General features: G+C 44.2%; 1 protein-coding gene across 1 annotated transcript; it reads left to right on the top strand.

The window, feature by feature from the left end:
- The first annotated feature begins 37,674 nt into the window (after positions 1–37,674).
- On the top strand, positions 37,675–94,408 carry LOC144939988 (integrin beta-6-like). The gene is made up of 16 exons (XM_078866745.1): positions 37,675–38,677; positions 39,015–39,084; positions 50,239–50,324; positions 51,600–51,804; positions 52,789–53,035; positions 54,437–54,599; positions 58,746–58,907; positions 62,728–62,823; positions 65,176–65,265; positions 73,794–73,928; positions 77,037–77,502; positions 85,895–86,117; positions 87,433–87,530; positions 89,094–89,213; positions 92,255–92,421; positions 93,158–94,408. The coding sequence occupies exons 1-16, from the start codon at positions 38,633–38,635 to the stop codon at positions 93,305–93,307; spliced, it is 2,523 nt and encodes an 840-aa protein (XP_078722871.1). The 5' UTR covers positions 37,675–38,632; the 3' UTR covers positions 93,308–94,408.
- Positions 94,409–144,179: the final 49,771 nt, after the last annotated feature.

Raw genomic sequence — 144,179 nt, 5'->3', positions numbered from 1 at the left:
TGCAGTAAAATTATTATTTGACTTTCCTATTCTCCAATAATTATGTTTGCTACTTTCACCAACCCACACTGACCAGTGTGGGGAAGTATGATTAAATAACCCGCACACCACGCGTGGTGTGGGGAGGTCATCATCCAGCAGTTGATTGACAGAAGGTAAATACTTATACCTGTTAATTACCAATACCAAAAGTATTACCTTGCCTTTCTTAACCATTCAGTGTTGTTTGATAAATACAGTACAATTCATCTGTTGAATCAAGCGACAGTTTCATTGACGGACCATGAGTGGATAATAATTAGGTCACTATGATTTCACACTCTTGACTTTCCCTGAACAATGAAAAGCAACGCCGTATTGTAAATGTGACTGATCAGTCTAAAGGACCCACACTGAGAGTCGGCCCCAGCTAGATAGGTGTATATTTCAATGTTAGATTTTTCATACTCTTTGGTTTATTCGGTAAAGTCACGTAGGTATAAAATAAAATAAATCACGACGTTTCGGGCGCAACACAAGCGTTCGTCATCAGGTGGGAAAGCACGGTCTGCTGCATCAGCAGCATCAGCAGCATCAGCAGCAGGCCATGCTTTCCCACCTGATGACGGACGTTTGTGTTGCGCCCGAAACGTCGTGATTTATTTTATACCTACGTGCTTTACCGAAAGAACCAAAGAATATGGATTCCTGCAGTCACGAAAGCTTCAAATCAAGTTTGATTTTTCCTTTTCAATGGCAAGTGGTGGAGCCACGATGACCTATTCCTCTTTGACCGCTTCCCTCTTCTTACCCAGATCGATTGAAGAAATACTGTCGTAATAATTGATTGAATTACATGCGGTCGTGAGCACACGAGGTGAAGACTTTGCATGCGAATACGCGTCATATCCATATAAATTGCATGGACAATTGTCACACATGCCCAGTGGGAGAGCTGCATTTGGGCAGGTCGCTATGACATTGCTTATTACAGTCAACAGAGGAACATGATGTTTTTGCTGAACTACCTCATAGCTTGCAAGCGTGCCAAATGCCTGCCAGGGTATCATCTGTAACAGCCCAAGGGTGACTCGGCCATTCCCATAAGCCCCAAGCGAAATATTTCAGGTGAGAGTGGGCAGCAGTGAGTGACGGTCGCTGGAACAATTGTGCTGATAATGGTTTTGGCTCAGCTGTTAGATTTGTTTTTGTTACAATATAGAGAATGTTTTAGGCTTGAACCACGTGTTGTTCAGCAATAACTCAATTCAAGAAGCTCCCACCACGTGCAGCGAAATCATCGGACATCATGGCAAACAAGACTAAGTCCATCTTGAAAACACGTTGGAGAATTATACAGCACAACTATCACAACCTACGCAGAAAGAAGATTAATATAATCACTACCGTGATCACTACCGTGATTATCTTAATAGCCTGAATGCAGCATGTTCTAGCGATGCCCTTAACCTGAAATATGTGAGTATGCTGGTACTCAGTTCACAGAATAACAACGTATTATAGCAATATTATATTTATTTTTCCGACTGTGATACTCAAAGCGATTTCTTGCTTAAATGAGCATTGAGGCAGCGATCATCTCCTGTTTACAGCCCTGAGCTAGTGGTGGGGGTGATTCTCTTGTTAGGACAAACACTTTTGGCATCTATGGGACTTTTTTTGCCAGTATCCAAATGATGATAAATGAGGTCTTAACCTTTCTGGAAATTAAACAGATCTTCAAACACCAAATAGCTACATTTTGCAAGGCATCAAGTCTGCATTAATTACACATGCTTATGGCAAAACACCCAAACATACATGGTCTGATAATTATAATAGACGCATTGTCTTTGAAACTGATTGGCCTACACCAGAGAAAGCCTGCTTCATGGCCTTTTGTCACCAATGTTGACTTCCCCACGAAGTGAATTTAAAACCTTCCATTGCTTGATTGTGTTAGCACAACTTGTAAATCGTGAGGTTGACGGTTCGAGTCTCTGTCCAGCCAGCAGTGTAAATTGGTTCACCAGTCTATCAGCAGATGGTTTGTGGTGGAATAAAGTGTGAGCACTCTCACCCCGTTCCAAGATGTCTTGCCGTCGTCGAAGAGTAGGCCAAATTCCCTCTAGATAGGATCTCTAGAGCTCCCATCTATTGGAAGCCCCTTCTGTCAGTCGTGGTGTGAGTAAGCAATTGCAGGGATTGCGCCTTTACCTTCACCATGTTTACGGATACGGCTGACTACTCACACAATGTCAGAGGACACAGCTGCAATGCAAGCTCTAACCTATTAGATATGAAGATTGACGTCGTGCCTGCTGCTATGAGACATGAGTGAAATGTGTGTTTTTTAAATATATATTTAGCAGGATGTTCCCAATCTCGGTCTGAGTGCTTCCTTGATCCATTGCTAATCCTGTGATCTACCTGGAGTGTTTACATTGTATAGAGGGCAGCTCGATTACTTACAAGATATGTTTCATTGCTGCCATTTTGTGAATAATGTCGCTTATAAAAGCGTTCACGAATTTCCTTACGCGGACACGGATCAATAGAATAAAAGTAGACTCGTATTAAACCAATGATTAATTACTATTGCAGGCATTGGGTTTTAAATTGATTGTAATCACAGTATTTCAACAACAACATCAACAATAATGTCAGCCTTGAATTTACACACTGTAAGATTACGAAATCCATTTCCTGTGCTGGAGAATACATGTTGTGTTTTCGATCCCATAAGCGCAGTCTTTGATTGCGCTCAATTAAGTGACAGTCTTGTTTATGACCTCCACAACAGGAGATGAAAGCCTACATTAGTGAGCCGTGATGTCCCGCATCTGCTCAACGATTACAAAGACGAAAACAATGTCAACAGCAGAAAAGTCCTTGTGTGTCATCTCGGGTTCTGTGTTATTTTGTTTTTCATTGCAGCTTAAAGGGCACACATTCCTGGCTTCGAGCACATTCCTTTTATCCCTGGGCATGCCGCCAGATTACAAAAGGTTGGCTATAACCTTTAGTAATATACCATTACTCCCATCCAGAGTGGTTTTTAGCTCTTTAACGAGCAGCAATTATAATTAGACTGTGTGATAAATCAACACACTGAGTCGCTGTTTAGCGGTACAATCCGAATGAGCTTAGTTTGCACAAACAGGATTGTCTGATGTATTTTTTGTGCCTCTACTATACGTGGTGAATGTCATCATGTTTAAATATAAAAATACTCTCCCTCAACCTTGAGGAATCTCGACTTACACACATCGTACATACACGGGGTAGCGTCCCCTAACGGTAGGCTCAACCTGTCAGAGCTAAAAGTCTGAAACCATCACAGCGCTGTAGCACAGTTTTGGCTAGGTATGGTGCGAAAGAAGCTCGTGGTTGCAACCATGATGAAGTACGAGGTGTAATGGGAGAGGTACTCTTCATTTATTATGTTATATTCCAAAATACTGTTTTCTTTTGTATTATTCAACGGCAATGGAAAGCAGTGGGAACGTGGAACCCATTGTAGAACCGGGGATTGACTGTTACAGTCTGAACGTGGTTCCCATTGTAGAACCGGGGGTTGAGTGCTGCAGTGGGAACGCGGTCTCCATTGTAGAACCGGGGGTTGACTGTTACAGTGGGAACGTGGAACCCATTGTAGAACCGGGGGTTGACTGTTACAGTGGGAACGTGGTCCCCATTGTAGAACCGGGGCTCTAGAGCTGCAGTGGGAACGCGGTCCCCATTGTAGAACCGGGGATTGAGTGCTGCAGTGGGAACGTGGTCCCATTGTAGAACCGGGGATTGACTGTTACAGTCTGAACGTGGTCCCCATTGTAGAACCGGGGGTTGACTGTTACAGTGGGAACGTGGTCCCCATTGTAGAACCGGGGCTCTAGAGCTGCAGTGGGAACGCGGTCCCCATTGTAGAACCGGGGATTGAGTGCTGCAGTGGGAACGTGGTCCCATTGTAGAACCGGGGATTGAGTGCTGCAGTGGGAACGTGGTCCCATTGTAGAACCGGGGATTGAGTGCTGCAGTGGGAACGTGGTCCCATTGTAGAACCGGGGATTGAGTGCTGCAGTGGGAACGTGGTCCCATTGTAGAACCGGGGATTGAGTGCTGCAGTGGGAACGCGGTCCCCATTGTAGAACCGGGGATTGAGTGCTGCAGTGGGAACGTGGTCCTATTGTAGAACCGGGGATTGAGTGCTGCAGTGGGAACGTGGTCCCATTGTAGAACCGGGGATTGAGTGCTGCAGTGGGAACGCGGTCCCCATTGTAGAACCGGGGGTTGAGTGCTGCAGTGGGAACGTGGTTCCCATTGTAGAACCGGGGATTGAGTGCTGCAGTGGGAACGTGGTTCCCATTGTAGAACCGGGGATTGACTGTTACAATGTGAACGTGGTTCCCATTGTAGAACCGGGGGTTGAGTGCTGCAGTGGGAACGTGGTTCCCATTGTAGAACCGGGGATTGAGTGCTGCAGTGGGAACGTGGTCCCATTGTAGTACTGGGGGTTGACTGCTGCAGTGGGAACGTGGTTCCCATTGTAGAACCGGGGATTGACTGTTACAGTGGGAACGTGGTTCCCATTGTAGAACCGGGGATTGACTGCTACAGTGGGAATGCGGTCCCCATTGTAGAACCGGGGGTTGAGTGCTGCAGTGGGAACGTGGTCCCCATTGTGGAACCGGGGGTTGACTGTTACAGTGTGAACGTGGTTCCCATTGTAGAACCGGGGGTTGACTGTTACAGTGGGAACGTGGTTCCCATTGTAGAACCGGGGATTGACTGTTACAGTGGGAACGTGGTTCCCATTGTAGAACCGGGGATTGACTGCTACAGTGGGAATGCGGTCCCCATTGTAGAACCGGAGGTTGAGTGCTGCAGTGGGAACGTGGTCCCCATTGTAGAACCGGGGGTTGACTTACAGTGTGAATGTGGTTCCCATTGTAGAACCGGGGATTGACTGTTACAGTGGGAACGTGGTCCCCATTGTAGAACTGGGGGTTGACTGTTACAGTGGGAACGTGGTCCCCATTGTAGAACCGGGGATTGACTGCTGCAGTGGGAAAGTGGTCCCCATTGTAGTACCGAGGCTGCAGCTCCCGCAACAGTCATGCTGTGAGGGCCCTCTCCGCCACGCTGTTTCTCTTGAGCACGAGCCACCTGCTTTCATTAACTCTGCCTCTGCTGGTCGCATAATCTCCCATTGAAAGCTGCTTAAGTCAAATGCATCGGAGAGGGCTCCTGTCACGCGGTTATTATTGAATACTGCTGCACCAATAAAAAAATGTTAATGCACATTTGAAATCTCTTTCGATGTTGAATTGCGATGATAAAGATGATGCGTCGTGATTTTAATCATCGTTATGATGACAATGTTATATTTGAAAGAAAAAAAATTTCTTTGGAAATTAAGGGGCATGTACTGGTAGTTTCGATAAGTATAGTAGTGGCGATACAGTGATTGGGCGATTTCGGTTCGTTCTTCGATCAAGGGTCAACATCAGTGCATTGCGAGATCTGACAAAGTCTTGGGTCTCTGCCTTCACCAAGGCACGCTGACAAGAGAAATGAAGAATGGCAAAAGACAAATCCCCCACATCTAGCCGAAACAGAGACTGTTGGGGCAAGTGCTGTTCGCGAGCACCTATGAAGTCCGGAACGGCACACGAGGGGGTGGGTGGCCAGCACCACGCCCGACCGCCTTTGTCTCCCCAGTGGCGACGTTTACACATCGTACCAGGTACTCATTTGAGGCTGAGTCGACATAGGGGAGGCCCAGGACCCGTTCGGATATTCGTCACTGGTGATGGCCAGCGGCGGGAATGGAACTCGGGTGGCCAGGTCTGCAGCACTGCACGCTACCGCTCCCCAGGTACTGTATAATAAAGTAAACATGAGAAAATAAGAATATGTGGTTTTAATTAAAGTAACTATACATATGCATGTCAATAAGCCTGCTTACTTGTCCATGCATCAGTGTGTGTGGTTAAGAGTAAGGAAATAGTCAATGTAATCAGAACAACTTTCATCACGCCAATGACATTTGGAAAGGGCTAAGGGAGTGGTATTTGAAAATCCCAATTGAATTTGAATGCATTTCAACATTTCACTCTGGGAGCTAAAGCCGCATTACAGAACAATATCAAACGAACATGTTAACAGACCATGTATATGGGTCAACACGTATACTCTGTTGCTTAGCAACAACAGCTTATATAAGGGGTGCAGAGAAACATTCATAATTGTAATAACGTATCCGAAGTTAAAATAGAATTTAAAATGTTTTCTTAATTTATATTAAGCAGAAAAATATTGGTTAACAATTGTTCTATCTTTTTCCCAAATGTATTGACGTCATGTAATGAGATGACGTGTCCATTTTGATGTTTCACAGAGCAGCGCCAACCCTCCCTCCTTCACGCGAGAGAACGGTCCACAGAATGAGATCTCACAGAGCCACTTCTCACGTTCCTTCAAGCAACCTTCCACACAGTGGGGGGCAGCACTGTCCCACCCACGCTGCTGCTCCATCAATCTTGATTTAATGTGCCAATTTCGCTCTCAATGAAGTCGTGCATCGGTGCCCACGAACAGCAGAACGGGAACGGTACAAGGAATGAAAAAAACCCGTCACGACCTCAGCGCGGCTAACACCGACTGAACGGAGGAAATTGCAACCGCGCGCAACGAATCGCGTAAGAATATTAACGCGTAAGTTCAAATAAACAAAATAAACGAGAAGTAAAGATAGCAGTTTAAAAAAAAAATGTTGATGAGAAGGCAAGTCTGAATAGGTGCTGTCTGTGCACAGACCGCGGAATCGAGAGACACTGGGCGCGTTCGGGATGTCCCGACGGCCGCAGGCAGGCAGGCAGGGTTGAGGGTGTTCCAAAATGTTTTGGGGGCTGCGCTGGAGAAGGCCCCGTCCCGACCGTCGGATGAACAATCATGGGCTGAACCAAGTCTCCACGTCGTGGAACGGCAAGACTTGGGACAGCCCAGGAACGGCATGACATTCAAACTGAACGTAAGTTGCATGGCATTTCTTTGCATTTTCAGAGCAGAAATTTTGCCAAATTAAGTGAACCGTGATTTGAAGCTTTCGTGACTGCAGGAATTAATCTTTGGTTCTTTCGGTAAAGTCACGTGGAAATAAAATAAATTAAATAATAGAACACGACGTTTCGATTGCAACACAAGCAGTCGTCATCAGGGAGAAGTACATTTGTCTCCCTCTCTCAAATTTAGTCGTATTCTATTATTTAATTAACTTTCTTTCTACGTGACTTTACCGAAAGAACCAAAGAGTAAGTGCACTATGTAGAACATATATAGCGTCATGGCTCACCAACTGATTACAGTTGAGGACGCGGCTTAGTCACTGGCAGCTGCCTGGAACTTCAGTGGAGACTGCTCAGTGCTCTGACCTCTGAGCCACCTCTGGTCACCGCCCAATAAACACAATTCAATGTTGTGTACACAGGGACACACGGCATCACCGAAACCGTTCACAGGTTGGCTTCGATAAGCATGGAATGGCGATGCAGTACATATATTTGTTTACTTTTTACGAGGTCAAATAATTGTCCTAACAATATGAAGGCAGATTTGAAGTTTTCGTGACTGCAAGGATCCATACTCTTTGGGTTTTTTCGGTAAAGTCACGTGGGTGAAAACAAAATAAAATATAACGACTAATAAAACAACGTCGTGATTTAATTTAGTTGTTTTATTTTATTTTGTTTTCACCTACGTGACTTCACCGAAATAATCAACGAGTAATATGAAGGCAATAAGAGTTATGTTATATACAGTACATGTTTTTCGATGCTTTAACTGCAGTTCAATTCTCATTTGTATTCAAAACATCTGATGCAGCAATAATACATTACTGCTTGTGCAATCACATTTTTCATTACCTTAAATTACTTTCGTATCGCACGTTTCTCAGTGGTGTGCTTGATGGTTACATTTGATGCATACATCTTGGTTTTAATATTTTATCAACAGTGTGCTGGATTGTTAGAATGATTGTGTAGAATCACGAGTTCAACGTGTATAACATTATACACCCATAGTGCTCAGTATGTGTAAAATTGTCTGCAAGCAGTCAGCCGCATCTGTTTTTAATGTTAGGATCTTGTGCATACTCAATAATCCACGGGCTTAGAGTCGAGATTAGTTTCATGGAATCGATGAAATAGTACAGTTATATCACATACAGAGAAAACAAATACTTGTATTTATGGGGAGCTGTGCCATAGAAGTTATCCTTTGGCTATGATCCTGGTTACCTGGGTTCAATTCGTAGACATATGCATCGGTGAGAATTGCTATTTGCACCAGACACAGATCTTCAATAGGTTGACTCAGCCTGACATGAGTACCTGGCAGGGACGTGTTCCTGATTTTCAGATTAATACAACAATATATATCTGAAAAAAGGACTTAGGTGAGAAATTTAGGATGATCTGATTTTCTCTTGTTGACATCACAGGAAATGACGCCATTTGTAACCCATCACTTCCATGCTTTGTATCGTTCCAGGTGGTATCACGTGGCATTGGATGATATCATTTTGTGAGCACAAAGACATCATTCAATTGCTAATTATGTCCATGATTCGGAAACAGAAACATCTAAGGAGATCGCGAAAATGTCCTTCAAAAAATCCGATAGATGAATCGTTTTAATCTGAAACTCATCCCAAGTACCTGCTACTGGTGTGTAAAGATTGGCACTGAGAATATAAAGGTGGATGATGGTCATTGTGCTTGCCGACTCTAACTGGTAAAGGCAAAAAGCACTTGCCCCGGGAGTGTATTAGGATTTATTAGTGACTTTAATATATTCTTACAAAACTAAGTTTTGTCTTAGATATTAGCTGCTACTGACTTGTTGTTGTTTTCATTGATCCGTGTTTTTACTAAGTTCTTCTAGGATAAAGACGGACATCCTGAGAAGGATTAAATCTAGAGACAGCTGCAAATGCCAACACAGTACTATATGTGCTTCATTCCCTGTCATACAAGTGGACAGTTAAGCATTGGAACATTGAGATACCCACCATGGAATTGCAGTTGTAACGCATATTAACCACAAGACCATATTGGCAACCAGTTACAATCTTTTAGGATGAATGACAATTTTTGCCCTCCAGTTTCCACGGCAGGTGGTGTTTTATTTCATTATTTACGAACATTTGTTTCAAGTCAGCCACTGGTACAAGGGGGAAGATGGTAGGCACAATGTGAGGATGCTGGGGATTTTTTTCTTCAGAATGCAGACATATCCACGCAGCCCAAGCAACAAAGTGTCTCACATCCCGTTCTTGTCCACCCGAGTCATTTAGTCTGAAATATATGCTATGTTTCAACAATAGTAGATTTACTGAAGAGATTTTGCAGAACAAACTGACTTCATACCCATCATTATCAATAACAGCTCACGGGCACAAAAGTCTATCACTTTGATACAACAGTAACAACAACAACAAAACACCACTTGATCTCCGCAGTTGTTGAATAGAAAAAAAATCAAAACGTTCACAATTTTCACTTTTGAGAGAACAGCATTCATATAGTTTACACGATATGCAACTACAAATTGCCACATGTCATGTTATTCATTCTCTAGGTTGTTTACCCAGGAAAAGCCTAAGCTAGGCTAAAATAAAACTCAATCTCATCAGGGTTTCACTCGAGATGCTGTGGCCATTTTCCAATTTTTTGTCAGCACGTTTGCACGTGAGAGCAATGGCATGACCTGGAGAAACTCTAACACATGAGAGAATGCTCAAACCCCACGCATATAGGTAAAACATACTCTCTCATCAATGCCTCTTACTGACACCGCTTTGCCATGTTGATAGGCGTCTCACTCGGCTTCAATATCTTTTTGACTTGTCTGCAAACTTTAAGAATTCACGACTAAAGCACATTTTCCAGAGCATTGATATGTCTCAGTGAGAGCACAAACATCCCGCTGCTGTTATTTCATTGTATAAGTTAAATTAAAATCTCAACTTCGCCAACATACATTGCCCGTTTATCAGTGATAGACAACGACAACCTCGAAGCCAATGCATTGTGGGTGTGTGCCCCCCACATCCGGCAGCATTTTACTGCGCGAAACGACGAATGGATGCTGGAATGGCTCTGAGGACACGGGGACTTCTGCGGGTACAACGCGACAAGAGGAAATGCCGTGACTTGGGAGCAAGGGTGGAGAATGGCATGCCGCTGTGCCACAGCCGTTGCTGTGATTGCTGAGCCATAATAACCGCAGCTCAAAGCGGTTCATTGCAAGGGTGGCGGCATTGTTAAGCTGCTTAAACAGAGATGTGGAACTCCTGCGGCCAGTTAAGCCATGTAACATTATTTCTCCTTGCGAATTTAAATGCAAATGAAGGGCATTCACAAGGTTTTCAGAAAAATACAGCTGCAGTCAAACTCTATTTATCCGGCGTAATCGGGGGAGACTGGTACCCTGGATACAAATATCCGAGGTCCCAACCGGGGATTCACTTCTATATTCCGGGAGACGTGACCCCAGATAATTGGGAGTTTTTGCCTAAAATTTTTGTTGAACCATGGACTTGACTACAGATATTTTGATGACCCATTCCCCCAAGATAGTTGGAAGGGAGAATTGGGTTTTCCTGACTCCGGATGAACAAATTCACGTGTTAAACAAATTCACGGTCACCAGTTTAACTGTATATTAAAGCTCACGTTGACATAATACTAATCCTGATCCTCACCCATAAACGAAACTACATCGGCCCCAATACTCAGATGCCTCCAGTGGCTTGAAATCCAATCCCAGATCAACGATAAGTTTGCCCTCACTGTCTCGAAGATCCCCTGTGGTCTAACCTCCCCTCCCCACCTCTACCCTCTCATCTTGCACTCCTCTCCATCCCGTTCTCCCGCAACCAAGAACTTCACAGCTCATCTTTAGAACTGCTTTTTGTGCTTAGTTTGTTGTCCCTCCACAGCACCTCCAATTAACACGATTGGCTACATACGGTGCGAAAGAAGTTCAACAAACATACATTCTATTGAAACCTCCAATCACGTGTTGCTCAATGGGAGGTTGCTCCTTCTCAGCAGTAGCTCCGGTGCGGTTTGAAACTATGGACATCCCTCCTCGAAAGTGAGTCAGACAGCTGAGACCTTTCCTCCGTTCAAGACCAGGTTCAAAACCTGGTTATTTTTTCTCACAGCCTCTTACAGTTTTTCCTTCTCATGAAATGTCTTCACTCGCAACTTCTTCTGCCCTGTAATGTGCCCCAAGATCTGCAGTCCTCTATATAGTAAGGTGTTTTCAGCCAGTGTTTTTTGTACATGCGAGATGAAACCAGGGTGCCCGGAGAAAAGCCACACGTGTGAGGGGACAACGATCTACCCCATACTTTGCCTCACCGCCCTCTCCTGGTGTGCCAGGGTACGGCACCTTGACGCTCACGAGAAGGGCGTCTCCCAACATTTGTGCGATCCTCAAACAATCGCATCCGCGGTTGTGGATTGCAGGCGCGTGCGCCACCACTCATTCTTCAAATGATCCTCAAATCACTTCCTGTGGTTCATTTACATTGGCACTTGCAACGACCACGTGTTCAGAAAATCTGAGATTGTAAAACTTGTTTTTCTTTCCCATTAACGGTCACGGTGTTTTTTCCCCATTCCAGTCAATACGAATGTCAACGCGAACCGCCTTGGTAAGAGCGAATATCTCTTTTTTTTCCCCGACTCCTTTCGTTATTTGTCTGTTGTTACTTTCTGTGTGCAATCTCGTGCGTGTTTGTCTCGCTCGAAAAGGTAAGCCTGATTCCCTTCACAATTATACAAAAGGAAAATAAAACAGACCAGATGAGAACCTCTTCACTCGCTCTCCTCCAGTGGACATTGATCTTAAGAGCATTCATTAGGGTATTTAACCCCCCCCACCCCACCACCCCTTTCCCCTTCTCCTACAGGGGTAGCAGAGCTTGGGAAGACACCCAGGGGGTTGTCGAGTTTATTGAAACGTGCGATCTAGACAGGTTTCCACTGCACTCTAATCCGTGATGTGTGTTGTGCTGGTGTCAGCCTCCTTTCATATCCTCTGTGTTGTGTACCTGAATTGTCTTGTGAATAAAATAGTTTTGAATTAAAAAAAATGGAATAATTGTGAACATAATCAAAGGAATAGGAACAATTATTGGATGAAATCAGTGGAGCTATGTATTACATGTATGTAGAAATGTGAAATTCCTCAGCTGTGGAATGATGTCTTTTTACTGGACATCTGTGAAAAAGAGCTTCATAGCTCATCGGATTCCTCCAATCTAAACAAAGATTTTGATTCTCATTTAGATGCAAGGAGAAAAACACTAATTTAAACATTTACACACCCATTCGTCCTTATAGCAAAGATATATATCTCAATTATTCTCAAAGATCAAAAATTCTAAGAGTAATGGTCAACTTAGGGGCCAACCGATCACCCAAAGAAAAAGAAAACTGCTACCACACGCATACCAGTGTGTTCCTGTAAAGACAAATTAATATCAAATACCATTGTGCCAGGCTTTTAGAGACGTACGAATAGACATTTGACTCAACGGGCACTGATGCAGTCATCCAGGCTCTCACGAACCAACGTCTTGATAATAAATTTACAAACTGTGAAGCGTAGCTTTTCTCATCTTGCAGCGGTTCACTGGCAAACAAAGAAACAACAACGTTCATCCGACGTCAGCATATTGATCCCAAATAACATCACTCCCTGTGACAATTCTCACGGGCATTGCAAACGTTGATCTTTCACACCTCCTAAAAATATTCCGGCTTGATTGTTTTTGTTGCGGGCGGTTTAAAACTGTGTTTTTTTTCTGACCTTATCTAAAGGTTTGAGATGCGTTGGCGTGGCCTGGTAAATAAACAGAAATTGCTGGTTGCAGAGTATTGCGAAATAACCCTTTGGCATTTGGATTGGTAAAAACAATCAAATGCGAGACGAGGTAACTCACACTTTCAGAAATTGTTTTGTTTAAATTCAACATGTGGTTCAAGAGGTAAGTAAACAACAAAAGAGAGAGGTTGCCTGTGGATTAGAATCCATGAGCAACTACCCATCGATGTCACCTGAAATTGAAATTTGTCAAGATCTGGCACTGTTGCAGCCTTTCCAATTGTGATAGAATAGCTCAATAAATAATTGACTACGCCAATATATGATATGAAAACTACATTGTTATTAGTTTATCCTGCAGAGAGCTTATATATTCAATCAGGGATTTTATATATATGTGTGTATCCAAATTTTCTTTAGCCGCACATTATCTACAAAAAGGTTTATAATAAATGAAATGTCTTCATCTCCAGTTGTGAAATGTGGACATTTAAATCCTGCACATGTAGGTAATTTTACATATATATAAATTCACGTTGAACAAAAAATCCACAATTCAGGTGACGGCCAAAAAAAGCAAAAGTGTCTGCTAAGAGCAGTGTAATGAAGGTCCCGCACCTCCGATTAGCACGGTTGGCTACGTACGGTGCGAAAGAAGTTCAACACACATGCACATGTCGCGTGCAGAAACACGGGCATGCGGATAATATACTTCTACTATTAATAATTAGGCGAAAAATATAAAGAACTATACCGAAAGAAGCAAGAATATGAATCCCTGCAGTCACGAAAGCTTTAAATCAAAATGTATACAGGAAGGGTTTACTTTCATACCCAGTGTATTATTTACAAAGTGATGATCAGTGCTGGTTTCGTAAGTCAACGCCAGGCCATGTTTAGCCATTTAAACCCAACATATAGTCATATGTCTTCGAACTAAAGGAACTTATGTTCCGACGAATAGCGGTGCTTTAAGTAATTCTGCATGCCTCTCTATTGATTATTGCATAACACACTTGACATCGTCATGGAATAATAGCCCACAATGATACATAGCGATCATTGCTACCTGCTTTCGAGCTGTCTGATAAGTTGATCAAAATAAATGATGTTATTTAACTCAGGGGGTTAGGTGACCAATGGGGCGAATCAATGGCGGATGTAGGGGTCAATCCCGCTCAGCACCAGTTCACAGATTATTCAACTCGACCAGCCAAGTTATTCTGTAAAATCCCTCAACCAACCGATACTCAATGGAGGAGGGGGGGGGGTTGCTCCTTCTCTGCTGCTGCCTCTGCAGTCTGGAATTCCTTCCCTCAGACCTCGGTGGTGAGATGTTAACTACCTCGCCTGGTATGGGTTCGTATTTGAAGTCTGCGTGTTCTCTCTCCCCGCGGTCGCGTGGATTTTTCTCAGCGTCCTCCGGTTTTTCCCTGCACATTTAGAAACATGCGTTTCTAGTATTTGGCTGCTTTAGATTTCCACATGATACACCACTTCGTTGAGCTATCGTTTGTTGGGTGGTCGCTTCTGAAACAGAGCTATACAGCTCAGTGGGCCTAACTTGGTAAAAAAATGTTTTTGTAATTTAACACCCAGCTCCTGTTCAAGTCCAGGCTCGACACTTTCTTAATCTCCTCCCCCCATCGATAAATTGATTTCCATCGCACCGTACCGACCCTGGCGATGCCTGTTGTATATTTGGAGTCCATATGTTCTAGACCGGGACCAACATCATCGTGAAGCCGCACACGCCGTTAGGCAGCACTCAAGAAGAAGATGTTCTTCCCGTGGTCACGTGTATGCTTGTTCAGGTGTTTCCCTCCACATTTAGAAACACGCGTTTAGGGGCCGTCCATAAATGACGTCACGCACCTAGGGGGGGGGGGTCGGACATTTGTGACGATGTGTGATGAAGGGGGGGAGGGGGGGTGAGAAATGTGACGTCACATCAAAATGCGCAACTTTAAATAAATATAGACAACACGTTCTACTTAATTAAATAGGCTTTTTTTTTATAAATGTTTTCTTCTACAACATCAGAAGGCAGCGCCACATTAAATACGCAATACAATGACAATAGTTTAAAGTGATTTGAAGCATGTTTTATTTTCAAAATGGAAATATGGTTTGCGGGGGGGGGCAGAGCTTTGTGACGTCATATTTGAGGGGGGGGGTCTGACTTTTTGTGACGCCGTGTGACAAGGGGGGGGCGGTCAAAAATCGTCAAAAATCGCGTGACGTCATGGCTGTGATACATTCCCACTAGTGATAAGGTCGCTTCGATGAGCGATCATTTCTGGCCAGTTAGCCTCTGATAAAGAGCTAAAGCTCGTTCTAGATTTGAAGCTTTCGTGACTGCAATGATTCATATTCTTAGGTTTTTTTCCGGTAAAGTCACGTAGGTAAAACATCAAAATTAATAAAAAAATAAAATAAAACAAAAATCACGACGTTTCGGAGGCAACACAAGTCTCCGTCATCAGGTGGGACCGTCACAGCCGGATTAGCTGCATCAAGTGAGGCAACCACATTCTGATGAGCCCCCCCCCCTCTCCTCCCCCTCAACTTGCTTTTTAAGGGATTACATCTTGAATCATTGCCTCACTTGATGCAGCTAAAGCTCGGTGAACTTTAATTGGTAAAGAAATAAAATAGTTTAATGCTGTAATACGTAAACACCTCTCTCTAATCCTCATGTTGCATGTTCCACCCTTTGCACAGCAGCACAAGATGGCGTTTCACCGAAGCCGCTGTATTTACATCCAAATTCAATCTAGATTTGTCATCTCACTTGAATGATATGGTATCCCAATGCTGAGGCTTCTCCCTGATACAATCTTAGCCCATTCTGCCTGCCATCAACAGGTATTCTGACGATCGAATCCATGCCTGTGCTGTCACAAAGTCTCTCTAGTTGCAAAACGTTACCCGCTGCAATCTTGTTCATTATTTTCAACACAAACTGTGTTCTTTTTATTTCAGTCAAAATTAAGGTTGACTTATGATGCTTAAATATGTGTTCAGCGAATGCTTTGACGAGTGACTTTCACATATTATTTGGGTCTTTCGGTAAAGTCACGTAGAAAGGTTCAAAGAAAATAACAAAAAACTACAACGTTTCGATCTTAACACAAGCGGTCGTCATCAGGTTCATCCCCTGATGATGACCGCTTGTGTTGCGATCGAAACGTCGTAGTTTTTTGTTATTTCATTTTAACCTATCTACGTGACTTTACCGAAAGACCCAAAGAATACGAATTCCTGCAGTCACGAAAGCCTTAAGTCAGGATTCGACTTTCACATAGTTCGAGCACCAGATAAACACGAATAAATATATAAATGAATATTATGTTTTATGTTATGGTCGTGGACGTCAGCCCAAATAGCCACCGAACCACGTGACACCCTTCATGCACGTGGAGGGCAACCAGCACGCCCAGAACGCCCCGACGGACTTGACAGCTGGAAACGATCGTGAGCCGTGGTCTCCTGCTGCCCACTTAAAGAGCATGTGCTCTTCAAGAAACGCATGCTTGATGCACAAGCTACACACTTGTGTGGTGAAAAGATCCGCAATTGGTAATGATTCTGAGTTGGAATGTTATTTATAAACGACATATCTCGTGATGTAATAATAACAATGACCATTATCATCAGTCATGGGCAAGGTGCTCCTGAACAACAGTAACTCTCAGGCCTCCCTCCCCAAGTCTCCATCACATCGCACATCGCGTGATATTGCTCAGTTATAATCCACCTAGCACCTCCGCACGGAATTATTGCATGGCTCTATCTCGTCAGTGGATATCGACGGATGGCACATTGTAACACGGCAATGTTGTTGACATTTTAATCAGAATGGGAATTTTTATACTGTAGGAATCCATCCAATGAGCTATTAAGTTCCTTTTTTACAGATGTCCAGTAGGTGGGGGTAAGTAAGTTACACCAACAAACAGCACAACAACATGATAGAGTGCAAAGTACAAGAAAGGTAAAACAATACAAGAAAGGTAAACTATGATAATTTCGATTTAAAGCTTTCGTGACTGTAGGGATTCATATTTTTGGTTCTTTCGGTAAAGTCACGTAGAAGGGAAATAATAAAAGAATAATAAAATATTAAACAATAAAAAAATTCTTGCTGTGGATTTCACACCTGATGATGATTGCTTGTGTTGCAGTCGAAACGTCGTGATAAGTTTTATAGTTTTATATTTTTCTTATTTTATTATTTCCCTTCTACGGGACTTTACCGAAAGAACCAAGAATATAGTGATAATTTTATGACATTTCAATGAGATTCAGCGCAAAATATCAAATGCCAATTCCGTAACTGGAAATACTGCTGCTATTACCACAAATCATCGCATTTATCCACGATGAGTTTCTTATGTCCCATCCTTCCTCCGCATTGTAAACACTGCAATAAAGTTTGAACCTCTCCCTTGCGTTGCTGAACAAGACCGGGACGTCAAGAATGTTTTCAATTTGTTGGTACACTTTTTGAAATGTATGGTATTTAGTATTCTGTAAAAAAAAAGGGTTGGGCCGACACACACGACTGCCTTTCAATAACCAGTTGGCGCATACGAATCTGTGAATCTTTGCAGTCCACTTTTTGACGACACCATAGGCTGGATTCTTTTGACATCAGCCCAATGAACGAAGGGTCGTTAAAACCCACGCCGTTCAACAAGAACTATTTAATAATACATGAATACTCTGAATGCCTGTCTTTAATGTGCACTTCATAGATGTTTGTGGCCTTGCATGTTGTGTACATTTGTTTATCCGATCCGTACCGCGAATAAGCTAGAGGCATCACTCTAACAAAACTCTCTTTTCATTCTTGAAATTCTCCAGGTGAGTGGGCTAAGGACTCCCCCGAAAGGGAATGTACCTTGACTACTCGCCTGGAGAAACTCGTAAATGTGCCTCTATTTTTAAACCAAGATAGCGCTCCCTGCTGGTTTGTGGAATGAATATTCACTCAGAACATCTCGGTCATAAAACAGAATAGAGGACCCGTGTCTCCAACACAACTTATTGCAGACACCGTTCGATTTGGAGCATGGGATTAAGTTACGCAACGATCAGCGGCTAAACCAGGAAAGTCATCTGCTCCAATGTCTTGTGGGCTGTACTGCGCGTTGTTCGGTGTGATGTCCGACGTTTCACCCCATGTGCTGGGCCATGCCACGAAGGCAACATGATGCAGGTGTGATACTATGGAGTTCCATTGCACTATATTATTTCTTACAAGTTTTTTAAAATATATATATTTTCAGGGGACGTCAACCGTGGAAATGGAGTGCTGAAATCAGCTTGTGCACAGCTGCTAGGTGATGTGTTACATCGGAGAACTGTGAGAGATGGTGGTGGCTTAGGGAGGACATCATCCAGAAGTGGATTGACCATGGATGATTATGATATATCTCTCTTTTGCATATCTTTTGAAAAAAAACCTGCCCAAAGTTTACAACCGTATGTTGAGTTTGGTATCCATTCGAAGGCATGAGGAGTTGCTTAAAGATAACATCTTTATCGTTGTCTTCCCTGTCACGTGTGAAAACACGACATGCCATCTCCCCAGCGCCGATCGTCTGCCGATCGTTTTTTTTTGGCATCTGGGAAGAAATACATTTTGTGTGCTGCCCGTATATCTCTTGAACCCAACTTTGCAGCCCTCTTTTCTCAGAAGTTCTACAACCATTTCCTGTAGTCTATTCGATTGGTCGCTATAATTAGGAAGTTAATCTGAGATGGTTAATCGTTTCTTCACTTCACACGTATGCCTTCATTTCTGACATATATCTTTTTGAAAAATAGCTTCTAAAATTGCATAGCGCTCAAAAAAGCCTAATCATATCACTCTAAGCCAGAAAGAAACGAATCTATCTACTGGTTTGACTTATAGAACATTTTATTAAAAAAGCACATTTTTTAGTATTCATTTCGTGTGCTATTTTGTTCACAGAGATGCAGCAACCACTCACCTGCCTGAGTGTCAATTATGCCTGCGACTTTGAAGATGCATCAAGCACATCTGTGTCATGCTGGGGCTGGAAGAACCAATTGGAGATTATGAAAGCAGTCGCATGTCACGAGAAGTGGATGTTCGCCTGGGGTTATTTGCTGTCTAATACGCTTGCCCCTCTCACCACACTCAAACGAAAACAAACTCAACACATTGATCAATAGCATTGTGGCCTTAAAACGAAAAGTAGACCGGTGACGTTCTGCGCAATGACCCTTCTTCATTGCACGTAAATAGAGGCCTCTGCATTCACATTTGAAAGAAAGTGGTTTAAAAAAATAGGGCCAGGAAATGGTAGTACAGGAATGGATAATTGAATATCTGTGTTATCCCATTGTACGTGTGGGTTTTCTCAAGGTACTCCAATTACAATCAGTTTGCTAAACAAGCAAACATAATTGTTGGATGAGCACAACTAAAAAGCACAGCGGGACACGTATGCATATGTAGAACTGATGCGATTGAGTAATAATAAAAATTACGAAACCCTAGAGGTGAGTGATAGCTGCATGCACAGTAATTCAATAACAAGTGATAATTTATAAGTATTCTATTTTTGTTTTTGCTAACACTTTACAATTTATTCCAACGTGCGCTTGAAACGTAATCGCATTTTCGTTTAGCAGACACCCCCGTGGACTTGACAGTGTGAGTCTGGGCTAAATTGAAAACGCTCGTCTTGCGTGAAAGGAAACACAACGCGCAGCTCCATGCGAGCTTGCATGTCACAGCAGCACACGGCCACAGTACAGAGGCTGCCCCAGGGACAGCTGGGACATGGCCAGTGCTGCACGTTTGGAGAGAATAAACAACTCCTTTCATGAGCATATGTGCACTCGTAACGGCACCACTTTTGCTGGGAATAGCATTTCTTTCATTCCATTTCGAACTTCCTAATGTGATAAAAAAATGTAAAAAAAATAACTAAGTGGGAAAACTGTCAGTCTCAGGGGACAAATGCTATTCAGGTTTTTTCGTGTGTAATTTTAGTAACCGTTTTAAGGTCGGATGCTATATACAGTAGGGGCATGCAGATAGATGGAGATAGTCGAGTTAAAAGCACATGTGAAATGTCTTCTTGTGAACGTTGTTTAGTTTTATGTCCACAAGCCATTGGAGAAGAAGAAGAAAAAAAACCGAGGTTCATATTTGGCAGTTGCTCCTTAAAGGGAATTGATCATTCTAAGAAATATATATGCATAAACGCTACCGGATATAAATATAAGTGCGTGATGTCAGACCTTGGACGTTTTACGGTACAGCACAGCTGTTGTGAAACCGCACTGAGACCGTGTATAATCTACGACGAGGAGGGGAGGCTGCTCACTCACGCTACTATCTGTGTCTCATAAAGGACTTGGTGCATCCAAAACTCAAGTTGTCTCGCTGACAATTGCGGTAAAATGTTATTAAAATAGAAACGTACGAAGAAGTAATTTAAACCATGTAATGGAATTACATCACCCGTATGATACGGATAGAAATGTACAAAATGATCGTCAGAGATTGGAAACGTATATTTTAGAGGTAAGAATATACGTAACTTATTATTTATGTTTGTGCTTTTGTTATAACAAGTGAAGTTTGTTTTATATTGTTTATAAATTATAATTTTAACCCTGATTTTTTTTAATTAAGAATGTTTAGTGCTAACAGATATTCAAATTATTCAAAGCAATCAGCTACGAAACGTTTTGCGATCAGTGATGAATGATATAAGGATATACATTTTTCAGCATGTGTTTTTGCTCAAATCTCAAAGCAATTCCCCAACATCCTGACTATATATAGTAAGGAGACTCAAAGGGCATGCTTGCTCAACAAAGATTTGTTTTGTGAATTTCCATGGAAACTATGCTGTAGGCATCCAATGCAGTCCAATGAACTCCTTGGTAACTTGTCAATGCGTGTGTTTTGCATATTGCAGGCATCTTAATTTGTTTTTCGTTGGCTACATTTGTTTGTATATTCTGTGTTACATTAGCGTACTCTGTAAGTGTCCTGCGTCGTTTAACATCTTTAGTAAATTACTTATGTTTTGTAAAATGTACGTGCAGTGTAAGTGTATGTGCGTAAGTGTACATTATATTAGAAACCTGATTTTAAGATTGGAGCCACAGTCTGTCTCATTAAAATACCACACGTCTATATTTATACCTGAAATTATACCGCGTAACTTTATTCATTAACACCTCTCTCCTCCCTGCCAGTCTCTCGGAGGGCTTCCACTCCACAGAGGTGAGGCAGGAAGAGAAAGTACGAGGTGTTAATGGGTATCACACCGTTAGTGTGCGCAATAAAGTTGCGAGTGAAATCCGCTCTCTGTGTGTCGGTGGCGGGTCAATTTAACCGCACTGATCCCTTCTGTCACCCCAAAAATAAACGAAGTTACGCGACCTGCAAGGAGACTCGTGCGCATCTGCACAGGCAGATTATTTTTTTGTTTGGAGTTTTAACATTTGACGGAGGCATTAAACCCCACCCGACTAAACTACGCGTGTAAAGCAGACACTCTCTACTTAGCGTCTTCCTAATCAGGAGCCTTGATGAGTGGGGAGCAGAATGAGAGAGTGGCTGGAGGAAGCTCGTCGCTGGCTACCTCGGGGTAATTGGGTTTCGTCCCAGACGAAGCCCATAGACGACATCGTTCGGCCTACATCGGACACCAGCAGCAGTAGCAGCCGACAGACGCCATAAAATCGAGGGAGAATCCGAGCGGCCCAATTCAGCTCCCTCTGGAGGCTCCCAGCAGCTGGAGCGAAACGTCGGACATCATGCGGTACAACCCGAAAAGACATCAGCAAAGTGCTCCCAGTGTTGCATTGACCTCCCCCATCACCACCACCACCACCACCCATTCCTCACTCTGTCAGCCAGTGCCCTCCCACCACACGCCCATCGTGGGTGCATTAGGGCAGCAGGTGTTCCTTGGCTTTCCCTCGGTGTGACCCACACAGATGAAGCCGTGACCTGTGCGCGCATGCATGTGCGAGGGTGCCTGGCTACGCCGGAGCTCTCAATGGCCCTTCGCAGTGCGGGCTGAATGGTCCCCCACTTGTCCCGGTCCCCTTTGCCAGCGTCACGTGAAAGCCCAAGTTACCACGGCGACACAGGCACTCTGTGCTCATGAGGATTCACTGCAGCCAGCCTGCAAGCGATGCTAAATATTTATTTTTGGTGCTGTTGTTTTATTGCTTCAAGACAATGTGTTTTTGTTTGTTTGGCACGCGCTAACACTGAAGGCGTGGAAATGCTTGTACACGTGTTTGTGTGTGTGTGCCCCGCCTGTTGACATGGTGTGGATGATATGTACGTATATTTTATGAAATCTCCCATCAATGCATGCTCATATATGAACTACCGTATAAAAGTTATACCGTTATCAAACGCCGATGCTAACATTCATATCAATGAGACAATTACAGATCTTACGTTAGTAATAGTGGGCTTATTTTTCAACTCAGTAATGCTTTTTGACTTTTTTTTGCCCAGTAAAATGTAACAGGTATCTGGTCGGGCGAGCGTGGCTGTTTGCAGATGGAGAAGTCTATGGCATTTGGTTGTATTCAATGGGCATGACAAAACCGAATTATGTTTAACTCTCAGTGAATATGCTGCTCAGTGTGGTGCACAATGCATGAGAGACATAAAGCCCCTCGGTTCTCAAACACATGCTAATGTGCCTCCCCCACACCAATTCAACAGTTGGCTCTTTCCATCACCGCCCATCCCCCAAATATTTGCTATGCTCATAGCACACAGGGCCACACACACCCACATCTCATCGACAAAAAGAAAGACAACGATTCCCCGTATAGCCTTAACACTGTTGGGACAAGTGCTGGTAGCGAGCACCTATGAACGCCAGAAACGACACCACACCCGGCCGCCTTTGTCTCCCTAGTGGCAATGTTTACACATTGTACCAGGTACACATTTGAGGCTGGGTCCACATTGGCGGGGGCCCAGGACCGGTTCAGATAATCGTCACTGGTGTTGGCCGTGAGTGGGAATAGAACTCGGGTCGCCAGGTTCGCAGCACGCTAACCACTACACTACCGCTCATCTAGACACAAACACATGCCCTCCACGCAGATCATATGCCATTACTCAGTATTCAAACCTCACATATATACTTCATTGATTTCAATAGCGATCAGCAGCCACTCTCAGCTGAAAGATTGCACATCAGTTTCGAATACGTATTTTGCTGAGATGTCCTCATGTTGATAGTCACCGTTCGTTCTCGAATTACCATAAATTCGTACTTGTTCACACCTATCAATGCTCAATATTATAATAAAGAAATGTCACATTCGGTAGTGTTGCGCTTCATCATAATTTATTAAATATAAATCAAAGAAATCACCTGGCTTCTGCTCACCATGTTGATCAATCAGTGCCATGTAATTAATCAAGCGAGGACCAGCTGAGTTCCATTAAATGCGTGCAATTTCGCCTATTACCATTTCCCCCCCTGCCCGTCTCAGTGTGCACCCTTCGCATATCTCTCCTGCGCTTAAATAACAACCAACGACCTTCATTCAGAAGAGCGCGTTGTTGCTAATTTACTTCTGTTTCAGCAGAACCAATTTTTGCGAATTAGTGTAAACTTTTTTAAATTTTGATTCCGTCCTGAATGTGACCCTCAACTGCTTGAAAGTCACTATTTTATATTATTTTCATCATCATCATTAGATCTCCCCACGTTTTCACCATCTCTTATGGTCCTGCGATTCCATAATCCATCTTCCTCCTGCACATCAGATAATTTGATCGCTCCATCTCCACAATGATTGTTCTGTTTGGCTTGTTTCTTCTTGTGATCACCAGTCCTGCCAAAGCCCGCTTCATTTATTTTTTAACAGTCAAAACGACGTTCTTCAATGTGCGTTCGTTCCCCTCTGCACGTTTTCCTTTTTCGTTCGCAGTATTATTTTCAGCACGCTTCTCGCCACGCTTGTGCAATTTTTTGTTTGTTGTTTGTTATCGTGTCCTCATCAGTGCTCACGTTTCCAATCAATGTCCAAGCGGCAAATATATGCAAGGATTGAAAACTTTAGGAATATTTACTGTCACGATCAAATTCAGTCTTCCAAAACCATTCAAACATGCTCTCACTCGCCTTCTCAATTCATTAGAGAAGGGAGGACAAAGGATTTTGTACAGATGGTATTGCGTGTCGGCGCTCAGTGGATTCTGACACCATTGGGTCATGAGAGGTGACGATGGCTTGAGGTCATCACCCAGCAGTGGATTGAGCATGACTCTTATGGATGATGATGAACAGGCATTGCCACTAACAGGCCTTACTTTATATTCTTGGTTCTTTCGGTAAAGTCACGTAGAAGGCAAATAATAAAATAATAAAAATATAAAACAATAAAAATTCTCACGACGTTTTGACTACACCACAAGCAATCATCATCAGGTGTGAAAACTACAGCAAGAACATTTGCTGTGGATTTCACACCTGAAGATGATTGCTTGTGTTGCAGTCAAAACGTCATGAGAATTTTTATTGTTTTATATTTTTATTATTTTATTATTTCCCTTCTACGTGACTTTACCGAAAGAACCAAGAATATGAATCCCTGCAGTCACGAAAGTTTTAAATCAAAATTAGACCTTACTTTGTGATGTATAGGGCCAGTTCTGCCACATTAAATAATTGTATAACACCACAATGTCCTTTAATTTCCAAACACCTTTCTGTAAATTCTGCAAATTAAATAAAAAAAGAGTATGTTATTCAAAAATATATAATATGCTGACATTCACTCGCAAAACACTATGTTTTCATCTTGCACGCCTTTACCTTTGCACAAGGAATGACCTTGAGGATGTATATTTAATGTCGTGTAAGCATCTACATTCAAATGATAGATGCAAACGCTACGGTACATAGCCATTAACAAGAAAGGTACACATGTTCCATTGTATTTATGATGTGCACTGCATACGATAGCTGCCATTCAGTACTTTCTCATGAAAACCGCATAACTTATTAATATCAGATCTATGAACAAATAACATTTTATCATTATCAACACGTAATATTGGAGGGGAGCGTTGAAGTCGTGGTGGCTGCACCCCACTATGAACGTCACGGTATTTAGTTTGATGCCTGGCCCACAGCTCATATCATTGCCGAGTGATATCTGAATCGGTCTTTGCACCCATAAATTCATCGGCCCTCACAAATCAGTGCGGTGAGGTATGATCAACCACCTTGCCAACACAAAATGGGGAGCCCTCATTCACAAGTGGTTTGACAAAAAACTGAAAATATACAATGAAACATCTCATTGTTTGATACATCTCATTATTCTTTTAAACTGAGCCTATTTAACCGTATTTATTAGACTTATTTCGTAGTATTTCGATAACTTATTTTGTTTGCTTTATATTTTATTTTAAAACGGTCTTCGTATTCAGTGCAGAGTGAAAAACTGCACCATCAATTCGCGAGTGTCAATGTGTGACGGGGCTTCATCGTCCTGCTCCCTGCTGTCCACCATCAGCCTTCGTGGATGTGGCTCGTGCAGCCCACTTAGTCTATGGCGCTGAGAAGAAATTGGTCATCGCCTAAGGCAGAGTTCTTCAGTGCAAGGCCCGCAGGCCACTGGCGGCCCCTGGTGGCCTCTAGTGCGACCCCTGACGTGCGGCCCCCGACAACACACAACGAGTGAAAACACCACCACCCCCATCATCATCATCATCGTGCTGCTGTCAAACACCCCCAGTGGTTTCACAAGTGTGGCGGCCCTCACACACCCTGCTGATGTCTTGTCGGGGAAAGTGTCTTCCCTCTTAAAATGAGTGAAAAACACTGACCAAAGGTGACAGAACTGGAATAGTAGAGGTTGACTTCAATGCCCAATATCTGTGTATGTGTGTTAGACTTCTTTCGCACCGTACGTAGCCAATCGTGCTAATCAGAGGTGCAGGGGGAAGCACAACAAACTCAACACAAAACGCAGTTCTAAAGAAGTGAGTTTTCTGTGTAGATTTTGAATAGAGGCAAATCATTTGGTAACTTATTCATTGGACACGGTTACCGCATAACTCACTGTTGTTGACCAAACTACGAAATTGGAACCGCTAAATTAATTCCACTTCGTGTGGCACTGACAAGTTCGATATCTGACCTAGAGCTCTAACTTCTCTATTGTCTGTAGCTGTGCACTCTGACGCATAATCTGTATGATCAAGCACTTTCATAATATTTGTAATTGCGGCACCCGTACAAATGCAGATTATTAATTTGAACGAATTGACTATTTTAGTGGCAGTTCTGGCAGACAGCTGAGTTGGTAAAGCAGTCACGTGCTCTGAAAGAAATTTAAACCCTAGAGATGTAAACAATGGCTTTGAGGATGGAAAAACGTGGATTGCTTAATTACTTCTTCGAGAGGTTATGCCCCTTTTAAAATGAGGCTTCTCAACCCCTACCCTTCACCAGAGTGTCTAGTGTTACCGTTGCTGCCAAAGTATAATAATACTGTACAATTGACAAAGTAGCACATTTAATAAGACTGTTCTGAATTGCAGTTAGGTTCCACATTCAGACTGCAATTGTTACATGTGCGTGCCGAAGGCGTTGTAATTCAAATAAATTCCACCAGGCGGCGTAAGCCAACTAATGGGGCATTTAAAAAAGAATATCACCTACTTGAACCCAGTCAAGCCTCACCGAGTCAGTCTCGTGCAGTGTTCTTTACTCGTTTTCAGAGTGGGTAGGGGGGGGAGTCACTTTCACCGATAAGACATCATCATTGTGAGGGCCGCCACACATGTGAAACCATTGGGGGTGATAATAGTTTTTTTACCCTTTTATCTGGCAACAAAACTGACACCTTTTTTTCGAGGAGTCATGTTTGCATAGACCACAATACCTGCAGTCGTAATGCAAACAAAAACATAACTCTGATAATGTATGCACTGTCCTTGAAGTTGATTGGTCCACATCCGAGACAGCTTTCCTTAGTCTCACATGGTGTTGGAGCAGATGACGCCAAAAGGCGCACAACTCAAAGACAATGCACCATCAGAGTATGAGAGTATACCATTGGGGATGTTTGACAGCAGCACGATGATGATGATGATGGGGGTGGTGTTGTCACTCTTTGTGTTGTTGGGGGCCGCACTAGAGGCCATCAGGGCCCCCCAGTGGCCCAGGGGCCTTGCAATAAAGACCAACTGGTTTAAATTACTACTTTTTTTCCAGGAGGCCCCTGCCAAACCCTCACAATAGGGTGCGATTATTGCTCTAAATACTCTACGGTATATCCCAATGAAGACATTTTCGTTTTTTTTTCTTCCTAATTGGCAAATTTAGACCATTTCAGCAGCCTGCTGCTGCGAATCACGTCACGGGATCTCTGACGTCCGCTTGTGAAATAGACAGCGCGTAACTTTAATGGTTAATACAAACACAATATTTGACAAAGATCACCCGTGTAACCTTAACAGGTTGTTGGGGCAAGTGCTGTTAGCGAGTAGCACCCAAGGAAGGCCGGCATGGCACGCGAGAGGGTGGGTGGCCAGAACCACTCCCGGCCGCCTTTGTCTCCCCGGTGGCGATGTTTACACACCGCACCAGGTACTCATTTGAGGCTGAGTCGACCTCGGGGAGGAGGCCCAGGACCGGTTCAGATAATCGTCACTTGGTGTTTGCCGTGAGCAGGAATCGAACTCGCCGTGGGCCGGGTTCATAGCGTAGTGCGCAACTTGAATAGTTAATATAATATACACATACAGATTGTCCATTGATTCATCATAGTAATCATCAGCCATGGTTAATCCACCGCTGGATGAAGGCCTCCCCAAGCCACCGTCACCTCTCAACGTGTGTAATACTGGTAGGAACCACCTGGTTCCACCAGCCCACAGGGGATTATTGTGTCCGTCCGTCGTGCATCCAAAAATGGGAGGGGTGGGGCTGGGTGGAGAGGGGAGGGTGGAGAGGGGCTGGGTGGGGAGGGTGGGGCTGGGTGGGGGGTGAGAGGGGTGGGGCTGGGTGGGGAGGGGCTGGTCACCCCGTGGTGCCCTTATAAAACTCAACGTTTAACCTACTCACGCCGGCTTGTGCCCTCCCTCACAGTCGGGCATATTTGCGGAATACACCACGTCGCCGTTGACCCTGGCCATTGACCGAGCAACCCAACGTTCCTACCAGCTCCCTCCGCAGGAATGTGTTTTATACTGAGAAAAAAAGTTAACATTTGTGAATGTTTTTTTAAATAGTTGTCAACGTGAGGTGTGATCGTATTATCAATATCTACGAAGTAATTGATCCGATTTCCATATAAACAAATGCCAACAATTTGTTTCGAGAAGGAGCTCAATAAATGCATACACTTAACATAACCACATTTTTTTCTTGAGGTGAATAATACCAATGTAGATTTGCTACATTATTCAGCACACGCCAAGTTGACCCTGAAACGTGCACGGCGACCCCCAGCGGCGACGTGCAGGAACTGCTAAAAGATAAACATTTGGTTCAACACGGAGTCGTCGGCTTTCGAGACCAAAAGCATCCAAAACAATGTCAGATTATACATTTTGTGGATTTACTCTCCAACACACCGGTGTGCTGAACTAATAACTAATTGGCATGTTCTCTTTACGTGATAAACCTTACTAATTGGCTGTGTCGGATGGTGGCGTGTTTAACGACATATTTACGCGATCTAACCCCAAAAAAAATCCTCTATTAAAGATAAACATTTACTAACCCGTACGGGGGCATTGTTAACGAGTCGCTGAGCAGCACACCATTCGTAACCTTTCCCCATTCATAATCTTAGCAGATACATTCTGCGTCATTTGTAAGTGCACTTAAATTACGTCTTAAAATGCCGCAAAACATTGTTGGCGCACCTTCCAAACCAACAACACGCCTAGCAAAATACAATTACTTGTCGATGGGATTACAACACCGATTATAGCATCGGATCCAAGCTCCAGTAATTACAATAATGCCCAATTCTTTGCCCAGAGAATTAAGGCCTAGCCTAAGTCTCGAGACGTTTTCTTCTGCATGGGGTTCTTGCGGATGCCGATGTTTGGGCCAATTGCAAACGTTTTTGTTGTTGATTTGGCCAAATTTGTTAATGCAATAATCAAATTCTAAAAACCGTTATTGTAGAGTCAAGAAGTCTGTGTCACATAATGTTCTAATTTGTGGTCAGATTTTGTTTCCACCCCCCCTCCCCCCACCAAGTTTATAGAGATGTGTATAGTCACATATTTCATTACAAGTTGCGGTATAAATCTATTGACTGGCTTGGTCAAGAACTGCAAATATATATTTAAACAATCTTTATATCCAGTACGGTATATCCCGAGCGTAAGCTGTATGGTTGGACTTTTAATTGACGTATATTTATACCTTTAGTAGACCTATGAACGTTCCCCGAAAGCCAACTAGTGCCTGTAATGGACCACTATCAGTGGTCGGCATATGTTTTAAATAAGGCCATATTATATAACCGTTTGTGCAAGTCAACGTTTCACTTTGCTTGAGCATAGAGGAACACACCCGTATCAAATTATGCGTAGGTTTGGATGCCAATAAAATAACTATACTGGATGTGTAGCATGGTACATGTGCAGAGAGTTCTGTGAAATGCGTTCTAACTGGTAAACAATCATTTGATTGGAGATCAGAGGATGGCCTGGCTCCCGCCATAGGCACATGGAATTTGCACGAGTAGCTAATTATCTCCAACGGATGACTACTTGCTCAAGAGGAAAGCCAATTGATTGCTGTGTCCAGGTACACCAAACGTTTAAGTCTTTGCATAAATGAGCCGATGGTGATGCTCATCTGCGTTGGTGGCAGTGAACCTAAAGTCAAGGTTAAGAGGTCATCACAACCAACGATGTTAATGCCCCCGAACCTCGGCATCAACTTCCTTCCTTGTGATATATCTTGCAGCTCTTTCAAAGGCCACACCAGGGCCGGGGCTAGGCGGGTGCTGGGGCGGGCCCTGTACCACTGAATGTCCCATTGGTGCCACCCAAGGTCACTCTCCGTGAGCGGTGAATCAATGTTACGGTGCCCCCACCGACCCCCCCCCAGCTCAAATGGGCCCCCTCAAATTCGAGAGGACCTGGAGTCACGTCTGACCCACACGCGTCATTTGAGGTCTGCTCTCATTATATCACATTGCCACCATCCGTCTTTAGATCTTCCCCCTTGTCCACAGACCTCTGGGGTGCCTCTCCAATGCCCGTCTCCACAACATCAGAATCTTCAGTCGACAATCATTACGAGCCACGCTCTATTCCAAACTTCCGAGTTGTTTACCCAACTCTGCCATTGCATTCCTAGCGTCTTCTGAAATCAGCTGTATTCAAAGGTCAGAAACCTCTTTGGTAATATCCAGTAATAGAAATGTCACATTCCCGTAGCAGTGCCCAGTGTGTTCATGATGCCTACTAAATATTGTAGATGTATTCCAGAATAACTTCCTTTATTGTACGCAACCAGTTGTGTCCCTCCGACAGATGTCTCCAACTGTTTAGCGGATTTGTTGTACGCAATCTTTGTTTTGACAAAGTTCATTTCCGTTGGTAGTTTGCGTATTGTATGTAAATTGCAAATGCAACCCGCAATAGTCACTGATCGTGGATTCTGCGGGTTCCCACGCACGTCCGTTTGATGGTGGTGGTGGTGAGAATGATGATAATGGTGGTGGTGAGAATGATGATGGTGGTGGTGGTGAGAATGATGATGGTGGTGGTGGTGAGAATGATGGTGGTGGTGGTGAGAATGATGGTGGTGGTGAGAATGATGATGGTGGTGGTGAGAATGATGATGGTGGTGGTGGTGAGAATGATGATGGTGGTGGTGGTGAGAATGATGATGGTGGTGGTGGTGAGAATGATGATGGTGGTGGTGGTGAGAATGATGATGGTGGTGGTGAGAATGATGATGGTGGTGGTGAGAATGATGATGGTGGTGGTGGTGAGAATGATGATGGTGGTGGTGGTGAGAATGATGATGATGGTGGTGGTGAGAATGATGGTGGTGGTGGTGGTGGTGGTGAGAATGATGATGATGGTGGTGGTGAGAATGATGATGGTGTTGGTGAGAATGATGGTGGTGGTGAGAATGATGATGGTGGTGGTGGTGAGAATGATGATGGTGGTGGTGGTGAGAATGATGATGGTGGTGGTGGTGAGAATGATGATGGTGGTGGTGAGAATGATGATGGTGGTGGTGGTGAGAATGATGATGGTGGTGGTGGTGAGAATGATGATGGTGGTGGTGGTGAGAATGATGGTGGTGGTGAGAATGATGATGGTGGTGGTGGTGGTGAGAATGATGATGGTGGTGGTGGTGGTGAGAATGATGATGGTGTTGGTGAGAATGATGATGGTGGTGGTGGTGAGAATGATGATGGTGGTGGTGGTGAGAATGATGGTGGTGGTGGTGAGAATGATGGTGGTGGTGAGAATGATGATGATGGTGGTGGTGAGAATGATGATGGTGGTGGTGGTGAGAATGATGATGGTGGTGGTGGTGAGAATGATGATGGTGGTGGTGGTGAGAATGATGATGGTGGTGGTGAGAATGATGATGGTGGTGGTGGTGAGAATGATGATGGTGGTGGTGGTGAGAATGATGATGGTGGTGGTGGTGAGAATGATGATGGTGGTGGTGAGAATGATGATGGTGGTGGTGGTGAGAATGATGATGGTGGTGGTGGTGAGAATGATGATGGTGGTGGTGAGAATGATGATGGTGGTGGTGGTGGTGGTGAGAATGATGATGGTGGTGGTGGTGAGAATGATGATGGTGGTGGTGGTGAGAATGATGATGGTGGTGGTGAGAATGATGGTGGTGGTGGTGAGAATGATGATGGTGGTGGTGAGAATGATGATGGTGGTGGTGAGAATGATGATGGTCGTGGTGGTGAGAATGATGATGGTGGTGGTGGTGAGAATGATGATGGTGGTGGTGGTGAGAATGATGATGGTGGTGGTGGTGAGAATGATGATGGTGATGGTGGTGAGAATGATGATGGTGGTGGTGAGAATGATGATGGTGGTGGTGAGAATGATGATGGTGGTGGTGGTGAGAATGATGATGGTGGTGGTGGTGAGAATGATGATGGTGGTGGTGAGAATGATGATGGTGGTGGTGAGAATGATGATGGTGGTGGTGAGAATGATGATGGTGGTGGTGGTGAGAATGATGATGGTGGTGAGAATGATGATGGTGGTGGTGAGAATGATGATGGTGGTGGTGAGAATGATGATGATGGTGGTGAGAATGATGATGGTGGTGGTGGTGAGAATGATGATGGTGGTGGTGGTGAGAATGATGATGGTGGTGGTGAGAATGATGATGATGGTGGTGAGAATGATGATGGTGGTGGTGGTGAGAATGATGATGGTGGTGGTGAGCATGATGATGGTGGTGGTGGTGAGAATGATGATGGTGGTGGTGGTGGTGAGAATGATGATGGTGGTGGTGGTGAGAATGATGATGGTGGTGGTGGTGAGAATGATGATGGTGGTGGTGAGAATGATGATGGTGGTGGTGGTGAGAATGATGATGATGGTGGTGGTGAGAATGATGATGGTGGTGGTGGTGAGAATGATGGTGGTGGTGGTGAGAATGATGATGATGGTGGTGGTGAGAATGATGATGGTGGTGGTGGTGAGAATGATGATGGTGGTGGTGGTGAGAATGATGATGGTGGTGGTGAGAATGATGGTGGTGGTGAGAATGATGATGGTGGTGGTGAGAATGATGGTGGTGGTGGTGAGAATGATGATGGCATCGCGAAGTTGACTCACGCGCTTCTCTTGTGCACACACCACCCGCCTCCTCCCCACGAGTGTGCGTCCATTGTCTCACACCCACTCAACGACAACAAAAATACAAAGATCCCCCGTTTAGCCTTAACAGACTTTTGGGGCAAGTGCTGTTTGCGAAAACCAATGAAGGTCAACGCAGTACACCACGAGGCTGGTGTGACCAGGACCACTGCTGGCCGCCTTTGTCTCCCCAATGCTGATGTTTACACGCCGCATCAGGTATTCGTTTGAGGCTGAATCGACCTAAGGGAGGCCCAGAACTCACCGGTCAGGATAATCGTCACTGCTTTTGTCCGTGAGCGCGAATCGAACTCGTATAGCCGAGTTGGTAGTGTAGTGCGCTAACCACTGCGCCACCGCTCCCTCCTCCACAAAAAGACAAAGATCCCCCCGTATAGCTTTAACAGTCGGTTGGGGCAAGTGCTGTTAGCGAGAAGCACCTATGAAGACCGCCACAGCACACAAGGGGGTGGCCAGCAACACGCCCTACCGCCTTTGTCTCCTTCGTGGCGATGTTTACACACCGCACCAGGTACTCATTTGAGGCTGAGTCGACCTAGGGGAGGCCCAGGACTGATTCAGATAATCGTCACTGGGTGTTGGCCGTGAGCGGGAATCGAACCCCCCCACCCACCCACACACATAAAGACACACACACACACGTGCACTCTTTTGGCGTTAAATCACAATAATTCAGGCGGTATGAGCACAGCTATAAAAGTGCGTGTGCATGTAAGTTCACTTCCAGCAACAACACGCGACTTTAAAAAAAAACCCCCGCTCGGGCTGGGTTGAGAACAACATTTGGCAAATACAAACTCATTTAAACCCCGTCCTCAATAACTAATGCATCTAACGCGTATGATGCATTCTCCAGATTATAATACGCAAGTTTTATTTTCAAGCAGAAGTTATGGTTTTGGGTTTTTATAATCCGGTCGGTGTGTGTGTGTGTGACCAGGTTTGTTTCCTGTTACAGTATATCTGGGTGTGCGTCTTACTTTCCAGAGCGTCTTATATTCCGGAAAAATACGGAATAATTCGCACTCTGTATCATCGTACGAACGGCATGACTACTGCGAAAATAAATTATCCCGAGAGAAACTGGTCGCCTGGTAATATATCCGCAAACCTTTACGCAGATCGCTTCCCCGCATTTTGCGAATTATTTAGACGGCAATATAATGACACGGCAGCGGGTCGACGGAATATCTAAACTCACTATCATCATCATCAACCACTGGTCAATCCACTGCTGGACGAAGGACGTTCTCCAAGCCACCCATTATAGCCCTCCACGTGATCCGAGGTCGTTGCCCTCATCTCCACTGTCGTTAGCATCGACCACTGGTTAGCATACGGGTGGCTGTAGACTAAATATATGCACGCACACAAGATGGACCCATTTAGCCTGGGTATCATAGGCTGTTCGGAGCAAGTGATATTGGTGAGCTCCCTATTAAGGCCCGCACAGAAGTGATGCGGCCAGGCAGAAGTCTGCGTGCATCTGCTATGTCCATTTCTGTTCATGACCACACCGCCACAGCAGCCGAGAAGCGATGAGTCAGAATCAGAATGTGTATTTATACTGGAGGAATCCGGTGAGCTGCAAAACTCTTTTGCACAGAGGTCAAATAGTTGTTTTGCAGAGTCCATGTTACTAATAGTAATGGCGTTTGGGTTTATTTGTGGAGTTGACGCTCACTGGTTTGCGATCGCTACACGGAGTCACAGGTCTCGTTCATTCATACTCGAGGGCGGAGTTCAAAGACATCAACAAACACACGCACACATCTCTGCCGAGAGCAGTGTGGTTCTCATAACCTTCACCGCAGCCTTGCACCGCTTCGGTTCTCAATCGTAATGCTGTTTTTACATATATAATGTTAATGAATACATCGGGTTTGATGAAACTAAGTAAGTCGTACTGACGTGCCAGTGCTTAATATGTGTTTCGATGGTTTTACCTTCGAACAAAAATCTGTCCGTGTCTCGCACCCCCAGAAAGGGCATCTCGCTGCAGAGAGATGCCCCAGGTGAAGGACCACCGGTTTAGACGATAGCAGGGAGTTGACACGCAGTTACACGTACACATCTGGCTTAGTTAGGAGTGGGGGGGGTAATAGCTCTAAGGTACAGAACTCTGTGTGTTCATTGCGTTCAATCACTCTTCTGTCCGCACAGCTTTTATTGTTCCGTTCTACCGCGCTTTCCAATTTCAACCGTGGATTACGTGAAATGTGTTTACATGTACAAGTCCTCTCTTGAGAGCGCAGTTCACGCGCGCGTATCCCACTCTCGATTTGCACGCTTGGCTGCGTACGGCGCGAACAAAGTTCCACGTGCACAGTGGCTGTACAAATACACCCCGCACTGTCGACGAGGTTTCACGTACACACTGGCTCGTGGCGAGGCTTCACACACACGCGGAGGGGTTCGCTGACCAACACAATTCCCGGACGCCTTTGTCTCGCCAACTGCTGAGTTATACACCCGCACCATGTACTCATTTAGGAGAGGCCCGGAACCCGTTCAGATATTCGTCACCGATATTAGACTGACAGACCCAGGTGCTATGGGTTAAGTGACTGGGATGACTGACAGAGGTCGATGTTAACGCAATTCCCGTACGGCGAAGTCGATCTCTTCTCCAGCCCGTGTCGTGCCAGGTTAGCCGCCTCGATCCGGCCAAACAGAAGTTGTTTGGGCACGCGGTGGCTGAGCATGCGGGCTACATGACCCAGCCAACGCAGCCTCGCCTACCGTAGAAGCTGGCTGACACACACGCTGACGAGTGATGGGGGCTCACACACACACACTCGTGGTAGGGGCTCACACACACACACACACTCGTGGTAGGGGCTCACACACACACACACACTCGTAGTAGGGGCTCACACACACACTCGTGGTAGGGGCTCACACACACACTCGTGGTAGGGGCTCACACACACACTCGTGGTAGGGGCTCACACACACATTCGTGGTAGGGGCTCACACACACACTCGTGGTAGGGGCTCACACACACACACGTGGTAGGGGCTTACACACACACTCGTGGTAGGGGCTCACACACACACACTCGTGGTAGGGACACACTCACACACTAGTGGTAGGGGCTCACACACACACTCGTGGTAGGGGCTCACACACACACTCGTGGTAGGGGCTCACACACACACTCGTGGTAGGGACACACTCACACACTAGTGGTAGGGGCTCACACACACACTAGTGATAGGTGCTCACACACACACTAGTGGTAGGTGCTCACACACACTCTAGTGGTAGGGGCTCACACACACTCTAGTGGTAGGGGCTCACACACACACTAGTGGTAGGGGCTCACACACACACTCGTGGTAGGTGCTCACACACACACTAGTGGTAGGTGCTCACACACACACTAGTGGTAGGTGCTCACACACACTCTAGTGGTAGGGGCTCACACACACTCTAGTGGTAGGGGCTCACACACACACTAGTGGTAGGGGCTCACACACACTCTAGTGGTAGGTGCTCACACACACACTAGTGGTAGGGGCTCACACACACTCTAGTGGTAGGGGCTCACACACACTCTAGTGGTAGGGGCTCACACACACACTAGTGGTAGGTGCTCACACACACTCTAGTGGTAGGGGCTCACACACACTCTAGTGGTAGGGGCTCACACACACTCTAGTGGTAGGGGCTCACACACACTCTAGTGATAGGGGCTCAGACACACTCTAGTGGTAGGTGCTCACACACACTCTAGTGGTAGGGGCTCACACACACTCTAGTGGTAGGGGCTCACACACACACTAGTGGTAGGGGCTCACACACACTCTAGTGGTAGGGGCTCACACACACTCTAGTGGTAGGGGCTCACACACACACTAGTGGTAGGGGCTCACACACACACTAGTGGTAGGTGCTCACACACACACTAGTGGTAGGGGCACACACACACACTAGTGGTAGGGGCTCACACACACACTAGTGGTAGGGGCTCACACACACTCTAGTGGTAGGGGCACACACACACTCTAGTGGTAGGGGCTCACACACACTCTAGTGGTAGGGGCTCACACACACACTAGTGATAGGGGCTCACACACACTCTAGTGGTAGGGGCACACACACACTCTAGTGGTAGGGGCTCACACACACACTAGTGGTAGGGGCTCACACACACTCTAGTGGTAGGGGCTCACACACACTCTAGTGGTAGGGGCACACACACACTCTAGTGGTAGGGGCACACACACACTCTAGTGGTAGGGGCACACACACACTCTAGTGGTAGGGGCACACACACACTCTAGTGGTAGGGGCTCACACACACTCTAGTGGTAGGGGCACACACACACTCTAGTGGTAGGGGCTCACACACACTCTAGTGGTAGGGGCACACACACACTCTAGTGGTAGGGGCTCACACACACTCTAGTGGTAGGGGCACACACACACTCTAGTGGTAGGGGCTCACACACACACTAGTGGTAGGGGCTCACACACACTCTAGTGGTAGGGGCTCACACACACACTAACGTTTGTGGAAAGTACTGTTTGTGAGCCCCTATTAAGGGCGGGCAGGACACACGTAGCAGTCGGGCTTTGACCAGCAACCACCCCCCGGCCGCCTTTGCCTCCCCAACGCTGATGTTCACACACTGCCACGCACACGGTGTTACGTCAAGGCTGAGTCGACCTAGGGGAGGCCCAAACCGGCACACGCGCGAGCGATGGTTGGTGCTGTGGTGGGTGGCGGGGGCTCTCCGTCGCTCACGCTCGGGGGGGGGGCGGAGTTGAACAGACCGCAGCCGCGAGCCTCAACATCGGCGACTCTGCTGCCCACCCCCCCCTCCACCTCGCCACGGCTCGCACGCATTCCCACACGGAAGTTGCCACTCGTCGTTGCCATTCACGTGGCGTCCTAGCCCGAGGCAGGGCTCGCGCGTGTGTGTGTGTGTGCCCCCCCCCACCACCCCCTCTGCACGCCCGGCTCGACCACCACCTCCGCCGATTTAACCTCCGTAGTCTTCAGTCCGTGCCGACGATTTCCATCGCTTCATTGTCCTGCTCCTGCTGCTGCTGCTCCGCCTTCGCTGCGTGTGTCCCTCTTGTCTCGCTGGTGCGGGTCACACCGCGCGCGTTTGACCAATGCGCAAAGCGGCACCGCGGCGTGTCGCGCCGCACGTGGTTGCATCGCGCCGCAGAAGCGGCGGCGTCGTCATCATCCGGTGGTGTCCGCGTAGAGAGGAGGACGACATCGTCGCCGCTGCCGCGTTGCGCGAGGACATGCTGTGGTGGTGGTGGTGATGATGATGATGGAGGAGGAGATGTGGAGATGATGGTGATGATGATGTTGGTGATGGATGGGAGCAGAGTTTGGTGAACTGTCGGACACTCAACAGCTCCCCTAGCGGGCAGGTGGAGAGAAAAATAAGAATCGTGGGACCCACATTTGTCTCTTCCGTTAGAAATAAAAGAAAGAACGACAAAACCCGCCCGCAATCGCTACCGCCTACTCGTCGAGCACCTTTGAGGGCTGTGAAAACATCGAGCACGGCGGCGAACTAAATCAGAGGAGGGAAGGGAAGGAACGCCGAGCTTGGGTGGAGTTCCCGCGGCGGTGATGATCGCCGGCAGCTGGGTGGTGGGAGCGACTTCGACAGCCGAACCTTGGATCGACCGGACACACCTTGAGAGTGTGGACACACCTACACCTGGGTGACGCCGCGGGGGGTGGGAGCCAGCCTCTCTCGCTCTCCCTCTCCCACCCAGACGACCCTCTTCCTCTCTCTCCGTCGCATCCCCAGGCACAGATCAGTCGGTGGCACGCACGGGATCAGCGCCTTGTGACACATACCTGCCTGATGGGACTCGTATACACACGATCTACCCGACAAACGCCTTCTTATGTAAGTTCCGCTCGAAACAACCATTTGTTCTGCACTATTCAGCCAATTCAATATGCTCGGTTGGGTCTGCGTTGTTATCTTGCGAAAATGACCGTATAGTTCGTTACAAGGTTGTGTACCTGTTCAAGAGGATGTATAGTTTTTGTTGTTTTCCTTTCAATAAGTTGTATCGCTTGTGTTTTTTCCCCCGTTGTCAGTCGTTAGTAGCAGTGCCTTGGCTTGCTTGGATGCCTTTTTGAGACCAACAAAAACATTAACTTCACCTGCGCGTGTGTGTGTGCGTGTGTACGTGTGTGTGTACGTGTGTGTGTGTGTGCGTGTAACGTGCCCCGCACAGGCACGCAATATGTTGACGGGAGTGGTGCGTGCGCTCATCTTCTGGTTTGGAATCATCTCAGCGATCTCAGGTACCGTGTGTTTGATTTACGGAGCATGTAGATCTTCGCTTGAAGTTGTCCTATTTCGCTGTGTGTGTGCGTGAGTTACAATAATCCCTTTGTGGAAAAGCAAAATAAAACAGCTCACTTGTCACCCAGGTATGCGGTTACATTACCTTTCGGCTCTGGGGTTGGTAGAAAGAATTCTTAACTTGCCCTGAGACATCCCACACCTGCAAAATGTTGTGTAGTTGCGCTATGCCGCAAACATTTAACGTTGGGGTAAATTGTATCTACGGTGTCGTGTATTGCTGTGGGGCATGCAATGCTTTTTTTAGTGTATAGCATACCGATTTCTCTAAACGTGTATTACGTAACGAAGACATATCAGCACGACAGAGTTTAAGAGTGAGGTCTTGTTTTGTGACATCAAAACCCGAGCTGCATTTTTGTTGTCAAACAAAGGGACCCAGGCAGAAAGGTACAAGTACGAAAACTAATTATCAGCATAATTAGAGGTTTGGGTTAAATCGCGTAAACATAAATGTGTCGTTAAAACCCGCCACCACCCAACACAGCCAATTAGTAATGTTTGCCACGTAAACAAAACATGCCAATTCGTTACTAGTACAGCACTCCGGTGTTTTGGAGAGTTAACCCACAACTTCTACAATTTACTTTCCAACACACCGATGTGAAATGGCATATTTTGTTTACTTACTAATGGGCTCTGCCGGGTGGTAGCGGGTTTTTACGACACATTTCTACGAACGCGATCTCACCCAAAAAAAGAAAAAAAAACTATATTGTGGATAACATTTGTCGCGCAAGCCTCCTACGTGTTAAACTAATTCTCAGCAGTCAGACTACAACACCGCTTCTCCATAATCGCACACCACGTGACACCAATGCCTGCGAGCTCTATACACTATTAATCTCTGCCGTGGTGCCTTGTGTGGGGGGGGGGGGGCAATCAAACAAAAGTGCAGCCTTTTATATTTAAATTGACACCAAAGAGTGTGTGACGTTTCTTTTTTGTCCCAAGAGTGGGTCAGTGTCCAATGTCATGGTCAGATTTAGAGTTAAACGACACACCGAGTGAATGGTCATGGCTCGTCTCAAATTGTCGATGAAGCAATTCGTCCCAATATCACGTGTGCACATTTAACTTTCGATCAATCACTTATCGGTCGGATAGTAGTGTAATGTTAGAATATATGTAAAAAAAAAATTCTTGGTTATTTCGGTAAAGTCACGTAGAAGGGAAATAATAAAATAATGAAAATAAAACATAATAAAGTTCTCACGACGTTTCGGCCACAACGCAAGCAGCCGTCATAAGAACTGTATTATGTTTTATATCTATTATTTTATTATTTCCCTTCTACGTGACTTTACCGAAATAACCAATAATATGAATCCCTGCAGTCACGAAAGCTTTAAATCTAAATGTAGTTTTTTACTTAATTACCATGTTTTAACCCGTCTAGAGCTCACATTTTTCCAACCTGCACTAACCAACGTGTAACCCCGCCCGCCCATTTACGTGGTGTGGTGAGTCCATCAGCAGTATATTGACAACAGGCTGTAGAATATTACTGTAATCATGATTACATTACACTCACGGTCCAACACATGTTTAAAGCTGCAGGTCCCTTGTTGAGTGCGGTGAGCAGTTTCAGAGTGGCAGTGATGAAACATGCCCACGTGTTGACTCAGTGCCACATCGTTTAAGCCGGGGCATTCGTGATTTCGTGCTTTAAACGGAGGACTTTACACCTATGCACTCCACGCTTGTTCGGAAGTAATGACAATCTTAACACGTAAGTGTTTATTATATGATCGGTGCATTACAGTCGGGTTTCAAGATTAGTCTGGGCATGGGATGTGGGTGGCTTTTTATTGGTATCACTAGCGATTCCCCAAAAAGGTTGGGTACGATATATTTTTTATACTGTACATATATACTTTTGTCAGATAACAGGAAATCCCCCCCTCCCTCCACATCAAGAATTGGTAGAAAAAAAAACCCCGAAAATATGACACATTGTATTAGTTGCGACTTGTGGGGTAATGTTATGAAAGTAAAAAAAAACACAAAGGTAGTTTACAAAAAAGTGAGAACTGAAAAACTTTGATTTCCTAGCAAACACACTACTAAGGTGATTGAACCTCGTGGAAAACAACGTGAGTCATACGATGATGGCACAACTGGGAACCACCACCGGTGACTTTACCTGTGCAAGATGTGTGGAGAACGGATAGATATACTTATCATTACAGGGTATTTCCTGAACGTGTGTTGTGGCGTGTGTGATGACAACGTCTGCATTGTTTGTTTCTTGTTTAAATAGATTATATACTATGTCAACAGTATATACTCAATTACAACTTACTCAAGTACTGCATATTTAATCAATGATACAACGTTTTGTTGCTTGATAGATCGTGCTTTAAACTGATGGTTAAATCATTTAATTTCAAAATAACCCACGTGCCATAACATGAATGGTTTAGTACGGTAGGGTAGTTATAACAGACACATCATAACATTAAACTATTTAAATTAACTTTCAGGTAAAATAGGATTCATAAAGGAATCATCAACAACATTTAAACAAGTCTTGACCAAACATATATCTACGATAAAAGTTTTTGTTTGTATCGAAGTCAGGCTGAAATTAGTTTAAAGATTAAATAAAGTACATTTGAAAACATCGCCATTTCGTTACAACTTAACATGCAGTGCAGTATAGGTAAGGAAATAAAAAAAAACATTATTCATAATATACTTTTGGGTCACATCGAGTAAGTAAAATACGTCGTAAAATACATAATTGGATATACATGAAGCAGCTTTTTTTCCATTTCATTGTGTAAAGCATTGTCAAATTGCAATGAGGTGAACACCAGCAAGTGTCAATACAACAATAAAGTTGTATTACTTTACCAGGTAAGGCCCACTTGAGCAATACAGCGCTTTTTCAGAAGGGATGTGGCCACAAATGATGGCTCAATACAGTGGCTTATCATGTGCAAATTTACACCCGCCAAATACTCTAAACGGATGATTTTAAATGTGGAGAGAAAAATCGGAGGGCCCAGAGAAAAATCCACGCGACCACGGGGAGAACACGCAAACACCAATTACACAGCAGGCGTCAGGGTCGGGTTCGAACGTACGACCTCCTGCAAACGATGCGAGGTAGTTCACATATCGCCACTGTAAACGAGTGACAGTCTCCCAATGAGATCCTGATAAAAGCGAATGCAATCTGCTGTGTCTGGGATATTGAAACATCCTGTGACCAGGTGGGGGATTCGAATATTCCAGTTTGTTTACACACTGTGAGGGGATATAAATAAACAGTCAAGGGGTCTTTCTCGAGTAAAAGTGTGGAAGAGAGTATGATTCTCAAAGGGCATCTAGGTTTAGCGGTATGGCTAAAATGAAGGCAATCCACTCTCTAGCGCGTCAGAAAAATGAAACTTTAACTCAGATATCTGTTTGTATAACAATACCCATCGGGTTTTTATCAGGCCGACAATCATCTGGAAACTTGGAAAAGATTAAATGCATTCATTTTATACAGTACAGTGAATAAAAACAATATCCAGTATGATAGGATATAGTCATAACATGTTAACCGTAATGTTGTTTCATGTCGTATCTTGAATAATCTTCCTTGGGCCTCAACATGTGCCAAGTAATCCGTTTGATTACACTCAGACGATGAGACATTCGTGGTATTAAAAAAAACTTTGGGTACAAGATGCTTCAAGAGAATCGATCAAAATGTAAAGAAGCAACGACCTTAGGTTGAGTGTGGTAGCATATTCGTGGACGAAGTGTAAACTAAAGCCCTTAGAATATAACTACTGTATCTGTATGTTTAATTTTAAACTAAAGGTGTTTTATTAATTTGCACCTCCCATTAGCAACGGCTGGCTATTCATTTATTTCTGTTTTAAGTAAACCTTACTGGAATTTTAAAAAACGTTTTAGAGAATTAAATGAGGGTCACAAGACATCTGGAGCACGCTGTAAAGCAGGTGTGTACTATTATTTACGTGTGTATTATTATTATTGTTATGAACGTATGTGTTGCACATAACGGAGTGCAATAAATTATTGAACCTGATGCCCACCACAGTTTTTGCTTCACAAATGCCTTATGAAGAAGTTACTGTGTAACTCAAACTTCTTGGCAAAGTCTGATGAGTAGCCACATTTATGTATTAACTATCTGCAAGTGGTGGTGGTGATGATGATGATGATGGCAGCTTTTTACAACATTACACTCCAGTGTCGTGCTGCGTATTGAGAGTTTTGTTTTACCATATTATTAAGTGACTTTTAAAAACACGGATTGAGTGAGCAAAAAAATAGAAGTGGTACATTTAAGAAAATATTCTGATTTTCTTAAAAGGAATAAAGTATAATATAAATTGAACACTCTATTTTACATTTAATTTGAAAATGCATTAACTTGATCACGCAAGGACTTATTAAACTTTGAAACACTGAACATGTCAGTGATTTGTAGTCGTGAAAGAAATGTCACGTAGACAAGAACAACCTAGGGATGATTTCCATCAGCTCAATGTGGTATGAGATGAGTGGTTCACTGGGCTCGGCTGAAATCGACGAAGACAGTAAACAAATCGATCGACAACAATGAATTAACGAAACAAATAAGCGGACAACGTCTCCACGTGTCATTCCACATCTTCTCTGCTTATTTGTTTTCTTTTTATTTATATTCCCCACGGTGATGCCGAGGATTATTTTGAGCAACGAATTAACATAATCCACTGCAATGAATACGGCAGTGCTGCCCAAGATGTATTCTTTGTGCTTTGCTAAGGTCTGCCTTTCTGCATTCACCAAAGCAACTCCATTCAAATGCAAATCAAGGCGTTACACACTGGTTAAACAAAATAGAGAACCTCCCTGGTGGGTGATGAAAAAGAGAGTTTTGGACACCCGAGCGTACAGTTATGTATGGCATCATTGAACCATTTTGTAATTGCACTTGGTTTGCCTGCGTATTTGGAGTTTTCATGTTCTCTGTCTCCCCGTGGCCGCGTGGATTTTTTCTCCGGGTTCTCCGTTTTTTCCCCTCCACATTTAGAAACACGCGTTCACGGCATTTGGCTGCTATCAATTTCCAAATGATGAGCCACTTCGTTGAGCTATCATTTGTGACCAGGTCACTTCTGAAATATAGTAGCTCAGTGGGCTTTACCATGTGGCCCTTGCTGTCTATGGCAGCAAGGGCGACACGTGGGCATTTTGAAATGAAATGATCGTCTTAGTCACACCAACGATCAATTGAAAATATAATCCCGTCTCGTGTCTCTTCAGGGCTCTTTTGTAGACCGTCACACAATATTATACACATTAAATATTTCCGTCACATATTTGATACATACATTTATAATACTGTGCTGATTAAAATATGCAAAAGTTACAACGTGTAATGCACATCCATGAAAACACTGATCGTTTTGCTCCTGCCATCTCTATTACTACTTTTTAACTCGGACGCGATACGCACAATTTCTTGACAATGTTGCACTGTTTACTGCTGAAGAGTGCATTTAAATGTGCTGCTGCAGACAGTTGAGTTTTCTCGCAGCAGATTGCGTGACCTGGTTTTAAGAGTTATATGAACTTCTGCACGAGAGCATAGTTTCCATCTCAAGGTAATCCTTCTCGAACCTGTTTTCTCACGAAGCATGCCGGCCACGTTTATTGCCAGATTGCAGAGTCTGCGCATGGATTGGAGGGTGACCAAAAAAACCGACCTGTGAACTCAAGGTTCTAGCACTTTTTTTGTGAGGGGACAATTCGCTTTTTGATAAAAGGGTAGTGAGTGTTCGTGAAGGATCAGACCACGTGATGCATGGAAGCATAGCCCAAATTTCCTGGTGCTGATAAAACGGTCATAACCATCGTATAACTGCCCAGAGTGGATAAACTATAGCATCGTAGAATGAAGGTTCTGATAAAAGACAAGTTTCTTCAAAACTGCAATGCATTATTTCCAAAATGACAGGTGACTGAATTTATAAAGGCAGTCTGGGAAGGATGTTCCTCTTGATAATAAAACCTGTACTTTGCAGTTCCCTTTCAAGGCAGATGTGTTCAAGTGTTCTTTACAGCTTCAATGACTTTGTAACCATAATAGCCACTGTTACAAAACCCTACCTAAACAGGAATGTACAGTAGAGTACTTTAGTTTCAATATTAGTGGCAGCAATTAAGCCAACTCTTTTTTTGTATATTGTAGAGGGATTTTTTTCATTGCTATGTATTGTTAAATTTATAAATGTAATAACCTAAGTTAAGGTGACCCTGTCCTGGAATCAAGCCTGGACTGAATCTGTGGCCAGGCATTTTGAGACAGTTTTTTGGGGCCTCAATACTTAATGTTGACTGGGGGGGCCCCCCCATTGCCTTTCTTGTATATATATTGTACATTTTGGGGGCCTTCTTGTGCTTGCAGGCCCCAATTTTAAGGTGCCCCGGTGGCGAGATGTTAACTACCTCACCTATTATCCAGGAGTTCGTGGGTTCCATCCCGACCCTGACACCTGTTGTATATTTGGAGTTTGGATGTTCTCCCCGTGGTCACGTGGATTTTTCTCCGGGTCTTCTGGTTATTCCCTCCACGTTTAGAAAAATGCATAGAGTATTTGGCTGCTATACATTTCCACGTGATAAGTCACTTCATTGAGCTATCATCTGTGGCCAGGTCGCTTCTGAAAAAGAGCTAAGTAGCCTTACCTGGTGAAATAAAACATAGTAAAAACTAGTTTAATGTTTTTAAAATAGTAGTTTGGAGATCCGGTACAATTGTACCAACGCCCCCCTCCCTTCTCATCAGGCCTGTCTGGGGCCCCACCTATATGCCCTTGAGTCCGATGGCCAAAACTCACTTATGAATGCTAACGATGCAGTATTGTACTCAGAGAATTCCACTTGGGAGGCAGGAGTGGGGGAAAGTGGTCGTCTTCGAGATTGAATGGTAAAGGGGAGCCTCCACTTCTTTATTTTCTCTCTCTTAGAGCGATAAACAGCACATTTAAAATCTCAATTGGGCGGTGCGAGGGCAGTGAGGGGGCTGCTGCCTCCACTTTGTCCTTGCTCTGCATGTGTGGTTCCATGATCCCATTAGCAATAGGCATTTTTGACTGCTGGATTATGCCAGGGGTTCTCATATTCATTTCTATTGGCACATCTGAGCTGTGCCATTGCAGGGCCCTCATCGTTACGGTGGTTTTCCACTGGCTATTTGCCAAGCTGAGCCAGAACCAAATTGTGTAACTTCGGCCTCACAAATACGAGGCCAAGCAGAATCAGAAGTTTGCGTCCCAAGCAGAGCCAAAGGAGCACGGTCGGTCATTTTCATTATGCATGTGACATCAGCGGCATGGCTTGGAGTCTTGCAGTGAAACAAACAACCGAAGGTATCCATCCGCTCTCGGTCTCTTCATCACCATGGCCAGCAGTGAGTGAGGAACCGTCAAAGGGCTCTGTGGGCTCCCATGCAAGTTTGGTCTCGCGCACCTGGCGCGGCGTATAATCATTCTCTGAAATATACTCAGACGCATTGTTACCTAACCGAAGCCTCTTTTTTTGCCCTCCGGTCTGTCTGCGGAATAGGGTTTAAAACGGCCACCCGTGCAGGGATCTGCAGAGACTTGTTTATGATGATGGTAAAAATGCGACGACGTCATTCGTGCGTGCCCAGCCGCCTAGTAGTGCTAAACTACTGTACTCTATCCAAAATGTGTACTGCAGTCACAACATGTAAAAGATACAGTCAGCGTCAGCAAATGTAAAAATAAAAATACAGATAAACTTATTCACTTGATAATAAAAAATGTACTTTGTGTAAAATCTGGAAAATGCACGTGAAATGTAATCCATCCCGAAACTCTATTAATCTATCCCTTATCATAGGTGGGGGCAGCATAAGTAATGTGGAGAAACAGAAAAAGACAAAGATCCCCTTTATAGCCTTAACGGACTGTTGGGGCAAGTGCTGTTAGCGAGCACCTTTGAAGGCCGGAACGGCACACGAGGGGGTGGGTGGCCACACACACACACAAACACCACATGTAAACACACACACACACACAAACAATAGCAACTGGCAATAAATGGCGATAAAATCACGACAGCCTTTGTGCCAGCTTAGGTGCGTGGGACAGACCCAGTTATTACAGGTGAACAGAGGTGATTGGCATATGAACCACCTGCGTTCCCCTCTGACCCAATATGTGATGATTTTGAATATTAATTTTCAGGACCATTTCCAGCATGTTGAGGATGGAAATGTCTGAAGTAAGTGTTACAATTAAAATGGTCCCGCTTGTTATAAAGGCAAGCCATTATCGCATCGTTCTAATCCTGTGGAACTCTTCATGCGGTTAAAGAAATTGTAATGTTGCTATGAAAAATCAGCCTGCACACGATCACCACCCAGTTTATTGGGTAGGTCATCCCTGTCTGATGCCCTACCCAGACCTAATGCTCAGCAGCACTCTTTATTACCCATCAACAAAGGGCACCTCAGCCAGTGGCTCAGAAGCCCCACAACCTCTTCATCAGCGTCACATCCCCCTTTGTCCAACGGATGCCGTTTGGGCTGAGAAGGGCTCTCCCTTCTCTCCCTTTCTCGAGACCACACACAGAATGCTCCTCAAATTTTGCAGACATAATCCTGGGGAGTTCCCATGAGGATGGCAATAAGGGTGGGACTGCAAGGGACGGTTTTGATGGCATGAAAGAGAGCTGCATGATTTCGGGCCACTGAGGCAATTTCCATCATGTCAGCAATCTGCGGCCACCACTTAACTGAATGGATCTCTGAAAAAAATGGTTGCATTAAGCCTCCTCATTTTCAGATGAATGGAATTCAAAACGATGACGCTCGGAAAGATGAACGGAGTTCAAACGAACTCACAAACAGACACCTTGTGAAAGACCCAATTGCAGAAGATCTCTGGTTTTGATCTTCCACAAAGCTCATGGTCCACCATAGATTGCATGCACTGCACAAACCATGGCAGATGCGGATACCTGATGCACAAATGGAACAGACCGTACAACATATAACGACACAACGCCCGATCCACAAATACGAAGGAGACATCACAGCGATGCACTCCGCTGTTCCTGACACGGTTATCTGGCTTGACCACCTGAATGTGAAATTGTAGTTGTTGCTCTGCATCTACATCAGCCATACGACAAGAAAAGAAGAACAGGAAGATTCCCAGGTGTAAACAATGAGAGTGGACAAGTTACTTTCTTGGCATGCACCGTTGATGCTGTGTGGATCTACCAGCGATGGAAAAGCATGTTTGTAATTACCAACCCATGATGCTGCAGGCAAATATTGCAACCTCTTCTGTGGGGGCGAAGACAACCACCACCAACTATTCTTCGCCACCGGTTTATAAAGAGGCAAACACACAGCAGCCTTTGACTCAGTCTCCCACAGTCTCCCACACCTTCCACTACATTCCCAGATCCACTTCATTATTTTATTCAAACACACACACACGTACACTGCCAACAACAAAACACACCATGTGACGTTACTTTTGAATTTCTTCTTCATTTAAAAAAAACTATTCCCAACTGTCAACGAACAAAAATGAAAGAAACGGGAAGAATGTTTAGAAATGTATAACACCCCGTAAGATTAGCGTGGGGAAAAATGTTCGGTCATAATTTCTTGAGCTGTGTCAAAGGGCATAAGTTGTACATACCATATGTCTCTTGGTCCTTCCAGTTAGAATGAGCTCTTACATGACTCCTTATGACAATAATTACTCAAGCGCTGTGGTTTAATGACACTCGCAGACAAGAATATTACATTTCTAATGGTGTAGATTTTTAAAACAAATATTTTAAGGTAATCTTTTTTCCCATTAAAATCACCACTAGGGCACAAAGTCAATCAAAAGTCAACATGCTGTCTAAATAAATGTATCTTTGGTGATGTATGTCTATGTCACGACCAAGATGTTCTCATCTATACCATGGTATTGCTTTTGATTTGTGTTCAAGCCTCAAGTTGACCTTTGGGTTGGTATGTGGAAATGTGGATTTAAGAACACACCCAGTAATGGTGTTCATAAACTTCCATGCTAAGGATGTTGTGTTATGATAGGGTTAATGTTTAACCATTTGAACAAAAAAGTAAGAAAGTTAAGTTTGAGCACACGCGGCAATGTTAGTCTGTATTCACAAAATAATATGTGAACAATTTTGTCGTTGCTTTATAGTTTAATTATTTACATTGTGGTTCTTCTTCTGAGTGACTAAAATACCATTTGCTTTTGTAACTTCACAACATTTTCAATTCTCCCTGTGAAAGTAATCTCTACACGCGAACATTTTAAGTCAAGCCATATTGGAACTCGCATTATTAAGTGAATGCATACCTTGCCATTTAATATTAACAATGCTGTTTATAAACATATTTCTTTGCGCATTCAAATATATGCGAATGTCAAATCAAAAGAAAGACCACATAAGCAAAGTTCAGAAAAAGGGACACAACGCTCAGGGTGTTCGTCCAAAACAATGCCGCCTGTATTCTGATTACAAGTAAAAACCTTGGGGTTATACCAGAGGTGGGACAAAGTCATTGTTATGCAAGTCCAAGTCGAGTCGCAAGTCATCAAATTCATGACTCGAGTCTGACTCGAGTCCAAGTCACATGACTCGAGTCCACATCTCATAGGTGGGACAAAGTCATTGTTATGCAAGTCCAAGTCGAGTCGCAAGTCATCAAATTCATGACTCGAGTCTGACTCGAGTCCAAGTCACATGACTCGAGTCCACATCTCATAGGTGGGACAAAGTCATTGTTATGCAAGTCCAAGTCGAGTCGCAAGTCATCAAATTCATGACTCGAGTCTGACTCGAGTCCAAGTCACATGACTCGAGTCCACACCTCTGGGTTATACCCTCGTGCGACACACTCACACAGGCCTCCCTTGAGCAAGAGCTAGGCAGCCTTAGCTCACGCACCGTCTCAGCTTGGGCATCGCCCCTCCGATTAGCACACGGTTGGCTACGTACGGCGCGAAAGAAGCTCAAGGTATCGCACACGCGCACATCTGTATCCCGTGCGTTTTTTGTTGTTATGTCCCCAGGAACAAATTTGTGCTCATCGGGAGGCGCAAGTACGTGTGCCGAGTGCCTCCTCCTCGGTCCCTTCTGTGGCTGGTGCAGCCAAGAGGTATGGAGTGTACTTTGGCCTTTGCGATTCCATGGAAACGTCGATCGGGCTGCAGAAGCACGCCCGCTTCGGCTTGCATTGTGGCGTGGCCAAGGCTCTTTTTTTCTGTTCATTCAAATCCAACGGATTTACAGCTCTTCAAAAAGTCGCCGCGGAGTTTGAATCCCTGCCCATTAGGCAGCGCTCTGTTCATTGTACTGAGAGCTCGATTTTTACAAAATTCGGATGCACGTCTGCCACGAGTTGTATTTAGTTACGTGTGCGTGTAAAAAAAAAACTGCCAATCAATACGCATTCATTTTAACAGCAGTCTAATTGGGACTTGTGATACGTTACCGCGTGGTGATTTGATATTTAGACATATCCGAATACAATAAGTACAGAAAACCTCTGATCTACAATGATGTGGGGGCACCGCATATATTCGTGGGTCCTATTATCTCTGCATATCCACCAAAATAACTCTTATTGCCCACACAGCTGGATGCGGCCATGGTGTCACCTATTCGATTCAATCTACCGGTGTGGCAGTTTAAACAACGATCAAGTTTCTTAAGTCAGCCCACCTCTGTCCACGCAGAAGTGTGTAATGGGTACAACCGCAGTTAATTAGTCGCCAGATCGCCTGCGGTGTGGAAAGCGCGCTTGTGTCCACCTCTTCATAGAGGTCTAACGAGCGTCGTGGAGGAGCAGGTCAAATACCCTGAAGAGGGGTTCTCTATAGCGCCTTCTAGTGGAGGCCTTTCCGCTAGCAGTGGTGTGAGAGATTACGGTAATCGTAGAGCTGCACCTTTAACCCGCAGATAAAGGCATAATAATCAGATGAATTTGTCGAAAGGAATCTTTGTGCAATAAAACTAAACTTAACTTTTTATTTTGAGCAGGTAAGGCCCACTGAACTATAAAACTGGTTTTCAGACGCGACCTGGCCACAAATCATAGCTCAATGAAGTGGCTTATCACGTGGAAAATTTCTCGCAGCCAAATACTCTAAACACATGTTTCTGAACGTGGAGGGAAAAACCGGAGGACCCGTAAATAAATCCACGTGGCTAAGGGGAGAACATGCAAACTGTAAATATATAGGGGTCAGGGTCGCGATTGAACCCACGACCTCCTGTATACCAGGCGAGGTAGTTAATATCTTGCTACCGTGGCATATTAATAATAATTAGAGCCCATGGACAATGAATCGGGTCATGGATAAGAGGTGTTTCACTCTGTTTGGGTACACGGTCATTCTGTCGTTTTGAGGTGCCTTATTTCTCTTTGCAGAACTTTTCTGAGGGAGAGCATCACGACAAGCGCTGTGACTTAGTCTCAAACCTCTTGGAGAAGGGCTGTAGCAAAAAGTATATTGAGTTCCCAATGAACCAGCTGGATATCATTAAAAACCATCCCATCAGTGGAAAGGTCGATGGCAGCTCATCTTCCATTATTCAGATGTCTCCGCAGAAGATATCCCTACGTCTCCGGCCGGGTGAGTGTCACCATTATATGCGAGTGAGCCTCTCTCCCTCTCTCTCTCATGGTCTGCGTTTAATTAATGCTAAGTATTGCCAGGTTGTTTTACTGCTTGTATCAACTCATTGTGTATTCGTTTATGCTGGAAATTCGATTATAAAAGTGGTGTTTACTTTTTTGTTAATATAGAAATAAAATCCTTTTCTATGATATGGCAATTAACAGGCTAACTACTTGCTTGATTGTTTTATCTACATTAAGTTGGAAAACGTTTCTTGTTGTTTGGTATTCATATATTAAAAAATGAAGTTAACCCTTTCCCGTTTCGATGACGTACGTGCACGTCATAAAAACGACACCGGAATAAAAACTAAAATAAAATATTATCAGTATCGAGGCTCCCACAAGGCCATGCGGGAGGAAGTGTGGCACAGTTTGGCGCCAGCTATCATAGAGTGCAGTTGTTTCGCTACATTTCTCTGCGGTGAGTAACAATGTCTTTAAAAACAATGGCAGTGCGTCTCTCTAAATAAAATGAACACTGAGCCGCTTACACGTTCCGAGATTCAGAGGTGAGCGGGACCCCACCCTGCAACTTTGAGACGTCGCAGAACGGGAAAGGGTTAACTGCACTTTCAATATGTGTGGTACATTGAGGTACTGACGTGTATATTACCTTGTTAAGATGGTCACATGACCAGGTATGCCTGTTTAAGGCCACCTGCCTAGAGTGGGCCCCTAGACATCCGAAAAATTCTGTCGGGACACAACAATAACATGCAAAACATTTGCTCGGGACCCTTCCGGAATAGAACTGCTACTTGGCAGCATCGCTGCGGCACGCTGCCCGTACACTCTGCCCGTGCATTCTGTCCGTGCACGCTGCCCTCGTGACCAACCTGCGCGGTTCTCGTGACCAAACGCCCCCGGGGAGATCGGGGAGTCATGCGAAACGCTCGTTTGAGTTTGCCCCGCTGGTACTCCGGCTGTGCGCTTGCAGGCAGCAGGGAGACCTTCCAGGTGGAGGTGGAGCAGCTGGAGGGCTACCCCGTGGACCTCTACTACCTCATGGACCTGTCGGCCTCCATGTTCGACGACCTGCAGAACATCAAGAGCCTGGGCACCACGCTCGCCACCAAGATGGGGCAGCTTTCGCGCAACTTCCGCATCGGCTTTGGCACCTTCGTGGATAAGCCTCTGTCTCCCTACATCAAGACGCTGCCCATATACCAGGCCAACCCTTGCACGTAAGCCCACGTTTTTGTCCCCCCCCCCCTCCCCCCATCTGATAGGAGGATTGCTCTGTTGTTCGATGGGGCTTGGATCGGTGACCACCGAACTTCCTGGGTGTGCAGGCGTTGGGCTGTGAGTTGGTCAAAATATGGCAACGTTGAGTGTCACCCCCTCCTCCACGTAGTGTTTCTCCCGTTACTGCAGTTTTTTCCCACAAGCCAATCATCCGTTCATGGTATTGGCCCAACATCACAATGCGGGATCTTTTTGAAAATGTCTCAAGGCTCAGTGAGGCTTTTTGGGTAAACAATTGGCATTTTCGTTGTGTCATTGGCAAGTGATGAGGGTTACGTCTGTCAAGCAATTTTTCCCTTTTCTTTTCTTTTCAACACAGTAACCATTAATAATGCCGTGCATTATACATCCCTGCACGTAGCAAAAGTGATGCTTTACATATCAACAGCACGTGTAAAAAGAATACTTGTGCGGTTGATGGCAAACTGATCGAATTTTAATAGTCAACAGGCAAGACGTTTACTGGCCTCGGTCGCGAGTAATCGTACACAAGGCGAGCACTCCACCGCGTGTCTGCCCGCACCATCCTTCAGGACATGGCACGCAGCAATCCCAATGGAACGTCGCTCCCCTTACCCCCTTACCTTTCCGAGGGAGCACCCTTCCTCCTAGACGATGCTCGACCCCCCCCCCCCCATGCCTCCGCAGCGGTTGAAGGCAATTCGCCTGCCTTTGGTGGACAGCGGACGGTGTGAACTCTCATGCTGCGAGTCGGTGCGCCCTCTCCCTGCGGGACAATGACGAGCGGCCAGCGTAGCGGCGCACCCCCCCCCCCCCCCCGCTTGAACCCCCCACCCCTTTCACCCCCCCCCCCTTGAACCCTCCACCCCTTGCACCCCCCCTTGAACCCCCCCACCCCTTTCACCCCCCCCCTTGAACCCTCCACCCCTTGCACCCCCCTTGCACCCCCCTTGAACCCCCCACCCCTTGCACCCCCTTGACCTTGAACCCCCCCCACCCCTTGCACCCCCCTTGAACCCTCCAACCCTTGCACCCCCCCCTTGAACCCCCCACCCCTTGCACCCCCTTTGAACCCCCCACCCCTTGCACCCCCCCGACCTTGAACCCCCCCCATCCCTTGCACCCCCCCTTGAACCCACCCCTTGCACCCCCCTTGAACCCCCCCCCACCCCTTGCACCCCCCCGACCTTGAACCCCCCCCACCCCTTTCACCACCCCCCCCATGAACCCCCCACCCCTTGCACCCCCCCGACCTTGAACCCCCCCACCCCTTGCACCCCCCCCGACCTTGAACCCCGCCACCGCCCCTTGCACCACCCCCCCCCCCCACCCCGCGCACATCTGGCGGCGAGTGACGGCGAGGTGCGATCTGCCCGCAGCGGCTACATCGATTGCCTGCCGGTGTTCGGCTTCAACCACGTGCTCCCCCTCACCGGCGAGGCCACGGAGTTCAACGCCAAAGTGAAGGAGCAGCTCGTCTCCGGGAACATCGACTCTCCGGAGGGGGGCTTTGACGCCATCTTGCAGGTGGCCGTGTGCAAGGTGAGAGGCTCGGGGTCCCTCTCGCATGCGGGCGGCGGAAAAAGAAGAAAAAAAAGAGAAGTCAAAAGTTGCATTCTCCGTCGGCTCCGACGGACACCCCCGCCCCCCCCCTCCCCGAAGCCGTCGGCGAAAATTTCGGTCTGCGCTCCCGATGTGTTTTTTTGGGGATGCTACCGCATTTCGTTCGGCACTGTGACCCAAAGTTGTGGCGTATGCACGCTGCGTATGTGTGCTGAGCTTCTTTCGCACCGTACGTAGCCAACCGTGCTAATCGGCTGTGCTGGGAGCTTCTGTGGGCAACGATTTCAGTTCCTGAAACGTTGGACATCATGCCGTATGACACGCCATGCAACCTAAAAAACACATATCCGACAGCTGCACAGCACAACCGCGAAATCCTACACGGTAAAATTTCACATTCCTGTAGTGAGGGTCAGCCTGTACCTCGGACACCTGCTGTTGACTTCCCTCAAAGAGGTGCTCATTCGATAGACCTCCAAAACCTGTATTTGCACTTCCAATTGCAAGTCACATACTCCAGTCACGATGCCACCCAGCTGGTCGGGATTATGTTCATTTGATGGTAAGATAAGGCATAAGGTAACACTGATGATGAATGCTTAACATTGACTGTGATGTGGAAAAGGCCACATATTGCACTGCAACGTGATCACCTGAGTCGAGTGCGAGCATGCCTCCCTGCACGTTCTGCAGCGAACACCTGGTTCCAATGTCAGCAATAGAGACAGAACATGATCTGACTTCATACTGCATTTAACCATGTGGTATTTCAAAAAATACGGTCCTTTTGTTAAGTTAATCCACTGCACTGCAAGATGAAGGCCTCCCTGTGCCATATCAGTCTTTGGGGGGTTGTTTCACCATACTTCACCATGCTGGTCAATGTGGGATGGTGGAGGGGAGAGGTCGGGGGGGGAGACACAGGACTGGTTCCGATACCTACCGTTGGAAATTCGTTTAACCGATAATGTGGATACTTTTAAGTCGGATCTCAACACACATTTTCTTAAGTCCGTTTATACTATTTAGCTCTCCTTCTCTCTTACCCTTTCATTAACCATAATCTTACAAGACTCCTTCAGACATTAGTGGAATGCGCCTTACAAATAAATGTAAATTAGTATTACCATTTGCACTGTTGTTAGCCATGCCTGTGAATTGAACTCGGCTCACTGGTTGCATAGCCCGGTGAGCTAATCACCGTGCCCCCGATACGCTCACGTGTTATTCGAACAAATGATTAACAAATCTCCAAATCATTTTGGCTAAAGTTATTTTGGAGCTTCAAATTGTAATGCTGCATTAATTATTTTTCAGTTCAAATTTGTATGTTTTGGGATACATTTAAATTCGTGTTTTCCTTTTTTTTATCAAACCTTTGTGATATAGGATGTGCTTGCCATTGACCAGTAAAGGTGTCCCCTTGCGGTAAACTTGTGCCATCATAAAGTTCCCCAAATAAGAACACTTCACAAGAGTGAGGCGATTGTACTTAATCAGTGATGCATGCACGTTAGTCACAAGGTTGGCAAAAAAAATTTGTTATTTTTTTTCAAGACCGGTCGAACCAACTTCTGTAGATGGAATCGGGCAGGTGCTGACTTTCCCAGGAGATAGAGAATTTAAAAACCGTCGCCATCACCTGCATCTACTCAGCGCGGATAAAATGGAGCATGCAAAAAGAGATTTATCATGGTGAAACTGTGACCCTTTTACCCCCTGAGATTAAAAGTAAGCCTTTATTTTGTTGCATTCCTCGTGGCCGCTTGGCCTTTATCAAAAGGCAGGCTTGCAACAACAACAAAGAAGGGGGCCACATTTGTACATTGAAGCGACTGGCCCCTTAAAAAAGGCAGAGTAAAGAGTAAATTATTTTTTCCCCCAGGTAAGGCCCACTGAGCTATATAGCGCTTTTTCAGAAGCGACGAAGTGGCTTGTCACGTGGAGATGTATCGTGGCACAATACTCTAAACTTGTGTTGATCCTAAACGTGGAGGGAAAAAGCGGAGAACCCCCAGAAAAGTCCACGTGACTGCGGGGAAAGAGACACGTAATCTCCACATATATTCAGCAGGCGTCAGTATTGGGATCGAACCCACAACCTCCTGCATACCAGGCGGGGTCGTTAACATCTCACCATCGTGGTGTAGGCGAGCTTTTGGCACAAAGTAAAACTGGTGGCATTTGCCATTGAGAATTTTGTGTGGATGATTGTTTTGAATGAGTGGGCTTGGTCCTTCGGCTCTTGAATGTCACCGCGCGTTCCTGCGAAATGTGAACACACACGGAGCTTCGTTGTAATGCGGAGCAACTTAATAAATCCCATTGTAATCCGCTTGAGCATTGACGGATGGGTCAAGGGAAAGCAAGTATAACATTGCACGAAAAATACTTGTGCCTCACTTAGCTGTGGGTTTCAGCCACATGGGTGTAATTGTGGGGCATTTCAATTGGTTTCCATAATATGTTTCTGTTAGGGCTCTTTAACAAATGCATTTATCAATGTGCCTATGTGAGTCATGGCATTGTGTTTATGTTTACACTTTTTCTAGTACCAATGTACGTGCCGTGTAGGTCACATCGCATGAAAACAACTGTTGATAGCTCCCCGATGTGTTTTTTGGGTTCTCATTACAGCATGTTGCTCAGCACGATGTCCGACGTTTCCCTCCTGGTGCTGGGAGCCTCTTCAAAAGCTCCCAGCACCTGAATTAAGTTCCTGAAGGAGCTCCCAGCATGGAGAGTGAAACGTCAGACATCTTGCTTAGCAACACAATGTATGCAGCACAACCGATCAAACCTACCATGCAGTGGTATAACAACGTGTTGATGATGGCTTGGGTAACATCTCCGCCCGACACCCTTTTGCGAGTTCAGCATGAACACGTCCCTTGATCAACATCGCACATTGTGATAGACTATACGGTGCAAGGGCAGTACCCTAACCTCACGAGGAATGTGAAAGTGTGAGTGTGGGCGTGGTCTGTGCACGTTCAGATATGTACTGTATGTGCGTGCGTGCATGCATGCATTTTGTGTGAATACATACCCTACACCGTCATCAACTTAAATTTGAAGCAGGTCAGAGCCCGGTGAGGCATCATCAGGTCCTCCTTTTTTGCAAGGGAAACCCGGGGGAAATGCACGAATTGAAACGTGTTTCAAGATTCTGTGCGCCAGCATTCTGGCGTGTGCAAGCAGGTATTCTCCTGGGCTGGATATGTAGGCACACGTGCTCAAAGTGTAAGTTCAGCTAATGTTTGTGTGTTCACTCGGGTGCCTCCATATGGGGCTTTAGCAAACAAACCGGAAAATAAATAAACGTCCAACACAGGTGCATGTGGAGAATGATAGGAATTTCGTGGAAGGATAGGGCAAGCAACTTGGATGTTAATAGTAGAATGTGGCAAGAAATAGCTGCAGATGTAATTAGGAAAAATTTGGTTGCGATGGGTGAGACACGTGTCTATAATGGAGACAAGCACCCAGAGCAGGGGTCGGCAACCTACGGCTCCGGAGCCGCATGCGGCTCTTTACGGCTGCTTCTTGACAATATGTACGTATGTACAGTATGTACTCAGATGCATTGCGGCTCTTGAAATACTGAATTTTGTACCGAATTGGAAAGAAATGGCTCTTCTTGTTATTTTGGTTGCCGACCCCTGACCCAGAGAGAGGTTAGTGACCAAGGGGAAACCAAAATCTGGATGCTTGAATACTCTTAGAGCAGACCTTGCAGATCGTGTGTCAACAACAACTGTGGGATACAGATGAAGGAAACGATAATGAAGCAATTATTAATTTCTCACTTACCCCTGCTGGATACCTGTAAAACATATCTTCATAGCTCATCGGATTTCTCCAGGATAAATACAGATTCCGATTCTGAATTGTGGAGAAATAAACTGCATTTGGCATGTTAACCTATTAACCACGGTGTGTTTCCGGCTCGTACCGCGTTCTGCTCGGCACGTTCTTACATTTCTCCTCTCCCCGTGTGCTGGGAGCTTCTTCAGGTAATCGAACACGTGCCGAGCAGTTTGTCGTGCCGAAGAACAACGCGCCCGCGGCACGACCCGAAAACGCGTCGGCCTCACCCGTGACGCTTGCCCCCTCTCCACTCAGGACAAGATCGGCTGGAGGAGCGAGGCCATGCACCTGCTGGTGTTTGTGTCGGACGCCGACTCGCACATCGCCCTGGACGGGCGACTCGCCGGCGTAGCCGTCCCCAACGATGGGCTGTGTCACCTCGATGAGAAAAACGCGTACACGCACTCCACTGACATGGTGAGCGAATGGCACGAAAGAGTGGCGCCGCGGTGGCTAGGAGATGTTAACTACCTCGCCGAGTATGCAGGAGGACGTGGGTTCGATTCCGACCCTGACCCCTGTACATTTGGAGTTTTCGTGTCTATCTCTCCCCATGGTCGCGTGGCCTTTCCTCCGAGTCTTCTGGTTTTTCTCCCACCACATTTGGAAACGACACGCGTTTAGACTATTTGGCCGCGGTAAACTCCCGCATGATAAGCCACTTCGTCGAGCTGTCCTTTGCGTGGCCAGGTCGCTTATGAAAAATATAGGTATGTAGCTCAGTGAGCCTTACCTGGTGAAATAAAAATTGTGTAGTTTAGAAGGCACGTTATGTCACCCCCCCCCCCCCCACCATCTCCACCAGCCTGCCATCGGGGTGTTCTGTCTTGTTAAACGGACACCACCCTTGCCGCATTCGTGGGAATACATTTTATTACCGAGACGATGTCTGTGAGATTCACCACCACGTGCCGTCAAAGCAGCTCCTTGATGACCCTAGAAAGTGGAAGGGAACAAAAATAAAACAATCCCTCAGGGAGGAGGTCTTTTTCCGATTTGCACGGGCACGTGTTGAAAGAGCTCAGGGCAGTGATACACGATGTGTGCTGTTAGACAGAGTGAATCGTGTTGTTGTACGTCATGAGCCCTGCTGGCCAAAAGTGCAGTGACGTTTCAAGTTCCTGTTTCACATGAGGATTATGCTGAATACCCTCGTTGATTATACAGGTAAAGTTGTACACTAATTTCTATGTGTTTTAACAACGGACAAGTGACAACATTTTATATAACCTCAGATTTTATTTTGATCCCCCAGCAGATTTTATTTTGTATATTTTCAGCCTTATTCAACACTTCTTGCTATGCTGGTTAAGCATCAAAATCTGGTCACTTAATAAGACCCTAATTGGATACTGTAAGGTCCTTGGTCCTAAACGCCCATGGGCTTTCGACATACTCTGACGTGTTTATATGTTGATATATGTAAATACAATTTGTTTAGGCTTTTGCTGGTCATCTTTATGAGCTTGTAAGGCAAACAGAAGTCCGGCACAAAAACATATCCTGATAAAGCAAGCAAAGTGTCTGTTGACATTTTAATTAACGGCAATAGGCTTCTGCACACTCCTTGAACAGCAACGATTGCTATATTTACTCGTCTGTGTCAACTTTATTGGCTGTATTATGATTTGGAAAGGCAGCAGCTGAAGGCTAACCTCTGTCTGTGCACAACAAACTCTGGGCATGATATACAGAGGGGGGGGGGGGGGGGGGGCACGCTGGAATACATGGGCACACCACCGTCGATCGGTAGGTCACGTGTGGTGGAGTAAATTGTGGGTATCTCCTACTTCTTCTTCCAAGAGTATTGGACTGAATGCCTTCCAGAGGGGCTCTCTTTAGCTTCTCTCAATGGGATATCCTTCTGCCGGCATTGATGCAAGCAAGCAGTTGCAGGGCTGCACCCTTGCCTTCATCATTTAACTTGACAGTGTTTAATGGCGATTAGGTAACAAAAACACGCAATCATGTTCTCGCTTACCTCGCCTTTTTTCATTGTGTCACTACTTTGGGATGGAGTAGGTGGAGGGGGGGAGATGTTTTAAACTGAAGCTGCTGGTGACATTATTGCCCAGGAATTGCTTATGCTGCTATCGGGAAGCTCATATCACAACGGAATGTGGTTAAGAAAGGAGGCAAAGACAAGCACTTGGGTATTTAAAGAAAACAGCCTTTGCGTAACAAGCCTGTTAATGACCGTTGATCATGGCCTCATTGCCCTGGGCTTTATTTTAACTATACTGTACTGAGTTCGCAAGCATAAAAAATTAACCCGTAAAAACAAAGTTTTTCACTATAAATCCTTTATATGCGTGGCGGCTAGAGTCCTCTCGTCCTCTGGCTTGAGATGGCTGCCACCTATGGGTCAGATGATTGTCTGCCACCATTAAACAATTGGTAATTCAATATTTTTAATAAATTCCCTAAACAGTGTAAAATTTTGGAAACATTTTTTCACGAAAATTAATTGTCACGCACAACGAGTCTGTGTGGAAAATGTCAGCTCGATTGGATCACGAGAAGTGGGTTAAAAAACGACCGAAAGATTTGCACGGTCGTAAGCGCGCAAGCAAGCACGCAAGCACGCAAGCAAGCGAACTTAATATAAAGGATTTAAAAATTGCTCCACTGTGGCCAATGTGTTGTTGGAAACATGCCACCCTGCCTTCTTCCCTGTAGGTGGGGAGGAACAACGATCTATATCTTGAATTAAAAAAATAACTTTCGTAAATACAAAGATTCTGGGGTAAATGAATGGAGTGTGTTGTTGCTCATTGGATTGTTTTTGTTCAGCTCAAAGGGCACATTGACATTCACAGATGCCTCAGTATTTCCAGCTTCCCTCAAATGGCATTGCAGAAAACAATTGAGCAACATGTATGGATGTACAAATGGGAATTTTTCACGTAATTGTGATTTATTGTTTGTTCAAATTAATTATTATATGGTTTATTACAATATCCATGAGGACATTATTGGCTTGGCCAAAGCGAAGCCGTCCTAGTTTGGCGCGAATTAAAATAACTTTTACTTTGGCAAAACACCAAGGAAGGCAAAATGGACATCTGATATTAGGAAAAATAAAGTGCGTAACACGAATGTACACGCCGCCAGCAGACGTGTAGTCAAATGACCTGTACAGTTGTTACATTAAAAAAATATATTCATGGTGCGTTTGTTTACACGCCATCAATTTTCACCTGTTTCCATGTTGGAAATGTATACAGCAAGGGTTTGTCAAACAAGTGTTGCTCCAGCTTTAGAGGATTATCTGGGCTGCACCATCCTCACAGGGATATGCCATGATTATTAGGAAGCCACTGGAGCTATGCACTTTGAAATCTCGATTGAAAACGAATTTCTTTAAAACTGCTTTTTGTGTTTAGTTTATTGTCCGTCGCCCCTCACATTCCGATTAGTGCGGTTGGCTACGTACGGCATGAAATAAGTTCAACAGACATACATGATACAAAGAGGGGCATATGCTTTCAACAATATGGAACTAAACAATGTGTTCAATGCCACGTCTGTATGCACACCAGCCATCTGGCTCACACTGACCACTGTATTGAAGTATGGAAAATGTTGCTATTTCTCTCATGCCTTTATGGAGATCACACATCTATAAATAATTATAAGACAGTGTTGTTATGTATCCGCAACCCTTGCTATACAGTACAAGTCCCTTACACTGACCTCAACAAAGATATTTGTAATCTATGAGTTCATTATTGTACGTCTTTAAAATCGAATTACTGTGCAAAACAGCATTGGGCTACAATGGTGAAAAATGCTACAAATAAAATTCCATTTTGACTCCAATTCAAATCTGGTGTAAACATGGTAAAGATAAAGGTGCAGCCCTGCAATTTCTATGTCACACCAATGCTGGCAGACAGGCTCTACAGTGCCCCTCTTTCGTATTTTGACCGACTTTTCCACTCTGTCCAGATGTCTTAGGAAGTTGTGGGAGTACATTAACTTTACCCCACCACGTGTGTGTTGTATGTTGAAATTCTTTTGCACTGTACGCGGCCAACCGTGCTAATCGGAGGTGCACCGGACCACACCGCATGCAACCCGGCGTTTCGCTAACTTTGTTCTACCCATTTGTACCTCCAAGTCTGTGAAGTAGAATGATTATAATAAATGCTTTTTTGAGAGAACGTGTCTTGATTGCAATTGCCGAGCACTGTGCCTCCGCCCAATGCCAATGACTCTGTGGTCTGATTCACAGGACTATCCGTCTCTTGGGCAGCTCATTGAAAAGCTCACCGACAACAACATCCAGCTCATCTTCGCTGTGACCGGCAAGTGGCTGGACCAGTATGCGGTGAGTATTGCTAAACAGAATAGGCATATTATTGAGGCATTAAAACCTGTCATAACACCCCCAGTGTTGGTTAGGACTATTTTTGTGTGCGTACTAAATAGCAGTTGCTGAGAAACAGATCCAGAAAATGGCACTATTGAAATAATTCACATGTAAACCGAGGTTGTACATTCATCATTGACTCGTTTGTTTTGTGTATGTTTTCTCCGATCCGAAATGCCCAGAAACAAGATGAAATTCTATCAGTCCATGTCTGATCGTCGTGCGAATTCTCACTCACCAAATTGTCACCTTTGCAAAAAAAAAAAAGCTTATTTTTCAGCACGGATATATTAACGTCTGGTTTATCGAGCAAATGTTTCGCGTTACTTTTATTCGCGTCAGATCAGTCTCTAAAAGGGAGAAGGGAATAAAAAAAACGGACAAAAGTATTTCAGACTGTATCCGACAACACATTGCAAAGCGGTCTAAGTGGAGCAATGAGACATGCGCCCAGTTTCAGGACACTGCTCGTTGTCGCAGAAGTTCGCCGTTCAAATCTGGCATGCCACCCCTGCCTATTATCGCCTTGGGCGTATTAACCATAACATACGCACCACATGCCGCAAAGTGGGACGTTAAAGATCATTGAAAATGAGCAGGCCGTTGCGTGTCGGGGCGTCGTGGTGCACATTTGGCAAAATTTCTAAATAGCAACTCACAAATGACCAAATTGGGATGACACAATCTGTGAAACATAGCGCGTTCACGATAGCCTTGCGCGATAGAGTTGGCGCGCGTGCCAAAGGTACTAATTGTTATTATTGTTAAAAGTGGCCTCGTCCCAATAGGCACTGCCCCGTGAAAGTGGGTGATTTTTTTTTTCCATGATGGCAAACCCTCATGCAGGTGTCTCGGCCAGGTGCATCAACACCGCAGCAGCAGCAGCTTGCTGCGGTTTGCACGAAGTTTAATGCAATGTGCGTGGGCCTGAACGCACGCCATGTGCTTCACCTGAACGTTGAACCTGACAGGAAGTCAAGGTGCTTTTAATAATAAAAAAAAATCCATCATTTTAAGTGTTCCAGCTGCAATTTGTACACATCGTCAAAACAAGGCGTACGCTTAATTTTACGTCGCTCCGCGTAACATCGCGATATCTGGGTGCTTTTAGAGGTTCTGCATGTCGTTTGAAATCCACCACGAACAGATGGAGAGAGAAAAAAAGTACGCACCTACAGTGTACGACAGCTTGCGCTTGTGATATCTCGCGATCGTATTTCGTGGTCGGTGAACATGAAATACTGTTGAGTTTTAAGGTAAAAACCGTCCAAACCCAGTGGTGAGAACGATGGAAAAAGGTCAGCGTTCGTGTTCGAGTATCGCGTGTGCGGATCGCGCTTGGGTTTGCCTCCGGTGAAGGAAAACCAGCCACCACAATCCCTGCATGCGATGCTCAGATAACGGCAGGCGTGCAAATTGTGCATTGTGCATGGCCGATTAATGCTAATGTACATAGTGGCCATTTGCCTGAGGCACCGAGAGATTCTTACACTGTAAATATTGAATTATAAATTTGCCTGCTTTGGTAAACTGCCAAATTTGAAGCTTGTTATTTTTTTTACAGAATCTCTCTAAATTTTTGTGACATTTCAAATTAAATTTTTTTTTATGTTTTGTTTGATTTTTGAGTTACCTTGGTTTCCATTGTAATCATGTTCATCTATATTTCTAACAGTGGAATACTGTATAACATGATTTTTATCAGCCACGACTGCTCCTGTTGCCCTGTATTTTACATGCTCTGCTCATGTTTGTGTGTTGAACAGTGCATTCTCTAGATTATAAAACGTACTTTTTCCACACGTATTTTAAAGCAAAGTTGAGGGTGCGTGTTATAATCCAGGTTTTTGTGCTTGTGACCAAATTTTGTTTCACTTCATTGATACCGAGCAAAATATCGGAGTGCATTTTACCTTGTAATTCGGAGGATACAGAGAGTATTAATTAAAGCAACATCGCTGCTAAGTTTTTTTTGTTTTTATCACAATATAGTTGTGACACAGTTGCGGTCACATAATGTATGCACGTAGAACTTTTTTAGCACGGTACGTAGCCAAGCGTGCTAATCGGAGATGCGGGGGATGGAAAGGCAACAAACTAAAACACAAAAAGCATATCCACGGGATAAAAATAGCATTGCTTATAGGCCAGCGTGGCACACACACACACACGTGCATGTGTGCTGCAGTAAATGCGCCGAAGAATTACAATGCAAGCAATGTGCAGGTGGGAGCAATTTTGTAATTAAATAGTATTTGCACTGTAAACGTGCCCTAACCGTGCCCTATTCATGACTTATCGCACCCACAGAACTATTCCACTCTCATCCCCGGGGCGACGTTCGGGCAGCTTAACAAAGACTCAACCAATGTCCAAGACCTCATCATTAAAGCGTACAAGGTAATGACACCGATGGTAAAGTATGCACAGGCACACGTCCTTGGAGACGACAACTTTATTCTTCACAGTGAAATGTAATGACACACCGGGTGAGGCAAGACATTCAATGTCATGATCTGCACGAGGAATTGTCAGTTTCACGTGCACAAAGCGTACTTGCGACACGTACACTCGCAAATGGGCTCCCAATATTGCTGCATCATTCTGAAGGCCGTTGCAGAGGAGGAGACCTCACATTTTATATCTAAATTGAGCCTGCACCAAACAACAAAAGACGCATTCAAAACGGTAATGCCTCCACAGTGCTTGTGCCAGGCGCGGTGCACTTTGAGGCCATGTGAATTGTAGAAGGCTCGCTAACAACAGGAGGTCACGGGACAGACCCAGGAGCCATGGGTTGACTGACTGAGATGACTGACCGATGCATCGCCTGTGCCACTCGGCACTCCGCTCGTTGTTGTGAGTGCCGCTCCTCTGCCTTCCGTTGTTGTTGGAGGGCGACTGTTTTCAACTGTCCAGTAGCATCCTTTACGAGCCTCCTCCATAGAGGCCGATCTCGACACCGCTGGTACCAGTTATCAGGAAGTCCACTAGGCTCCACCTCCTCCCCTACCACATCAGTCCATCTTTTCTGTAGCCCATGCCATGTCCATTTAGTCCCCTTTATCATGCCAAACAGAAGCTGCTTGGGCATGCGGTGGCTGGGCATGTTGGCTACATGACCCAACAAATGCAGCCATGCCTTCTGGATGAGCTCACCAGTTGGAATATGTCCAGGTCATTCAAGGATCTGTGAGCTCCTCACACAATCCAGCCTGGTTAAACTGAGGATAGATCGTCGGCAGGCTAGTCTGAATGTTTCAAACCGACGCAGAATACCTGAAGCTTTGTATGGAGTGACAGGCCAGGTAGCTTCTACACAGCATTACACAGCCGATTAAAAGATAATTCTGCTCATCTCTTTTGGAATGATATCTCTGTTTCCACACATAAGCACACTGCCCAGGCATTGGAAATTCTCCACTCTCTCCACAACCGCTCAATCACTCATGGGGATTTGAGGGCTTTGACTGTTTGATGACACACAACACCCAGACAGCTGCTTTGTTTTTGTTACCAGATCATCAGCATACGTAACATAGTTGACCAATAGAGAGCCATGCCTTGCCCGCACCCAGGCATTGATCAGCCTCCCGTTGTATCTGTACCAGGTGGAAATTCTAAACGGGTGCAGCCATGGAAAGCTTCTCGATCTACGTGATATGATAAAAAAGAGTTAAATAATGTGGGAGCCTATCACCGCACACACACACACAAGCATCATAAGCCACACAGCGAGAAGTGGCACCGACGCATTCGGTTACTTGCACATTGATCAATTCACGCAGCCTGAAACAAGGCCACAGGCACTTAGAGCAAGACAATAGGGCACTGTTCGTGAGCAATACCCAAGGAGGGCTTCCAGTAAACAATGTTAATGGCGGCATCAATTATAAAGATTTTCTTAACATTTACTTTCTAGAATTTAAAGTTAGCATGTTGCAATTGAGATGCAATAATTGGATGCTTGATTTGATCAAAGCAAATTTATTTATAAAAGCCAATTTAATTATATATATATTTTAGACTAATTAATGGACTCATTTATTTGTTGTGATAATAATGTTTGTTGTTTGTGCTTTTTGTTTTGGTGGTATTTCTTAATTAATTAATTAATCTACAGCATTATGGGATGCTATTTGCATGAATGACGCTATATAAAATAAAAGTTTTATTGTACACATTGTTGGAAATTCCACATTCCCATTGTTGTGGCCAAAGTGTGTTTACAGGACTACCTCTGTGTGTTGATGTCAATCAAATAGGTGTATCAAGCGTTGCAGTTTGGTTATGGGTAAAACCCAGTTATTAATTTGGTGCAGTGCTACACATGCCCACACATGCACAAGTGTAAAGTGTCTGTTTGTGAAGTTGGATTGCATGTCAGCTGTTTGTTGAATCCTGTTGCATTATAGCCCTTCCCTATGCCAGTTGATGTGTTTCAGGCTGACTCAGCCTTCAGTTTTGGCAGAGGCTGCCAGTTGGCTTCTTTGTAAATTCGTGATTCATTTGCTCCTTGTGTATGGGCTAATCTGGACCTGTAAATCTTGGAATATTCCAGTGTATTTGCGTGGATGCTGTGAACAACAACCCATTGTGGTGTACGTGAATTTGCCCACGTGATAATTCTATCCGTAAACACAAACACTTTAATGGAAGATGCTCAAAACATAGAGGGACAAAGTTTATTTAAGCATATGGCAGTGGATTTGCTACTCCAAATCTAGCCAGCATGAATTCATATTCCTAACATGTTTAGTTGTTATATGGAGGATGTACAAAAAATAGTTCAAACTATCCCTTGGTGTATTACTGCGAGTGTTGTTTTATGTTATGTTATCAAATTTGTCCTCGTGAAATTAATCTCTTTGGTAAATGCTAATTGAAGCATTACCAAACTTTTACTTTCAATCTTTCCACCTGTTTTGCCTTAACGGTGTTTCATCGCCTTTGGGGTGAAGTGGTTAAATCAATAGCAAGGTCTTTGTTTATACCACCTGCATAAACACGGGGCCCGGCTTACATGACGACAGATTCTGTATCCGCACCATGCCACGGTGAGCAGGGAGAGCGCTTTCAGTCACTTCTCTGACCCAGCTTTGAACAAGCCAGCTGCCCATGGTGTGGCGTTGCGAACACAGGGCGTCCCGACGCAGTGCTGAAATGACCTAAACAAGGCATCGCTTCACTCGCTGTGCCTGCATAAGCTAATCTTTGCAGTCCACGAGTGAGTATTTGCAGGGATCCTTCTTAGACACACCACTGAGACTTGGCAGATTGATGCAGTCATGCGTCTATGAAATCCCCAAAGCCTGGTATGGCCTAAAGAGGTCAATGGAAAAGGACCATGATACCAGCGCATTTGCTGCTCGCAATAAATCAGTGAGCCGCACCTGGCTTAGGGAATTAGGAAAACCCATTCCTGATAACGCTTCTCGTACTTAATGGGGACGAGGAGTCGCGAGGGACATTCGAATATGCAGCTACACTAACTGCCTCTAACCAAATGTTATGGCAGCATTATTTAACTTGAAGGGTTCACCTTGGCTTACAAATGGCTTGGGAAAACCGCTTCATGTTGTTTGTCTAGAGAATTGCTATACTGTAATTAAAAAGTACAAAGCACTGTTACGTGATTTCAAAATATATTCGTAGCAAAATATTGCACCAGCATTACACAGAATGTCTAATTACAGCCAAGATATATATAGCCACCAAGTAAACATAGGTAATATTTTATTGAAATGAACATCATTTATTGCTGATATAATTTTGAATGTGCTATGGCAAAAGGGACATTGCCAGAAATATTGGCCATTTTATATATATATATTGTTTTTTAAGGCGGTGTATTTTGACTAATGTGTTCAGTTTTCATGCTCACTAATGACAAACATTACACTGATTGAAAACAAGTGTTTGGGGAGGAGCAGTGATTGAAAAATGTTCAATCACTGGCTTAACGAGTCAGAAATATATTTGCCTTTTTTCACCAAACAAATCGGTTTTTACCTCAATAAAGTTTAATATCATGTTAATAATGACATCAAGGTGAGCATAATCAGATGACGCAAATATGACACCTTTATTTTTCGAATGCAAAAACATCCAATGATATTTCTATCCACCTGGGACACAAAGTACTTGTGCAAAACTGACACAGGTTTCTAAAGGTAAATAAATGATTAAATACGTTGAAGCTAAATGTGCAGCTCACGATGAAACGGCCGTTAAATCTTTTTTGGGTTGGACCGCGCGTCTTTGGGCACGATGTCCGACGTTACGCTCCACGCGTTGGGAGCTTCTTCAACAAAAGTACGTTGCGGAAGCGAAACCTCGTGCACCTTGCTGCACAAACCACGGCACAATCCGACAAGCTACGCAGGGGGTTACGGTTACATTTCGATGAACGCATCAAACGTGTAAATTGACAATTCATCCCGGGTTTTACGCCAAGGTCAAAAGCAGCTGCTCCTCCACAAGGGGGGAGGGGAGGGGGACGCAGCGATTAAGCGTTTTGAGTGCTCTGCCGTCGGTACATTCCTTCACCGTCAGCCAGTGGCCATTGTGATGGCCGTGAGGAATTGTGTACTCATTGTGCTGCGGGATTTCCCATGGCAACACTGCCGGGCAAGATCATTCTGTCGCGAACTTGATGAAAAGAGTGAAAAGAAATTAGGCCTACACAGCAGTGAGCGTGCGTGTGTGTGTGTGCATGACAACTCCCTGTGTGCATTGCTATGCACAGTTTTGGCATAGTAATTAGAGCACATCGAAAGCAAACAACACTTTTTCTTTGCTTTGTAATCATTTTAAATACATTGTCCTTGAAAATTCGTTTGGCCGATTACAATGCAAGCAATGTGGTGTAAATATTTAAAAGTTGTCTTTTTGCTAATTGTACGAACGTATTTGCAACGCGTGTTATTATATCTGTATTTACGTTGTGGAGAAAGTAAGACGAATGGGTCTTTTTTGTACACTGCACTGGGCTGTGTCCATATCAGTTTGATTGATCACAAGCACATGTCAGTGCTCTGGTTATTTAGACCTTGGGGAAAGAGGAGAGAGAAGGAGACAGTTAGAGTACACCGATCACTTGGTTAATCAACAAATACATACATCAATCAATCAATACGTAAATACATCAACTTACAAAGCAATCATTGCAATAATAATCTATTCAAAGACAGCTGGGAACTTCTTGAAACAGCCAATCTACTTTGCGAGTTAAACCTCAGGTACGAGGAGCTGAAGCAATGACAATAGTTCGATATATCATACATGTTCAAAATCACATGACAATTTAAAGCTTTCGTGACTGCAGGGATTCATCTTCTTGGTTCTTTCGGTAAAGTCACGTAGAAGGACAGACATGTTCTCCACCTGAAGACGGCTGCTTGCGTTGTGGCCGAAACGTCGTGAGAATTATTTAATTATGTTTTATTTTTATTATTTTTTATTATTTTCCTTCTACGTGACTTTACCGAAAGAACCAAGAAGATGAATCACATGACAGTTACATGAATTCTCCATTTATCTATAACGAATTTGGGGGGGGGGGGGGGCGTTGTGTACTGTATAGTTTTATTTCATTAATGCTCTCCATTTAAACTTTCTAAATTGTCAACATATCGGGAAACTGGCTTCTGCTGGACTGACTCCGTAGTGTTCCGTAACCAGGAATTAGTGTGTCGAAATTCAATATTGTTTTTACAAGGCAACCCTGGGTAAATGTAGTTGCATAGGGGACTTGACTTGTATGTTTTAGTACATGTCGCAGATAATTACGTAATTTAACATTCGTGCTTACGGGTATGTAATGAGTTACTCTTTAGAATCATGTCACAGGGTCTTCATTGTGGAATGCATAGCCGACTCTAGATTTGAAGCTTTCGTGACTGCAAGGATTCATACTCTTAGGTTTTTTGGGTAAAGTCACGTAGGTAAAAAATAAAATAAATAATAAATAATATAAATAATTGAAATAAAATAATAAATCACGACGTTTCGGAGGCAACACAAGTCTCCGTCATCAGGTGGGACCGTCACAGCTGAATTTACTGTATTATTATTTATATTATTTATTATTTATTTTATTTTTTACCTACGTGACTTTACCGAAAAAACCTAAGAGTATGCATAGCCGACTCCATGCGTTGGTAATAATGCCTCGTTAAATTACCGGGTTGTCGCGGCAACGGAACTGTTGAGCCCGCAGTATCTCAATGACTAACGTACCGACTGACCACCAGGCCACTGGAATTATGAGTGACCCCGTGATAAATGGCAGCTACTCATTGCATCGTTGACGTTAATGCTGGAACGCGTTAAACGAAAATGTGATTCGAATTCCTGGAACTCAAAACACAATGAGGTTAACCAATAAAACCGACGTGGTCCACCGTTTTAATGCAATACTACACACGTGCAACTGATTTTATGAGCGTTGTTTACTCGTTTGTGTGTGTGCGTGTATATGAGCACGGCTTCATGATATGGAGATGAATGGCATCATGAAAAATGTTGGTTTGTCAATGTCGAAGAAATTGAAATTCTTGTGGCTGTAGAAGTAATATATTGGCCCTAAAGGATTACTGGTATGCGAAATACATGTTTACAGCAGTCAAGGATGTCAACTGCTTGGTTGAAATTCAGATGTTTTGCATGCATGCAGGTTTTGAGGGATCTGCCGCAGACTTGCTTAATTGCAGGATGTGACTCATGCCATGGCAATACGCGTGTAGGCGCACATGTACACAAGGCGCGCGTGTCTATCAACATCTCACTTTATCCGCTGTATGTATGTGGAACTTCCTTCACACCGTGCGTAGCCAACCACCGTGCTAATCCAAGTTGCGTGGAATTGACAACGAAGTACACACAAAATGTAGTGATAACAAAAATGAGTTTTCAATCTAGATTGCTCCAGTGGCTTCCTAATATCGGAAGAGCATTCCAGACAGCCGCAAAAGCGCACCTGAACGCGCACAATGCAATAACTGGTCAGGTTCGCTATTAATTCATGCTCAGCCACTGTGGTTTTGCTATTTAGGAAGGTAGCTACCGTACTTATAACAAGAGCTGGGACGACTAATCGATGAATTTGATTGGTCGACTAAAACTTGCATCGACTACTTTTTTTCGTGGCCAATTTACTTGGGTCCATTTAAAAATGACGGCCACCCAAACACGCTGCTGCCTGAAGGTGGGAACCCCCCTGACAGGGCACACCCAGTGGCCGATGGCCATTGCGGTGAGGAATTTGACAGCGATCATTCGACAGAACGCAGGTGACACTTCCTCCCCCCCCGCCGCTCCCCCTCCCAACTATTCTCACATCATCTGATCAGTCGAGTATGTCAAACCGATAACGGGTTGAGAAACGATCACTTAAACAAATCGTCTAACCCAACGTTGGCCGCATGACGCCTCTTGCAAAAGGACACATGGGGTGCGTTACCCCAAAAATTTCACGTGTCGTTCCGGAGTCTCGCCTTCGCTGAAATTTCACGCAGGCGAGTGGCCACTCTCCATCCCTGCCGTCCGATCGTACGGCGCGAAAGAAGTCAAACGTACACACCGCACGTACGTGCGTCCACAATGCTTGCAGTCCCCACCGTGATGTTGGCCACAGACCATGCCGAGTTGGACTTTGCTCACAGCAGGGTACACCACCACCTCCCACCACCCCCCCCCAACTTCTTCAACGTTGTGGGCTCTGGGAATGTCTAGTGAGCGGCTTAGACAGCTCACTCGACTGGAAAAACGACTCGAAACGTTGACACATCGTCGCATTCATGCGCGGATTTGGCTTTCAATTTTTCCCTTCAAAGCAGTGCCCAGAGGGTTTCGCCCTAAACTCCCCTCACCTCCACCCATCGACCGTAAATAATTACCGCCGGCGTTTGCTGATTGCCCTTGCACACCGCAAGCTCAGTGGCATCGCCAGGGCCCCCCAGAACCTGCGGGCTTGGCCCCCCCAGAGCATTGCCCTTGGCAACGCCGCCGTGATCATTGCCGTGGCTACGGACATTGGCCGGGCCCTCTGGGGAATGCGAAATGATTCCTGGGTAAACTTTTTAGTTGTTGTTTGAGCTCGCGAAATCACTTGCGGTGGAGTCACTTGCGTGTGTGGGGCTGGGTGGGCTTTTACAAGTCGGATCGGACGCGCGCATTAAGCCTCGTCGTTTTTTGTTGACTGGAATTTTGTGAGTTCCGTGTGTGTACGCTCCATACCGTGTCTCGTTCTACTCTTGAGTATTTTTTGTTCGTGATAAACGTTAAAGTGCATCCCCGCTTAAACGAACTTGGCACAATGCTGGTTTTCACTCGTGGCCCAGAGCTAGTGATGGAAATTACACGTTTCTATGGCGACGAGGAATGATGTATTACTGTTGCACCAGGGAACCCAAAACACACGATTTTGTTTGTCTCACTGGGATGTTTTCTTTTTACAAATATTCGTAGTAATTATATGTCCTATAATGTATAGTGCACGGGGTTAGCGCGCCAGTGTTTGCTTGTTCAAAAGTTCAAGCTGCGTGATTATTACCTAATAGAGCAGGAATGTGTACCACTGAGTATAAAAGTGCATAGTTGACCCGATGATTGATAATTGCATGTCTTTGTCCTGGACAAAGTAACAAAACTAAAATCTGGGGGGGGGGTCGATATATAAATATTAACAAATAGCTCCTTCCCATTAAAGACAATCTATTTCAACGGGTTGTTACCTGGTTAGTAGTTCAGAGTCCGCAGGCTGTGTGTGTGTGTATGGATGGTACTTAGGTGAACAGAAATCCTGAGCTTGTTTGGCTGAGATTCCAGCACAAGTACAAACTGCCATAATTACGGTAAATCCTCCATCGTCCCTTAACGAACGGGTGGTGGTTGTTTTTTTTTGCGTGCGGATTTTGTCCTGACAGGGCCTACGCTCGGAGGTGGAGCTCGAGGTGAAGGAGCAGCTCGAAGGAGTGAAGCTCTACTTCACCGCTCTGTGCCACGATGGCACCGTGCTGCCTGGCCAAAAGAAATGCACCAACCTGCGCGAGGGCGACAAGGTGACGAGGCTGCACGCACCGCACGCGCAATGCGCCGCACACATAGCGCGCCGCGCACGCACGGAGCGCCAGCACCGCACGCACGGCATTCGTGGGATTAGCGGCAGAGGTCGCAACCGGGTACCCGATACCCGTACCCTACCCGATACCCGGCGACCCTGGTGCGGCCGGGTATGGGTACGGGTAAGGAATCAAAACCCGTTTGCGACCTCTGATTGGCGGTAGCGTAGCGGGCGGTGCGGCGCTGCGTCGCGCTATGAACCCGGCGACCCGAGTTCGATTCCCGGCTCACGGCCAACACCAGTGACGATTATCTGAACCGGTCCTGGGACTCTCTAAGGTCAACTCAGCCTCAAATGAGTACCTTGTGCGGTGTGTGTAAACATCGCCACGAGGGAGACGAAGGCAGCCGGACGTGGTGCTGGCCACCCACCACCTCGTGTGCCGTTCCGGCCTTCATAGGTGCTCACCAACAGCACTTGCTCCACAGCACTGGCTGAATCACAATGCATCCTCCTGGCAGTGCTTTCCAACTCCTGAAAGTGTAAAGTCATAAAACTAACCGCAAAGAGACATCTCTTAGCTATACCTTCCAATGTTGCCAAGTATGTCACTTACAGAGTACACCAATACAGGATCCTTAATACACAGCACTCCTAATTCTGCATGACATCCTCTTCCCAGAAAGTTGCTCGATTCGTTGCTCTTTGCTTTTAGTCGCTCAGGAAACCCAAAACGACGGTAAGCCTTAGCAACAAAATCACTCTGTTGTCGACAGTGCCCCTCGCAATTCTATGAATTGAAACAATTAGGGGTCATGATTCAATTCAAGAATACATTATTTTTTTATCGATTGCATTGAATGCAGCAGCCTCTAGTGGCAGCAGGGGTCACATAAACCCATGACATACGACATCTAAGAATCGAAAATACTCTTATCTCTTTATGCGCTCAATTGTATGCATCATGAGCGTAACAATCAATGTTTTTGTATCGATCAATGCAGTTGTTAAACCCCTGCACGGCATGCGGAGCACACACACATTGCTCGCAGACGCGCGTGCAGCACACAAAACCTGAGCAGCAGACGTAACATGCACACACATGGCAGCCACAGCGCCTGACTCACTACACCAGTTCCCTGTTTAATCACCAGCAGCCTTCTACATTTAAACCCTACATTCCTGCACTCAGACATGGACATTGGCTATCCTGATGCACAAAGTCAACTTTCATTTTGCTAAGCACTTTGGCACAGGTTGTTTTTTTATTTGTTTGATTCGCTCCACCGAGGCTCGATGGCAAGTCTTGGACAGTAAGTCTTAGAAAGCGCCAAAGTCATGTTAGTCTGTCAAGCGCCTTAGGATGAGCCAGAGGGCTCAGAGCCCAGAAATGGGGCAGGCACAGGAGGCATGTGAGAGTGCGCGTATTGAGTCTTTAACATTGGGAGGGATGAAAATGTTCTTTTTTTTCAAAGGCAGCAGAAGTAGCGTGAACATCAGATGGGGTCCTGGCCTGCGTTAACCTCTGTCACACGAGAGGCTCTGCCTTGCTCAGCTCCCAGCTGAGACCCGGGCTGCATTACTCACTTTCATTGCTCCCAGCACGGGTTTCCTGTGTGCCGTTTTAGCTGTCATCGGGGCACTAGCAAAATAATTTATAGGCATCTGCGTGTTCAGGCAGGTATGTCATTTGCGCATGACTCTGTAAATAGTTGCTACGCTGTGTGCATGACGAGTGTGCATTTCTGCAAAATAAATTTGGGGCAATGGTATTAAAATAGGAAATGTACATTTTCAATAGCCTGTAACGTAAATCCCATGTTGAAATACTGTAGGTTGAAATGTTCACGAATAACTTTAAAACCCTTTGTCAATCCATATCTGGATGTAGGTCTCCCCATGCCCTGTCAACACGTGGAGGCCTCCCCATGCACTCACCCTGCTGGTCAGTGCAGGTTGTGAAGGTGGCAGGCCCTGGTCTAATTCAGACATCACTTGCTGTTCATATTAGTTGTGGCCAGGAATCAAACTAAACAATAAAGCTAAACTTATTTTTTTTTATTTTACCAGATAAGGCCCACTGAACTGTATTGACCTGGCCACAAATAATAGTTCAACAAAGTGGCTTATCATGTGGACATTTATAGCAGCCACATACTCAAAACACATGTTTATAGATGTGGAGGGAAAAACCAGAGGACCCGGAGAAAAATCCACGCGACCACGGGGAGAACACGCAAACTCCAAATATACAGCAGCAGGCGTCAGGTCGGGATGGAACCCACGACCTCCTGCATACCAGGCGAGGTAGTTAACATCTCGCTCAGTGCTGACAACTGTGCGACCTACTGCGGCACCGCACCAACCTTGAATTTCTGTATTGTTGTGTGTGGTGTGGCGCTGGGGTGAAAAATCATTTTCCACTCCTGGACTTAACAGCATCATTGCTGACTGGTATCTGAACGCATCATAGACTGCTCCTAAGTTAACCCGGTTTGAAATGAGTACCTGGTACAGTGTGTGCCTGCATCAACACTGAAGGGACAAAAGTGGGTGACAGTACCAACTCCCCGTGTGCTGTGCCGCTCTTAATAGATGCTCGGCAGCAGCACCTTGCACCTGCAGGCTATTTGTTTTCAAAAGTGGAAGGAAAAAGGAGAAGATGTAAAACCATGCTGATAGAAGCAGTGGTATGAGATCTAGCAGAAAAAAATATTGAGAATGAACAAGGCAGTTGTAGGCACCGGAAAGTCTTTTGGCCCCGTCGTTATGTTTGTCTCTATGTATGTTACATTTCTTTCGCGCCGTATGTAGCCAACCGTGATAATCGGAGGTGCGGGGGAAGGACAGCAAATAAAACACAAAAAGCGGTTTGAAAGAAATCATTTTTAAATCTATATTTAAAAGTGCATAGCTCCAGTCACGAATGAATGACCTGACCGAAGGAGCAGATGATGATGATCATGACGGTGAGTATTTTCACTCTGTCGCACACATTCCTTCGGTCTTTGCGTGAACACACCTAGGCCTGCACGTCCGTACTCATGTTAAATAACACTCGCCCGCACGTGTCCACGCCGCACTGCTCCCCCACCACCACCACCAGGTTCGCTTCAACGTGTCAGTGGAGCTGACCTCGTGCCTGCCCGGCAAGCACACGCTGCTGCTGAAGCCCGTGGGCCTCCGGGACGTGCTGCAGCTCGAGGTGACGGCGCAGTGCGGCTGCCAGTGCGAGGCCGCACCGGAGATTTCCAGCCCTCGCTGCACGGCGGGCAACGGCGACTACACGTGCGGTGTGTGCACCTGCTCGCCGGGGCGGCTCGGCCCGCGCTGCGAGTGCGCCAGCGGCGGCGGCGGTGACGAGGGGGGACCCGGCGGAGGAGGAGACGGAGGGACGGGCGAGTCGGAGAGAGAGTGCCGGCCCGAGCCTGAGGCGCCCGCTTGCAGTGGGCGCGGCGACTGCTTCTGCGGGACCTGCCAGTGCCACAGTAGCGAGTTCGGCCGAATCTACGGGCAGCATTGCGAGTGCGACAACTTCTCCTGCGCTCACCACAACAGCAACATCTGTGCAGGTGAGCGCCTATTCATTGTATAGGCCCCACCACTCTTTCAATGGAGAACCAATATCTGCATGTGCTGGATATGGAAATGTTCTTATCGTGGTTGATCACACTCGTGCCTCACAGCAAGAAGGGCCTGGGATCGATTCCCCAATCGGGTGTCTTTCTTCGTAGAGTTTGTATGTTCTTTCCCGCCTTCTGAATGGGTTTCTCTTGGGTTCTATGGTGTTCTCTAATAGCAATATATATTTCCTGGTATCGGCCAAACACCTGAATGCTGAGATTGCCCTGAACATAACTCAATTGGGATTACGCAAAACAATTTAACTCGTGACTGTGAATACTTAGTCGGAGACTCTGAAAAAGAGCTCTGAGACTGAGGCTTTCCTGGGTAAATGTAATGCATAAATAAATAAAGATTCAATACCGTGAACAAATGCAATGAATAAATGATTCGGACAGGCGATGCATAAATATCACAGCAATAAAGATGTGAAGTGAGCATGGTTGTAGCGGCGAATCAGTGTTCACGCTGGCAGGATCAGGGTGAGGGTGGTTAGCCCTGTACACCTGAGAAATGGAGGCCGCTTTGTCTGCGGCAGGCTTATCACCATGAGTGGCAGTTGGACAGACTACGGATGGACGATGGTATATGAAGGAGAGGGCAGATTGAGAATAATATTCAGATCCTTCAAGAAAGCTGGGCATTTTTTTTTCGAGGCGAGGCACGCCTTAGTTACCAGTCTGTTGATAATCTCCTCAATTACCAGATCTGATCGAGATATCGTTCATCCTTCTTCGAAGAGTCAGTGACATCACAAGGTTGGAGTATTTTATTCGTGTGCTTTTCCATTTTTTCCATGTGAGGTATCAATTATTATTTTTCTTGGACGGTTGGCCCCTGTCCCCTCTAAATTCCCGGCTGAATGCCACCAGCTTTGATAGGATCCTGGAGAGATATTTCACCAAATGCAGAGGTGAATTGAAGAGGCTGTTGCTGGGCAGCAGAGTCCAAGGAGGAGGGGCGGCCCACCACTGTCATGGAAACCGTCCGTGCCCAGCAGGCGGCGGTCAAAATGGCCGACGGACACACACGGACTTCTGGCACTTTGTTATAAGGCCTGACGGTGTTCCGAAAAATAAAGAGAATATAAAAAGTAAATAGGTTGTGAAAAAGGGGTGAAAAGGCTGGCCTGCAAACATGTAGCAACACCACTTGAGGAAAGGATTTACAAAGAGGCTGTGTGCATTCTGCACATTTTGGGTAAGTGCGGTTGGGTTTTCAGAAGATAAGTGGATTTGAAAGGACGTCCCAGAACCATTATTTTGGAGAACAAAACTAGCAGACTGCCCAATGCCTTTATTGGAAGGTCTATTTCTCAGAAACTAAGCTGTATTTGTCAGAGGGAAGCGCTTTAATTTTTGCGTATGACGTATATATGTATCTGCATTAACAGGGTACATTAATGCAGTGTGAATCTCAGACCTGCCAATAGTTACATCATTAACAGACATAGTCCTTGAACCTTTGTAAGGAAGGCCATGTATACTATTAGGAGGAGGGAATATTCATTTATTAATGTTACCTCTCATCTCAGATCTATAGTTTGTACTAAACAGCAGCAGCTTAATTTGAGTTTTTTACGTCCCACTTGGGGGTACTGTTTTTTTAGATACCGATGCGTTATTTTAATCATGCAGGGATATTTTTTATTTACATGTGCCTTAGAATTTGTAATATGTAATTAAATACTTCCTAAACTGATAGTTGCGTTATGAAGAAAAAATAATAAGGTGACACTCCTGAGGATTATTCTCTCTTTATAAGGCAGCCTGAGCATGAAAGTAATGGGCTGTTTAATTCCGAATAAAAAATGTATGCAGAAAAAGGCATTCATATTTATGTATATCCATCAAAAGTGAATTTGACCATTACCAATGGAAACTGACAATGGAAACTGTATTTAAACCACAGTGTATTCTGTACCATAGCATTTATTTAATATATGATAGAATGTGTGAAGATATAATGGAATGCCACTGCCATTGTTTTCTTCTAAATTGTTTACAGCATGAGAACCTTGAGCATTAAATCTCTTATTATGCAATCTTATTAAAAAATAATGCTTCAAAATCCACCAAACATGAGGCTGACGTGACTTGTTCTGCCCGTTCTCAATATGGATGGCATGATATAACTATAGATGGTATGACATAATTGACTAAACAATGAAAGTCAATTAAAAAAAAGCATACATTCATTTCAATCTAATCTACATGCGTGGTTTGAAAAGCACCTCTGCTCAAGAGTTTTAAGCCGTTGATCGGGAAATTGTGGTCGTTTGCTACGATGGACAGGAGGGTGGCACACAATCCCTGCCACACGCCCTTCCACTTAAGGTTTGATATATGGTATTGTCATAATTTGGGGTGACGATGTGATGCAATAAAAACATTTACCCCCATAAAAGATTATACATTCTAAAAAATATATATATAACAAGTGATGTCTGATATCCGCACCTCTGATTGGCTATATACCGTGAGAAAAAAGTTCAACCTACATACCATGTCAAAATAAAGGTGCAGCTCTGAAATAGCCTGCTAATGCCACTGCTGCTAGAAGGGTATTTTAAGCTGTCCTTGGCCCTAATCCTTCACCAACCCACACTGACCACCATGGTGGAGTAAAGTTAAACACCCACGAAACAACAGAGAAATTACAATAATTAATTAACACAACTTTAGACACTACACTTCATTCGAAATACTGTATGCTAATGTGTTAGCCATAACTTGGTTTTGTGCATTATGGTACTTTGGATATAACTCGGAATTGATATAACTTTGATACACAAAGTAATGCCTGTTTGTGAAGTCTCTTCCAATCAGGCTGACAAAATATCCAACGGACAAAAATATCCCTTATCGTGAGGAATATACTTAGAAAAACAGAATTATCAATTGCTATAATAAAAAAAACTCCCACTCATAACAAGAAAACACATTTTCAAAATTGCATCTGTGCAGGGTTTGGGAGCGAGTGCATGCACTTGAAACCTTGTGAGTAGCGTCCCCTGTTCTGCGCGAATACCTGGTAAAAAGGGGCCTCTATGCATGCACATGTGGTCAGAGTTAATTCCGCGAGTCCCGCTAATCTAGGAGGGCCAGATGAGAAGGTGGTTTTAAAACGGGGCAAGTGAGAGGCTCCTAATCAGGCTTGGCCACATACATGCACACGCGCACACGTGAAAGAAAAAAAAGACACGAACACGTCACCGCATGTTTCAGAACGCACTCTTCAGAGAGGAGAATGTGCAAAGTTTGTGGAAAGCTTTGGGCAGGAGGGGGGGTGCTAAGCTGTTTATATATGAACAAAAGTTGTTCTTGTGGGGATGTGGGCAGCTGGGATTCCTTCATTATGATACACGCAATGTAACAAAGGGGCACGGATGCGGAACTAATGACTAGGGACTTGACACAGGGGGCGCGCGGCACACACTCACCAGCGAAGCCAGGGAGAAAATTGGGAAATGAATGAATAAAGTAGAAATCCGTATTTTTGTTACTTTTGACGATATGTGAATAAATGTCAAACTATTATTGACCAAACATGACTGAGTCACGGTAGAGTATGAGCAATGGCGTTTTTGGGGGAATTGATTGTACATTTCTATGACGGAAGGAAAAGAAAGCAATGTGCATTTTATTATGAGGCTCTGATGCTACAGTACGTACCGTTCACTGGATAGTGGTCATCATGGTGTTGTGAAAAAACATTTACGGCAACATTTGTTTGGCATGATGTTCAGTTGTTGAATCAGTTGAGATTCACAATGTCTGGTTTAAAATTCTGGTTGAGGTTGAAATGTGATCCTGACTGCACAGTATTTCGGGAAATGTAACAATTCTTTCTCGTGGCTGCAAATTATCTACACATTTATCAGCATCAGATGCAACAGTGGCCACTAAGAAACCTTCCCACACCAAGAACAAATATATATGAGTGTTTGTTGATAAATTATGTACACTGTTACTTTCCCAAAAATAAAGGCATCTTTAACCACAGTCGACTTAAACCAAACTGTATATATACAAAACGATTACAAAGTTCTCTCTGCCTAAAGCGTTCTTGTCATTTTTCTTAACGAATACAAATCTAGCTGTCTTTGGCAAAATATATTTATTGCAAAAAAATACGTCTTTAGGGTTAAGGCTACAGCAGTTAATGTTATCTTGGTGTTTTCAGATTAAAACTGCCATACTGTGCCTACCAGCAGTGCTTCTCCGAGTGGTAACAGCATCCGCCTTAGTTGCTGGAGATTGTGGGTTTGATTTTCACAGCCAGTGCTACTACACCCAAGCATTTAACCCCAGTACATCCGGGTTCACACTCTGTGTAAAACAGTCTCCACGAAGGTAAAATTTGCATTGTTCAACTCTATGTTGGCATTATAGTAATCGAGAGAATAACACGAGGTGTGGGGCAATTTTGTTCCACCGTCATAGAGAACATTTATGCAAGGAAGTTCATTCTCATCTCAATAAATGTTGGTTATGACCGGAGGGCAGAGAGGCTGAATGTCAGGCGGTGGGCATTCACGCTGTGCCATTTAAAGATATTGACATTACACGGACAACAGTAGTGCTTGAATCCATCACAGTTATCAGCAGCTTGAACTCGTTAGCAGGAGAAAAAAAAAGCCAATCGCAGATTGCATTTACCTCGTCACCTGGAAAGCTGACTTGTCGTTTCAGTAATTGGACACTGTATCGTCTCCAAGTGCCCAAATGTACGTTAAGAGGCCCTTGGCCCCTGCTGCGGCCCCTCTGGGAGTCTGATAAGAGAGGCAGTTGGAACAGGAGAGAACGCAGCGCGCCCAGTTTGGCGATTGACAAGAGCCCCGTGGAAACGGGGTGCTCAAATCCCCCATGCACGCACACTATAGTGCCATGTTAAACTCGAGCCAAGCTGTCCGGTATCACACCGCTCACCACGTGACTCTCTCTAAAAGTCAACACGCTCGGGTACACCTGCAAATTAGACAGTTGTAGTGAACCCAGAATCCAGGAGCTTTCTCCCATCTTGTCCATGCACATCTCTAAATGTATGTGTACTGCACTCTGAATCCAATAACCCGAGGTCAATTCCCAGCCAGAGCTAACATGGTTGGCGTGTGATATATGAACTGGTCACACCCCCCCCACCCCCTCACCAACCCACACTGACCAGCATAGGGAAGTATGGTCAAACAATCCTCATGACCAACACAGCGTGGGGAGGCCTTTATTGAGCAAACGGTCAATTGAAAAAGGGCTGTAATTGCCTCGTTATTTCACAAATACCCGCAACAGCGCGGCCTCAACTTTAAGGAGCAAGTAGAACAAGAAACGGCGTAATCTAGGGCAACAGCAGCACGACTCGGGTGAGATCAGTGTAAGTGGCCCCATGGCTCCCCGTGAGAGAGGTAATAGAGCAAAACCAGCACTGCAGGGCTCTAAAACCAGAGAGTCTGAACATTTGGATGGCTCAAGACTTGCATCTGTGGCCTGGAGTAAAAGGGTCTGTGATGTGTGTACACATGGATATGCCGGGTATTTTTTTAAGAGTGCGGTATTTGCTTACTGTAATTATATCTTCGAAGGATATTTCACCGTGTTTTAATTTCCCTGTTTGCCGCTAATTTGGCGAATCACAATTACAGACATAGCATTGTTTTTTTGATAATATCATCTGCAGTAGCATAAATTGTTCTGAATCCACAAAGCCTTTACATGCTTGTGCCACCTACTCTGACATTGTGCAGCTGTTTATCCGTCTTACTCCTACACACTCCCTGTTTTCACATTGATGATAAATCATTAGGAAGAGAACACAAAAAGGATGCCAAAGAATGAACGAACAAAGGCTTTGGAATCGTAGCGTCCATTTGTAATGATATTTGATAACAAATAAATGTGATATTTCTGATGAACAGTAATGGTCCGTTCGAGGGTATGGTAGCTAAAATGAACAAAACGTTGGGAGTATCGTGGGAGGGAGTCAAATGATTGTTGAATCTTGATTACAGCACTAAATCTTGGCACCTCAATTCCTAGAAAGGCAATGACATGTTGTTGTTCAGCATGGCTAGTTATTATTATTGGATGAAAATAGTTAAGTTACATCCGATGTGTAAGTACAGTAAGTATGTATGTACAGTACCTAAAGAGATGGTGGATCTTAAATTGTGCTTTGAGCAAATAGGTCCCTGTAGGAGGAGGCAAGGGGGTAAGTCAAGCAATAGCTTTAAAATAATTGGCCAGTCGAGAATTCTCTCACATGGCAAACACAATTTATAACAGAACCTGAAAATGTATTAAAAAAAAATGGTGTGACACTCAATGATCTTAGATGGTGCTGTAATTGTATGTTTGAAGGATATTTCCTGGGAAAGTCATACGAGGTCAAACTAGTAGTCATCTTCATTGATCTCTCCACGGTAACTAAATGACTATTATTATTATTAAATTAGAAAAAAAAATCATTACTTAAGGCACATTACACAACTGCATATCATGGCAATCATCATCAGCCATTATCTATGAACTGCAGGACGAAGGCCTGTCGATGCCATCACCGTACCGAACAATCCTGCAAAGCCATAATCTCATCTCACGTTTGCACAAACTTCATTTCCGCAGTGGGCACTCTTCTCTGATGCGTTCCCTCCTTTGTCCGCTATTCTGTCACCAGTCTCTTCGATTTTAGCACCACCGAGAATATTCACAGATAACAATGTCCTCGGCGAACGGCCGGGTTGGTCACTCTCAGATGTCGTTTCCGGTTGTGCCGCGCGTTGTCCGGCATGATGTCCGACGTTTTGCTCCACATGCCAGGAGCTTCTTCAGGAACCCAACGACATGCGATTCAATCCACGAACAAATCCGCACCTTTGATTAGCAGTTGGCTATGTACGGTGCGAAATAAGTTCAACATACATATATAGTGATGAATGTATTCATCAATGAAGTATTTATTGTTATTTTATTTTAGAAAATCATCAAGCGTGGATGATGACTACCGGCTGCCCAGTATGTGTGTCCACGAAGCAATGTTGTTTAACATGTTGGAACTTTTTTTTTACTTTCCCCACCTATCAGCATAAACAAATGCAGAAAATGAATGAAAGTTTACAGCATTTCGCATTTCCAGTTTTCATAACTAAAATGTGTTTACGTGTCTGCAAAACCAGGCATCTAACAAATAAAAAGTGCTTGGCTCTACGGCACAACCGCAAAAAAAACGTACAGCACAGCCAAATGGACCATCTTGTGTCATTGCTTAGTTGTGTTGTTGCGTCGCTGTGTCGTTGTTTTGTTGTGTCGTTGCGTAGGTGTGTTGTTGTGTCATTGTGTTGTTGTGTCGTTGTGTTGCTGTGTTATTGTGTCGTGCCATTGTTTCGTCATTGTTTTGTGTCGTGCCATTGTGTCGTTGTGTCGCTGTGTCGTTGTCATTGTATTTTTGTGTCGCTGTGTCACTGCTGTGTGTCACTGTGTCATTGTATTGTTGTGTCACTGTGTCACTGCTGTGTGTCACTGTGTCATTGTATTGTTGTGTCACTGTGTCACTGCTGTGTGTCACTGTGTCATTGTATTGTTGTGTCGCTGTGTCACTGCTGTGTGTCACTGTGTCATTGTATTGTTGTGTCGCTGTGTCACTGCTGTGTGTCACTGTGTCATTGTATTGTTGTGTCACTGTGTCACTGCTGTGTGTCACTGTGTCATTGTATTGTTGTGTCGCTGTGTCACTGCTGTGTGTCACTGTGTCATTGTATTGTTGTGTCACTATGTCACCGCTGTGTGTCACTGTGTCATTGTATTGTTGTGTCACTGTGTCACTGCTGTGTGTCACTGTGTCATTGTATTGTTGTGTCACTATGTCACTGCTGTGTGTCACTGTGTCATTGTATTGTTGTGTCACTATGTCACTGCTGTGTGTCACTGTGTCATTGTATTGTTTTGTCATTATGTCACTGCTGTGTGTCACTGTGTCATTGTATTGTTGTGTCACTGTGTCACTGCTGTGTGTCACTGTGTCATTGTATTGTTGTGTCACTGTGTCACTGCTGTGTGTCACTGTGTCATTGCATTGTTGTGTCGCTGTGTCACTGCTGTGTGTCACTGTGTCATTGTATTGTTGTGTCACTGTGTCACTGCTGTGTGTCACTGTGTCACTGTGTTATTGCATTGTTGTGTCGCTGTGTCACTGCTGTGTGTCACTGTGTCATTGTATTGTTGTGTCGCTGTGTCACTGCTGTGTGTCACTGTGTCATTGTATTGTTGTGTCACTGTGTCGCTGTGCCGCTGCACGGTGGGTTGTTGTTGTGTCGTGCCGTTGCGCCATTGCGGTGTCGTCCTCCAGGGCACGGGGAGTGCGAGTGCGGCGAGTGCCACTGCCACGAGGGCTGGGCGGGCGAGAGCTGCAACTGCTCCACGAGCACGGACGCGTGCGTCACCCCCTCGGGCCTGCTGTGCGGGGGCTGCGGGGATTGCGTGTGCGGCCACTGTGTGTGCACCACACTCGGCGCCTCCGGGGACAAATGCGAGCGCTGCCCGTCCGACGCGGACCCTTGCTCGGCCAAGAGGTGAGCACGTGCGGGTGGCTGCGTGCGCGCTAAAGCACAACTTGAAGGTGAAGGTGCAGCCCCGCAATTGATTGGCCCTCACCGCTGCTGGTGGAAGGGCCTCCAATATTGAGAGGTCGAGAATGGTCCCCTCTAAAGGATGTATTTTTGACCGATTCCTCCGTGCCAGCCAGATACCTCGGAAGAGGTGAAAGCATCGATACTTCACCGCACCAAACGCGACCTTCCCATCGACTACCTGTGGTGTACTGTTGCGTGGGCATAGGGCATAGGAAACAGGACTTCACAAACTTGCCCATTATTTCTACTGCAGTGCCGGGAGATTGAATCGGACCGGTGACCTCTGGATTGCAAAGTCCAGTACGCTAACCATTACATCACAGCAGCATCCCTGACCAAAGAATTATTGATATCAATAGTATTTTACTCATTAGTGAAACATGTTTGCTCTCTTGTCATGATTCGATGGTTTGTGTGTCCTCTTTATACACGTCCAGTTAAGTTGAAAAAGGGGTAAGCTGTGCACAACAATCAATTTACCTTATCTCTTTTAAAGTATTCCTTGTAATTTAAACGTTCACATGAGGTACCCATGTCAAGTGGCAGTCAACCAGTCACAAACCACAAACACGTGCATGGGATGATATGGCAACAGTACATGTACTGTTGCAGTGGCATATTCCCCAACATCTGTTTCATAGCAATACAGGACTGAGTAAAAAAAAAATGTATTCCACGATGGTACACTTAGCAGGCCGATATGGGAACAGAAATGAAAATACTTTTGGAAAATAATGTGCAAAACAATACATATGATGGAAAAAGGCGAAACAGATGTGATACACTTGCGGAGTTTTGGTTCATTTAAGAATCACTGTGTGTACATATGCTACAGTGATCAAAATGTAAGTCAAAGGTCTCTCCTTACATCAGAGATCTTGACACTAAAATGTCTAGAGTAGCTTTCAAGTTGTATAAACTCACATCTGTGCATTAGGACAATGGTCATGACATGAAAATACCTTCAACAGTTTTACTCAACAATTCACCCGTAATTGTACGTACCTGTCTTCAAGCGATGTTGGCCGTATTTCGCAAAAAAAAACCCACTTCCTTCCTTAAACATGTGGCTTGGCATCGGCGTTGCGAGGAGCTGGTTTGTTATTTTCTCACCACACTTCATGCCACTGTTCTTGTTCTTGGTTCAGACCAGGAAATTGAAAGGTGGGCTCCACTTCCAGTTTTGGTCTTAGTGCCTTCACGTAGGTGAGGAAATAATGTGTCTGGGTTTTCATTGTTTCTCTCCTGCCACCAGGGACTGCGTCAAGTGCATGCACTTTGAAACCGGGAGACTGAATGAAACTTGCGGGCAGATGTGCAAGTACATGCTCAGTGTTGTGGCCCAGCTGCCCGGTATGAACCTGCACACGTGACCGAAATTATTGCATCTCTCTGCAGAGCCTTTGAAATATTTCTCTCGGTGCCTCACGTTCAACTGGAAGAGAGAGACGAGGGCAAAGCTAAAGTTATGGGAGAGAGTGCCACCGTGTGGTGAAAGTAATGTAATGGCCTAAGTTAAAACGTGCTTATTACAAAGTATCTTCAATGATTGAGTAGATATACTGTATACGCACACACACAATACTTACGCAGCCACTGCTTGTTCGTAATGAGGCCTGCATGTTGCGTAGAATATAATACTTAATAATTTGCCGAGTTGACAACCTGCCTTAAATACTGTCGCAAGTGCAATACTCGCAGAGGTGTGGACTCGAGTCATGTGACTTGGACTCGAGTCAGACTCGAGTCATGAATTTGATGACTTGCGACTCGACTTGGACTTGCATAACAATGACTTTGTCCCACCTATGAGATGTGGACTCGAGTCATGTGACTTGGACTCGAGTCAGACTCGAGTCATGAATTTGATGACTTGCGACTCGACTTGGACTTGCATAACAATGACTTTGTCCCACCTCTGAATACTCGTCATTATTCCCATTGTTATACGCTGTTTGGTAAATCTACATACGCGTATGATGAAAGAAATATGCAAAACTATTGATTGGTTTGTGTTCAGAGATCTCTTTCAGCATGCCAAATATATCAACCTTTCAGTACAACATCAAGTTATTTTCCAAAAATTTGTGTTCCTCAATATATTCTGTAAAATATGCCCATATTCATGGAGCAAAATGATTAAGAACATACGTGTGTTATAGCCACATGCCTCTGAATTATTCTAACAAGTGCGCGGATGGTAGAGGAGGTGGTAATGAAATATAATGCAGTATGTGCACGTCTCTACGCATTACGAATATCACATTCTCACGATGGTTTGACCACCCATCGTCGTGTGTGCGCACACACAATATCACACAATATATTTCCAAAATAAAATTAAGCAGATGTGTATTGCGGTTTTGCTTCGCTCAGCATCACGCTCATGGTGTCTTATCGATTTGGGTATCCAGACAGAGTAAAACGGGAGCACAATGGGATATTGAGTCATCTGGGGCAGCACTGCAAGAGTGAACCCCGGAAAACCCAGGGCTCTAATTTATTTTCACCCAACTCCAGGCACAAATATTCAGCGAGCTGGGTTTGCTTATTTTTCTTTGACAATGCTGGAGGGCTCTCAGCAGTGGCAAGACGCCTATAAAGCCCCAGTGCCACGAAACCTCTGCACTGTAGAAACCCTGTGCCCAGATAGAGGACAAGGACCATTGTGCTCAGCCTTCTAAACTTTGTGGCACGAATGTGGGAGGGGAGGATGTGGGGTGGAGGGTAACGTGAGGAGATCAGATCTCTGGAATAACGAGGTGGCACAAGGTAACTCTCCCAGCGCCTGTGAACGGTGACAAACACACACGGAGTCACTCCCTCCCGAAGTGCAGGTGTAAATTTGACTTTCAGAGAAGCCATCATGACTTGTGTATATTTCACAGCGAATGCTTGCCATGTGCTTGATTTCAGATTCTGAAGATGTGAATCCCAATGTGTGCACTTTCTCAAATGAGAACAACTGCAGTGTGCAGTTCATGTACAGCAAGGAAACTGCTATCCTTCCTACCCTCTATGTGCTCAAAGAAATGGGTAAGCACACACCGTATTCTCTATATACATGCTCAAACATGATCTTGGCAAATAATCTTAATCCGTGTCCTATCCACGGCTGGATTAATGCCCGTCCACGTTATTGCCGTTCTGCACGGTCCTACGATGCCAGGATCCAATTTTCTCCTGCGCATGAGGCGACATCATCGCTCTACGCCTATTGCAGTCACCCTCTCGGGAATCTTCCCTATTTGCTATTCTGTCACCAGTCTCATACATCCGCTGTCATCACTGCTGGTGATATGTACTGCGTAAGCCACTTACTTTTATTAACAGTCAACATGATGTTTCATTTGCATTTGTTCACCATTTGTTCCTCTCTCTCTGTCGGTGTAATGCCCAAGAATGCATCTCTCCACACTCTGTTGAATACTTTTCTAAATTTGTTCCATGTTCTTTGTCAGAAACCATTATTCCAATGCATGTCATGGCAGGCAATAAGCATTAAATTATGATTCCTTAAGCACATTGATTTATTGATTCTTATTTTTTAAATATTTTATTCCAAAACCACTCCAATCTGGCTCTTTATGTTATTTAGTTTTGACACCCACAATGGTTGCCATAGGTGTACATACTGACGTGTTTTACAATTGTGGTTAGTTTGTTGTCCTTCCCCCGCACCTACCATTAGCACGGTTGGCTATGTACGGTGCAAAAGAAGTTCAACATGCATACATACAACCCATCACTTTATTTTGTTCAGTGAAAAGCTACGTGAAAAAAAACATACTTGAAACATAATTGCTGAAAGTAGTTTCAAGGGCCACAGATACAGTTGAGAAAATACCTTTCAACGTTTTACCTAAAGCGCTACTTTACATAAAGGACAGTGGTACAGTACTTTATATCGCTCAATGATGTTTTATGCAAAACAATCGCAATTCCTTGAAGCAGCGGTGACTCAGATTTAAAAGTGTTCAGCCAGATGACAAGAGGCTTGTATCCAATCAGCTTTGTGAATGTATGCCACGTGTCTTCTAACTCACTCGTGGCTATCTCTCTGATCCTTATTTATACGCTTTAGTGTTATCATTAAAGGATTTAAACTTAGGTAAAATGCTACCGTGTCTTTGGTCAATTTTTCTTTGAACAAGGCACTGGATAAATAACGATGAGAATGTCATGCGAAAGTTTGCCCTTGCTCAAATGTTGCGTTGCTTGCAGCCCTAAGCCATTGTTGACAATTCCATATTCCCATTATGGAGGCCACTATATACATTGGACAGCCACAGACGAATTTCCATTCAATGGGACTTGATTAACCGACCCCAGAGGGATGATAGTGCCGCATCAACAGCCGACCAGGATTTGGTCTTCCAGATTCTCATTATATATGTCAATTGCTCTGCAATGCAGACGCACGGATGGCTTTCTGCATTAATGCCACACTTACTGTGTTTTGTGATCAACGAGGTTGACGCATTCTAGCAAATGGCTTTCGGGCAATAAACAGCCGGTGCTTTGGCCAACGTGAAGAAAAGTCACTTTCGACATCTTAGACATGAGAAAACGTAGAAAATATTCCCACGTCCCTTCATGGAAACGACTAAAGAAAAGCCAAGAAGCCGCACCGAATTAATGTATCTCACTTAAAGTGCGGGCAATTTTACGGAGCATTCGCCATTCCTTACACAGTCACCTCATGCTCATGGTGAGTGTGAGCCAGTGTATTCCTTGCTTCATTGAATGATAATGATGGAGTGCTCTGTCACAACGCAGGGCTCTGTAATCATTTGTGAGTTACAGCGAAGTGTGTAACCTGACACGCGATTCATTTAGCTCTTGCTGGTTTTAAAAGCACAATAACCATAACACGTAATTTGTTGTCCGTGATGCTATGCAATATCGCTTGTTTTGTGGCTGTTTAATATCAGACAAGATTTACTGCACAACAACCTTCAAATAGCAGGGGGACGCAGCGTGGCCTAATCGATTTGGAACGCAGGCTGCTGTGGGATGGTGTTTTTGAAAATATATATTTAGTTTCAAGATCTTTGATATATTTTGATTTAAAGCTTTCGTGGCTGTGGGGATTCATATTCTTGGTTTTTTCGGTAAAGTCACGTAGAAGGGAAACAATAAAATAATAAAAATATAAAACAATACAATTCTCACGACGTTTCGATTGCAACACAAGCAATCATCATCAGGTGTGAAAACCTTCTACGTGACTTTACCGAAAGAATCAAGAATATCTTTGATATAGTTAAGATATAGACTTCAGTGGGGGGGGGGGGGGGGTTGTGTGTGCAGTTTTGTTCCTGCAATGGAGCGACGCACGTTAAGAATATGAGGACTCCGTTGAAATTACTATTTAATCTCTACATTTGGTGGGGGCAGGAGTTCCTGCCCACAATCACAGCAGCTCCTTATTGGCCAACGGGTACAAACAGCACGACAAGAAGCTTTGACGTTTGATTCAGTGCCGAGAATCTCACTGCTAATGTTATTTCCTTCTATGAAACAGCTCCATCCACTGTCGGTCTGTTCGTTATTAGTGGTTTAAAAAAACAGCTGTCCCAGAAAGATCAATTATTCATTTGCTTTTTAACTCTGGAATTTCTAAAAGTGCTGCTGCAGTGTTGGTAATTAGCTGAAAATGGTAATGTTGCTCAATTTGATTCCGGTTATTTGTGATGATTTCCACAAGGCATTCTGAACCACTGCCTGTGTAACGTGATTAAAACAGGGACAATGAATAACCATAATGGCTGTATCGCCAGTTTTTTGCAGCCATGGTGAGCATTAAAATGCGCTCACACAGTTTGTCCTCAAAATCAGGTGGATGTGCACCACCATTGTTGAATTAAAAAGATGAGCGCCTCCCATGCAGGACTTCAGCCAAATTAAACTGAAGGCCAATATTCCTCACGAAACAAAATTACATTGCCATCAGAGATTAGTTTTCTAATTATCTTTTTTGCATTCACATTAGGCGATGTCCCCTCCCTACATTTGCCCAGTCCTTGTTTGGCATCGACGAATGTGGACTTTTTTTTTCCCTCCTTGGCACACAGACTGTCACAACCCCCCCTCCGTTATGGGCATCATCGTGGGTGTCACCGTGGGGGTCGTGATTATTGGCTTCATCGTCCTGCTCCTGTGGAAGATGATGGTGACCATCCATGACCGGCGAGAGTTTGCTAAGTTCCAGGAGGATCGCTCGCACGCCCGCTGGGGAATGGTGAGAGCATCTTTGATTATTATTAATATTCATTCATTCACCAAGGCTTGTGTCTGAGCCAAGTTCAGTGGTGGTGTTAGCCCAGTTGGAGGCGCTGACCAGAAATCAGTACGGCGGTGCCAACCTGTCCATTTATAAAATCCTCGTGAGATAACGGTAGATGTGTAGACATAGTGAGATTAAACAAACTACGGCAAAAAAATCGTGATGGAGTAAGATGAGAGGAGAAATGCAGACACCGTAAAGGTTACATATATTAATTGTGTTTTTTTTTATTTTAGTTAGCTTCTCGTGTTTATTAGGATTGTAATTAATGCATCACTATTTTCCGTATTAATTTGAGGTTCCTTGAGCTGCGTGGGGATCTTGAGTCTTTTGCTGGTGTGCTTGCGCCAAGCACTGCCGCTGGTCAAAATAATTGTCTAAAAAAATATTATTCGATTAGAACCATTGTGCCAAAGACTGCATTGTTTGGCTCAGATTTTTCCTCCATTTTTCCGAACAAATTAGCTTTAGACTCTCACGATCATTTCACGAGGGGTCATGATCATAGCTAATAGGTTAAGCCAAGGTGGCAAGTGGACAAAAACTTCACAATGGTATTTTTGTCTCAGGAGAAAAAAATATTATTTGGTAACAGCCACAAAAAACAAACAATTATAGTAATTGATTATATGAATTTATAATCAGACTTTCTCCCATCCCATCTCCCCATTCCGCACCATTCCCTGTTCAGAGCACAAACCCATTGTACAGACCCACGACGTCCACCTTCCGCAACGTCAGCTACCGGGGGACGAAAAGCGACGACAAGTCGACAGTCGAGATAATGCGGCACGATGAGACACTGGACGCGAACGCCGTTCCCTGGAAAATCCGCGGATAATGAATCGGGACTCGTTTGTGGAGGTCAACAGACAAGTCATGGTTTTGACGGAAACAGCACCTTGAATGAGAGCGGACCCGAGTACTTATTGCGAATGAACTAACTGTAATTAGACGTACCTCTTTTCCACTGACACAACCGAGCCACGCCAGGGCCATGCCGAGCAAGCCCGGCATAGCTCAGGAGGCGCCAGGTTGTTATTCCACTGCGGAAGCTGAACCGTGCCGTGATGTCATACGCATGTAACATATCATTTAGGCCCAATCCTGGCCACGCTTGGTCCTATGCAAGATTCAGATGTCTTTTGAGGCCGTCATATCACAATTTGGGTTTGGCTGGACTTAAAAAATAACCAGCAGAAAAAAAAACCCATCTGCACCATGAGGGCCTGGTCTGTCTCGGCATGTGCTACAGTGGAAAAGGGATAACGATGGTGAGTAGTAGAGTGGAGCCATATTAGGGTTACGCTGAAAGTAAAATTAGGAGGCATATCACCCCCAGGTCCTGTGCAAAGTGCACAGGTCATGGCTATGTACCAACCTTCGCTCCACCATTTCTCATGCACTGGAAAGACTTTGCTGGAAAAGTCAACGTGGTTCCAATACCAATTACACAATGTTTAAGCAGATTGTCTCACTGAGTACAATGCATGGTACTGTAGCTTGCTGCTTAGAAACGGATAAGGCACTAATGATCCACAGCATTTAAGCTGGATGAAAACTGTATTGTACATATCCTTTTTTAAGAACAAAAAAATTCCTTTGATTTTTAGCTTTAAGGAAATTGTGCTGTACTACTGTATTTCCAAATGTAACTTATTAATTATATGTGGATTTAAAATTGCTGCTGGGAATACCGCCGTGCACTTGTGTGTGTATATATATACTGTATCGTGTGTTCGACTAACGCGATGGTGTTTTTTGCGTGAGGGTTAAAATCCTGCTCGTCGCAGTGATAGGAATGTTGATGTTTTCTAACAGTTCTAACCAGCACATTTGTTGAATAAAATGGGTGAGGTACATTTAAATGGCACTAAAAGCTTATTTTTTTTTGGTCATTGCCACTAAAGTTTAAAACTTGACAATAAAATAATTTAAAAAAGACGTTGTCTGCAGTAGTTTGATTGAGATCTCAGTGGGTGTGTAAGCGTGACACGTCTTCACATGTGAAAGCAGTGTCTCACTGACTACAATACATGGCACTGGAGCTTGCTGCTTGGAAATGGATAAGGCACTAATAATCCGCAGCATTTAAGATGTCTGAAAACTGGAACGTGTGTAACACGCCGTGACACATGTTCCACGTTTAACGCGTGTATACGTCGTGAGAGGGACAGCGTTCATTGTTTAGGGTGACCAGTGGGACGTGTTTAACAATCATCGGGCAAATGCAGTGTGGGAACGAGTTTATTTCGAATTGAGGATTTAATTTTGTAAACATGGAAATGCGTAACGTGGTGATGGGTCCCGAGTATATTCCGTTCTGCTACAACGCCGCATGTTGTTTTCGTAACGCGAATTGCATATAACACTCTGAATGTATTAGTGAACACATTTTTTATAACGTGGATGCGAATTGGATATAACGCGATTGAGTGAAGAGAACTATGTCGTGCGAGTAGGAATAAGCGGTCGTACGGCGGCCTCGGCATAGCATTACACAAGGCGGGATGCTGCTGGATGCTTCGAGATGCTACCCAGAAACGCCTCAGTCTTTGTTAAGCCTGCATCCGCCTTCTCACGTGTTATCGCGGACTGTGCTTTACTCTATCTTATATATTATAACGCGATTTTTTCCATAATGCGGTGTGTTCTTCAAGAACACGACTGTAGTGGAGTTTGGGAAACCCCGGGCGAGGGTCAATGCGCCAAGAATATATGCAACCTCGTTTTATCTTGAGCACATTTTGGCGTAAGTATTTCTGAAGCACAGAAAAGTAACAGGATTTGTTAGGGTTTCAATCCTAAAAATGGTTACCTGTTTTAAAGTGAATTACAGTACTGTATTCTCTTACCGAGATCTTGGAACAAGGCAAACAATGGAAACATGCTTCATTTGCTTTCAAATTATGCACTTTTTTTTGTCTCCCATTGCACTCAATTACCTTTCTAATGCCATGTGAAAATGTTGCACCGTAATTTAATGCCATACAATTACAAATGGCGTAGAGTGGATCGTGTAGAGAGTATACTGTAGAGTGGAAACAACCATTCCCCACAATCGGATGTCGGTCCCGCTTGTTCCATATTTAGCACCGAAATTGAGTGTGGCACTTTGTAACTGCAGAAATTCAGGGCTGTATCTAGAAAATGCCATGCCACCTAAAATGCACAACGCACCATGGAACATATTGCTCACGCCGCCGTGTGCATTGCAAGAAAGATTGCAGGAGAGATAACCTTGCTATCCAGCACTGCATGTGTAAAAAAATAATCATTGACGGCACAGTCAGTTGACCAGTGTATGGAGATAATGAAACTTGGAGTGAGGAAAACCGTATGAGATTTCCTGTAATTGCCTGCTGTGTAAGGTAGCATACAACAATAGCAACAGAAACATATGCTGAATGTTTACACAACACAACCGCATATGTTTTGGTTTGCTACATCGTTCCGAGTTTCCACCATGCTAAACTGAGCATCGGATAGCGTTCATCCACAGTATATTGGTATACTTAACTCTGTGATGGATATTCCATATTCATATAGTTGGAACCATTTTAGCCATAACACAATCACTGGCAAATATAAATTTTCTGCTATATTAGCATAAAGGTGAATACACCTTGTTGCATGCATTCAACAAGTGTTTATTACTTTAAACGGTCAAATCTGCCATACCAAAAGTTGCATACCTCATGTAAATATGTGCAGGCGCATTGAGAGTACAGAATATGAAATCTATTCTCCTGAATCCCATATATTAAGCAAACATTGAACCTCGTTTCTAATCCAGGAGATGTGCACAATACAATTCAAAACAATAAAAAAAATTTGATTTGTATAATAAATTAGATATAATTACTAGTCAGGGTACAAAATTGTAGGTTTGGGGACAGGATTTGGCTTCGAGCAGTGAGTGAGTTAATGGCTAAGGTAGATCATCTTTCCTCTCTTGGATGTTTGCCTCTGGGCAGCATAGTTACCGTGGGGCTTGGCCCTCTTTTTTAAAATATATATACGATCCCAGCCCACCATTCCAGTGTCAACCCAAGGTGGGCTTTGCACATTCAACAGTACACACGCGAGTGTGATCACGCATACATTTGGAAAAGCACACGTCTGATCTTTCACCCCATCTTGCAGTCAAACCTGCTTTGTAACATCCTTCAGGTGACACAAAGCAAATTACCACCGAGAGTTGGCCAAAAACCACGTACATGTACAGAAGACCTCCTTTCATCAATCCACCGCTGGATGAGAGCCTCCATCATGTTGTGCGGGCCGTGGGGGCTTTTACACCATACTTCACCATGCTGGTCAGTTTTGGTGGGTGAAGGCGGGGAATATTGATGTTGGAGCATGGTACAGTGCAACGTTTGATTTTGCTCCATTGCCCTCTACTGACCACGTAGCCTCGCAGTACTGCACACGTGTGTGTGCAGTACTGGAACTAAAGAGTGACCAACATAGAAGGTTGCACATAGAAGAAGACCAGTGATGAGATGGAAACTGGCACTACAGTATTTGGACACATACGGAGGATGGACAACAGGGAAATTAGAAGTGTGTTGTTCGGAAAAAAAATGAATAGGAACCGGAAAGAGACCTCAGAGAGAATATCATGACGACGAAGACGTGAGAGGTTGGTGCCAGAAAGATGTGCGCACGCCTTGAGCACATTGGCACGAGACAGAGGAAAGTGAAATAGTGCAGCGGACACCCACGTGATATCTGCCCATCATGGATCGTCATGATGATGGTGATGGCACTTGACATAAGGATTGGGATTTGCCTATGTATGTATTGTATATATCCTCATATAAATATAGGGTGAAAATGGTGAACGTGCCTTTTTCAAACAAGGATTAAAAGGATTTAAAATCCTTGAAAAAATAAACGACTCGTGCGATTCTTGGCGGTACGAATTCGTTTCCACGTGAAGCCGAATTTTTACCGAGTCGTCTGTGATGAATTTGCTCACGTGCCTCTGAGGCTGTAAGGGAAAACTACAGGAGAAACGGAGTGAAACTAAAAATTCCACAGGTGCAGCTGCCTCATCTCAATTACATTTTTTTTTGTGGACTGCTACAGTACGTGGGCTGGCTGATCGCCAGAACGAGGTCAGTCCATCCCCACGACTTTTGTAAGTGGGGTCTGAGTAGTCGGAAACATACGAGAAATATAGTTCTGCCCACTCCTTTTAACAAGAGCTTTCGGATTCGTTAAGCTCCAGGATTAGTTCAGCAGGCTGTTGACATCACGTCCTCGTTTCTCAACGTTGCTGTGCTTTCTCTTTTTGTAAGTGCGTCTGTTTAACTTATTTCGCACCCAACGTGGCCAACCGTGATAATCGGAGGTTGCAGATTAGAACCCTTTTAATCGGAAAAAAAACACAACGCCTTGATCTAATTATGTAATATGTAAATCTCAATGTTTAAAGATTGTGGGTTTTTTTTTTACCCGCCGCGGATTCACGTCAACGGATGGAAATCGTGGTGCTGGGCCATCCCTGGAACAGCCCCGGAGCTTACCTAATAAAATACCAAAAATAAATAGTTTGTTTCACAGAGGTGGAGGAAAGCAGACTTTCGGTGCTTCGTAATGAGTGAGGTTAACCAAGTAACTGAGACAGACCCGTGGAGCCTCATTGTAAAGGTTGTTTGTAGCGGGGGTAGGGGGGGGGGACAAATGCCAAAGGAAAGATCTGGAAACAAATAACTAAATGTGGAAATACCAAAAAATGAAAGTAAACCTCATGTAAGCTCAAAACACACTTGACAATTGAAGCGACATAGAAGAATAAGCTGGGTTACTGGATATGCACAAAATAAATGCTTCACAGCTCATTTCAAATTCCCTAATTGCTGTATCGTTTTTAGAAAGTTTTTTTTTACTTTGCATGAAATTAATGGGCATTTAATCGTGCAGAAAGTGAAAGTACGTTGCTAAGCGCTTCAATAAACAACAACAATTGCATACTCTTTGGTTCTTTCGGTAAAGTCACGTAGGTGAAAATAAAAAAAAGATAAAAAATAAAGAATAAAAATAGAAATAACTAAATTAAATCACGAAATGTCGTGAAACGAAACGTCGTGATTTAATTTAGTTATTTTTATTCTTTCTTTTTATTCTTATCTTTTTTATTTGTATTTTCACCTACGTGGCTTTACCGAAAGATCCTTGCAGTCACGAAACCGTCAAATCTAGAAACAACAATTGCATCTGCGAGGTGTAATGTACACACACGTGGCAGCGAGGTACACAGACTGTACATGAGCACACTCTACGCCATCAAGTCTAATGAGACTACTTGATATCACATTGTTAAGGTGGGCGACTACACTTCCTGCACGTGGATTCATCAACGGCAGACCTTGACTTTGCTGCCAAAGGGCAACGGCACCAAAGCGTTCGCAATGCCACAAAATGCACAGCCCACCTCACCGAACAATTCAGCGTTATATTCTTGGTTCTTTCGGTAAAGTCACTTTTTTCAAAATTTCTTGCTGTGGATTTCACACCTGATGATGATTGCTTGTGTTGCAGTCGAAACGTCGTGATAATTTGTATTGTTTTATATTTATATTGTTTCATTATTTCCCTTCTACGTGACTTTACCGAAAGAACCAAAAATATGAATCCCTGCAGTCACGAAAGCTTTAAATCAAAATTCAGCGTTAAGCCAGTAAAACAAAGCTCGCCTACTCTTTCTATTGCAGAGATCATGCGGGCAACAAAAGGGGGAGCAATCACGTTTCGTGCTCAAGTTCAAGTTAATTTTTATTAGGTATAGCCCTGTGAGCCATTCGGCTCTTGAATCGGGTGCAACCGCAACAAACATAAAACAAAAACACGAACAAAAAACATCTTAAAGTGAATATGTTACTGAGTGCAAACAGAAAATCCAAGAAAAGACGGCAAAATATTGCAGAAAAAGCACCGTACACCAACACTGTGTGCAAAAATCCCAGTGGGATGCAAGTCAAACAACAACAACAACCACAAGACAACTTAGATTAAGGCCATCAGTCTAACTCTGTACTAGAACAAACAAACATGGACAAAGCAAAAAACTTTTCGAAAATCACCAAAATAAAGCCATAAAAGCAATGAAACAGTGGTCATAGGAACTGTGACCGAATTTTCACAATAAACGACGTAAACAACATGTACTACCAAACTCTGCAGTCATAGCTGGCTGCATGAGTCACATGGGAAGGAAAACGAGGCAGTAACTCTGCACCATTTGCAGCGCATCGCTCCTCAAGGCCCCACTGGATTCAATAAACCCAGTCCACACCCAGCCAATAATTAATTTGTCATCTGCAACGGTGAACTGCATCGCTCTAACGTAAGGGCCACACGGCCGTGTGTTGCCGCATGTTGTTCAGCTAAAATGTAGTAATTCGGGCATTTGTCAGAATACACGACTACATGGAGGTCGGTGCTGATAGTCAGTCTTCGTGAAAGTGCCTGTTCTCGTATATGTGTGCGCGCATTATTGCACCACGCACAAGGTTTCAAAGCGCAGAGGGCATGTTTTGGGTACAGTGATGCAACTGCGGCTACGAACACCAAATCGTGACTTTGCACTCTCATAATTGTTCTTCGTTGGCCATGCGAAATCGACATCAATGTGGAGGAGTGTTGAATGGGAAGGGGTGGGTGTGGAGCTTGGAGCTTCCTTTAAGATACTTCTTGGCTAATTCTGATCTTTATTTTTCGTCTTCGTCATCATCATCATCATCATCATTTATTTGGAGGGGCAGATGATAGCTTGCCCATGTCGTCACAAACCCGCTGCAGTGCTGCGATGCCACCATTACTGATTTTGAACTGTCGACAGACACTGTGACTCTTTTAAGACAACAGGGGCTCCATCACTGCTGAACCAAACTGGCTCATTCATTTGTCAACGTGTGTGTGACAACTGACTCATTGGTCAATTTCACAGAGTTTTTTTTATGTTAACTTTTTTTGCAAAACCACCTCACTTCATGTTACCTGCAGCTTGTCCTGGGCACGTCACACTCACCGTTGTGGCCAAGATTGGTCAAACAGCCCGTGTGATCGACTGGAAGGCGTGGAGAGAGGCATTCATTCTACAATGTGCTGACAAAGTGCTGAAAATAAAGCGTCCGTGATTGTCCGCATAGCTCACGAAGTGAAACAAAAGAGTTTCAAAATCGCCGTTGACTCGAAATAAAAGCAAGTAATCAATTTGGTGGTAAAATATCAACTGCTACAAAAATCAATAAATTCAGTACCCGGAGGCAGCCTACACCAACAAACACTGCTCTCTCTCTCCCACGACTTAACCAAGAAGCATCACTAACACATGCCGTTAGGAGTGGGTGCACTTTTGTAATAATAATAAACTGTAGGCAAACAGTGGGTGAGGCTGTAATGAAGCCCTGCATTATAAGTACATAGCCTCCGTATGGCCACATTTGAATTGGAAAATACAGTCACCACTATATCAACGGTGCAGCATTGATGAGGCGTGAGGCCTACGTTGAACGAGAGTTATTTCTGCTTCACATTTTTAAATACCAATGAATATTCACTGTGGTCATCGATGCGGCTAAGCCACTCTAAGGGAAGTACACTTTCACTCACGCAGCTGCAGCCAATGCCAAAAAGAATTGCACCTCCAATTAGCACGGTTGGCTACGTACGGCGCGAAAGAAATTCAACAAACATCCATCATACACCTGCATGGCACGTTTAGTATAGATCTGAGAGTGCTGTTTCCTAATACAGAAAAAATTAACCCGTAAAAACAAAGTTTTTCACTATAAATCCTTTAAATGCGTGGCAGCTAGAGTCCTCTCGTCCTCTAGCTTGAGATGGCTGCCACCTATGGGTCAGATGATTGCCTGCCACCATTAAGCAATTGGTAATTAAATATAATTTATTTTTCCTAAAAATTGTAAAATTTTCACGAAAATAAATTGTCACGCACAACGAGTCTGTGTGCAAAATGTCAGCTCGATTGGATCACGGGAAGTGGGTTAAAAAACGACCGAAAGATTTGCACGGTCGTAAGCACGCAAGCAAGCAAGCAAGTGAACTTAATATAAAGGATTTTAAAACACTCATATCTGCGATCCAATTATCCGCGACTACTGTTATCCACACGATCTGCAGGGTCCTCAAAACTACGATTATCCGCCCCCCTGCTCTTTCTATTATCCACTGGCTTCAACCGTCATGCATTGTGGAGCGACTTCTTATTCACAATAAAAAAAAATTGTGGATAAGTGGAGTGAATAGACAGACATCTTAGATAATTATCGGTTACGCAATATATTAAAATCCGCATAAGTTCTACTCCATTAAGTTTAGAAGGTGATCGGAACGACAGGAGAGCACACAGGAGTGTAAAAGCCGCTGGCTGGAGCAGGGTAAGGTGTGAGTGTCGTCTGGGGCAATGCTGCAGTGTTTCTCCATACGCAGTATTGGTGGACACAAACTCTCCACGCTCACACCAAGCTTTCAGTAAAAGGGCTGGTTCGTCACACACACACACACCTCTCTCTCTCGTGCGGATAGGGGATTCGTGTGGATGAACGATCGGGCGGATGAGATTATATCGCTGGCAAGACGAGAGATGGGTTTAAAAGATTAGAAAACGTGCCAAACGGTGCTGCAGTTTTGTCACAAAAAAATGAACCGTGCCGCGACTTTCACAAGCACACCCTGGCAGCCCAGAGGGGGGAACAGAAAATTACACGGAGAAAGAAGCGCATCAAATGACGTTTTATCGCCACCAAATGGGTGAGATAAGTACTGCACGATTGGAACAGCAGTACGACTGTGAGAATGTCCAAAATACGATCAATGTTGAGTCACTGTACTCTGTCGTCTTTGAAGGGGCCTGTTTTTATCCATTAGTGACAACCAAAATGGTCAGTGTTACGTCGACTTTGATCGGCGTTAAATCTACAATGATCGGTAATACAATTTTTTAAAAATAATGGAAACTACTGCACTGTGCAGAAGCTCTGTATCCAAATTGTAAACTGTCTTGTAACTTTTTTTGATTTAAAGCTTTCGTGACTGCAGGGATTCATATTCTTGGTTCTTTCGGTAAAGTCACGTAGAAGGGAAATAATAAAATAATAAAAATATAAAACAATAAAATTCTCACGACATTTCGACTTCAACACAAGCAATCATCATAATCAGGTGTGAAATTTTCTTGCTGTGGATTTCACACCTGATGATGATTGCTTGTGTTGCAGTCGAAACGTCGTGATAATTATATTGATTAATATTTTTTATTATTTTATTATTTCTCTTCTACGTGACTTTACCGAAAGAAGCAAGAATATGTCTTGTAACTGTATGTCGTGTATTTATGGTCAGTGTTAACGTTCCCAGAAGGCAACATGGTGCTACATCGAACAATAAGAAAGTGCATCACAAACTTTCAATTGTCTTGTCTGACAGCAATGGACATTCAGTTACTTCAGGGTTCACTCGCGTTGGGAGGAAACCGTGTTTTATTTTTTCCCTGGGCATTGTGACAATTCTTCAGAATGAATACCGTGGAGTAGGTGAGTGTTTTACACAATATCTAGACTTACTGAGACGGAAGGAGATATCTTTTTATTCTCTTAGGTAACAATATGTAATTGTATAGGGTAGCCTTTGATAAGTGCACAGAGACACGGGTGGCATGTGTGTAGGTGGTTTGCAAAATTATCCCGTGGTATGTCAAACACCCTCTTATTCAAATACCGCAGATTTTCACAAATGGGGTACAAACTGGCCGTGGGCAGGAGCTATAAATCCACCTCGTTACCTGCAGTGTCGGTGCAAAATGTCAAGGCTTGTGGACCGTGCAGAGATACATTATCCACAGATGACCACGGATAATGGCGATGATGTCGATAATGATTCATATGGGCTACAGTGGCAAAGACTTTAGTCGTCGCTACTCCGAGACACTGCACGAGTCGTCAATGACTGATGAGCGTGATAAACGGTGGTCCATGGTGTCCGCTGCTATTGCCCTTCACTGCCGCCGAGATATCTTGTGCTGCAGACTGGATGGCATTGGAATGTCACCCAGAGAAGTCGGCGACGATAGAGAAGGTGACGTGTAACACTGTACCCACACGGTGTGATTAGGGTTTGGATATCAAAAGTATAACAACAGCAAAAAACCCCAAGACATTTCAATGAAAGGGGAATAGTGCATCTCACAATATTGGAAGAACAGTAAGTCTAAATGCATTGTCTTGAGTGGTGACACTCACCCTGGCAAAAATCAGGACAAGTGGCAACTCTCGGTGGGATACAGGACAAGAAGACCTTGCATCTTGGATGATGGTTGTGGTTACGGTATTGTTAAGATTAAAGTGGACGAAGATGACCTTTGGGGACATTTGAGGGTGTCTTCGCAGCTGTAATAATTTCAGATTCAGAAATTGTATTTTTTCAGGAGGAATCCGATTAGCTGTAAAGCTCTTTCTCACAGATGTCCGGTCGGGGCACGGGTAAGAACTTTACAAAAACACGTGATAGGAGTGCATAGAACAATGAAGGTAAACAATCACAAAAACACATACAAGTTAAACTAAACCATCCCCATCCTACCAGACATCCCACTGAGGTATAAGCTATTTGTTCTAAAGCGACCTGGCCACAAATGATGCCAACATGTGACACAACTTGAAAACCACGCAATTGTGCGATTAAAACTAAACGTAATCATAGACTCTGAGAACGAGAGGTGAGACTGTTCAAAGCTGCACAAAAGCGTACAGGAAGTGGCATCAGCATTGAGTGGTCGTCATCCAGCAGTAGAGTGGAAATAGTGGACAACGGCGACAATGCATGCGTGTTGAACTTCTTTCGCGCCATACGTAGCCAACCAAGCTAATCGGAAGTGCGGGGGAGGACAACTGAACGTAAAAATCAGTTCGAAAGAAATTCGTTTTTCAATCTAGATGATTTAAAAGTGCATAGCTCCAGTGGCTACCTAATATCGGAAGAGCGTTCCAGACGGCCGCAGGAGCGCATCTGAAAGAGCGCGATGCGGTGACCGCCGCCTTTGTACGATGGCCAAGCCAAAGGGGGCTCTCCGAGGATGGTCGGAGTTCCCGTGATGGTTTATGCCCCTTGACGAGATCATCAAGGACAAAGAGATTACTGTACATGAATGTTGATGTTGGAATGTAATTACTGTACTGTAATTCTCAAATTCCAGTTTGCTGTAAATCTGTGCAAGAAAGACCATTAAAGCGCAGTCACGGTGGATGGCACAGCACATTGGAGCGAATTCATCTTAATGTTGGTTGCTTAACAGGAGGTAGGGTTGGGTTGGTAGCAACGGTTCCGTTTGTCAATGTCAGGCGGCTTATTGAGTGGACAGGACGCATTGTTTCATTGGCTTTCTCAGTGCCATTGGGTTATAGGACGGGGCAATAGGGGAGATGGTCTGTAAATGATCAGTGCAAGGTGTAATTGATTAACACGTACAAGTAAATAATTGCCGTCATCCCTTTCAAAGAGAGATGCATGCCTGGAATTAGTACATGAAAGAGAAGAAGAGGAAAAGATTCGTCGCTTTGATAGAACGTACTCGGGTTAATTCTATCAAGCAGTTAATACAAAAATAAGTATTATGGCAGTATGTAGTGTGAATACAGGATGGCATGAAAAAGAGAATGCCCTGTTTAAACATCACCAAAACCGATGATTTTTGCACCATTGCTGGGGCCTGTGCCCGCAAACGGTCGTCAATGTACCGACTAAGTTGGTATGATCGCCACGAAATTAATGAAGTGCAGTCATTGACTAACAACTGATTGTGTTGTGCTGTTGGGACGTGTAGCACGTATGACGACGATCACTGCAGTGCAGAACAATGTCACAAAAAGTGAGTTTACTTTAAATCACACAAATAGTTCACTGCTTTAGCCCACCGGGAGCAAGAGCAGAGCCTCACCATTCTGGCGAATTGCCCGATGATGCTGGATGCAATTACAAGCGACACGTCGTACTCAAAAAAATTGTTGTGGTTTCACGCTTCAACACACCGGTGGGCTAAAGCAGTGAACTATTTGTCTTTTGTCAACGTGACACTTTTTTTGCTGATTGGCCGTGTCGGGTGGTGGAGGGTTACGACACATTTATAAATAACGCGATCTAACCCAAAAACGTTGATGATGAATAGCATTGGTCGCGAAAGCCTCACACGTGTTAAACCTTAAATCACACAACCTTCTGCCTTGGTCTGAAATGTACCACGTGGAAGCTTTAGGGTTTGGCAAACTGCAATTGCTCGTTCACACCACTGCTCGCGAAAGAACCTCCCCTAGAGGGAGCTTCAGAGAGCCCCTCTAGATGGGACTTTGGCCCACTCTTCTACGTTGGGCAGACATCTCGGAGGTGATGGGAGCATCCACATTTTATCCTCACCACAACGCGGCCTGTCAAGCAAATTACTGTGGCGCACCAATTCATAATGGTTGGTGGCAGGGGAATTAAAACTAAAACTTGCCCATTCATTTTAATTGCTGTTCCAGGAGACCGATTAGGCGACCCCTGGATTGCAAGTCCAGTTTCCTAACCATTCCACAATGACAGCATCAATGCCACAGACTTCAGCGTTTAGCAGAGTTTCGTTGTATCACTTTTTCGTGCACTGACCTTGCCACCACATGTTCCTTGGCATTAACAACAATTATAAGATGCTGACAAAATGCATGATGGCAACATCGAAAGAATACCCACGATGTTATCTGAATTTGTGATCAAGCTTGATTGTAATTCGGTGTAAAATCGAGTGCCAAAGAAACAGGAACAATTGAAATGATTTTAAAAAAAACAAAGTGTACAAGCACGCAATCATGTGCAGGTTAAAACTATTTTTTTTGTACGTGATTAAATTATTCATACAAAACCGAACGGCACTGTCTCGCAATATTTCAAAAAGTAAATAGCCCGTGCCCTTTATCGTTAAGATTTTGTACGTTATAAAATATGAAAGCACGTTTTACAATTGATTGTGTAAACATGTCACAACTGGTTTAGCTATCACTTTAGTAACTATGGTGATTAGATGTAGTGACCCACAAGGCAGGGGGCTATTACACAGTACTTCTACTGTGGTCAGTGCCAGCAATGAAAACATTTAAACACGTTCCTTCGGAGTGGGCAGGCAGGAACTTGGTTGGACTGCACATTCGTGCGATCTGTGTCACGCGGCGCAAGCTGCGTGGGGCGGCGCGTCACGTGGTGCTGAGCCCGCCCTATGAAATACAAATCGAGGGCGTGGCTATGCACGACAGACAGACACATAATTATTGGTGGGCAGTGTGGAACTGTTTTTCCTACCTGTATTACATTTTAAAGGCTTATTTCCAACTTCCACACCATACCCCAACATTGTGTACACACACTACCGGATTCGCATAGTAGCCAAAGTAGCTACAAATGCTACGGGCATTTAGCTAAATGCTTTTAAGCTATCAATTCCGGTTCACTGATTCTGCACTTACTATAGTACTATACTGCCTTCAACTTTTATGGACGACTGGGTGTTTAAGGTTAGCGATTTGTCGTATTATCTGGCTGTATATCAAATGAAAAAATACAATTATTTTACTATGCAAGTACATTTTTTTATATTTAGGTGTTTTTTTATATTTAGGGCCCCATTATAACGTGCTACAGGCCCCACACTAGCTTCATCCGGCACTGCGTACACACCTATTAAATATTGCACGTGTAACGAGAGACTTAGCATGAAGACACCTTTAAACAAAGCCACAAATCTTTTTCTCAGACTTTTGGGGACGATACTTTTACATGAATAAAATACAATCTCAATCGACAGACTCGTATTTCTTTGCCAAGATCCTGCTGTGCTCACTAACATTGGAAACGCAATCGGTATGCAAATGTGACATGCAAACACAGATTTGTGAAAGTCGTGGTGACTCATGTGTTGGTACGGCATTGTATTCTCAATCTTATGCATTGTATAGGTCAGTGGCATTTGTTAATGTAATTGATGCTAACACATATAATTAATCCCCAGACAACACACCACATCCCAAGCCAGTTACACTCCCACACTGTCCCACATCACCATATATGCCAAATGGCATTGTCCTCATGTCTGGCAGCCACATCATGGTGTTTATTATGTCCTGGGAGAGCTCAACATGTGTTGCTATGAAAATAGGGCAAGATGAGACTGTTCCTGAATTAATAACCAAAAAGAAGAAATAGGAAACATATATGATTGCTTAAACAAGTACTGGATTGAATGGTGCTTTTCTGTTGATAGCCCCTGATACACAGATGCAATATCCATATTCTTAATGCAGGGGTCAAATTTGTATCATGGAGTTGAAAAATGTAGCTGTTAATTAAATTGTATAAACGGTCTGCTTTCTGGTGTACATAAATTCGACATGCATTAATTTAATTAATTGGCATTCGATTACTGATAGAATAGTTTTTACAATGCATCTTAAAATGAAAAGACAATTTAACATTTTTTAATTCACACTTAACAAGATTTGGAGCTTGATTGATGGCTAATAGTCAGTCATTCTGCCCAAATTTGCCAGAATAACGGTTGTTTGTGGAAATTCGGCCCAACTCCACAAATGCCTAAATCATTGAGAGCATCTCCCTATAACGTAGACCGTAATCCTTGTGCCTCACTCTGCTAAACAGAATTGGTCTAAGTGCGAAGTGCAAAAGATTTCCCTCTCAATTACACTGAGCAGGCCATTCTACTGGTCGGAAAGCAGCATTTCCACACATGGGAATGTATCCACTCATGGGAATACAGAGTGGGTGTGATGACCCATTCCTCAACGATTTATACGGTAGTCCAACAAAAGTGTACGCGATTTCAAACTTGCAAGAGTGGGGTTAACGTGGCACAATGCAGCTGCTTTGCAATTGTAGGAATCATACCGACGTGGAGAAGGTCGAGTTTGAACACAATCCTCTGCCTTTAGAAATTCCTGAGACTTAAGACAATTTGTAGATTATTAATACGATATATATTCCACTTTGGGGTAAACCTAGCCCATAACCATCTTTCCTCATTAAAAAATTGCAGTCAGATACCAAGGTAGTGATGCGACTACTGTTTTAGATATCCCTTTAAGAGGTGAGTTGTTCACCTTACAAATGCCGAATCTGGCAGAATAAATAAAGCTACGCCGCGGTGTAATGCCATCAACGTGATTGGCCGAGACTTGTTGACCTTGGCAGACACATGTTCTTCAATTTTGCTGCTCTACCAATTCCCTCCCCCCCGCCCCCCCCCGCAAGGTGCACAGCAGGTTCTACAACACTCAAAGCCTGTCGAGATGTTTGCAGAAAGGCATCGATTACATATGCAAATGCGCATGTGTGTATGTATGCCAGTGTCAGGCAGCAAAGAGCATGACTTGTGAACTTTGACCAGAGGTGGGGATAAAGTAATGGTACCATAAGCACCGTAATCGAATTCGGGTACTCCATCATCCATAACTTGTAATTGTTGTTTTTGGGAAGGAATTGCCCAGAAAATATGAAAGCTTAGCACATTCGTTAATAACACTGCCTTTAAATAAAAAAAAACGTATAATAGGTGACGTGTCCGTCAAATGGCCTAGCTTCATCGAACATATGACATGCCAGAAAGGATTGGAGACTGCCCTTAACGTCAGTAAAAGTGGAACGTTTTGTCCAACGGTACCTCTCTCACGAATGAAGTGCGTGCCACGTGTCTTGCAGAAATTCACCGCCAGCAGAGTTTTCCCAAAAAAAAAAGTCTCCCTTCGAAATTCGCGACGTCAGTTTTGGTGGAAGGTCACATTTCGAGGCTGTGTAGTTAGCGCCTTGTAATCCCTGACAAGTGATTGAAGCCATTAATGTCTCTGTGCTGTGCCAATAACAAAATTAACATCATACTGTAACTAGGGTTGCTGGGGTCATGTAAACCAATTAGTTGCAATATACAAGAATATATCATGATCTATTCTCAATCGCAGAAATTTAAAAGTATACCAAGAATGTTATTTCCTTTAATTGCAGAATCGATGCATCTTTAACATCCCCTAGCATTTTGGACTGCGAGTGCTCTCTTGAAAATGTAACGAACGTGTAAATATCAATGGTCTCTCCACCATAAGGGATTTTACATAAAATAAATGACAATACTCGAACGACCATGCCGTTTTAATCGCGTGCACTGCTTTTAATTAGGGACCATTTCACGAACAAAGCAAAGCAGGTACAGTATCCTATGCATCACATTTCTTGGGGTTATTTTACATATATTTTAACACTGTACGACTACAGTGGCAAAGTGTAATTTACATTTTAAAATGTATATGTTGCAACCTTAGCATTCACTTTACCTCAAACCGATAGCAAATAAAGCTCCTTCTGATGTCAGCTCACAACAGGAAATACAATAATTTTGTATTCAACAAACAGAAAACGGCTCATCTGATTAAAATGCTGGACAGGTATATCCATTTAGGATATGATCACACTCATTAGTTAAGTTCTCATCAAAATGTCTCATTAGTTAAGGTCACCATGTGAATGTCGTTTCTACAGCCCTTTGTCAATACACTCCTGCCTGGATGAAAGCCTGCCCATGCCATGTCCCTTATGTGGGTTGTTTGACCATACTTCATTGCAGTGTCCAGTGTGATTGTCACTTGCCACTCAAACTCAGCACACCTCAAGTTACTGCACCAGCTCTATAAATATTAAATTAATTTAATTATTCATTGTTTATTGATGTATTAAAGCATGCATGCAGGCTTTAAATTAACTACGGAAATCACAAGCATAAATGGTATCAATCACAACGCTTGTCATGTATGCAAAAAATATTGTGAATAATAAAATAATAAAAATAAAACATATTTTGTATTATTTCCCTTCTATGTGACGTTACCGAAAGAACCAAGAATATGAATCCCTGCAGTCACGAAAGCTTTAAATCGAAATTTAAAAATCTTGTGAAGCCTACTCGCAGCTTTCTAAAAACACAATTGAAGAGATACAGCAAAAAACGTCTTTTTTTCTACATTACTGATGTCCGATTGTACTCTTTCACACAAACTAACCATGGACGGTTACGGAGTGCTGCCAAACATTGTTAGAGCAACCATGTTGTTGTACATATTTGCGAGTGTGTGGCAAAATCCCTGGATCAATTCAAGTAGGCGCATTTACTTGCAATATCAATCGAGCACTGTGTTGCAAGTTGATATTTGCGCATCAGCTGTGCGGAGCTGCTTGATGAGGGCCATGCACGGTTTTGCTCGTTTTGACTTCATCCGTGCACCACAATAATTTCGTGTTCCACATTTGTTGTCGGATGGAATTGCACTATCACCTCGAAATCACTGAGCACTGCTGGACTTTAAATTAATCTTTTGTGGGTATCGCTTTTGGGAAATGATGATTATGCAAACGCATTCGCCACAGTATAGCATCGCGATGTAAGCCGACAGCAATACATGAGGAACACATTTCACTGTGCTTGAAATAAATGGCAAAGAGCGGAGTTAAAATGTTCCATCATTCATACATTTCTTACATTTTTTTACATTAAAGAATATATACCGTGTGGTTCATTACAACAAATACATGTCTTTAATCTCACCAAGGGAGGATTTGACAAAAGCTAATTGCTCAATAAAGCACGAGTCATTTCATAGAAATATCTGCAAAGACTCAAGAGGACAAAATTGTCCTCACACATCACAATTCCATATTGCTTGGAAGCTGCAACTCTGATAGATTTAAGTCAGAGGTTTTCACCTTGCAGTCTTCACACCTTCGCACAGTCCAGGTTTGAATAAACACTAAGCAACGTAAGTATGCAGTGTTACGTTGCATAACATGCATTTGACCGGATAATATGCATTGCTAAATGCAAAGGCACTGGGGGTAAGGCATGGGGGAAAAAAAAGCTTGAGAATGTGTCCAAGTGTAAAATGAGCTTTAAAGGCTCACTCGAAGTCCTTTGAGCGTAAAACAATCAGTACTTGTAGATGTGTTTACAATAATACGCATTGTGTGATTTGAATTTGAACGTACTGCATGCCTATGTTTAAAGCGAGATGTGGAAAATAGACTTTGTGTCTGGGTGTCGATCTTATTGACGAGAGGCCAGAGTTGATCACCTTTGGTAATGGAATTCACGTGATGATACACAATATGTGTATGCTGGGGAACACAGTATAAATGTCAATAAGACCATATTGCTCAAGGGGAAACGGAGGTGAACCCACAGGGCAATGTGCTGTTGTCACCTTGGGAATAAGTGCAGTGCGTCTAGAAACACGTGGGTCAAAGGCAGGGCCAGGGTTTAACATGGACTTCGAGAATGCCGTAGATCTGACCAGACAAACACACACGACTTTTGGCGAGCGTCAAATCTCACAATCTCTCCAAATGAAACTGCAACAATGGCAGTCTAATTAAGTTACGTAGGTCCGCCGCTACCATTTTGTCTGTTGTTAAAATACAACCTTTAATCTTCATGCTCTGGAAACACGTGACAGATTCGACCGCAGTGAATTCCACGAACAGTTCACCATGGTACTGGCATTTAGAGTTGTCAGGAGAATTGTCTGTGCATGGCATCCCTTTAAAGGGTCGCTCACAGATGCCATAGTTGCCTAACTTGCCTTTGAGGTTAGGTGAGGATATCTCGTTTCCTCGCCAGGAAAGAATATTTATTGTAAGTTAAAACAAGGGGAATTGGGCTAATGCCCGTATCCTCGGTAGCAAAACAGCACAAAGCAAGTAGGCTGCTGATGAATCCCTAAAAAGTGTGAGTAGAGTGCAATAATATATGTTTGGTTAAACACCGCATGCAGGATCACCCTGAAAAGTATTCTTAAACGCCATCACATTTTTTTTTGTGTGAAGATCATTACGAGTATTGTTAGCTCCAGTAGCAGTATGAACAAAACGTCGCATGGGCGACGCAGCAAAACGAAAAACCTCTGGAACAGCTCAAGAGCGCATGCTAGCGGCGGATATATGGAATTAATTTCACGCAGCAAGTGGAATTCCTATTGGCCGTGTTGTGTCGTCACGATATAGTTCACTGTGACATAATAGCTCGTACGTGTAGCACGATTGACAACAATGAAAAAGGGGGTGGCTTTTTCGATTTAAAGCTTTCGTGACTGCAGGGATTCATCTTCTTGGTTCTTTCGGTAAAGTCACGTAGAAGGGAAATAATAAAATAATAAAAATAAAACATTATAAAAAAGACGCTGTCTTCCCGACAGACCTGTTCTTCATCTGAGGACGGCTGCTTGCGTTGTGGCCGAAACGTCGTGAGAATTATTTTATTATGTTTTGTTTTTATTATTTTATTATTTCCCTTCTACGTGATGACTTTACCGAAAGAACCAAGAAGAGGGGGTGGCTGTTAAGGTGTTGTGTTTGTCTTTATTTTACAATGAATGTTGTCCTAACTCAATTATAACAATGAGAAACCCGACAGCCGAACGTCTCAAAACCTGCTCAAAACCCAAACTCCGTTTCAGGCTACACCACAGTAGCGTGGTGCCCCCCCCCCCCCCGCCGTGACCAAAGCTACTAGTTCGGCCCCCCTTGACATGCACCATGAGAGATGTTTTCAACAATGGTGTAAAAGAACGACGACACTTATTTAAAACGCGGTTGAAATGTATTTTCATGAAAGTGCTTTCATTTACGTTCCACCTTTTTATTTTCATTCAACGAGAGCAGCGGTAACGTTTTGGCGACCGTGCGAGACAAATCAAAAATTGGGGCTCCCACCTGACCCATTCCCACAAACCCCTTGAGCTGATGATGCAGTTACCACGCCACTGGGTTACACCTATCCGTCCCCCACCACGCAGATGATGGCATGACACATGAGTGTGTTTGTTGTCGTGTGTGTGAGAGGTCTGCTCCCACTAGCCCAGGGCATGCAACCCCTGTCCGCCTTGGCCACAGTCCGAGTATTTTTTTTGGCGTTGAGGGGGGGGGGGGGTCAAAGGCCAGGGGACAACAGGCATATTGCACTCCAGGCCACAACCAGAGCTCAAAGAAGCACAACACGCCACCATGAATACGTTTACATTTCAATGTAAATACTCAACAATATCTTTACAACAATTTACAACAAACACCGTCACAATATTTGTGTGCATTTGCAGTCAAGTGTTCCACCAGCATCTCACCGATATTGAACTGGGAGCCAAGCGAGGATCCACAAGCCGATGACATTTTTCTTGAGATTTCCATTTTCCCATTTCCATCTTTCTCATGCACCGGGAGGAGAGGGGACGGGGGGGGGCGGACTGGCTACAATTGCCCGGAGCTCTGTACGGCGTACCCACCTCTGCACCGTGGAAAGTCCCTTCGTCTCTAACACTTACCGATGTCCCCGTGACCAGACTGCCTTTGTGCACGAGTTCATTCAAACACAGCTTTGGCAGCAGTTGCTACATATGAAACCAATACAGCATTTCGTTTTGACAACAGCAGAAACCTCCCAATGTTCTGTCACCAGCCCTTGTCACCACCCAGTTGTGACAGACCTCCCCAAGGTTCCAGCTGACACAGCAGGCAGCAGCAACAGCAAGCAATCCCACCACACTGTCAACTGCTCCTCTCTTCACCCTGCTGCTGTTGTTGTTGTTGTTGCTGTTGGCCAAGTGACTTCTGGCAAACCCCTGTTTCCTCAGCAACAGGAGCAGAAAGAGGAGCAAGAAGCGACAGTCGCAGCAACAACAGCAGCAACAACAGCAGCAGCAACAACAACAGCAGCAGCAGCAGCAACAACAGCAGCTATAACAGCAGCAGCAGCAACAACAGCAGCAGCAGCTATAACAGCAACAGCAGCAGCTATAACAGCAGCAGCAGCAGCAACAACAACAGCAGCTATAACAGCAGCAGCAGCAGCAACAACAGCAGCAGCTATAACAGCAACAGCAGCAGCAACAACAACAGCAGCTATAACAGCAACATCAGCAGCAGCAACAACAACAGTAGCTATAACAGCAACAGCAGCAACAACAGCAGCAGCTATAACAGCAACAGCAGCAGCTATAACAGCAACAACAGCAGCTATAACAGCAACAGCAGCCATCCCCGACTGTGTTCTGTAAGCAGTGATCTATTCTGCACTGTTGCACGCAGTTGCCTGCTCACTCGATTACTGCATTACACTGATTTCTTAACCATTCTTCCACTTAGCTTACACAACATTAGTAAACTAGCTTTTTTGCCCGTCCAAGGACGAGTGCATATTGCAGTAAATCTGAAATATGCAATAGAAAATTGTTCAGCTCATGATTATTATTGAGGGGGGGGGGGGTTGCCCCATGTGGAGTGACGTCACCCGCTAATGGTTATTGGGGAGGGGTGCGGCATGTGGAGTGACGTCACCCGCTCATGATTATTAATGAGGGGAGGGGTGCGGCATGTGGAGTGCGCGACCTTCGTGTGCGTTAGTGTAAATTTCCACGCGGGCATGAATATTAATGAGGGGGGGGGGCTCTTTTGCAGTGACGTCACACACGGATGTAGCACTGTGCTGAGCAGATTTATTTTTTACCATCAATTTCTGGAAAGAAACGTCATATTTGAAGCGAATTTGCGTAATAAATGATTTATTTCAGCTCGACCTTCTGCGTCAGTGTAAAAATCCACCCACTCATGAATATTAATGAGGGGGGTGGGCCTCATGTGGAGTGACGTCATGCGGGGGGGTGGGCCTCATGTGGAGTGACGTCACGCGCGGGACGGACAGACATTTCTGGGTGATTATAGTAGGTAATTCATGTATTCTATGAATCTTGACTTAAAGCTTTCGTGACTGCATGAATTCATATTCTTTGGGTCTTTCGGTAAAGTCATGTAGATAGGTTCAAAGAAAATAACAAAAAACTACGACGTTTCGATCGCAACACAAGCGGTCGTCATCAGGAAAAGGGGGGTTAGCTTCTAAAGGCAAACTGTTTATAATCGTGTATTCCAGAGGTGTGGACTCGAGTCATGTGACTTGGACTCGAGTCTAACAATGACTTTGTCCCACCTCTGGTGTATTCTATGTTTTACAAGATTGCGTCGCAAGCTTCTGTCCCTACATCTCGAAATCGTCTTCTGCCTCCATCATCCGCTCCTCTTTCCCACCTCTGTCCACGTTCTTCGGCTCTGTCCATGCTGGCTTCTGAAATGTCTGCCTCACTGCTCCTCCTGTTCCCAAGACCTTTCCTCTCACGCTTCACCATCTCGACATCCTTAGCTGCGGCTTCTCCTTTCTTGCTCCATCAGTTACACTTTCCTTGCCGCACACCACGAGGTGGGTTGGGGCCAGTCGGTAGTGGTGGATGGGGGCCAGTGGGTAGTGGTGGGTAGGGGCCAGTGGATAGGGCAGGGCTAGATGATTATAGCCAATGAATAATCGTCCATGGTTGGTGGAAATCCACTTACAGATGAAAACAGGTGGCAATTAGTCCACTTGTTGTACTGCCTTCTCCTAACCAGCCAGGATATGGCACCAAGGGAACTTCCACTACGTTTTGTGCGATCCACCGACCCTTGCCTCCACAGTGCTTAGATTGCAGGCGTGCCTCACCATCGCCCCCGCTAATTAGCAGCCGCTCTTTGCGGGCTGGTGACTCAGTGCCCACATGATGACAAATGTGGTAACGTAAACTGATTACCCCCATTCAATATAGTCAGGCAATAGATCAATGCACGTTTATGGCCTAATTGACGTGTTTTAAAGTATTCGCCTACGTATTTCTTTTACGCCGGCCGTCTCTACCATGGATTATGAAGATTTGATTGTATGCATGTATCTTCATAAAAGTCACATTTGCCAGTCTGACAGCGTTTAAACTGGTTGCCATAAATAACCTCAGTAAATCAAGGGTCTCAGGATAGATCAGCTTGCCAATGCTTATATATCTCGCGTGATATCACCTGTTTCACCAGGTATTAAAGTGCAAGAGATTTAAACATTCGGAAGGCAATGCAGCGGCGGTTAGATAAAGTGCATGCCTTAGAATTTAATGATTTAGAATGCACAAAGCTCCTTTGGAAGCTCACTCCTCTCGGGTCACAAACAGCTCTCATAGGGAGCCTTGTGGCAATGTCTTCGTGCTCGGTTTTAGCGTGTGGGTGGGCTAGACTCGGTTACATCATACAAACTTGTCAGATTACTTTGGTCAGTTGTGGGTAGTGCGGCTAATTGCATGATTGCTATTTCTCTGAGCAATTAACGGTTCTCCTTCCGGCCACACCTGCCGTGAGGAATTCGATGCAACTTGTTTCAGGCTCTCTTTTCTACTCATCTGGAGTGGTGCGGTGAAGTGATGGACACAGGCTTCAGAAAGATACTGAAGTGCTGGTATCACTTATGGGCACCTCCGATTTAGCACGGTTGGCTGTAAATATATGCTCTTCGTTTAAAAAATAGAATTACTTCGAGACATTTGCATATCGTATTAAATGGATATACTGTAGTCATAATTGGACAAACTCTTGCATATTATTATCCCACATTACCATCCTTCACCCCATCTTTGCACTCCTGTATTACAAATAACAAATGGAATTTGCCATCGCTTTACAATTTATTTCCAGATATAAACGTGTTTCCCGATCAGGCTTTCTTAAGTTACTTCAAGAATAACTCAGCGGATGCGTTAGATCCGACTTTCGTGATGTGGAGTTCATAATAGTTACTCTATCGTGGGCATTTGAGAAGGTAAACACGAAGAATTTTAACAATACAGAGCAAAAAACATGCCATAATTGTGCGTGGCACAGTGAAATGTGTCCCGCAAGGTTCCATCGTTGATCTTTTTTTCTCAACACATCTCCAGCAAAATCATCTCCAGTTTTAATGATGACCATCACTTCTACGCCAGACATCAAACACCAACGTCGTCATTGACCACATGATTATAACCTCCACTCTCACACCCTGCCTGAACACCGTCGCATTTTGGTTTGGTTCAAAGCTTCTCCAGCTACATAAATGTTGCCAAAAAATGTACTCATTTTCAAAAAGTCCACTCGTGTTCCAGGTTGAATGTGCACATCTTAAACTCTAACAATTACACTGGAAAAGAATGCAAATCAATTAAGTTGTCATTGATCCTGAGCTCTCGTTCTCTCCATATATATCCCAACTTTATAGGACCTCATACCTCCATCTGCACATCATCTCCCGAATACACCATCTCTTTAACCCAGCTACCGTGAATGCCCAAATCCATGTCTTCGTCAGAACTCGGCTCAATTCCCTCACCTCCAAACTCCAAATGATCCAATATACTGCTGCCAAACTCCTTACCCACACCCGTATGCATTACCACGTTGACCCCAGTACTCTAATCCCTTCACTCCTACCCCATCCAGTGGAAGGTCAATTTCAAGATCCCACTCATCATCTTGAAAATCCTCAGTGGACTTGCTTAATTCTGCCTACCTTTTCCCCCTCTCGTCTCACTCTACTCCCTTCCACGCATTCTCTGCTCCGACAATCAAGACCTGGGAGATCGCTCATTCTCCTCTGCTGCTCCCACAGTCTGGAACTCCCTTTCCCCCATCCTTTCATGCTGTCGATTCCCTGTACATCTGTTCAAGTTCAGGTTTTTTTCCCGCTTCCTACTTCCTGTGAGTGACAATACAATATATAATGCCTGTACAGCATCTGGATACACATATAGTTGCAATGCGATAGACAGACATCCAAATTGTATTGCCCTGTAAATAAAGATGCAAACACTGGTGCAACCCTTCTACTGAATGACCTATGTGGGTGCAGACATCCAGAAATGTCAGTGATGGAAATATGGGCATCACAATATCAGCAGAGTCTTGGCCATGAAAACACAATGAGGCCTTATGCCACTACGACTCTCATTCTTAATGAGCCCGGCTGCTGTTTTCGCTGCCTGCACGAGAACAAGTCCCTCGTTGCAGCCTCCCTGCTGCACCCGCTCATTCAACAGTGCACAACAACGGCGCATGTGCTCGGCTTTCCCAGCACAAAACAACTGCTCCTCTTAAATGACCCGCGTGGAAGTTAAACCTGTTTTCACGTGGCAAAATGCGGTGGCTCACAGCCATACGCCGCTTTAAATGTCGCGAATGAAGGGACGTCGTAGAACCGGATTGCTCTGGATCGCAGTCTGCATTTGCACAATGTTGCACGTTACTGTGATCTCAAAATGGCATGAAATGGAAGTCAGTCGGTGAGAGGTGCAACTACCGAAGCGTTACACTTTTTTCTCCAAAGTGAGTCTCGCGCAGGCCAAGCAGATTTGCTGAGAATCTCTTCAGGCTCGGCATCTGCCCGGGCACATGTTGCAAACTGCTCAGGCAGACCAAAGTGCCAAGTGGAAATCTAGTTGTCGTGGTGAGAGGGAGAGGTGGGGAGAGGGAGCTGAGTGGTATGGGGGCAAGGATTAACCCTTTCCTACAGACCAGTAGTGCTAAATTGACAGGTTTTTTTTTCTTCTCCCAAGAAACACTTTAGGGTAGCTGTTCTACTTTAAAGGCAATAGTACAACCAGACACCTTGCTAAGGACAGATATAGCAACTTCATTCAGTCATACCGAAGCCTACAATTGACCTCATCCATATATAGCACACCCATGCAATGTGCCATTTAGCTTCTTGGGGCTGGATTCACAGAGCATTTTAGACATGTTTTGGGAACCTCACGTGTTTTATATTACGTAAAAAAAATGAAAGTGGGGCGTCTTAACGCTATGATCATGTGGTATGTCTCGTGTTGTGTGTATGTGTTTGCATGTATTCATGCATACAAGCAAAACAAAAAAGATTAACAAATTATTCTGATCAATAAGGTCAGAAAGCTAAGCAGTGTTGAGCCTGGATAATGTTTGGTTTGGTGATCATTATGCATAAACGTAGGGCTTGTGTGACTACACGGTGGATAGCGGAGGACAATGCATTGCTGACTGTACTTCCATTGCTTGCAAGCCTTTTTTCCAATCCGCACTGACCAGCGTGGGAAAGTATGGTCAAATAACCCTCGTAATTCACACACAAACCGTACATAGGAACAGGCACAATATTACATTGGACAACAAGGTAAAACCTGCCCTGAAAATCCCAGATGAGGCCCCCTCTGAATTCCCCTTGACGCTTGCTGACTGAGGCCCCCTTGGATACAACTGCCCCACCTGCCACCCCCCCCCCAACTCCTCTCTGCGGCCTGCACTTAAGGTCGTCCCTTACATGAAAGCCACGGCAGCTACAATGTTTTTTCCAGAAATGGAAGCAGCTGCTCTCCATGCTCTCCAGCTATCGCAAGGGGCAGCAACACCACTGGACACCTTCACAATGGATGGCGTGACCTCTGTGGGTGTAAACGGTCTGTGCGTCAGGTGTGGCTGTATATATGCTCACCTGCTTGATACCATAGGAGACAGGTGAAACCTGTTGGTTGTCAGAAACTACCTGAAGATGTGATACTCTGTCAAGTATAGAGCGTTGTCGAACATTAGTGTATGCCCACAGGGATGTAGCTGAGGGCTGGTGTTCCTGGACATGTTGGCAGTAACATGAGCTCTGAGCGCACCTGGACTTTAAATCGGTAAACACACCGAAAGCACATCAATCCCACGAGATCCACCTCCTCAAAAAAAAATCGTACCTCTATTACAATGCCTTAGCAACTGTTTTATCGGTAACCTAAATGATGCAAGTGTAGATAATGATTAACAGACTCGAGTCGAATGCCTGTAGTGGTTATTTATCGAGTGGACAAATGGGAAGACTTACCATTGCAGAGTGTGATGCCATTGATCTCTGGTAAAGGGAGGAAATGTAAGTGAGCACTGGACTGGCATTTCTATAACCTTTCTCTCCCACCACGTGTTCTTTCCAAATGAAGCAGAAATAATAGTGTGGCCTCAAGTTTAATACCGTATATATTTCGCGTTCTGTTTTTTTCAAATACCCTTAATGATACAATTACTGTCGAAGGACACATACTTGTACGCGGGTAGCTACGTGTGCACATTCCTGTCTCGTTGAGTTTTGTTCGTGTGCATGTTTGTGTTGGTGTATCTGGAACCTCTTTTTTTTGGGAAACTCGTACTGCAAGCAGCCAGGTAAGAATGCAATACATAAACCCACACGCGACACACGAGGACACTCCCATGGGTGAATTCACTCAAGCCCCCATGCACGCCTCGCGCAAACGCGAGTCCTGGAGGCTACACACTTGACACGCTTGCATTCGTGTGCACACCCACACTGGTGCACTCTCACACACGCATGCCCGCACGCCCGCATTGATGCACCAACTAATATGCATGTGCACTCGCGGAACAGCACTGAAAGCACAGGACACTGAAACACTTTCGGAGCTTGTTAATTTGTCGATGTCATGGAGTGAATACATTCTGGCATCTTCAGTCCACACGTCCAAATTTATGACCAAAATAAGGCTTTGGACAAGTATCAGAAGGAAAATTGTGTTTTGGGTCTTAAAGTTATATCCAAGCTCACAATTGATTGTAAGTTAAAATGAAACAGTGCATGCCCCTTCCACATAACTTTTGACAAGATCGATCTATTACGGGGGCACTGCTTCAGTTATTCATGGAAGCCACTCCAGATTTACCACCTAGTGCAGCTAACACGTTCATTGGTCACGGTAAAATACGTTTAAATGGTTTGTCATATAATTGTCTCATTTACTCACAATGGTACAAGATATGACATTATACTGGTAGGAACCTCCTGGTTACACCACCCACAGGGGATTATTGTGTCCGTCGTGCAGGAAGGGGCTGGGTGGGAAGGGGAGGGTAGGAAGGGGCTGGGTGGGGAGGGGCTGGTCACCCCGCGGTGCCCTTATAAAACTCAACGTTTAACCTACTCACGCCGGCTTGTGCCCGCCCTCACAGTCGGGTATATTTGCGGAATACACCACGCCGCCGTTGACCCTGGCCATTGACCGAGCAACCCAACGTTCCTACCAGCTCCCTCCGCAGGAATGTGTTATGGACTGGGCAGTCATCCTTTAAATCTGTAAAATATTGGCTATACAGTAGAAGGAAATGGGTGTTGGATTTAAGTTAACCTTTGTATAAAATGTAGAGCTGCAGCCATGCAATTACTTGCTCATGCCACTGCTCGCGGATGCACCTCCACTAGAGGTTCTGGCCAGACATATCGGAAAAGGTGGCGGAACTCACACTTTACCCCGTCACACACGGTCAATCGATCGACTAAAAAAAAATCAGTACAATGTTGGCTATATAAGAAAACAGGTGCCATGATTTGGTGTATTTAAATTTGGAATTGGATCTACTAATTGAACCAAACACCATAGTCAATTATGGTGTTTTCACATCCAGTTGTCTTTTGTGACAGAACTTCTTCATAGAGCAATACAAAACAAAATAACCACGTGGCACTGCTAATCTCTGTTGGTGGCTCGGATTCATTGCTGGAAATTCTACATTCATATGGCTCTGCTATATGAATGTAGAATTTCCATATGGCTCTGCTATATGAATGAATGTTGACTGTTTAGATATACAAATAGTAACATTTGCAGTCAGGTCTAGTAAACAAAATTGTGAATGAAAATAAGTTAAATCTGAGAATAGTGCACTGTCAATGAATTAAACAGAGCCAATTTAAAATAAGGAGGGGCCTCTTAAAGATATCTATAAAAAGAGCCCGGTTACATAAAATGGCAAGTCCTGTAAAGATGCAATTTAAAGTGGATAAAAAAGATGCAATTCGAGCAAACTTGACACGCTACGTTTTAAAAATCTAAGTTCCTACTTCAGTAGTTGCTCTCCGATGTATTTTCTGTTCGTAACACGTGTTGGTTCGGCATGATACCCGCCGTTTAGCTCCACGTGACGAGAGTTTCTTCAGGAACTGAATTTAGTTCCTCCTTCAGGAACTGAATTGTTCCCGTGTCCATATCTGTAAAAACAAAAACTGAGAGGCAGAGGTAATACAACATTTAGAACGGACGTGGCCATACCTTGGATTTTGACAACATTTTACTCTGTATTTAGTCATCGCAATAGTTCGTATGCTGATAGCCGTGTTACTGCATCGTTTATTGCATTCTTACGGGCAAGAAAAAAACCATAGTTCACATTCATCAATAACGCTGCCTTAAAAAGAAAAAGTATAAATAGGCAACGTTTTGGAAAACGACCCTGTTTCACAGCACATGAACAGGTCAGAGAGGTAGACCATTGCAAAAATTGGCACCTATGCTTATTCGTTTTAAGGCCGTGTTATTGATAAATGCGGGTTTTTTTGTAATTTGTGCTTGTGCACCACTGCCAATGCAGTGCCACCAAATAATTTGTGACTTACGATTTTTTTTTGTCAACAGATGTCTGGTATATGCTTAGTCATTCAAAGATTTAATCCATCAAAGCCAGACAAGCCCCTAATATTGACAAACACACACTTCATGCTCTTCAGTTGGTGTTAATGTCTGATTGATTTATTGATCGATCAGGTCCTCGTTATAAACAGTTAATCCAGACACAGAACAAGATCCCATAGCGCCAGCAATGTAATGTGAACTGAAAATGTACAGCCCCTTTAGTCATTCCACGACTTTGGATGAGGGCCTCCCAACGCCACTGCGCTGTTGAGGTTATTTGTCCATAAATTTCGATTTAAAGCTTTCGTGACTGCAGGGATTTATCTTCTTGGTTCTTTCGGTAAAGTCACGTAGAAGGGAAATAATAAAATAAAAAAAATACAACATAAATAATAAAATAAGAAAAATGCTAAATTTTTTAATAATATAATAATTGTACATTATTATATTATTTTCTTGTTTTCTTTTTCTTATTTTATTATTTCCCTTCTACGTGACTTTACCGAAAGAACCAAGAAGATATTTGGCCATACTTCACCACGCTGATCAATGCATGTTGGTTGGTGAAGGAGGGGAGCATTGATGCTAACGGCATGGTACAGTGCAATGCTTTACTACATTTTTTTGCTAAACTGCTCTCTGCTGACATCATAGCAATAACCTGCAACACCGATTTCAGGCATGGTGGTCGCCCATCCAAGCTCCGTCCAAGCTCCATCCAGGCTTAACTTGGCTTAGGTTCCAAGATCTGATGAGATGGAGCGCATTCCGGGTGATTTGGTGAGAGCCAGTGGTGAAATGTGCCGCACTGTATTATCATTCCTAGGCAATTTTATGTAACCATCAGATAACGCTGCAAGGTGTAATCTGTCCATAATCTCTCATCCCTTGTACCTGCAGTAACAGCTTATTAATGCACCGTGGTGGCTGCAAGTTTTGAGATGCTCCCCAGATGCAATAAGTGTCAACAATCAGTCCATTCTCAGTCACAGCGCTTCCATACTATGGTGGGCTATGCCGTGCAGTATTTAATAGACATTGTGCTGTACTGTATTGTAATTGGAAACTTCGACTAAAAACCCCATCTCGTGTTCCACCATTTTCAGCAATGGGGATCAAACGACTTACATCACAATGTGGTTATGTAAGCCGTTTGATCTAGACATATTACACAGTATGCGTTGCCGCTATTGCGTGCATTCGCTGGTGGAGTGTGTGAGACAAGGAGAGCATTGCACGTAAATGACTCCGACACTCTCACTTAAACAGCCCGAGGAAATCAATGGTGTTATCTGGGGGTTCATATAATTGGATGTCCCTTGGTGTCTAATTTTACCCAAAGTAGTTTTTTACCAAGGGTCAGCTACTCGGCACAAAAGTATGAAAATTGGACAGGTCGCCCATAATCGTTGCCTTCATCCCGTTGTTGCGCAAATGCACCAGGCATTGCTCAAATGAATGAGGGTGAAACTAATGTTTACAGCAAACGATCCGAAGAGCTAGCCACGAAAGATCACGAACAATTTCACGATTTGGTACGAATATGAATGAAGATGTCTCATAAAAGACTGACCTCAAAGAAAATTGGGAACAACACAATTTTAAACACGTCCCATTACCGTGCGGTCACCGGGACACTCGACCTGCAGTTTTTGTCTTAACAACAAGAGCGACATTTCATTTTATGGTTACATCAAACAGGAATGCAGGCGCATGTGCAAGAAGGGAGTGGACAAACAGGCTGGGATATAGTTGGCAGGACAACTGAAAGAGCGGGCACACATACACGGGCTGGTCAGATCGCATTTAAAGGGACGTAGTCTCGAACCAGACAAGCAGGCGGGCAGATTGGTGGTGGCAACCTCAGCCAGCAAAACATTGCATGGAGCGACTGTGTCACACAAGCATATGATTTTTTAAATCGTTTATGGAAAATTTTTGATTCTTAAAATATGACCCCCAATTTTCTTTCTTTCCACAGGCAGCACCCACACAACGCACCATAAAATGTAAGTTTCATCCCACCGTGAACATCGAAAAACATACACTTTATGATAGGATGTTTTAATACATTACATACTTTTTGTTATTTACCTAATAATGTGCACGTTGCATGAGTGGAGTGTAAATGTGCATAGTTGTGTAATGAAACGTAAAAATACAAATTGCCGTCAAGATGTGGATAAGTTCTACATTGTTTAATAGATGGCATAACCAGAGAGGGAAGAGGATTCAGTTGTCAGTGTTTGTCAGCACGATGCAAGCGCTGACAACATGATGTTAAATTGACCAATCACGCTCCAGTCAGTCTCGTGAACACACGTACACATGCATATGCACATCATTGGCACCGCCCTCTAAAGATGCATGTGCACACGTAACCATCTATAACTTCACACTTTATGACACTGGTCAGTGCAGATTGCTGAAGGGAGCAGAGCTTGTCAAACCTCTCACAGAGTGACTTCTCTTGGTGACCCTATCCAGTACGATATAGCTACTCAAGTCGTAAAGGCTCTCCCGCTTCTGTGCCACGTCGAGGCGGTGCTCTTATGACCCCCCTACGAGGGAGAAACAATAAGATTCTATAAATATACTGCGGACCTCCAAACAGGTCAAAATGTGGCAAATGAATGGGGCAGAATGGGTTGCCAGGCCCAATCAGGCTCCCTTCAGAGGTCACACCCCACGCACTGATTGGCAGAATATTTCCACCAATGGTGTTTCTGCATTCACCATCATCGGTGCTTAATGGAGATTGGCAGAATACGCTCATTTCAATGGTAAAAATGGCCCTTCCTAAATTCCAAATGTTAAATTGGCCCGAGTTTCCGCGTTCGTTTTGCCACAATTTGGTGTATTAATGGCCAAAAAACCACATACATCATATCCAAAAGGTCACAAATAATTTCTCTGGATTACAGTACTTATAATGCTTGTGTAGTGAGTTCAACTGAGTCGCAGACATACACTTGGAGGCAACACATTTATTTAACACCATCAAACGGGGTAACTGCCCCTTAACAGAATAACAACCTATGGTGGTGACCACCAGGCTAACTACACTAATTACAACGTAACTAGCTACTACGGACCGGGACCAACAGCTTGGGTCCAGGTCCACGTGTTGGAGACTTGTTGATCGGAGAACGTAGAGTGTAGACGAAGGTTTATTCAGGATGAACAACAACGCCGGTCCCTCTGGGGGACCCGGCTTATATTCTCTGCGGCGTGGCCGGCTCCGCCCTTGGCCACGACCACCTTCCAGAATCCTCGAGCAGGATCTGGACCCCGACCACGTGACCACCCCTAGCCCCCACTTGGAACCCCTTTGTAGACTTAACTGGTCACGTGTCCTCTCGGGTCAACCAGAGTGCCATGGCCTTTAGTAACCTCATTCCTACGCCCGGCACTCCCACACCCTGTCCTGTCGGGCCGGCACTGCACGCCAAGCGAGGTGCCGTCTAGCGCTATCAATCAGCGCTCACCGGGCCCCTCTAGGTCCGGCACTACACAGTGACATCTCGCGATGTCACTACACTTGTATAAATTTCAATAAAAATTTGTTCCACGAAAGAATGCAAAACAATGAAGTAAAAAAACATCAACAGCTAACATCAAAGTAGTTTAAATACATTTTAACATCAAGCATCATCTCCCTACAGGTTTTAATCTTGCCTCACCGATCTCTACAGTGGCTATGCCATCTGCTGCACCATCCCCTCCGTCTGTCTGTCTGCCTTTCCCACCAACAGCCACTGCCCTTGACTCCCTTGGTGCTAATTCCTTTCAGCGGACCGCCCACTGCTTGGTGCGGCCTGAACACCTGGTCCGACTCACCTCCAGCTCAAGCTGCTCGTCCAAGCCGCCACCGCCTGTCGAGATACACCATCCTAGATCGTCTTGTCACGCAGCTTCCACAGCTGTCAAGCACCTCGCAGTTTTCCTGCCTGGAAGTATTTTACACATACTCTATGACTTATGTGAGCCATATGGCTTTAGCTGTACGTTTGCACGTTATCTCCGTAATTGCGTGTATTTTTCTAAGGCTCCTCGGGTTTTCCCCCCTCCACATTTAGAAACATGTGTATCGAGTGTATTTGGCTGCTATATATTTCCACGTGATAAGCCACTTCATTGAGCTATTATTTGTGGCTAAGTCGCTGCTGAAAAAGAGTTGTAAAGCTCAGTGGCTCTTACCTGGTAAAATAAAAATAAGTTTGATGGTTGTAATATCTGCGCACACTGGCAAATGCCTATTGACCCATGGACTCACAGATGACACCATCATCACTGCCATTATGTACCAGTGACAGGAGGACTAAATGTGAAATGTTATTGCTTGTCATGCCTTGGCGTCCGTTGACATAATATCGGTTACGTAATTAATTGATGTGTTGTTATGTTTGATGTAAATAAATAAAAAAGGTCAGATTCACAAAACTAAATGGAACATTTATAGATGCAGAAAGATACAAGCCACTTGACTCTCATATGTATCACTCTTATCTATTGCACCTCCAATAACGCTGTTTGGTGCTGACTATGGCATTTTGTGTCTCTGGGCCTATGTTCAACAACCGTAATGCTGAGGTCGACCGTCTCATGGACTGCTCACTGTCTTAGAGGGTAAGTAATCATCCATAATAGAGGTTTTTGAGTTAGATTGCTTCATCAGTAACCCCCCCCCCCCCCCCCACATTATGCAAGAGTGCAGAAGCGTGGTCAACACATCTACGCCTCTATATAAGGAACGAAACAGTAAGACTTCTCCACAAATCTGGCTGTCGCCTGATGAAGCTAGTTGTAATTATTGGCGAAACGTCGTACTCAGTTTGTAAATGTTGTGGCTTGGCTCTCCAACACACCGGTGTGCTGTACTCATGACGATTTGGCCACGTTCTGTTTACGTGACAACCCTTACTAGTTGGCTGCGTCGGGTGGTGGCGGGTTTTAACGACACATTTATATATTTACGCCATCTAACCCCAAACAACTTATTATGGATGATATTGGTCGCGAAAGCCTACGTGTTAAATGGTAAGTAATCATTCTTGCGTCCTCTCAATATCTTTTCTCACGTGTCCCCCCCGAATTAATCCCTAGTCCCGACCTTCCTAAATGGTCCTTCGTTTTAGATAATCGCAAATCTCATGCTCTCTCTCACTACCTGAATCTATCGCAATTACACGAGAAAACAACATCTCCAAAATTTAGAAGGAAATCGAGATTTATTTACTGATGGGTCACAGTGGTCAGAAATCAATCACACAACTTCAACGTTTAATTTTCTAAAGAAATAGTGTTTCAAAACACTCTAGAACAATTTGAATAGTGGAAAACAGTTGTAAATGACACTGAAGTGAGGCCTATGTATGCGAACTAAATATTTTTTCGGAAATGAATTAGCACCAAATTCGGGCTCGACTTTAGGACTGAAATCACAGCATAACTTCCTGGAATCGCGGCATAGCTTCCAATGCCGAGAGACTACACGGGGCAATGGCTGCGTTCGTTCCTCGTTGCAAGTTCGGTGGTCATTAAACTCTTGAATTAGGGCTGCGCCTCTCTCCCCAATAGCATTGACAACCTTCAACCCCTTGACAATTTTCTGAGCAGCTCCATAGTCATCGTCCTGATGGCAAACCTCTGACTCCTTGTGGAGGAAGCCTTTAAGGAAGACCCAAGGCATTGAAGAGGCCTCTAGTCTGTTGCATAACCAATGCGCTGTGTCTCGAGGTCATTCCAAGATCAGACGGCTGCAGCTTAATCCTCTTCAGGAGATCCTCTGTTCTTTTGACCTCTTTTCATAGTCAAAATGTAAAAGTTGGTGAGGCGCCTCTAAACACAATCCAATTTTGACGTGACTTTGCGGGGTGTAGTTTTCAACAAATTGAAATAAATGAGGGAGTGACAAGTCGAAATATAATATATTCATGTTTTTACATATAAAGGAACCACTCTACTGTACTCATATTATTTATCCAATATTTTCTTGAAATAACAACACTGTGGGTTGTAGATTTGGCCGCATAGAGGGGGCTAAACGGGCACGAAACGGGCTGGAGAAGAGATGGCGCTGATGCGGTATGGGAAGATGTGGAGCTGATCGGCCTCAATGGAGGAGGCTCGTGAAGGACGCTGCTACTGGGCAGTTGGTGGCAGTCGCTCTCCATCAACACTCACAGCGAACGGAGCGCCGGGCGGCTAAAATGCAGCAAGTTGGCACAGTATGGGGTACAGCTGGTGCATCTGTCAATCAGCTCAGTCAGCCAACCCATGGCACCTGGATCTGTCCCGTGACCTCCTGTCAGCGAGCCTTCGACGCTTCACGTGGCCTCAAAGTGTACCTGGCCTGGCACAGGTGCCGTTGTGACGTCACCATCACGAAATGGCGAATGACGAGTATTGGTATTCGTTGTAGCTTTAAAGTGATTGATTGCACGTATCCTCCACATACAACAACCTAGCCGAACGTTTTGATGAAATTACTAAACCATTCGCAAAAGCTTGTAATTCTCAATGTATTCCTGCAATGTCCAGTCTGCAAACTCTGTATATTGACTTATTTGATCAACTTGTCAGGTAATTTTAAAGTAAACGGTTAAGTCAACATAATATATTGTACAGTGCTGTAATTTAACGGAATAAGTTAAAATGTTAAGAAGTTATTATGTCGCTGACAAGAATAACGTTGACAATCCTGGCAAGATTGCAAAAAATGTTCGACACTTGAGAGATTTTTTTTTTCTTTCACTAAAACACATTTTTCCAGAACTGAATTTACTTGCAGAATTGTTGACACCACAAGAATACAATTGTTGTATTTTCCTACACGCTGTACTCTATTTTAAATCATGAAAGCACAGCACAACAATTCGTTTTGGAAAGGCATTTATGTGTGTACCTCAGCATCGTAAAAATAACAGCGAGCTCTTTAAGCCCATTCCACGTGGGCCTGCAAACCGAAGAGAACATTTCAAGTACTTCTGTCAACCCCTTCCCACGCCCTAGCTCACTTTTTTTTTGCACCTCCCCTTAACGTCAACAATTTGGTGAACTTGGTAAATAAACACCCGCAGGAGTGAAGTAAAAACTCGTGGGCGTCCCGGGCAAGAGTGAAAAGGGGGCATTCGTCAGGTGACGCGCTGTTGACATACCTCAGGGTATATTATATTACTGGTAGGAACCTCCTGGTTACACCAGCCCACAGGGGATTATTGTGTCCGTTCGTCGTGAATCCAAAAATGGGAGCGGTGGGGCTGGGTGGAGAGGGGAGGATGGGGAGGGGCAGGGTGGGGAGGGTGGGGAGGGTGGGGCTGGGTGGGGAGGGGCTGGTCATCCCGTGGTGCCCTTATAAAACTCAACGTTTAACCTACTCACGCCGGCTTGTGCCCGCCCTCACAGTCGGCTATATTTGCGAAATACACCACGCCGCCGTTGACCCTGGCCATTGACCGAGCAACCCAACGTTCCTACCAGCTCCCTCCGCAGGAATGTGTTTTAGTGACCCCTAGCGAGATAAGAACTGGTAGACTAATGACAAAGGATGCAGGAGGGTTGGTTAGACGGAAAGACACAACCCGGGTCGTTCTGCCTAGTGGCCGGTGAATGTTGCGTGCGTATTTGAGCTCAGTATCTCTCTGTAAAATGGAGATATCTGTATGGTAGTGATTATTGAACATACCTTACTGCCCTTAGAGATATGATTTTAAACCCATTACTTGTTTTTTTCCCAATAAAGAGAGGACTTGCTTGTGTTTTAGAGGTCAGCATTATACTTCAATTTCCCTAGGATAGGCGTGCAGGAAGTGTGTGCATTCCCTCTTGACGTATTTTAACTTAGCACAGAGTAATGTAACTCTTTCTAGATTTGAAGTTTTCGTGACTGCAAGGATCCATACTAGTTGGTTCTTTCGGTAAAGTCACGTAGGTGAAAAAGAAAAAAATATATACAAAAATAGAAATAACTAAATTAAATCACGACGTTTCGGAAGCAACACAAAGCTTCCGTCATCAGGTGGGACAACCACAGCAAGAAACAACTCTATCAAGCTCACATGCCACCTGCTAAATAACAGTACTTTCAGATTATAAGATGCACCAGAAAGCAATGTCGGGCACCGACCTTAGTTCCCCAGTGTCAGCACTGTAAATATCATACAAATCTGGTCACACACACACAGCAATAATAATAACAACCATTCATAGGGGGAGTGGTGGCACAATAGTTAGCGTTATGAACCTGTCAACCTGAGTTTGATCCCTGGCCCACAGCTGCACACTGGAGGGAACGTGACATGTGAACAAGTTCTGGCCCACACTTCACCAATTCATCCGCATTGGCCGCCCGGCATGGCAAAGTATTTTTTTATTATGTTTTATTTTTATTATTTTATTATTTCTCTTCTACGTGACTTTACCGAAAGAACCAAGAAGATATGGCCAAACAACTCTTACGTCTGCTGACATAGCACAGAGCAGGCCTTAATCCAGCAGTGTTTTTACAAAGGGGCTGTAAAATGTTTACTTGTAAAATTACACGATGTAACACAAGTTTTGTTCCTGGATAGTAAGTGTTATTTAGTAATTGCTTACGCCTAAAAAGTATAGAAAATGACTATTATTTACCACAAACCTTGCTTTTGTGACCAGGACGGTGATATTTTGATATGTACCTATTTTCAATGAGAAAACGGGCGAATTTGTGTCTTTTCGTTCACATAAAGTCAGAAAAAACAACATGAATCAAAATTAACATGTATTTATACTAAAGTAATAAAAAATTACTACAGAAGATTTAGAAGTGAGTAGTTTCTCGAGAATTACGATTTTACTGTAAATCACTTTCACGAATCAGCCCCCAAATGTAGTCTCCCATCATGTTCTCGTTATACTGTCCTTGGTAGCGGCGTTCAAAGTCCAGTATATCCTGGTGGAAGCGCTCGCCTTGCTCCTCCGAGTACGCTCCCATGTTCTCTTTGAATTTATCAAGATGAGCATCCAGGATATGGACTTTGAGGGACATCCTACAGCCCATTGTGCCGTAGTTCTTCAACAGTCTCAACCAGCTCCACATAGTTTTCGACCTTGTGATTGCCAGGAAGCCACGAACCACTGCGACAAAGCTGTTCCAAGCCACTTTCTCCATACTCGTGAGCTTCTTGGAGAATTCATTCCACTCCAGAATCTTCTTTATCTGTGGTCCGACAAAGACACCGGCTTTGACCTTTGCCTCAGACAGCTTAGGGAAGAAGTCTTGAAGGTACTTGAAGACTGCCGATTCCTTATCTACAGCTCTGACAAATTGTTTCATAAGGCCCAATTTGATGTGCAGTGGTGGCATCAGCACCTTCCGGGGGTCCACCAGTGGCTCCCACTTGACGTTGTTCCTCCCCACAGAGAACTCGGTCCGCTGTGGCCAGTCCCGCCTGTGGTAGTGCGCCTTGGTGTCTAAATCTTTTGTAGTAATTTTTGTATTACTTCTTTTTTATTAATATGTTTTCTTCTGACTTTATGTGAACGAAAATACACAAATTCGCCCGTTTTCTCATTGAAAATAGGTAAATTTCAAAATATCACTGTCCTGGTCACTAAAGCAAAGTTTGTGGGGAATAATAGCCATTTTCTATACTTTTGAAGCATAATCAATTAGGAAATAACACTTACTACCCAGGAACAAAGTTGTTTTGTTATACAGTGTTATTACTGTAATACATTAGTAAATGTAATATAAATGTAATTCTGTCATGATATAGTACTGTATGATGATGCAATGGACTATCTGAATGCTAGTGACACTTCAAACGAATGCTGAAAATCATTGATTAGAACAATCTATTTATGAGGTCCTTTGCCTCATTTAATCTTGGCAAGAGCCTGATAACATCTTTAGACAAGATATACTTTATTTATATTGAGATAAATGAAAACAGTTATGTACATTTGCTTTAACGGTGTTAAAGAGACTACAATACAGTAAAACATCTACCCTTAAATTTATTACAAGATGTTCACATGCAAATGTGCAATGAGTTTATATTGTACTCTCAACAATATTAACGCCCTACAGCATTTCAAAATGCCAGTGCTGCATAAATGATGATGTATATTTCAAGTAATTTTTTTAATAAACACGTGGTATTAAACTCCCAACAGAAAAAAAGACGACATAATACATACGCTGTACCGGAATAATAATTATACAGTATTGTAGTGTATTATACAGGCAGCAATGAACAAATATCGATAAAGGTTGTATTGTGCACACCACTGCTGAAGGATGGGCCTGCAATAGAGTTCTGGAGATGCCCTCGCCGGTCTAGAGGCTATTGGGCCTTCTGTGCTTGAACCCAGCCAAGATTCTTGCACCATTGCTCCAACTGCCACGCTGGCAGATCGAACCAGACACTTCTGAGATGCAAGTCCAGTGTGCTAGTTATCATTGCATGCGTCTGTGCCAGCATCCCAAAATAATGTGATACAAAACTCAAAAGTACTTTGACGGAGATCTAAGCGACCCACCCCTCCCCAAAAAAAACACATTTCAAGAGTAAATTCCAGTCACTTGCTCAGAATGGCATGAATTTAATTGTAGTAATACGTGTACCGTAAAGTGGCACCTATATTGTGCACCGCAGTACGTGTAATGCATATGCCCACGTTGAGTGTTTGCAAGATATTCATGTAGTTTATTTGCCTTGCGCACCGTACAGCTCACGAGTGGAAACAGAGGGCCGCAACACGATAATGTTGCTTTGATCAGGCGCAGAAAGTGTGTGGTTGATATATTCACGGTGCACAACCGTCGTATGAATAACTGGACGGTTAAACATACCAAGGGGTGGTGCAAAAATCAGCCACTGTACGTCAAAAAAAAAGTTGACATGTATGCACACAAACCCAAAAACAAAAACAAAGATTCCCACGTGTGGCCTTTAGCAGACTATAGGGGCAAGTGCTGTTAGCGAGCAGCACCTGTGAAGGCCGGCACGGTTCACGAGGAGAGTGGGTAGCCAGCACCATGCCCGGCCGCCTTTGTCTCCTCCAGTGGCGATGTTTTTACACATCGCGCTAGATGCTAATTTGAGGCTGAGTTGACCTAGAGGAGGCCCAGGACCGGTTCAGATAATCGTCACTGGTGTTGGATGGGTTCGTAGTGCAGCTTAGCGCTAACCGCTACACCACCGCTCCCCACACAAACCCACACACACACATCCTGAAATGCCTACATATACGTGATGAAACAAACCTCCTATTAACTAACAACCAACATACAATGAATGCAACACTCGCAAATAATTTAGCACATTCTCCAGCTATATAGAGCCCTAGTCACAAACCCAAATTACATGCTGTCGGTTTTGCTTACAGGGCCGCGCATTCAGTAAAACCGCAAACCAGGATACAACTCTTAAATGTTTTGTAACACTGCGTTGGCTGTGGTTCACAAGGCACAAGCGACTAAAAAAACTAAACTTATTTTTGTCATTAACTTGTCCAAAGAGTTATCTATGCTGTGACGGAGGACCAGTGCCCAAAACGTCGTCTGTTGCATCGTTTGCGCCTCCTCTTTTGGACAGTATGATTGGGTGCAATCTTATTTCTTTATTAAATGTGCAGCTGTTTGATTTGAAAAGCAAAATCTTGATATTACATTGCCGCACGTGTACAGTTTGTTGGAATGGGACACGGTTACCTCTCGAGACATGCACAGATGAGCTCATCGAAAGTAAAACACAAACGTACTGCAATGTAATGTCAAGGATAACGCTCTCAATGCAGTGCCGTGCTGCTTTGTTTCTGGATTGTTGCAGCCTTAACCCCATAATTTGTGTGCTCTTGCGTAAAACATAATCTGTACAACGTGTATAATCCATATATGCCTTTGCTGAAGGTGTAATTGACGGAGAGCAAAACGGTTTTCGACTTGATAATAGTCCCATGCAGTGTGGATTTTAAGGGTTTACTGCGTTTGGCTAAGGTGAAGCCAGCAGTCGACTTGCACGGCACCCAACTAAAGTGGAGGCCTGCTGTTGCAACGTAAGGCTGTAATGTACAATAATTAAGTTGTAGCTTTTGCTGGTAGATTTAAATAGCGTAGGTCATGCACGGGTCACCGTTTTATTTGCACCCGGTTTTAGATGGTACAGGTTTTTTATTTTACAGCACCAAATAAGATGTGGCGATACCATTTCATGGCAAATTGAAGTTCTTCACAGTACTTGAAGCTATGTTGGAAAATTGTGTTGCACCAATGCGAATGAAAACTTCACATTTTCTATGCCTTTATATGTGTACAAATAAAAACTGTTATTAAAACTTACCGAATGCATTGGCTGGGATTAAATGCCGCATTAGAGAGATATTCGTAATGGAAAGAGGCTGAGTGTCGAATGGACAGGGATGGGGTAAAAACGAAAGTGAGTTTTGGAAACTGCGTTTTTGTGTGTGCATTCATATGCCAAGTGAGGCGTTAAAGTAGGCCACGTTTAAACGCCTGTCTTGATTGGCTTGGAACCAAGTCCTAGCTTGCTGAGCATAAAAAGGGCCCCCCCCCCCTTTTAGCTCGTGATATTACAGCTTGTGGTTGTGACAGGTGTTAAGGCAAAGTCGAGTAAGAGGCTGCCAGCGGATTCTTGGGTACAGCTGTGACTTCATTACTTCTTTACAGTTGTCGATTTTAATTTGAGTCACTTTGCCAAAAAGCACGTTACTGCAAGTCGCCTGTTGCACAGCAGGCAGCCGTCTATCATATTCTGTGTTTGGCAGCGACACCACTATCATTTAACCCACAACTGGAAATTCACAGGGAAAAGTGCAAATCAATACAAAATGTATCACTTTAGTTACTTGTAGAGCAATTGCCTTTAAAGTACTGCGTGAATATCCTTGACATACTGTAACTGTAGCGGACTTTTGGTCTCAATGGTTTATAAGTAACGGAAATTTATTCTATAGCAATATAAAAAAAACATGTTATTCTATCAGATAATTTCATGATATGAGCAACACATGTGTATATTATACTGGTGGGGCATCTTATTATGCAAGCACATGTCGGATATAAGCACATGTGTCTCTACTCCTAAGGGATGTGCGTATAACCATCTTAAACTTCTTTGTGTTATTTGCCATATTCTGAGTCCAGCTGGGTGTCAACATATTTATGTAATCTGGACGCACACACAAACGCACAGCAGACACACACCTACCTACATGAGTATCAAGACGCACAAATACATTTTGATTTTCAATTTAAAGCTTTCGTGACTGCAGGGATTCATATTCTTGGTTCTTTCGGTAAAGTCACGTGGAAGGGAAATCATAAAATAATACAAATTAAACATATTTTATCATGTTTTATTTTACCGAAAGAACCAAGAATATAATTACATTTTGCTTTAAAATACCCCGGGTGGGGTGGTGGTGGGGGGGGGAAGTGTCATAACGGTCAGGGCAGTGCTGTAGTAAAAAATATTGACTTTGCGGACACGGTATTTTGACACGAACCACACGACCGCTGACTCTCGTGTAAATACAAATACAAAATTTGCACGACTCTTTATGATGCCCCCTTTACAGCAGACGCCAACAATTTGGTAATGAGCTGCAACACCCAATGCTTGGGCAGCTGCAGGAATGGAAGCGACGACCTTGCGCAAAAACTGCCTCCGTTTTTGGGGGGGAAAGTGGCGTTTGCTGCTCGAAAACCCCAACCACGTAAGAACGCTTGCTTTTATATACGGGCGTACAGCGAACCCATTCAACTGGACGCTTTATAGAGGCACGGGGCTGTTAAGTCTGAAATAATTGCCAGCAAGTCCACGGGCTGTTGACTGGAAAGATACGGAAAAGGGTGGTTTTTATTAACCGAGATGTTTAAATCATTAATTGGAGAGACTGCCAAACTACTACTACTACGTTGCCTCGGCCCAAACCCTCGGTCAAATTTCTATGAATCCAAAATATTGTAACCACATATTTCCCCGTGAGCATCTGCGGCATAAAAGTGTTTTGTTGTTGCCCTGTTGCACCTATTTTATTATTTCAGTCCGAGAGCACCACTCCAAGGAAGTGGAATGTGTCCGTTGATTTAAGGTCGCCGCCGTTCTGTGAGAGTTGATGGGTTTCCACATCTTTTTTTTTCGATGTTTCCAAGTTTTAATTGCAAGTCAATTCATTCAGTTCCTACTCTTAGGTTTTTACGGTAAAATCACGTAGGTAAAAATAAATAATAATAAAATAAATAATTGCAATAATATAAATAATAATAGAAATAAAATAATAAATCACGACGTTTCGGAGGAAACACAAGTCTCCGTCATCAGGTGGGACCGTCACAGCTACATTTACTGTATCAAGTGGGGCAAAATTCCAAGCGACAAGCTCTTAAATACAAGTTAAGGTGGAGGGGGGGCTTGTCTGAATGTGGTAGCCAATGAATGGAACGTGTTGGGGGGGAGTTGGGGGGGCTAAAATAGAACAATCGGTGTACCTCGACTTCGGGTTGTAACCGGTGTTGGCTGACAATTCAAATACAAAAAAGGCAGTACTGCTAAACGCTGGGGATGTCAACACTCGGTAAAGTAGAATAGTACCTGTCAAATAAGTTGGTACAATTCTAGATTTGAAGCTTTCGTGACTGCAATGATTCATATTCTTAGTTTTTTTCGGTAAAGTCACGTAGGTAAACAATTCAAATTAATACAAGTAAAATAAAAATGAAATCACGACGTTTCGGAGGCAACACAAGCCTCCGTCTTCAGGTGGAACAGTCACAGCACGATAGCTGTATCGAAAAAACCTAAGAATAAGATGGTACAAATGTGTAGTTAAATATTGTTTACATGGTCATTCAGCTCCCTCTTCAGACCCCGCCCTTTCATGATTTTGCCCCCTCCCCTTTCCTGCTTTGATCCCGCCTTTCCTTCTAGATTTGAAGCTTTCGTGACTGCAAAGATTCATATTCTTAGGTTTTTTTTCGGTAAAGTCACGTAGGTAAATTTTTTTATTAATAAAAAGTCAAATAAAAATAAATAAAAATCACGACGTTTCGGAGGCAACACAAGTTTCCGTCTTCAGGTGGAACCGTCACAGCACGATCGTTGTATCAAGTAAGAGAAATCTGCCAGTCATCTCTGTCTTCCCATGGCACCTAGGTCTGTTCTGTGACCTGCCAGCGGGCCTTCGACACTTCACGTGGCCCCAAAGTGCACTTCGCATGGCACGAGCGCTGTGGTGCCGTCACCGTTGCTTAGTGATGAACGGCAGTTGTTGTTGTGTGTGCGCACAGCAGTCAATACAGGGTGGTCACAAAGCCAATTTTGCAATATGTACTCTACATCAAGATGGGGCTCCGGCACATTATGCCCTCACAATTCGGAATGAAGTGGATGATGCATCGGGAGAGAACCTGATTTGATGTGGCTGCCCCAAAGCCTGGACATGACAACGTGATATTTCCCTTTGGGGAATTGTCAAGGAGAATACTTCACACTTGTGATTGACAAATCTTTTGGAACTCAAAACATCTGTGCTCAACTGCTTTTAAAGTACGACAGCCATCACCCATGTGTCAAGGAGCTGTGTGTTGAGAATGGAGGGCGTGGATTATATTTATTGTTTTCATGCAAAGGGTCTGTGTGGCCACCGTGCTAATCGGAGGTACCGGGGAAGGACAACAAATCGAACACACAAAGCAGTTAGGAAGAAATGAGTTTCAATCTGGATGTGAAAAGTGCATCACAGTTCACAGTGGCTTCCTCATATCGGAACACCGGGGACTTTTCATTTCAACGCCTCTACCGACGTTTTTTTTTATTAAGAACGGACGTATATGTGTGTGTGCAAGTCGAGCACACTGCACAACATGCATGCAGATCGCGGCCAATGTGGTAATGACATTGCTGTTAAGCGCTCGAGTGCAGAGCACACATGAATTACACCGTCCCCCCAGCGATTCAGACTTACATATCCAACGTGATGTACCTCTCGTTAAAATCAAGGGCACCAGGCTTGGATAAAGCTCTCCCTTGCCCGTGCCATAGACACAGCACGTGGTTTTATTTTGAACCAAGTTTCTCACTTGTCAGTCGGTTCAGCATTGCTGTTGGCTGTAACCTTAGGCGTATAGCCTTAAGCAGACTGTTGGGGCAAGTGCTGTTAGCGAGTAGCGCGATGGGTGGGCGCCCAGCACCACGACCCGGCCGCCTTTGTCTCCCTTGTGGCGATGTACTCGTGAGGCTGAGTCCACCTAGGGGAGGCCCGGGACCGGTTCAGATGATCGTCACATTGCACGCGCCTTCATCGGAGAGGAATTGGAACACTCGAGTGCAAGTCTGCCCCGTGGCAAGAAGCGTGTTTCTCTACAGCAATGTGCAGGCAGCATTTGCAGCAACAGCCCCATTACATGGCTGTAGCAACATTCTGTAGGTTAGAAATGCAGACCGTGCAAATAGCAGTGCAATGAAATTGGTACAGTATTAAAATCAAATTAATAAAACTGCTTATTTTTGGTGATTTTCTTTGAACCTATCTACGTGACTTTACCGAAAGACCCAAGAATTTGACAACAGCTGTTAGCAAAACTCAGTATTTATGCATGCACGTGAGCATGGGTCTGATGATATCACTAAGCAAAAAATGCGGCACATGCAGAGTAAATGGAATCCTCCAAATAATATTGGCTTATAAGGAAACCACCTCTGTTGGCCATTAATGCAGGCGGTACATATATGTGTCTGACTATTCGGAGGCAATTTACTGCCCATTAAAGCAATATGCATAGAGCCTTGCTCGAGCCCTTGTGAGACATCATCTGGAATAGCATTCACGAAGACAGATCACTCCCCATCCACAAACAGCACACCTCCCCCTTCCCTGCCCACTGCTGTCTTTCCCCCTCATCCTGAATTTTATCTGGAATAAAAATCTGCAGATGGATATGATGATGGCAAGCATGTCTGCAAAAAGAAAAGCAACGATCTGCCCACGAGACTGGTTTTTTGTTGTTGTTGCAACACCGTAAATGTGCATTCCAACCAATGGGACAGAGGCAACGTCCGAAGAATGAAAGTAATGCAAGTTGTTTATTTGCTGCAAAAAAAAACATTTCTTTATTTTGACTAAAGCTAACAAACAGCCGAATACGCCCGTAGTTACTTTTATCGGTGCTGTATTTTGGTTGCACCCACAAATGGACGTGGTCGTTTGCACCAGAGCCCAGTTTCAGTACAGCAGCACATTTAAGCTCACAATCAAGGCCGTAATTATAACATAAATTGAGGGGGACACATTCCCTCCCCCCCCAATATTCAAATATGCGCAAAATGTCCCCCCCAATATATTGCTATAAAATAGATTTCTGTTTATATAATTGTGGTTATGGTTGTACTTTATTAATCCCTAATCTCTGCCATTACATATAATGAAATAAGAAAAGGTAAAAAAAAACAGACCAATGTAATACAATACACTATTAGACATTATTGTAAAAAAATTAATAAAAAGTCAATCTCATGTGTTAGTGAATTTTTTAATATTTTAGGCAGGAAATTAGTTTTAAAATGTTATTTTTTTTCTGGGGGGGGAACCCCCAGACCTTACCCACAATTATATACTCTACACATATACAGTATATTCATCCCACCCGAGCAATCACCATGCGTGCAGTGGCAAACTTTCCAAATGGAAACGTCGACATTTCTAAACACTGTATACAAGGCGTTACTGAAACAAGGTCAAAAGCTGGTTTGTCTACTTACACAATCATCGCACTCAGGGTCATGGTTTTAAAGCCAATCGAGTTTGTTTTGATAATTCCGCAGCGTAATCTACATTCCAGTTGTTTTTAAATCATCATAATCTTCATTTTCAAAACATGCACTCGCAGTGTTGATCACATCCCTTCAACTTGCGCACTGTGCTGTAGTCCTCTGTTTTTTAAACAAAACTGAAATCGTTTCCGTCAAACTATACGGAGTAATTTTTATCAAAACGTCGATTTTTTTAAACCAGATTGAAGAAACAGGAAGTAAATGGTGTAACTTTGCGGTAAGGTATCGGTTAAGGCGTAAACTGAAGAAAACCTATTTATACGTCAGAGGAAACCATATATTAAGAATATTGAGATAATTTAAAACACATGTACTGCTTAAAAAAATATATATTTAAAAAATAAACCTATGCAGTATTTCCAGCAGCTTGCATTACTTGGGTTACAGACCAGCAGAGCAGCAACACACTCGATGAATGCTTCTCTGACAGCTGGTTGAAATTAGTCCCAGCCCAGCACACAATTAAACGGGCAAAGTATGTGATGGAAGGCACATGTCCTGGGACAGCTGCACCCACACGCTACACTGTCGGTCCATTGTAAGTGGCTGTCATCCCTCTCCGGCTGTGTGGCCATCGTGCATGGCTTAACACCTCTCGGCAAGACACAGCACGTGCGCTCACTCAACCTTGTGTGTCCCTTTACGGCATTTAGTGTATCAAAAATATTTTAAAAAATCTGCTCTGATGAGCATTTGAGGCAGTGCTCATCCTCCCATTTACAGTCACTGTTTGGATATTTCACATTCCTATTGCCAGGATAAGTCTCTCCGTAGGACAACCTCTGTTGACCTCCCCACAAAAAGTGGTACATAACCCAAGAGGGATGATGAACCGAGTCAATTTCCCAGACTGTATTGGAAGCCGCAACCTTTACAATTGGGAGCTTGCTTGCTCGACTGCCAAGCCACCTGGCCGGTTGCTCACTATTGCACAGCTCTGCATGACCACCCATTCACTTCGGAGTCTAAGGTTCACGTGTGTGAAAGCCAATCTCGGATATGCCAGCACCGTTCAATATTTGAGTTAATTGTCCTAGCCGTTTCCATGTGTATGCATCACATGCGTTGGCGTCGCTGCGTGGTAGAGTAGAGCAGTGCACGCCTGCCAAGCGGAATTTAAGATGCCGCCTGCTAAGAGGTGATAAATGCCACCCAATTGATGTGTTACATTGGTGCACAGCACACACTGCCCATGTTGGAGCAAGGCCACCAAAGCGTGTGGCATTAATTGCGTAGCAAACCATTTCTAAATTATGTTGGAGACGGACGGTGTACAAGTTTCGTCATTGTTATGGGCCCATGAAGTACAGTCGACGATAAATCGCTCTCAGAGGTTACGAGGTTTGTTTGCGGTGTGCGTCACAGCAAATTAAGTGTGCATATATACGTGCATAATGAACATGCATATGTATGTATGTACATGTGTGAAGAAATACGACTGTACGTGAACAATGCAAGCCCTGGTGATTAAATATACGTCCAAATATACTTAAATGCCTCTTTTCTTTGCTCTAGCTGGAATTGCTGATACACAGAATTAGAATGTTTTTGTTGTTAAAAATATATCATACGGTACATGTATTCAAGACAGTATTACGTATAAATATTTGAATAGTCTGTAAACGCATGTTTAGGATATGTGTATGGCCCATGTGCGTATGCATACTGTACTCGCGTCATTAGAAGTCATCGTCAATCCACTGCTGGACACAGACCTCTACACACGCCATTGCCAATCCCTCGGTCTTTTATGCGACCCAATTGATGGCACGCGTGTAGTCAACGGTTGAAGAACTTGATTGAGATTGACGTGACAGTCTTGAGAGAAGTTGTTTCATTGGCAGACAACACATCGACGGGGAATTTACGCAAGCTCGTCAACTTGTTGTGGCGGTGTGAGCAAGGCAGCTGCATTCCTAATGCTGGCATTTTGCTTCCAAAGTTCAAATTAAATCAATTGCTGCAGCAAACTGGTTGATGAGTTTGACATTGGTAGGCTCCACTTGATTCTCGAGCCAATTTAACCGTGTGTCCAAAACTTCTCGCACAGTAATAATTGTTAATACACAGCATGAACTTTTTTTTTACCCATGAAAGCGTCGGTGAATCTCGACACTCATTTTGGAACATTCGGGGGGAAAAGTTTTGCTCTTAAAAGTTCACAGAGTGAGCAATTCCAGGAACCACATACTACACGTATTCAACTTTTAGCTTTTTGCCAACCTTCCCCACTCACATGCAAATGTGGTCTGTATTCACATGCAAATCACTGTGGATAGTACTTCTGTTCATTGGTAGATGAGAAAATATGGGCTGCTGTTTGGTGCATAAGCACCTGGAATTGCGCACCTCTGAAAGAAAACGTAATGCACCTCTGGAGCAAGGCAGCATGATTCCCAGTGCGGGGAAAACATCCCGTTCCATCCGTTGGCCACACGAGAGATTTTAGGTGCAATATTTACCGTTCCAGAGATATATATTCAATCCATAAAATTAGTCCTGTTCCTATGACTGCCCCCCCCCACTCCACCACCTCTACCAAATGGAATTTTCTGGGCATGACACTGAGGCAGGAAAAAATCACTCCCTGACATGGCCTTTACTCATTTCCTGACAGTCATGATCGCGGAGCCTTTGTGAGACACGGGATAATGCACTCTCCTGACCCACACAGACTAATGCATACGTTACATTTTCAACATTCGTGAGAATACCACTGGATCTATCTGCATCGCTCATACATTTCATACGCTGTATATATACCGTTTGAACAAATGCAAATTTGATTGCGAATGATTTAACTTGCATTCGGGCATTATCGCAAACTGCGTTCTTTATTTGTGATAAACATATATTGGCATGCTTGGCAGATGGACATTAAAGACAATTAATTCATAGCAAACGTCAATAAATAAATTATATACAGTATAGTCGCTGGATAAAATAAGTTACCCAAATTGTATTACTAAGTAAAGCAACAATGCTCCACAAACATATTCATACAACTGCAAAAAGGTATATACTGAGAATTGCAATGAATGGTCTAACATGGCTATGGAGCAATTGAGGTGAATATACTGTGGGCTGTTGAAATGGCAGAAGGTAGACATGGGCTGGAGGGCCACATTTTCCTTTAGTGTGTCCCCAGGTGCTCTCCAAATTGGTCACATATCTGACGAGCAGTCACTGAGACCATGCTAGGGCAAGGTATAATGATGTCTCTTTACCCCCCGACTTCAAATGAAGGAGTGCTCTCTTGTGTGCCTCCACCTTTTATAACGTGTTTCTCTGACATGCGACTACTGTGCTGCTTTCGGCACACGCATTTAGATACACGTGGGCCCAAAATGGTTGTGCTGTATGTATGATGCATGAATTGGTGGAAACGAAATTTGATGGGTTTTTTGGCAATGCGATGATAATCAAAACAAGTCGTCCACCAATTTGTATTCCAAATGTTCTAGGTACACTA

Source organism: Lampetra fluviatilis, chromosome 2 (genome assembly GCF_964198595.1).
Source record: "Lampetra fluviatilis chromosome 2, kcLamFluv1.1, whole genome shotgun sequence".
Taxonomy (NCBI): Eukaryota; Metazoa; Chordata; class Hyperoartia; order Petromyzontiformes; family Petromyzontidae; genus Lampetra; species Lampetra fluviatilis.
This window is presented reverse-complemented; position numbering and strand designations above follow the sequence as displayed.

Coding starts and splice junctions, on each gene's coding strand:
- LOC144939988 (XM_078866745.1), top strand. CDS start 38,633: ATGGGACTCGTATACACACGATCTACCCGACAAACGCCTTCTTAT. Junction 39,085..50,238: donor AATCATCTCAGCGATCTCAG/GTACCGTGTGTT, acceptor TTATGTCCCCAG/GAACAAATTTGTGCTCATCG. Junction 54,600..58,745: donor TGCAGGTGGCCGTGTGCAAG/GTGAGAGGCTCG, acceptor CTCTCCACTCAG/GACAAGATCGGCTGGAGGAG.